This window comes from Manis pentadactyla, chromosome Y (genome assembly GCF_030020395.1).
Source record: "Manis pentadactyla isolate mManPen7 chromosome Y, mManPen7.hap1, whole genome shotgun sequence".
NCBI lineage: Eukaryota > Metazoa > Chordata > Mammalia > Pholidota > Manidae > Manis > Manis pentadactyla.
Window position 1 is genome coordinate 5912546 of NC_080039.1, and position 144179 is coordinate 6056724.

The 144179-nt window shown below is 37.5% G+C and overlaps 1 protein-coding gene and 1 pseudogene across 1 annotated transcript; one reads left to right on the forward strand and one right to left on the reverse strand.

Annotated features, from left to right (window-relative positions):
- Nucleotides 1-538: 538 nt before the first annotated feature.
- LOC130682196 (regulator of nonsense transcripts 3B-like) lies at nucleotides 539-49237 on the reverse strand (annotated as a pseudogene).
- A 13875-nt stretch (nucleotides 49238-63112) lies between these two features.
- LOC130682072 (ATP-dependent RNA helicase DDX3X-like) lies at nucleotides 63113-74129 on the forward strand. Its single transcript, XM_057496203.1, has 12 exons — nucleotides 63113-63432; nucleotides 63776-63911; nucleotides 64979-65064; nucleotides 65316-65414; nucleotides 65495-65655; nucleotides 71938-72082; nucleotides 72213-72357; nucleotides 72575-72756; nucleotides 72828-72945; nucleotides 73171-73324; nucleotides 73591-73727; nucleotides 73926-74129. Exons 2-12 carry the CDS (start codon nucleotides 63791-63793, stop codon nucleotides 74003-74005), a joined length of 1428 nt encoding a protein of 475 aa, XP_057352186.1. The 5' UTR covers nucleotides 63113-63432; nucleotides 63776-63790; the 3' UTR covers nucleotides 74006-74129.
- The last annotated feature ends 70050 nt before the right edge of the window (nucleotides 74130-144179 follow it).

Consider the following 144179-nt stretch of genomic DNA (forward strand, 5'->3'; position numbering starts at 1 on the left):
AGACAGTGGAAAACAAACAGATGAGGCAACTTCATGTATCAAATATGAAGGAAAAGCTGAATAAAAACCTGTAATTCATGCCGGCCAGCCCTAAGCCTTTATTTATGAAGAATAGAGAACAATAATCCAAAAAGTGAGTATCTTCAATGGTAAAAATAATACAGATCTGCACCGAATATGTAAACTACAAAATCCTTTAAAATTATCTTAAACTAAAAAAAAAGAATGTTATAGGAAAGATTTCTATTGGTTTACCTCCCCCTCCCAAAAAGACAAAACCAAAACCAAAACACTATTTACACCAACACAAGGTGCATGCGTATATAAAGAAGTAAATACATGCAATTTTCAGCAACATGCATTCACTTTAAGTTATTTTCATAACTTAATCTTTGGTTCATCATTTAAATTTTCCCTTTCTGGAACACTATCTTCCTTAACTTTTCTCTATCTTTCCTTTTTTGTTTCTCTTCTTCTTTCCAGTTTATCCTCTCTTCTTCTCTTTGTCTTTCTCTTTCTATTTCTTGTCTCCTCCTTTCTTCTTTTTTTCTCTCATTCTCTAGAAAGAAATATCAACACAAGCCTTCAAACAAGATAATCATCACCAAAAACTCAATCCCAAAGGTATGATGTGCACCCACTAAAATGGATCATCTTTCCTTCCTGTGTTCTACAAGTGGCATTCTATCTCCTTTACCCCCTCCCCACCCCATTCAGAACATGAGAGAGAATTAAGACCAAGGCCTGCTAGTGGCAGAGTCTCCTACTGCTGCCTTGTGCTATTTCCAGAAATTTTCAGAAAATCAAGAGAGTGGACTCTCTGGGTTTGCAGAGTGAATCCCTGGTCCAACAACCAGAGTGAAGGAAAAGGCCAGAGAGTGAAGCCAATGAGCTAAATCTTTACAGAATAATGGTAGAAAAAGAAACTATTTATCCTATAGTATCCCAATGCTCTTACATTTACAGAATGCAAACAATATATAAAAGTATTGAGAAAACTATAAAAACAAAAGGTTTACCTACTTGTCTTTTCAGGAAACTCAAAAGTGGGGTTGTCTTTTTAGCTACATAAATGTAAACATATTATTAATAATACTTATCAACCCCTAGAAAGGATTCCATTTTCTGACATTCCCTGACAACCACCAAGGTGGGAAAATAAGACCCCTTAACAGAAAGTTCACAGCTATACTGTCAAACAGATGTCTTACAGTATTCTATTTCAATTGTGAAGGTTTAAAATACTTCTGAAAAAGTGAAGAAATTCAAATGAAAACAGTACAATTATTTCAAAAGAGAAATTCCCAGTGTCAGTGAGAGTTAAGCACAAAAGATATTCTATTTTTTTCATATGTCACTATAAATTTGTTCAACTGGGAAGAAATTGGAAGAAGGGACTAAAATATCCTTTTGACACCTATTTCCATTTCTGTAAATTCATTGTAACATTAGAGATAAGCTTATACTATGCATCCATTAATAAAAACCAAGTTTTAGAATAATATTTATTTCATTTTTCAATATTCTGAACAATGCTATTTAGTCTCAGAGCTAGCGTTTTGAAAACACACTTCCTTTGGATGAATTCCTAGGACTACAAATCCTGTGTCAGAGGCTATGCTTATGTTTAGAGCTGATACATTAGCAACAGTGTATTAGAAACCAACATCCAAACTAGAATTTCTTAAGAGGTTTTCAATTTTGCAGTACCTCATTTCATTTTTTGATATTTTCAGGTCAAGAAAAAATTTTTAGGAATGTGAGTTTATTAGAAGAAAACACCAATTGATGTTCAAAGGCTTACCAAAATCTAAAGGTCCCGTGAGTCTCTTAACTTTTTATACTTATGTTCATTTGTGTGGCACTAAATAAAGGTCACAGAGAATTTCTCCCCTCTTACCAATGCATTCTCATCCTGTGAGGCTGGTATTATCATTCTCATTTTACAGTAGAAGAAACACAGTTTCAAGGAACTTAGTGCCTTCCCAGTGGCCACACAGCTAAGCTAGGATGGAAGTGGGAGTCACACAGGTCTTCTGAGGAAAAAGAATGCTTTAACTCCTCCTGCCCACTTACCTATTAATTCTCTATTTTTTGCTTCCATTTCCTCTAGCAGTGTCTCTGGAGTAGATGTTATTTTCTCATTATCTGCAACATAACATTCCAAAAATGTTCTATATTCTGGATCTAAATAATTGTTTTAAGTAAACAAAATAGGAAATATTACCTAGGATGTTTATCAAAGGTGGTAATTTTCTACTTCACTGAAGATTGAAAACCAACCTAACCATACCCACAAGATAAACCTTTTAGAGCTTTACTGGTCACTTAACTCTCAGAACTCCTGATATCCACTAAGGGAGTGTGGGACTAACATGGGGTCAGGGAAAATGAGACACAGCACATTAAAACAGAACTTCCAGGGTTGTTAGTTGGCTTTTAAAATGCACTATTCCTACTAATCAGTCACACTTACGGGAGAACTGAAAGTCAGTTATGGGAACTTCAGAGGGTACTATGTATAAGCATGTAGCAATTCCTGTATGGGTATATCTCAGTTTAAGTGAACTCAACAAATGCAACTCAGTTGTTCAGCAAAAAGATAAATTGGGTGTATGTCCTAGCTGTGGCACTGGAGGTGATGTTAATTCCTGGAGTTCTTTCCTAGATATGTCTGACATCAGAAAGGGTAACAAACCCGAGTCACCCTATTGCTTATACTTGGGAGTTTCTATGCACTCTGGAGCATGTTACTTGATCTGGTCTTCCAGGCCTGAATCTGTGATACAACCAATAAGCAATGGTGTCTTGAGTCTTTTGTTTTTTCTACAAAATAACCATTATAGTAGTAAATAACGAAAATAAAATTAGATGATTCTAAAATAGCAGTGTGATACAAAAAATACTGCAGCTAAGTCCTTATCCAACATAACAAATTATGGAGAGCTCAGAATCTGGATCCAGTTTACCTTAAATGGCAATTATTAGTTTTTCAGTTCCTGTATTTCAGTTAAATGTAATTCCTAGGCATGCAGTTAACTGCATATTTAAAACAGAGAAAATAGGACTGGCCACTTCATCTACTTTATGTTAACTTACTTGAGTACAGAACATTTTCTATCACAGCTCTCAATGGTAATTCCTCCTCTTTATAAGAATAATGGAAACCAGAAGTCAAAAATATTATCATAAAAATGGTAATAAAAGGCGTTAAGGAGTTGCTATACTTTGAAACATCTGAATTTTTCCACTGTGTTCTAATCAAAATACCTAAGCTGATTTACTGCTCAAAAGACAGCAATAGATTGCTTAATTGTGGAGGAATGAAATGCTACCAGCCAAAGAGAGTGGAAATTATAGAGGAACCCCACCTACATTCTAACAATTAAGCAAAGTTTTCATCAGTGAATTACATTTCTCATGAACTTTATTCCATGTTTCACTATTTAAAAGACTGGAGTCCAATTAATTCCCACAAAGGTAATGTATTTTCAAAACCCAATGCAATAGTTTTACATAACTAGAACTATACTGTACCATCATCGATAGTCCCAACTTTGGTAACTCTTTTCTTAGTCTTCTTTTTTTGCAGCTTTTTGAAAAGTTGCAAATTCTACTATAGCAGGATATTCCTGACCTGTTTAGAAAAAATACCACACTTGCTACAACAAAGAAAATATCAAAGGTGGATACAAGAGTCAACCCACTGTTTTTCAGGCCTCTTTGGTGGTGGTCATCTTAATAGGACTTCTCCACAGACATAAATAACACTCACATAATTAAAATAAGCATATTACCAAAGGAAGCCCAAGTTCATACTGATAACATAATGAAAAGATACGGCAGGGAAGTAAAATATTCATTTAAGTTGAACTTTGAAAGCATGATATTTTGATACATAGGGGAAAAACTACAAATTAATTTTAATTTAAAAATATATCAGAAATCTCTAGAATAGGCAAATCTATGTAGATAGAATGTGGATTAGTTAGAGCTGGGGGTAGTTTTGGTGAGAATGAGGAGTGACAGCTAATAGGTATAGGGTTTCTCTTTGGAGTGACACATGTTCTTAAATTAGAGTGGTGAGAGTTGCACAACACGGCGAATATACTAAAAAAATACTGCACTGTACACTTTAAAAGGGTGAATTTTGTGGCATATGAATTGTATCTCAATAAAACTGTTATTAAAACATGCACCAGGAGCCACTAAAAGCATGGGCAATAAAAATAGATAAATTGGACTATATCAAAAATAAAAACTTCTGTGCATGTAAAGACACAATCAACTGAGTGAAAAGAAAACCTACAAAACAGGAGAAAATATTTGTGAATCACATATCTGATAAAGGTCAATATACAGAATATATAAAGAACTAGAACAACAAAATACCTACTTAAAAAATGTTCAAAGGACTTGAATAGATATGTTTCCAAATATAGTATACAAGTAGCCAAAAAGCATAAGAAAAGATGGTCATATGCTCAAGCATACGCTAAGATTAAAATATTACTTGACTAATCATTAGGGAAGTGCAAATCAAAACCACAATGAGCTATCCCCTCACACCCATCAGAATGTTTACTATTGAAGGAAAAAAGCAACAAGTGCTGGTGAGGACTTGGAGAAATTAGGGTAAATTAGAACCCTCATGCATTACACTGTGTGGGAATGCAAAATGGTGCAGCTGCTCTAGAAAATAGAATGCTGCTTCCATACAAAATTAAAACAATTTACCATATGACCTAGCAATTCCACTTTTGGGCAATGTTCAAAAGATGAACAGATGTTTGTACACCCACACGCATAGCACCATTATTCACAACAGCCAAGAGGTAGAAGCAACCCAAGTGTCCACTGATGGTTGAATATACAAAATGTAGTATATACATACAGTGGAATATTACTTAGCCTTAAAATGTAAATCCTAACACATGCTACAGGATGGATCAACCTTGAAGACATTACGCTAAGTGAAATAAGCCAGTCCCATAAAGCCAAATACTATATGAGTCCACTTACATGAAGTACCTAGAATGGTCAACTTCATAGAGAGAGAATGGTAGTTCACAGGTAGAATGGTAGTTGTCAGGGGATGGGAGGAAGAGGAAATGGGAAGTTGTTGAATGGGTATAGTTTCAGTCTTGCAAGATGAAAAGGTTCTAGAGATTGGTTATACAACAATGTGAAATGTACTCACCACTACTAAACTGTACACTTAAAAATAGTTAAGATGGTAATTTGTGTATTTCACCACAATTTTTAAAAATGCAAATAAAAGGGAATGAGGTAATGACACATGCTATATAAAATGGATGAAACCTGAAAACATGCCAAGTAAATGGGGCAGTCACAAAAGGCCACACGTTGTATGATTCAGCTTATATGAAATGTCCAGAATCCACAGCTAGATTAGGATCTACTGAAGCTGTAAGTGGAGGAAAGAAGGGGAGATGACTGCTAATGGATGTAGAATTCTTTTTTGAGTGATGAAAACACTCTGGAATTATATAGTGATGATGGTGGCACAACTTTGTGAAAGCACTAAAAACCACTGAGTTGTATGATATGTGAGTTGTATCTCAATTTTAAAAAGTGACTACTGGAAAAAATACACCAGATCGCTGCTATAGAGTAATGTCATACAAGATATGAAACGCTATGGTCAGATCATTGGCATACAGAATAAGTCACAATAAAATAAGTAGAATTGACCAGAAGGTATCAGAAGGCAGTCATGGAAGAAACATGATTTTGGAAATTCTAGTGAATGCAGAATCAGATTAGCTTAATAACTGATATACGTGAGAAGAAATAGATAAACCAAACTGAATCAGAAGAAAACAGTGGAAGATAAGCTGAGAAAACAAAAGTGAGGCCAAACTGTGGAGACTTCTGCCTAGCAAGCTAGGAAGGAGTTTGAATATTTTTCCCACAACTGTTATATTTAATGAGTATTTCAAAAAGACTAATTTCATGGCAATTTAATGGACTGAATTACGTTGAAATGGAAAAATTGAAAATCCCGTAAGCTTAGATACAGTGGTTATTAATCATTAGGTGATGACAATATTAAGTGAAAGTTTTGGTAAGCCTAGGTGAACAAGATATTAAAAAACAATAAAATGAAAAGATTCATTATTTGTTTAATGTGAAGAGGAAAAAGTTAAACACAGCTCAGAATACCAGGAAATCACTGTCTACTGGAATAAAGTCTGAGTGGAGAAGTTGGTAGTTTGGGGAAACTGGCGGGGGGGGAGGATTAATAAAAGCTGGATAAACACAGTGGCAATCCTTCAACTTTTATTGACATGTTTCCTGACAAAGATTTCATTTTTACAAACTCTGAATTGATACTGAAAAAAACAACAAAAAGACACATCATTCACCTATGATTGCAAAGCCAAAAGAAAAGTGGAAAAATGCAGTTTAGACATTCTCTGGCTAAATGTTGTAAGCAGCAGATAATAAATAAAAGGAGTTGGGCCATACCCTTCAGACTCCTGGACACAAAGTGGGAGATCACCAGGTTCAGTGTTTTAATGAGGTACAACAAAATGTTAAACAGTATTCCACCTGGGAACTATTGGCTTAAAGGATTTGAATTGAGTTAACAAATGTTGATCCTTGAACCAAGATGAGAATTATACATTTAAAATTTGTCATACAAGTTTAGAGAGTCATTTATCAGTATTATTGCTGAAACTAGTAAACAGATCACCTAATCCAGGGCAAAAAAATTGTCATAGAAGAGAAAAGAGCAGCAATTTCATTCAGTTGATCAAACTACAGAAATAGCAGGTTAATAAAAGTACTGGACGGCTTCATATCTTAGAAAAGATATGAAGGCATTAAGAAAAAACTGTGAAACACTGTAATGCAATGTTAAAACATACAAATGATAAACTCCCCTTCAGTTTCAAAGACACACCTTTATTGTCAAGGAATACATAACCGTCAAAGCGATCCCTGAACAAAATAATGTCCTCCTGGTTTTTAAAGTTCATGTATGCTCTGGTGTACATATGAGGATAAAGACAGCAGAGAGGAAAGCAATTCTGTAAATGTGCTCGCAGGTACCTGGCTGAATTACAAGTATACATACATTAAAGAGACAGGCTCAAAAATCAAATGTAAAACGGGATAAAAAAGAATGGGAGAAACTATTTTTCATTTACCCTCTTCCCTCTTTTATTTATTTATTTTACGTAGTATCATTAGGAAAAAAACTCAAAGTAATCATGCTCGGGCAGAGGCTGAAGATGTTCCTGAAGGTGCTCCTTGGTCAAACTGGGAGGTAATCTCCGAATTACCACCTTAAAACTGTGTCAGGAAAATAAAATTAGTACAAAGCAATTTTCTGTCATACCTGAAAGAAAGAAATCACCACCCCTGAAGAAGTCTGGGCTTTAAAAGATTATGAGATCATTTATACAAACCTAGGACAAAATATTCTTTTAATGCTCAAAACTAGTCAAACATAACAGTAACGTGGTTTTTAAAAACTCTTAGAAACGAGAACTGCACGGAGAAAGGAAAATTTCAGGTTCAGTTAACCCGAAGCCCCGCAGTTAACTAGGTTTTCGCATTTTCTGTCGCTCATCTTTCAATAAATACTAGTAGTGTTAAGAAATTAGTAGACCAACCCTGGTCTTTTGAGGATGCCACGAGTTCTTGATTATTTCCCCTCCACCTCCAACACATCCGAAAACAAAATCCTTCCTCTCATTCAGCATAAAGAACTCAAAACTCTAAGGAATACCAAATTCCCTTATTGCTCCCGAAACAGGATGCACCCTATCTGGCCCCAGACCATTAATCCCACCACACTCCCTCGGCCCGCCGCCATTAATATGCACACAAACCAGTCCCACCTGATGGCCCCTTCACTGCTTAGTAATTCTCCCCAGCTAACCTTTCAATTTCTCGTCCTCTTCACCCAGTGCTTCCCCGGCCCATTGGCCATCTCAGAGCTGTGACCTAAACCTTCTCGTCTGGGATTCCCCCGTTTTCCTCACACCCACGCAGGGGCTTCCCCCATTTCGGGCAAGTGGATGGGACAGGGTGATGCGGTTCTCACTCAGGTGAAGGAACAAGAGGGGGAAGCTGGGTGGGAAAGAGGACAGCCCCACTCCCAACCTTCCTCCACGGGTGTGGGACCTGTCCCGCCCTTTCCTGGGCCAACAGCCAGTCCAGAACCTTGCTCAGCGCCTCTTCTCCTTGTTTCGATCCTGCTTGTCTTCCCCTTTTGTGCTCTCCCCCGAAGCCCTTCCGCCTGCGTGTGGCCCGCGGGGGATTCAAGAGGGTTACTCGCTTCTCCTTAGGCCCGTGGTCCTTCTCCGCCTTCACTGCTACGGCTCTCTGCTCTCAACGCCGGCAGACGCGCCTAAATGTAGCTCGCGGCCCACTCGTGCGCCCCCAAGCAGCGCCCCTAGTTCTAAGCTGGGGCCAGTGTTCCATTGGGCCCAGCCAGGACCTCGCGAGACTTCTAGGCGCCCAGGCTTCCCTCTGTGGAAAGGTTCTAATTTCTGGTCTTAACCTCCCGCCTCCCGTATCGCACTGCCCAATCCGCTCGCGGCCCGGAGTCTCAGGGCCCGCTCTTCGGACGTCCTTAGTCACTCAGCCATCTCGATTAGGGTGACGCTTTCGCGAACCCCAAATCCCGGAATACAAAGCAGTAACCCATTTCGGGCCGGGCCTTCTGGAGTTGTAGATACCTCCATTTGTAAGCAAATGGAATTCTGAATCTTGGAAGTTTAGTATTTTTCCGATCAAAAGATACGTTTTGCGGGCTTCATTTTCCTCAGATAAACCCGATGTTTATCCAAAGTTTTGCCTCACCAGGGAAACAACTAATATTTTTTATTGTTTGTGAAAGTGTGCTTTCAGAAGCTTTAGAATTTATTTTCCTTCCATGGATTAGAATTCACAGATTTTTTAGTTAACTTTCACAGATACTTAAAGGGGTGATAATAACCAAAATATATGAGATTTGTTTTCATCACCCCTTTTTTAAGTAAAAGCATTCTGTCATGGTAGTGATACCCCACAGGGAGGAGACAATAAAACCTAACTTGGGTTTAGATGGGATCACTCTCCTTCCTGCTTTAAAAGGGCCAATTATACATTATTTAAAATAGTCCCAAATTTAACAATCCAAATCTGTCAATGGGCAAATGAATAAACAAAATGTGATACATCCATAGAATTAAATACTACTCAGCAATAAAAATGAACTGATATGTCCATCAATGAGATTTAATCTCAGAATGATTATGCTGAGTGAAAGAATTCAGACACAAGGAGAATATACACTGTGCAATATCACTGTATAAAATTCTACAAAAGGTAAAACTATTTGATGGAAAGCAGAATAAATGATTGCTAGGGATGAGGAGAAGCAAGTGACTTCAGAGAAGCTCCAGGGAACTTGCAGCCATGAAAATGTTCTTACCATGATTATGATGGTGGTTGCATGACTGCACACATTCATGTAAACTCATTGAGTTGTACACTTAAAATTGGTGAGTAGAATTTTGTGTAAATTTATACTTCAGTAAAAGCCAGCCCCCCAATTTATAAAATGCAAAATTTGAAAAATATTGCCTTAGATTATAGAGCATTTGTATTTCATCAGCTCTAAGATACAATTGAATCTAATGTCACAGTTATTTTATATACAATAAAGAAAGAAATGATGCCAATTACTCTTTGATACACCATCAATTTCAAGATGTATCCTGATTTCAGAGGTCTTAATATGTGAAAAAAAATCTATTTGAATTAATTGAACATATTATTTCTTTGCTTTTGTATCACATGCAATTAAGAAAAAAGGAAGAGAAATGGGAAAAGAGGGCAAGTGATAAGTAGAGAACTATAGATACAACCACAGAGGTTAGTACCAAGTTAAGGATGCAATAGAATCCCAAGGAAGAAGGCTGGCTCAGGTCCCCAGTCTCATTTGGTTGACAGCTAGAATGCATTATCCAGACTTTGTACTTTTCTCACCTTTAATGCCAAGCATATGCTTGGGTTAGTTCCTAATTCCTGTTCCCAAGAACAGTCCGCTGTATTTGGGTCTATCACTCACTGTTGCCTCCAATACCTGCCTGTTCTTACAAGACTAGCTTAAGTATCTGCCTCTGACCTGCCATTTGGCTCTGTATTTACATCTTGGTGTATGCCTCGTTTTTGGAGTGCTTGTTAGCTTTTAACCACTGACAATATGTCGGTCATCAGAGTTGCGTGGTGGAAAAGTAAAAGGATTCTGTCTTGGTACTGATGCCCTACTGGGAGGACAAAATAAAACTCAACTTTCATTAGATGGGATCACTCTTCTTCTTGCTTTAGAAAGGAGCAATTATATATTATTTAAAATAGTCCCAAACTGGAAACAATCCAAATATTTGTCAGTGGGCAAATGGATAAACAAATGTGGTACATGCATGGAATGAAATACTACCCAAAGTAAGGTCCAAGGCTCAGTCCTTAGACAAGCTCTTTTCTATCTACAATTACTTCTTTTTTAATCTTACTCATTCTTTTCACTATTCTCTCTTTGCAAAAATTTCAATATTTATACTTCCAGCCCATAGCTCTTCCCAAAATTTCAGGCTCATATTTCCACCTGCCTATTTGACATCTCCACTTAGATATCTAACACATTCAGATTCCTTGAACACATCGAAAACTGAACATTTCACCATTCCCCACACCAACTGTACTAGTTTCCTACTGCTGCATTAAGAAATTACCCAAATTTTATGGGTTAAAATAACAAGTTTATTATCTTAAGGTTCTGAAGGTTTAAAGTCCAACAACGTGTCTCACTGGTCTAAAATCAAAGGACTGACTTCCTTCCTGGAGACTCCAGGAAAGAATCAAGTTCCTTGTCTTTTTTAGACTTTGAGGCTGCTTGTATTCCTTGGCTGGTGGTCGCTTCCTACATCTTCAAAGTGAGCAATGTAGCACCTAATTCTTTCCATGCTTCATCTGTGTCTCTATTTCACTCTCTCTTCTGACTCAACTTTTTACTTCTGAAGACCCCTGTGATTATACTGTGCTGAACTGGATAATCCAGAATACTCTCCCTTTGTTTATGTGAGGTGATTAACAACCTTAATTCCCTTTGACATAAAATTTATGTCATAAAACAAAATTTGAAATGGGTAAATTTGAAGATCTAATTGGCTTTATTAAGTGGGCAGCATGCCATTCAGCAATCAGATGTTCCAATGAGCTATAAAAAAATGGAAGGATTTTATTGACAGGAGTATGGGGCAAGGAAATGATTAGCAAAAGAAAATAAAGGATTGTTTGAGGCCAGGACATCTTCTATTATGGGATGGGGGTGGATGGCAGGGATTTTTTTTTGGTATAATTAATCTTCAATTAAATGAGGAACATTACATTTACTAGACTGCCCACATCACCAAGTCCCCCACACAAACCCCATTAAAGTCACTGTCCATCAGTGTAGTAACATGCCATAGAATCACTACTAGTTTTCTTCTCTGTGTCACGCAGCCCTCCTGTTCCCCGCACCTTATACATGCTATTTGTAATGCCCCCTTTCTTACACCCCCCATTATCACTCCCTCACCACCCATCCTCCCCAGTCCCGTTCCCTTTGGTAACTGTTAGTCCATTCTTGGTTTCTGTGTTTCTGCTGCTGTTTTGTAACTTCGGTTTTTTCTTTGTTGTTATACTCCACATATGAGTGAAATCATTTTGTGTTTGCCTTCTCTGCCTGGCTTATTTCACTGAGGATAATGCCCTCTAGTTCCATCAATGTTGTTTCAAATGGTAGGATTTTTTTCTTCTTATGGCTGAATAATATTCCATTGTATGTATGTACCACATCTTCTTTATCCATTCATCTACTGATGGACACTTAGGTTGCTTCCATTCCTTGGGTATTGTAAATAGTGTTGCAATAAAGATAGGGGTGCATCTCTTTTTTCAAACTGGGATGCTTCATTCTTACGGTAAATTCCTAGAAGTGGAATTTCTGGGTCAAATGGTATTTCTATTTTGAGCATTTGGAGGAATATTCATACTGTTTTCCACAATGGTTGAACTAGTTTACATTCCCACCAGCAGTGCAGGAAGGTTTCTATTTCTCTACAACTTCGCCAACATTTGTTTTTGTTTCTCTTTTGGATGGTGGCCATCCTTATGGTGTGATGTGATATCTCATTGTGGTTTTAATTTGCATTTCTCTGATGACTAGCGATGTGGAGCATATTTTCATGTGTCTGTTGGCCATCTGAATTTCTTCCTTGGAGAAATGTCTGTTTATCACTTCTGCCCATTTTTTAATAGGATGATTTGCTTTTAGTTTGTTGAGATGAGTGAGCTCTTTATATATTTTGGATGTCAACCCTTTATCAGATCTTTCCTTTATGGGTATGTTCTCCCAGACTGTAGGATGCCTTTTTCTTCTGTTGGTGGTGTCCTTTGCTGTACAAAAGATATTCAACTTGATATCCTCCCACTGGTTCATTTTTGCTTTTGATTCCCTTTCCCAGGGAGATATGTTCATAAAGAAGTCACTCATGTTTATGTCTAACACATTTTTTCCTGTATTTTCCTCCAAGAGTTTTATCGTTTCATGACTTACATTCAGGGCTTTGATCCATTTAGGATTTACTTTTGTGTATGGGGTTAGACAGTGATCTGGTTTCATTCTGTTACATGTAGCTGCCCAGTTTTGCCAACGTCAGGTGTTGAAGAGGCTGTCATTTCCGCATTGTATGTCCATGGCTCCTATATCATATATTAATTGACGGTGTATGTTTGGGTTAATATCTGAACTCTCTATTCTGTTTCACTGATCTGTGGCTCTGTTCTTTTTCCAGTACCAGATTGTCTTGATTACTGTGGCTTTGTAGTAGAGTTTGAAGTTGGGGAGTGAGATACCGCCTGTTTTATTCTTCCTTCTCAGGGTTGCTTTGCTATCTGGGGTCTTTTGTGGTTTTATATGAATTTTAAAACTGTTTTTTTCCAGTTTGTTAAAGAAAGTTGTTGGTAATTTAATAGACATGGCATTTAATCCGTAGATTGCTTTAGGCAGAATGGCCTTTTTGACAATATTAATTCTTCCTATCCAGGAGCATGGAATGAGTTTCCATTTGTTAGTGTCCTCTCTAATTTATCTTCAGAGTTTCTTGTAGTTTTCAGGGTATAGGTCTCTCACTTCCTTGGCTAGATTTATTCCTATGCATTTTTTCTTCTTCATGCAATTGTGGATGGAATTGTTTTCCTGATTTATCTTTCTGTTAATTCATCACTAGTGTATAGGAAAGTAACAGATTTCTATGTATTAATTTGGTGTCCTGCAAATTCACTGAATTCTGATATTAGGTCTAGTAGTATTGGAACGGAATCTTTACAGTTTTCTAGGTAAAATATCATGTCATCTGCAAATAGTGACAGTTTGACTTCTTCTCTTCTATGAATCTGGATGCATTTTATTTCTTTCTTTTCTCTGAGATCTGTGTCTAGGTCCTCCAGTACTATATTGAATAACAGTACAGAGAGTGGGCAGCTCTGTCTTGTTCCCAATCTTAGAGGAAAACCTTTCAGCTTCTCACTGTTAAGTACAATGTTGACTGTGGGTTTTTCATATATTACTTTTATTATGTTGAGGTACTAGGCCTCTATACCCATTATGTTGAGAGTTTTTATCATGAATGGATGTTGAATCTTGTCAAATGCTTATTCAGCATTTATGGAGATGATCATGTGACTTCTGTCCTTCTTTTTGTTGATGTGGTGGATGATGTTGATAGATCGTCCAATGTTGGGGTATGTTACATCCTTGCATCCCTGAGATGAATCCCACTTGATCATGGTGTATGATCCACTTGATGTATTTTTTAATTCGGTTTGCTAATATTTTGTTGAGTATTTTTACATCTATGTTCAGCAGGGATATTAGTCTGTAATTTTCTTTTTTGGTGGGGTCTTTGCCTGCTTTATGTATTAGGGTGATTCTGGGTTCATGGAATGAGTTTGGAAGTATTCCCTCCCCTTCTATTTTTTGGAAAACTTTAAGGATAATGGGTATTATGTTTTCTCTATAAGTCTGAAAAAAATTCAGCCATGAATCCATCTGGCCCAGGGATTTTATTCTTGGGTAGGTTTTTGATTATCGCTTCAATTTCTTTGCTTCTAATTGGTGTGTTTAGACTTTCTGTTTCATCCTTGGTCAGTCTTGGAAGGTTGTATTTTTCTAGGAAGTCGTCCATTTTTTCTAGGTTTTCCTGCTTTTTAGCATAGAGAATCTCATAGTATTCTATAATAATTATTTGTATTTCTGTGGGATCCATCATGACTTTTCCTTCCCATTTGTTATTCTGTTGATGTGTGTAGCTTCTTTTTTTCTCTTAATAATTCTGGCTAGGGGCTTATCTATTTTGTTTATCTTCTCAAAGAACTAGCCCTTGGTTTCATTGTTTTTTTCTATTGTTTTATTCTGCTCAGTTTCTTTATTTCTTCTCTGATCTTTATTATGTCCCTACTTTTGCTGACTTGAGGCCTCATTTGTTCTTCTTTTTCCAGTTTCAATAATTGTGACTTTAGACTATTCATTTGGGATTTTTCTTCCTTCTTTAGATAGGCCTGTATTGCTGTATACTTTCCTCTTAGAACTGCCTTTGCTGCACCCCACAGAATTTGCGGCTTTATGCTGTCAGTGTCATTTGTCACCGTGAAAGGAAAAATCATGACAGATCCCACACAAATACAAATAATTATTATAGAATACTATGACATTCTATATGTTTGATCTCTGGTTTAATTTGGACATTGATCAATTGATTATCAGGGAGCATGTTGTTTAGCCTCGATGTGTTTGAGTCTTTTTGTTTTCTTTGTACAATTAATTTCTAGTTTTATGCCTTTGTGGTCTGAGAAGTTCGTTGGTAGAATTCCAATCTTTTTGAATTAGTGAGGCTCTTTTTGTGGCCCAGTATGTGATATATTCTGGAGAATGTTCCATGTGCCCTTGAGGATAATGTGTATCCTGCTGCTTTTGGGTGTAGAGTTCTGTAGATGTCTGTTAAGTCCATCTATTCCAGTGTGTTGTTCAGTGCCTCTGTGTCCTTACTTATTTTCTGCCTGCTACATCTGTCCTTTGGAGTGAGTGGTGTGTTGAAGTCTCCTGAATGAATACATTGTATTCTATTTCCTCCTTTAATTCTTTTAGTATTTCATTCACATATATTAGTGCTCCTGTATTGGGTACATATTTATTTATAATGGTTATATTATCTTGTTGGGCTGACCTCTTTATTATTATGTAATATCCTTTATCTCTTGTCACTTTCTTTGTTTTGAAGTCTATTTTGTCTGTTACCAGTACTGCTACACCTGCTTATTTCTCTCTATTTTTTACATGAAATATCTTTTTCCATCCGTCGACTTTTAACCTGTATATGTCTTTGGGTTTGAGGTGAGTCTCTTGTAAGCAGCATAAAGATGGGTCTTACTTTTTTATCTATTCTCTTACTCTGTGTCTTTTGATTGGTGCATTTAGTCTCGTCACATTTAGTGTGATTATTAAAAGATCGGTACTTATTGCCATTTCAGGATTTAGATTTGTAGTTACCAAATGTTCAAGATTCGCTTCTTTACCATGTAACTGTCTAACATAACTCACTATTAAGCTATTGTAAGCACAGTCTGATGATTCTTATTTCTCTCCCTTCTTATTCCACCTCCTCCATTCTTTATATGTTAGGTGTTTTTTATGTGTTCTTCTGTGTTTCCTTTAACTGGTCTTGTTAGTAGTTGATTTTATTTTTGCCTTTAGTTAGTATTTGGCTGGTCTGCTTTCTTTGCTGTGATGTTGTTCTCTCTGGTGATACCTATTTAGCCTGAGGAGTGCTCCCATCTAGAGCTCCCTCTAAAATACCCTGTAGAGGTGGTTTGTGGGAGGCAAATTCCCTCAACTTTTGCTTCTCTGGGAATTGTTTAATCCCTCCTTCATATTTAAATGATAATCATGTTGGATACAGTATTCTTGGTTCAAGGCCCTTCTGTTTCATTGAATTAAATATATCATGCCATTCTCATCTGGCCTGTAAGGGTTCAGTTGAGAAGTCTGATGATAGCCTAATGGGTTTTCCTTTATAAGTGATCTTTTTTCTCTCTCTGGCTGCCTTTAATACTCTGTCCTTGTCTTTGATCTTTGCCATTTTAATTATTATATGTCTTGGTGTTGTCCTCCTTGGATCCCTTCTGTTGGGAGTTCTGTGGGCCTCCATGATCTGAGAGACTATTTCCTCCCCCAGTTTGGGGAAGTTTTCAGCAGTTATTTCTTCAAAGACAGTTTCTATACCTTTTTTTCTCTCTCCCTTTTCTGGGACCTGTATAATGTGAATATTATTCCATTTGGTTTTGTCACACAGATCTCTTAATATTATTTCATTCTTGGAGATTCTTTTATCTCTCTCCGCCTCAGCTACTCTGTGTATCTGTTTTCTGATTTCCATTCCATTAAAGACTTCTTACACCTCATCCAGTCTGTGCTTAAGTCCTTCTAGCAATTGTTTTATATTTGTATTCTCCCCCCTAACTTGCTCCTTTAACTCTTGCATATTTTTCTGAAGATCCATCAGCATGGTCATGACCTTTATTTTGAATTATTTTTTTGTGGGGATTGGTTAATTCTATATCCCCAGGCCCTCTCTTGGGTGTTTTCTGTGTAATTCTGGACTGGCCCAAATTCTTCTGCCCTTCATAGCAATTTAGGTAGCTGTAGGCAGGTAGCACATGTGTCAACGTCCTTTCCTGTTTTCTGGGCACCTTGCCTTCTCCAATGCCTGAGTTGGTTACCCACACTCCTGGAGTAGCCTCCGGCTTAGTCCCCCAAGCTGCTGTGGGCCCTAGAATGAACCTCAATAAATGTAAAAGGATTGAGAGAATACAAAGTATGTTCTCTGCCCACTGAGGAATGGAATTAGAAATCAATAAATAGAAGAAAATTGGAAAACTTACCAATATATGGAAATCAATATGCTCCAGAACAATCAACAAAGTAAAGAGGAAATCAAATGGAAAATTAGAAAATACTCAGAGATGAATGAAAATGAAGACAGAACATACCAAAACTGAGGAGTCACTGCAAAAGCCATGCTTAGAGGGAAATGTAGAGCCACAAACTATTACATAAAAAAAAAGAACCATAGATGGGTGGAATCAAGATGGTGATGTGAGTAGGGCAGTGGAAATCTCCGTGCAAGACCATATATATTTTGAAAATACAACAAACACAACTCCTCCTAAAAGAGAGACCAGAGGATACAGTACAACAGCCAGACAACATCTACATCTGTGAGAACTCAGCATCTTATGAAGAGGGTAAGATACAAGCCACAGCCCAGCGAGACATATGCACTTTCCCCACCCCAGCTCACCAGCAGGAGGAAAGGAGTCAGAGGGGGAGGGATTGGAAGTGCAGAACTGCTACATAACCTGCCCCAGTAATTTGCACTGGGAGCACAGACACACATTGCATGGTGTACTGGATTAGAAAAATGGAAAAGTAAAATATGTGAGTGCATCCCTGCATCTGCCTCCCCCAGGACAAAAGAAAATTAAATGATTTTTGAAAGTCTTAAAGGGACAGTGACCTCACAGCTGGATGGAGTCATCCTGACACACTCAACTGAGCAGGCTGGGAATGTTGAGGAACTTCAGGCACCCCAATCACCTGGGTGGCAATGCAACCTTGAAGCCCCTCACAGTGATAAGCAGCCTACCATTTGTTCCTCACAGGAGTGGCTCCACCACAGCAGCCGAGGATCAGGAGAGTGGCCGAGTCCACAGCAGCTGCCCAGAGTCTCCTGTCTGCATGCAGCTGCCGGGGAAAGACCCAGAGGTTGCTGCCAGTGTGCAGATGCTCCACATAGATGAGGCTGGTGCAAGGCATGAAGGAGAGCACCCCTGATGCACCTGAAACTCCCTGCAGTGCTCTCAGCTGCCCCAAAGGCTGTCCCACATGTGATGGCTAAAAGGATTTACCTGATTGCTATTCCCAGTGTGTGGGTAATCACAGGAAGCAGAGAAGGGCAAGGCAACCAACTATTAGGTAGTGACTTTGTTCTCCCAGCTGATAAACGTGCCACCTGCCTGTGACTATCTCCAATGTCTTGAAAAGGTAGAAGAATTTTGTCCAGTCCAAAATTACCCAGACAACTTCTGAGAGAGAATCTGGGGAGATCAATGTAACCAAACTTCCTGAAAAAGAATTCAAATCATTAGATTAAATATATCATGCCATTCTCTTCTGGCCTGTAAGGTTTCTTTTGAGAAGTCTGATGTTAGCCTGATGGGTTTTCCTTTATAAGTGACCTTTTCTCTCTCTCTAGCTGCCTTTAATACTCTGTCCTTGTCCTTAATCTTTGCCGTTTTAATTATGATGTGTCTCGGTGTTGTCCACTTTGAGTCCCATCCCTTGGGAGTTCTCTGTGCTTCTGTAGTCTGAGAAACTATTTCTGCCCCCAGTAGGGGGAAGTTCTCAGCAATTATTTATTCAAAGACATTTTCTATCCATTTTTCTCTCTCTGTTCTTCTTCTGGTACCCCTATAATGAGGATATTGTTCCTTTAGGATTGGTCACACCGTTCTCTTAATATTGTTTCATTCCTGGAGATCCTTTTATCTCTCTGTGGATCAGCTTCTATTTGTTCCTGTTCTCTGGTTTCTATTCCATTAATGGCCTCTTGCATCTTATCCATTCTGCTTGTAAATCCTTCCAGAGTTTGTTTCACTTCTGTAATCTCCCTCCAGATGTCTGAAATCTCCCTCTGGACGTCATCACATAGCTCTTTCATATTTCTCTGCAGCTCTGTCAGCATGTTTATGATGATTATTTTGAATTCTTTTTCAGGGAGACTGGTTAGGTCTGTCTCTGCAGCTCCTCTCTCCAGTGTTGTCTGAACTATCTCAGACTGGAGTGTATTTTTTTGCCTTTTCATGATGACAGCGGTGGCTTTAGGCAGGTTGTGGTGTGTTAGCTGGGAGAAAAAAGTCCTTTCCTGCTTGCTGGATGCCTTGCCCTTCCCCACTGCCTGTGTTGGTTACCCGCACTCCTGGAGCAGCCACCGGGTTAATCCCCTAAGCTGCTGTGGGCGGGGTCTCTGTCAGAGCAGCACGGAGCCCTGCCGGGAGTGGCAGGCATGCCAGGTGTGCTCCTCTGTGAAAGCAGCACCCCTGTCTAGCAGCTCTGTGCCAGCAGCGGCCTTTGGGTCTGGCCCAGGTGGCTATGCATTGGGCTGGGATTCTGGTCGGCTGCTGGGAGCATGCCTGCTCCCTCTGGCACCACTGCAGGTGTGCACAGGGCTCTCCTGCATGAACCTCTCCCAGGCTCGTCTGTCTCTGCTGCTGCTGGTGCACACATGCCACACCCGGGCTGTTCTGTCGCCACTGCTATGGGCTCACGCAACTCTCTACCTGTCCCCTCTGGTGCCTTTGGCGCACACATCTGCTCCCAGTCCCTTCCAGTGCTGCTGCCTCCGGAACATGCTGCCACTCTCCTGCTACTGGCTCAGTGTTTTGGGGTCCGTGCTGGTTGGAGGAATGACTGGCAGGCTGCTTGTAGTGCCATGAGGGGCTTCATAACTGTGCTGCCTCCCCGGGGTTTATGCTGCCTAAAGTTTCCCAGGATTCCCAGCTGCTGGCTAAGTGTGCTGGGATGACTTTGCCCAGCTGTGGGGTCCCTGTCTCTTTAAGACTTGCAGAAAGCACTCACTTTTCTTTTGTCTCAGGGGCACCGGTTGCGGGGACCTGCCCACAGGTTTTGCTTTTCCTTTTCTCTAATATCTAGCACACTGTGCACCTTGTGTCTGCACTCTGGGTTCGGATTTCTAGAGCTGGTTGTTTAGCAGTTCTGAGCTTTCACTCCTTCCTGGTTCCAACTCCTTTCATCCTACTGGTTTCTGGGGTGGGGGAGCGTTCGGGTCCCTCCTGGCCGCGGCTTGTATCTTACCCCTTTCTTGTGATGTTGAGTTCTCACAGATGTACATGTATCCTGGCTGTTGTACTGCATCCACTGGTGTCTCTTTTAGGAATAGTTGTATTTATTGTATTTTCATAAATATATATGTTTTTGGGAGATTTCCTCTCAACTACTCCAGCCGCCATCTTCCTGTGATTCCTACTGTATAATTTTTAAAAATAAATATGATTGTATTTAAAAGAAGTAAAAAATGTGAAGTTGTTTTCAACCTCAAAATTTATTTCTGCTCTATGTCTGCTTTGTTAATGGTGGTAGCAGGGAGGTACTCAAGATGATAACTTATTCAAAGATTTATCAGAGAAACAATATTAGAAATGCTGCCAGTTGTCAAGAAAAACCATTTCAATTGAGCCATTAATTTTAGAAGTCAAAATTGCCAGTGAACTCAAACCTGAAGAGTTGGTATTATTAGTTTCCCCTTTCATACTTCAGATTACTCTTGAAGTTTAAAAAAGCTGTCATAATTTTATTTGGTTACATAAAATTTTCACACCCACTTAAGCTTTAAACTCAGGTCTGATTTTTAAACCCAGTCAACTAATTTTATCCAGCAACTTGACTGGTTTTTAGGATCAATTCATAACATGTCTTTGAAGATACATATGATAAATGATAAATGTATTTCACAGTATTTCTTCAGTTTCTCATAGCATATCCTATTCATTGTCATAAAGGTAAAACATCAAAATGTAACATGATCCAATAGCAGTATGTATCAGACAGAAAGTAACATTATGGAACAAGATGCTAATTAGTTTCTGTATCACATAATTTTTGCAGTTCTCAGCAAATGAGAGACTAGGTATTTTTAGGTTGAGTATAAATGTTTTGAATAAGTCACTGTGAAAGGTGGCTTTGTGTTCATTATTATTTAGTCATCTATTTGTAAATGTAGATAGATCATGAAGTTTTAAATTCTATTGCTTAATATTTTATTTGGATTATAAAAACATGCATTTATATTCTCTGTTTCTTGTAGATTGATACAGTAAAGTGCTTGCTAATGTAAAAATAACCTCCTGTTCTTGCTATCCAATTTAAACGATTTGGCTCTGAGTGGGAAAGAGACTGTACAGTTAAATTCAATAATTACTTTGAATTTCCACAAGAACTGGATATGGAACCTTACACAGTACCGGTGTTGCAAAGCTGGAAAGAGATAATACCCAGAGAGTCAACTGATAAAACAGTATGTGCAGTCTGAAAGTGAGACACAGTAAGCACAAAATACAGACATGTGGGTGTGCTTGTACACAGTGGTCAAACAAGTGTTGGAATTATTCTTTTTTACTTCTTTTAAATTTTTTTCTTTTTTTTTCTTCTTTTTACTTCTTTTAAATACAATCATATTTATTTTTAAAAATTATACAGTAGGAATCATGGGAAGATGGCGACTGGAGTAGTTGAGAGGAAATCTCCTCCCAAAAACATATATATTTATGAAAATACAATACAACTATTCCTAAAAGAGACACCAGTGGATGCAGTACAACAGCCAAGATTCATCTACATCTGTGAGAACTCAACATCACAAGAAGGGGGCAAGATACAAGCCGTGGCCAGGCGGTAACCAAACAGAGGAATGATAAAGATGAGACAAATTGCTGGTATAAATTTGATGAAGGAAACGTAACAGTGTAAAATGGATGATGATGAAGAAATGAAAAATGAGTGCTTTGGTGGAGAATACGTCAGACAAGTATTTGATCATATGACGAAATGCGTGTCATTCAGGCAGCAGAAAAGGTGGTGGAATGCTTATGTACTTGTTTATAAACGAATGGACACAATAGACCAAGATGATGAAATGATAAGATACATATCAGAGCTCACATGATCACATCAGATTATGTCACCAGCCATTGAGAGAAGTGTATGGAAACAAAATGTGCAATTCATGCATAACCAAATGCAGTACAGTGTAGAGTATTTTTAGTTTATAAAAAACTACTTACATGTAATGGTATTTACTTAATTAAGCTGTGCTCCAGGTAAGTCAGGCATTTAGCTTCTTACTAGTAAAGAATACTTTTAATTTCACTTTTAGGATTTCTTATCAGGTATCGATATGTGTTTAATATTTTTGTTTCATTTTACCTTTTTTTCCCATAAAATCATTAATCTCATTTCATCTTAAATATGTGAGCATATTCAGTTCCAGTTACTTCAGAGTCAAATATTTAAGTGGCCATACATTTGAATTGTGTCTATCAGTATCTACAAATGTAAAACAGCTTTTATTTTGAATAGTTCTTTTTGTTACAAAAGCATTGCTTTGAAATATGATTTGTTGAAGTGCTAAGATAAGCAATAAAGATTACAAAATTTTATGTAAGACGTTTTAAACATAGAGCATTTATTTAAACAAAAATTTGTTTATATATGTGTGTTACATTTAAGGACAAGATTGCTTGTTGCCTGAAGCACAAGAAATAACTATGACTAGTATTCAACTTGCAGCTAAATTCCTCGTCACCAATAGGTTTCACACAAAGAAAATAGTCCATGGCCCTGTCAGTGATTGGTATATAGCTATTCATTGTATTCATATTAGACTTAAGAGTTGGTTTGTTTCATTACTGTAGTGCTTTGTTTTTCCCTATTATTGGAATCCTTTTTCAAATTTCCAATATAGAATAAAAATCTTAGTAGGAATATTGAGAGAAAATCAGAATAAAATTGCTTGATGTGCTTTTAATATTCAGAAATTGGCTCCTGTTTCTATTTCATCTTTTGTGTATTTTATCATGAAAGCATTAAGCTTTAATCTTTGTTGATGGAATTCTGTGTTTAATAAAGATACAAGATCTTAAAATTGTTATACTCTTCAGGTTAAGATTCTGATTGCAAAAATAATGGGGACATTAAGATATCTTGATTTCACAACTATTTTCAGCATCTTTCAGAATACTTGTTAAGGAAATATCACTGAATCAGGAAGAGGCTGATGATAGATTTGTATCTACCTACACATGTTTTCATTTAATTCATTTCTGTAATCGTGGGACTAGACTAAGTCTCAGGCCTAATTAATCCTAAAGAACATCTTTTTGGTTCACAGAAACCTGTTGATTTACTTGAGCCATCAAAATAGAAGCATGTCAATAAAAGTGATACTCGTATATTTTTCTGTCTTAGGTATGATGCACTGTGCATTCTACTCCATCACTGCAAGAATGTACATTTTTGGGCTCAATATGTTTTGTTAATATTCTGAATCCCTTCTCTGAATATCTTCTGGAGTGCCCTAGTACCGAAGTGAGGGGTGCGTTTGCAAAACCTGTAGTATTTATTGCACATTTTTCATTGCAAGATGGGCCTTGCCCTTCATCTTTTACAACTCTGGGGCCTTCCAGTCAGGTAATTGAAAGCTTTTCACTAATAATGCAATAAGAATAAAGTCTCTTTTTATCAAGATCAAAGAAGTAAACATATTCATTTATTTAACATAATACATGCCTGTATTACTGAGTTGATTAAAAGTATTTCATGTTAATGAATAATGATTATTGGGCAACTTAAAACATAAGGAAAGTTTCTTCTGTTTATTCAGTTATTTGCTGTTATATAGTCAGGTTTCCGACTGTATGTTCAGTTAAGGTTTACTTTTATAATGGCTAATTTTAAATCTTCAAGTCAGCTTTTTATTCACATGGGGTATTTTTTGCAGTTTCAACATCATAAAGCTTCTATAGTGAAATCCTCAGTTCTTCATTCCCTTCTGAGATTATATTTAATAATTTTTCTCTTGACATTTCTAAGTAATGCAGCTTTATATATATATATATATATATATATATATATATATATGAGCTTGTTGCCAATAAAATATTTTGTCTTTTACAGGCATGTGAAAACGTAAGCCTGAGTGACCACTTACTAAGAGCAGTCTTAAATCTCCTGAGAAGGGAAGTTTCAGAGCATGGCCATCATTTACAGCAGTATTTCATTCTATTGTAGTGCATGCCAATTTAGGTAAGAACTTCTCACTCGGTTTACTGTATTATTTCATATTTGATGAAAGCATTTAATTGAAGTGATGAGATCTAATATATTCTAGACAGAAGTGGTATTCCATACTTAAAATTTTTTAACCCATTTCATACTTTCTATATAACTCTTTAATGGCACTTCGCATCTTGTACAGTAAAGTATTTTGGTATACTTTGTCCCTTGATAATTGTTCTAACCTTAGTTCAGAAACTGTCTTACTCTTATTTTTATCTCTTAATGCCATTTTAAAATCTACTGATTTCCAGGCCACATCCCACACATATAAATAAAAATTCCTAGAACTAAGGAAAGATATGTGTATTTTTTAAAAAGATCCTACTTTTTTGTGCTTGTCAGGCATGAAGTTGGCCTGTACATATGTTTTGCTAAAATTAAGATAAATTAAAATCACAGATAATGTTACATACATTATTCTCTTAAATTCTTCTGTTGAAACCAGTGTCAGTTAAAAATTATAATTTTCAAAAATACCTTTTTACAGGAACCTGCTTTTTCTCACAGCATCTGTGCATTTCTTCTCTGTGGTTTCAGATGCTTACCTAAAAAATTACCCTGCGTTATGCTGTTATACCATTGTATTTTGGTAGTTTTAAGTACTTTTGTCTTCCTCTCCAACTAGACTGCAAAATTCTGTGATCAGGAGTTGGCATAGTAGTACTCATTCACAGCTGAATGAATGAATGGATAGCCAAAAGTGTACATAAGAAATTCTACAGTATTTTCAGTGTTGTTTTAAGTCATTGTTAATTTATTAAAAAAGGAAAGAATAAATGTGTTATAATTGAGTTATAAATTTAACTGTCAGGGATTCAGGTGTTGGTGTCCCAGCAACTCAGAGTTCCAAATTTCTTGAGGTGTAGTCTAGATATGAGGTTTGCAATTAATATTTTAGGTTGTTATGAGGAAATGATTCAAAGAATTAGCATATTTGAAATTTGTTGACATTTTGAAGAATTAGCATACTGATACATGCCAAATATAAGTAAAATCCTTGTTTTAATCCTTTTTTAATGCAAAACTACTAATTTAAAGATTAAGAAATCCTATTTTATACAGTTTCCATTTTTAATACTGCTTCATAAGCTGCTCACAACTGGCCCCTGATATAATCTAATACCAATTTTCACTTCCATAAGTGAGTATAGATTGAACATCTTAATCTTAAATCCTTATGGCCAGATACAGGTTTGGGTTTCAGAATTTTTTAGATTTTAGGAAGGTAAAACTGCATTTGCCATACATGTGACATCCCCAAAACAGTATGCATCAGCACCCTACAGTCAATCATATAAATATTTCTGTGATGTATAATGAATTTTCATTCCTGGGCAATCAGTGGTTAATGGATAAGTGAAAAGATAGCCCATGTCTACTCAAGTAGGTTTTTGCCAAAAATGCCATAACTACAACTTTATGAAAAAACTTCATAGAACTTTTTGAATGTCAAATAAATCTTTGTGAATTCTTTTTGTGGTCCTTGGAATACAGCAACATATGAAGAATTTTAATGGATTACGAGTATTACATGATGCAACAGAAAATGCAAAGTGCTATGAAATACAAGCGGGGAATATCTGAACTACTCTTAGAGAGTAAGAAAAGACTTGCTAGAGAAAGTGGTGTGGGAATTGGTTGGTAAACAGAGTGAATGGTAGATGGAAAGACCTGGCTCATTGGATTTTGAAAACCATTTTGTGACTGAAAATCGCAGAAGGGACTCGCAAAATCCTATAATCATGCCCTCTCAGCAAGCCTTGTTAGACAGTCTGTGCTTAACCATGAGGGTGTTGAGAACCATTTTAGCATACACTGGTTCCCCTGTATCTGTGGTTTTGAAAGTTTCTGCAATTTTAATTACTGGAAGCCGACCTCAGCCAGGTAAGCCAGTGATTTGATCCTCCTTCTGACGTAGCATCAGAAGGTCAATGGGAAGCATAACACTATGTCATGTGCCTACATCATTCACCTTCATTTCATATCACACAGGCATTTCATTATCTCATATCAAAATAAGAATGAAGAGTACAGTAAAATACTTTGAGAGACCATATTATACAGCTTTTATTACAGTACAATTGTTATGTCCTTTTACTGTTAATCTTTTACTATGTCATATTTACAAATTAAGCTTCATCATAGATATGCATGTATACATTATATCCACACACACGCACATTTTTGGTTTTTATTTCAGTACTATCCACAGTTTCAAGCACCCACTGAGTGTCTTAAAATTTAACCACCAAGGATGAAAGGGCTACTTTACTAATGAGGTTTACCAAGTCCAAGGTGTGACTTGAAGAATAGCAGGTTAAATTTTGTCAGTGTTGGACATCTAAGAAGACCACAAAACAGTGTGATATCCAAAATTTGAAATCTGCATACAGACACTCATTACTGTAGATTGGGAGTAAGAAATTTTCAAAAAAGAGAGGTAGAATTAAAATGAGGGCAAGGGAATACAAAGCTAAAGCGTTTCAAGAACAGTAAGGTAGTTAAGTGTGAGAGCTGTTCTTGCACTTCAAACCAACAAGGTTGGGACGCAAATTAAATTGGCATGAGGAAGGGGAAAATAAGGAAAGTACAAATAGCAAATCTAGGTGCTTTTTTTCCTCAAAAAGTTTCTTTGATATAAAGGAAGGTGGAGGAAGAGGCAGGTTTACTAAAGATTTTTCTCATTGTATTTAGTTTATTTTTATCACCTTATCTTTCTCTGTTGAGAATTGCTATCATAGCCCCCAACTCTCAGTTCTAAAAAAAGGTACTTTTCCCTTAGGGCTCTGTAATTGGAATTCCAAAGTCATGATCACTACTCCATAGTTAGACTAAGTCAATGTATTTTCTGTTTTTTTCTGCATTCCATCTGCAGCTCTGTAATCTAAATAAATGGGATGAGCTTTAATCATAACAATAGTATGTGGCTATATTAATTACTTTTTTCAGTAATGCAGCACTTTCCATTTTAATTGTTTTTGTTTCTCTGTTTTTCCTATACATTATTTTTCTCCTTTTTTTACAGGTGTGACAGAAAAGACACAGATCCTGAAATTGGATGTACCTGCTACCTTTATGCTTGTGTCTTTAGATGAAGGGCCAGGTTCTCCAATCTAGTATGAATATGCTGAATTAGGCGAGTTATACTCAGTAGTAGCTCAGCTGATCTGCTGTTGCAATGTCTCATCAAGGATGCAGTCTTCAATCAATGGTAAAGTGGAATGTTCCATCCATTCTTCAGTAGTTCAAAAATAATGCTACTTTCCTATATAGCACTTAGTTAAAATTCTGAACATTTACAAAAACGAAAAACAGTGAAGATCCATGCTTTGGGTATATTATATCTTAAACCATTAACTTTCTCACATGTTTAAAAGAGAACCTTTTATAATTTACTAGGATAAAAATTCCTTATTTGTGAAATGGTTGCATTAAGAATCTTAACTAGGTTTTTTCCTTCAATGTCAGCATTTAGTTATGTGTCTTTATCATCTTAACTCTGCCTGATCATTTTATTGTGCTTAGAAATTTAATTTAACTTGCCAGTTTAGAAATAAAATTCAGTATTGTAAGTTTGCAAAGAAGTCAGTTGGCTTTTCATTGATGACAAATCTGTTCTAGGTAATCCTCCTCTTCCAAATCCTTTTGGTGACCCTAATTTATCACAGCCTATAATGCCAACTCAGCAGAATGTTGCGGACATTTTATTTGTGAGAACAAGTTACCTGAAGAAAATTATTGAAGATTGTAGTGACTCAGAGGAAACCATCAGCTTGCTTCATTTTTGCTGCTGGGAGAATCCTCAGTTCTCATCTACTGTCCTCAGTGAACTTCTCCGACAGATTCAAGGAAAATAAACATTCAAATGTCTATGATTTGATTCACTCTTCCTTTAAATAAGTAATTCAGTTATACCCATGTTTAGGTTACCTCCTCATACACCTGTGAACTTCGGCCATATTTGGATATGCTTTTGCAGATTTTACCGATTGACGATTCCTGGCAGACTCTCAGGTACACACTCTTTGCTACCAGAGTAAATACACTTTTTATGATTCTAGAAATGAATGAAATTGCCAGTAGCAAAATATATTCTTAATTCTTGAAGCTCTATTAAATGTATTACCTTTAAAAAAATATGATGACATCATAAAAATGAACGAGGAGTTGCACCCATCCCAATATAAGCACATTTTAAATTCTTTTCTCTTAGTTGTTTCATACTTAATACTAGTTTTTCTCTTTAATTTATTTAAAGAAAACAAATAGTTTTTTTTGTTAAATACTTAAGTTCTATTAATATTGTAGGATTACATTGCACTCATTTTCTTAGTTAGTTATACTAGGTAATACTTGTTTTCTAAAAATAATCCCCAGCATTTTAGTAGTCTAATTAGTATATGAGGAGTTAATATAAGTTTTTAGAACGGTTAGCTTCCTAAAAGGCCTCAGACTTCCTCCTAGAATTCCTCCTATGTGTGTTCATTGTACTAAAATTCAGCCTGCAAGTTTCACTGGTGAAACTAGTTTAATATGGGAAATAAATAGTTTAATATAGGAAACAAATATGTGTACATACTGTTACCTTAGTTATTAGGAAAAACTAAAACAAGTTTTTATAAGAACACAATGCTTAAAAGATAGATCACTAAATTTCAGGGGGACTGGAAATACAAGATTCTTGAATTAATTTGTTTTCAAATTGTTAACTAATTCACCATCATAGATTTCAAGCAAATTAGTATTGTCAAAATAGCATTAACCAAAGTAAAAATTATGGACTATATACTTCATACACATTGTGGGACTGCTTAAGTGACATTTATTAAAACTATATTAACAAGGAAAATAATAGAGACATAATAAAATTTTTTAAATAAGGAAATACACAATTAAACATAAAATTGGTGACAATAATGTATAATTCCCCTCAAAGAATAAAACAAAAACCTAGCCATAAAGTATAGAAAAAAATTTTTAATGAACCATGAATGTATTAGATTACTCCAGAGAAAACAGGACCAGTAAGATGGAGATGCATAAGAAAAAGAGAAAGAGAGGAGGTAGGGGAGAGAGATTGAAGGTTAAAGAATTGGCTCACACAATTGTAAAGGCTGACAAGGTCAAAATGTGCAGTGTAGGCTGGAGATGCAGGAAGGAGTGCACACAGCAATTCAAGTCCAAAGAGAGAGTGGAGGAAGAATTCCCTGCATCTTGGGGGACGTCAATCTTTTCTATTAAGGCCTTCAAAGGATTGAATGAGACTCTTCCACATTACTGGGGGTGGGGGTAACCTCTTTTATTCAAAGTCTTCTGATTTAAATGTTAATCTCATCTAAAAATTACCTTCACAGAAACATCTAGAATACTGTTTGGCCAAATACCTGGATACTGTGACCTAGCCAAGTTGACACATAACATTAACCATAACGGTGACCTGGGGTTGCATACTCTCTAATTTTCTTTCTAAATTATTTCCTATGTTTTCCAAATACCTGATAATGATAATTTACTTTTATGATGGAAAAAGACCTGTAAACGCACTTTAAAACACAGCTCCCTTGGAGTCAGCCCCAAGCCCCAGTGCTCTTCCCGGGGCTCTCAGTGCCCCTTGGAGGGCTCCCACAGCACTTCTCACCTGGGTCCTCTATCACTGCTATCTGTGTCCACCATGTGGCTTCCTCTGCTAAATGTCAAACTCTTAAGAGGTCAGAAGCCCAGTCTTACCCCTTCTTGACTCTCCTTACAGCATGGGAAACTCTTTTCTCAATTAACTGTCCAGTTGGACTGTATTAAAAACTTCAAATATTTCCTTCTTTAGGAGCATCTTCAAAGGAGTTTTAGAAACTAGGATTTTAGTGAACTAAGGAAGATGTGGAGGCAGTGGGAACCTGTGTGAAGGCATTATGTTCAGCCCCAGGTTATATGCAGACTCCTATGTGCACACCCTCCTGAGAGGAGTAGTTGTGTGTGAGTGGATGGCACTTGTATACCAGTTTTTAATAAAATCCGATAAATAAGATATTTTTACCTCTGTTAAAATTGCCTAAAAGTTATCAGTACTTTGTTTTCTGAAAATTCCCTTGAGTTTTAATTTGTTGCATATGCTTTATCTTTTTAGTTTTTGCTATATGTAATATTGATACATCTGCTTCACTTATTTCTGGTAGGTTCCTCATGGATGGAATGTCTATAGACTAAACCAATCTTGCTTTGATTTTCATGGTTGGAAATAATTTTCCAAAGATGAAATATGCTGCTCTCAAGACATAATTTAAATGTTACTTAAAATGATGTCAACTGCTTGATATATATACGTATTTAAAATAACATGTGATGAGATTAACTGTAATACTACATTGTGATAAAGAATTTAAATTCCACCATATGTATGAGAAACCTATTTTTGGAACGATAACCAGGGAAGAAAATAAAGATGCACCAAGTATTGTCTGGACCTTAAAAAAATAGCATTAACCAAAACCAGGGCCATGAAACTAAAATTTAAAATTTCTAAGCTACCATTATGTATTACTCAGTACCTATTTCAGTGTTATGAGACAGTTTGATAAGTCTTAAGGGATATATTTTAATGAGCTCTTTTTTTTTAAAAGAACTTCTAATCTTACATTGTTTACTGTAACTTATATATGTTTTAAAACTCATCAGTCACACCTGGCTTTCCTTTTTCTACTAAGGAAGTGATAGTAAAAGTATAAATACTGGGTTAATGTGGGAAACAGTGGGCTTTTGGGTACAAATTGACAGGGAATTATGAGCACAAGCTTGAAATGTTTTGTATAACGAATGTTTATTTTATTCAGTAAACCCTATTTAAGAGACATTTACAAACTATCTACTATGTGCCAGACACTGTTACAGGCAACAAAACAAGAAGGGCAAGGCAGAATTTGATTGCAATTTACATGAAAGCAGTTGCACTGATGATACTATGTCAGAAATAGTGAGTTGTCAACTTTGTTATCAACTAAAACTGAAGAATGAAGAAAACTATATACTACATGTGTTTCAAAATAAACTGCCTATACATGTTACATTTTTTTGTCTGAAATGATTAGGCTGAAAAATCACTGAAATTATCAACGTGCTTGTGGTGAATCAAGCCTACCCATACATATACACACATATTTGTTTTGATTGGGAATATAATTATACTCTATTCAGTAAAATTAAAGGATTTTTTTTGTTTAGATAACTTTGTCCAGGTAGTCGCAAAGCAAAAAGTTTTTTTTTTTTTTGCCAACAAATGATTTTTAAATTGGCAATGTAAAATGTTATGTTGAGATTTGGCTAGAACTGAGGTGCAATAATTGTCAATGGCAAATAAACCATATTTTACTCTTGCCAGTGAAAATTGCTTTACCCACCATATGTGTATTCTAAGGAAGATAATTCAAGTTAATTTTGTATTCACTTTAATAATCACTAGAAACTCACTTTGCATTCCGAGAAGCAATCTTTCAAAATGATCTGATTCAAAGCAAACAATTCTCAAGCCACAAAGGTAGGACATACTGGTAGATACCTTCAATAAAAATAATGCAGCATTGGTATTCTTATAGCAAAAGCATTTTGGATTGATAACAGTTTGTTAAGACTTCAAATTCTCAGGTCGGACTGGTAGCCAACTAACCAAATTGATTGTAACTCTGGCATATTGGCTGCTTTTTTATTTCTGTACTTGTTTTCTCAACAAGTAAATGAGTTTACTAAAGCTTAAGAGTGTTAAATAGATTAGATCATCACATCCAAAAACGTATGCTGAACAGTGCATAGTAGGCTTCAAATGTTTACTACCTGTCACAAATTTTTATATCTTCCCCTTTTTTAGAATTTGTAATGCTCTTAAAGGAATCCCAGATGATCAAGATGGATTAATTGATATAATAATCAATTGTTCTAAAAATCACTATTAAAAATGAGCGTATCAGTGTATAAAATGTGTGGTAGCTCTGTTTAGCCGCTGTCCTGTTGCTCACCAAATGTTAAAGGTGGAAGTCTTTCCTCAAGATTTGTAGTAACTGGAATCATGAAAATTTGGAATTTGCATTTTAAATTAACATTGAAATTATTCTAAATTCTTTTTCATAAATAGTTTTATTTCTTTTGAAGGGTAGTGGAGATCTTACAAGAAAGTGAATCTGGGCTGTAGAATGGCTTGCAGATGAACTTGAAAGAAGACTGTACCCTTGCAACCCTCAATACACTTATAGAAATTGGTCTTATCCAGTGCAAAGCAATAAAACATCATCATGTGGTTATTTATTAGGGAGGTCACATAGTGCTAGGATGACACTTGAAAAGGCTTGTGAATTCTGTCCAGAGGAAGTAAAAAAAAAAAAGCCACCAATGGACAGCAAATCGAAATGGAAGAAAATAAAGTAATTTTTTATAGGGCATGTTAATGTGTAAAGAATATGTGTGGCAGTTTGTTGGTTTTAGTGTTTTGTGATGATTGATTTTTTTAAGAAATCAACAGAGCCTAACCTCCTCTGTTCTCATTATTTTGAAGTACTTTCTGCAAAACTATCTAAAAACATATTTAGGATACTCTAAATGTTTTCCTCTAATTGCAGTTTATTTTATCACAGTAAATGAAAAAACATTAAATAAACATGGCAGCATTTAGGATTTAAAAAAAATATCTCACTGGTAGATTGAAAATAAATTTAAGTTGCTTTTATAATCAACCTTTTAATCTCTTTTAAATATTTAAAATTAGGATCCACAAGACCAAGATGCCCCAGATGAGCATCAGTCCCCTGCACCAGAAGATGCCCATTACATACTAAGTCATCTGGATCTCACTATCAGCAGGTAAATAGGAGTTGGAGTATTTTTGTTTTTAATTTTTATCACCCAAACCAATTCTTTGTGCTTTACTTAAACAGCATTTATTTTTCTTAACTGTTTTGTAACTTACTAGTTGTGATGTAACATAATAAGGGATTATCTAGAATAGCTTGCCAGGTTGATAAGGAGGTATTGGATTGAAATAGCATGTTTCTATCTGCCCGCACGGTATTCTCTCTGCCAACTACACAGGCCTTAATTAATAAAATTGTGTGATGTTTTACATTAACATAAAATTGATAGCTATCAAATAAATGTTAAGAAAGGGATGTCTTGATTGGTTTGGCTGCAGTATTGAATTTCATAAATTTTTTTTAAATTAAGTTTTTGATTTTTCAATAGATGGTTCACTGAGAAACACAGATGATCAAATGTTCATTTAAAAATAACAATTTTGGGGACAAGTTTTATGAGGATGGTTCTGAGTTTAAACCACAAACATGACTAATTCAAATCTTTCAAGACTGTAGTTCTTAAATTTAGAATGCCTCAGAATCACCTACAGGCATTTGTTAGAAATAGAGGTTGCTTCGTCCCACCTTCAATATTTTTCACTCAGTCAGAGTGAGTGTATTTGCAACACTTTTCATTTCTAACAAGTTTCCCACTGATGTTGATAGTGTTAATCAAGGACCACACTTGGAGGAACCAATGCTCTTAGCAGAGGCATTGGTGAAAAACAGTGTCAAAACACTTCCTTGATGAGGGGAAAATCATATTATATCATAGCCTCACAGATTTACGTGTAGCTTTTTCTCAAAACACTGTTTATCATAGCAGTACTTGTAGCAATTCAGGAATTGACTTCTAAGTTATTTCTTAATTACTGCATTTTTTAAAGATAAATTCCTAGAAATAGGAGACATATCTGCTTTTAGACAACCTTCAGCTCATGCATTTTAATTGATTGTGATATGTGAAATGTTTAACCTACAGGTCTCTTTCACCCTCAGAGTAATCATGTGCATGGACAGCCATATACAGGGCCTGCAGCACAAACCTTGAACAACTACTAGCAAACTGGTCAACAAGCACAAGAAAATTATGAAGGCAATGAAAAAGTATCCTTATCTCAAGTGAAGGATCAGTGAAACACCCGTATTTAACTGGTTCCTTTAACCACACACTCAGGCTTTACAGTCCAACTTTTTCTGTGTCTGGCTTCTATTTACAGTCCAAACTTTTACTGTGTCTGGCTTGTATTTAAAACTAGAAAAATTGTTTACCACAGAGGGTATATTCACTGTTTCATTTTCAGAAATTTGCTATGAATATATAAGCCAATTTAAGGGAAAGTGTACAGTCTTTTGTAATAAATAGCTGGTACTAATATGTAAATGGCAAAGGGGTATATGGTATATTAATATTTGTTAATTCTTAGGCAAGAAAAAGTTTTGGATTAGGAGTCAACTACAAAAAATAATTTTTCTTACGTCTGCTGCATTCTGCAACCAGTATATCTTCTTCAAAGCAATTGGATCAAAAGAGCTCATCCATATCAATCATGCCAGTAGTATCTTGTTGATTTTTAGTTATTGCAGCTTTGCTAAGGCTGAGAAGTAGCCCTTGAATTAATATGGATAATACTGGAAAAACTGGTATATAACATTGTTTCTGGGTATTTTTCATTGTCCCATTATTCTGTTACTACTTCAATAATTCAAATATGGGTAGTTATGCTAATGGTAACATTTAGCATGTCACACTGTGAGTTTGTGTAGCCACTGAGGACAAAATTACCTGAATGACAGAAATTTACTCCCAAAAGATCTTTTCACCAAGAGTTTTTATGTCTTATGGAAGAAAAAATACAATAAGGGGAGATATGTGACAAACAAGCAGTTTTTAGTTATAGATATTCTTTATTTTCAATGTTTGACAGTACATTCTTTTGATGGGATTAAAAAACATGGAAGTTTTAAAAATTGGAATTTTAAGATATTAAAATAAATATGCAAAACTTTGCTCTGTCAGAATGTATGGAACATAATAGGAAACTGTATTTGATGTGTTTTATTTCTGATAGTGATTATTAGGTGAAGGTTCTAAAATTTTGTGTCCACAGGAGACCAGTGAAGTGGATGTCATCAGAATTCCACAGTGTTTTGAAGCAACATTGCACCAAGATGTCTGGCTGATTTTCTAGTCAGTCACAATTTACTTGAGGCAAGAAATATCCCAGATCCTTTTCCATTCCAAAACTCGATTGTTGTGGAGTTTGAAATATAAACTTCTCAAGTGTAATTCTGAAGTACTGTTTTAGAATAAACATTTGCCTCAGAATTCCAAGAAACTCAAGTTAATGCTCTATTTTAAAAAGAATTGGTAACTCGTGAATGTGTGTAATATTTTGGAACCAGTTTATAAAACAAATATCCCTGCAAAAAAAGATACATCCCATTCTGTACTATTTAATATTTTTCTGTTTTGTTTTATAGAAATTATTTTGCTTAATTCACAAATAGAATTTGGCTTGAGAATAATTTTGTCCTGTGCTTGGCTTTGGTTCTGGTTATTCTTTTGTTCTTAAGGACTACACATTAAAATTAATTATTTGCAAAATATGCATTGGAATAACAATGAGTTCAGTATTTCAAATACATTGTGCTGTTATGCTAAAAACGGATTCATCCTTTGCCCACGTGTATAAGGATTAAGAGGAAAGAAAACTAAGCACTGATACTTCAAAAATTTCCCACATTAAACAGAATCATACTTTTGGCACATTTTTACAGGCAGTTCTTGTTATTTACATTAGTTATATTCTATAAAGTCATTGTGCACACTGAGTTAGCAAACATTGAACCAGTGCTCATAGGGGAAATACAGGGTTAGATCCTATAAACCTCTGATCATATTTTCATCAGCCTATTGATATATTAACTGGTCTTATATTCATATATGCATGAAGACACCTTACTTCATATCCGTTGTTAATCCACATTGAACTCAAGTCTACCAGGCTTATGACTCATCCTTAGTCAATGCTTATCTAAAATGTAATTTCTCCATAAGGCATGACAGAGCCTTCCTATGCTTCAGAATATTAGGCAGCACTTAGTGTTTTGCTTGGGGACCATTAATAGCAAAAGCCCAACAAGAAGCAGGAAGAAAAGGAGTAGAAGTGGCACTCACCAAGAAAAATACATATATATGAAGGTCATTTTCACCTCCCTTAGCTTTGTCTGGGGACATTCATACCAGGCTACTAAAATTTTTGACTGTTTTGTGCACTTCAGTGAATGGCAACACAGTATTGAGTGTGAGGTTAAAAGTGAATTTTACTAACCAGACATATTAGTAAATACAGAATCTACAAATGTTAACTATATTTCTGTGAATTTGATGGTATTTTAATGGACAAGGAGGTTTGGCGGTTTTTTGACATAAAGCGTTTGGAACTGAAAAAGTAGAAATACAAATATAAATGGAAGGTATTATTTCCACTATATATAATCACTACTGTACATAACCAATCTCTTATTTTAGGGTTTCTTTGGTACTACAGAAATATAAAGCCAGAGAGATTCTTTTTTTATACATGTGATTAAAAAAGTATTTTATTGGGATATAATATGTCAAAAGCTGTATTTACTTAATGGTGTACAAGACAGTGACTTTCGGAACAAGTATACACCTGTGAAAACATCACCATCAAGGACATAGATTATATCCATCACCGCCCACAGTAACCTCCCACTGTTTTTCCTTGGTATCATTAATCTACAGTTACATGAGGAACATTATGGTTACTAGACGACCCCCATCACCAAGTCCCCACAAATCCCATTACAGTCAGTGTCCTTCACCGTAGTAAGATGCTGTAGACTCACTACTTGTCTTCTCTGTGTTTCAACAGCCCTCCCCGTGCCCTGACCATCACATTATACATGCTATTTGTAATGCCCCCTTTCTTTCCCTCCACTCCCCCTTACCCCTCCCTTCCCACCCATCCTCCCTAGTCCCTTTCCCTTTGGTAACTGTTAGTTCATTCCTGGGTTCTGTGATTCTGCTGTTGTTTTGTTCCTTCAGTTTTTGCTTTGTTCTTATACTCCACATATGAGTGAAATCATTTGGTACTTGTCTTTCTCCGCCTGGCTTAGTTCACTGAGCTTATACCCTCTAGCTCCATCCATGTTGTTGCAAATGGTAGGATTCGTTTCCTTCTTATGGCTGAATAATATTCCATTGTGTATATGTACCACCTCTTCTTTATCCATTCATCTACTTATGGACACTTAGGTTGCTTCCATTTCTTGGCTATTGTAAATAGTGCACAGATAAGACAAGTAGTGATTCTATAGCATCTTACTATGCTGATGGACAGTGTCTTAATAGGGTATGTGGGTGGGCGGACTTGGTGATGGGGAGAGTCTAGTCAGCGTAATGTTCCTCATGTAATTTTAGATTAATCATGCCAAAATAAAAGAAAGTAAAAAAGTTTCTGTTTTTTACTGGCTTACTTGTCAATCGAAATTTAATTTCTCAGTCTTCTCCCTTAGTTACTTATATACAAAAATTAGAACTGCACAAATAATATTTCTTCATGGTTAATTTTTAAAAGTGAATCATAACAATATCTAAACCTAATATTGGTTAAAAAAACACAGAGCAGGAGGCACTTCAATTTGAATTTCAGTGATTAGGGAACATAACTACATATTCAAATAACTAAATTAGAATATCAGAATATGTTTTTCCCCAGTATTTATTAGTATTTTTCCTCTTTCTGCTCACCCATGAGTTACTTTTACTTTATTTGGAAGTTCTATGAATTTCAAATTGAATTTTAAGTACCTGTAATGACCCAGGTTTCCCCCAAGACGACCCCAAGGTTTGATAATTCACTTGAAAGAGTCGTGTTAACTCAATAAGAGCTATGAAATTGGTTCTTGTTTGTAACCTACTTACATAAAAGGCTACAGATTAGAATAAAATCAGCCAGCTGAAAAGACACATGAGGCAGAGTTGTGGGAGTTAAAATTAGGTCAAAGCTCCTAGTTTCCCTCCCTCCATGAAGTTATGGATAATGCTAAGTAGTTCCACTAGCAATGATGTGTAACAGTATGCATAGAGTATTAACAGGAAAGTGCACATAAACTTTAATGCTGAGTTTTTATTGGCTCAATCTTTTAGATATGAATCTTGATACTGCAATGTAGGCTCCTCAATAAATCTCACTGTGGTAAGTATCAGCTGAAACCCCAAAACAACAGGAAAACAAAGACAGGTTTTATCAGGGAAGACATTCTGAGGCTTAGAGGCTTACCACTGTGCAGGAGGTAGACCCTTTTCTACACAGCCCACCCTCCAGCTGTTCTACATAAAAACTATTTATATTTTGCTGAGCATCTACATTTAGTCTTGCTTTTGTATAGCATATACAGCAATACATTATCAATATAGATATCCCTAACATTTGAAGGAACCAGTATGGGTGGACGTAGATTTTAAAAAATAAATGCTTCCTTTAAATCCTATTACATAGGTTTTCACATTTCTGTACTAATTTGATTACTAATTTTTCCTTTGACCTGCTAAGTATATCTTCAGATGAACTTTTGTAAAACTATTTAGTATAGATGACTAGTTAACACCATTTCTTCCTCAGCCAGTCATTTTCTGTAATATTAACATGCTAAAGGGACTTCAAATCAGTTTCCCAATACATCTCATCAATTCTAGTACTATATACATAAAGTAGTTAAATCTTATCAACTATGCTGGTATCACATTAAGTAAATATACAATTCAGTTTAATTATAGAACTTATCAGTAAGGATTGCAAAGGCATTACTTGCTATGGCTATGTGACAGAATCAGTGCTTGCTCTTATATCCCATATCATTATGGATAGGCATTATTACAGTTCACTGTGATTTCAGTTTTCTCTGGATATCACTTTCCCAAACCTAGCCCAAAAGTCTAAAAGGGTAGAAGAAATTTTCCCATACCCTACAGCATCATGCTAATCCACTTAAACTTTACTGGTCCTATGTTTTGATTATTCTGTAAGAACATAAAAATAAATGATTTAACAGTGCTTTCTCAGTAAATGCAGGATATCGTTCAGAATGTCCTTAGCTTGCGTTCTTGCTCTCATGTAGAGTCATTATGAGCAGGAAACTGTCGGGAGCCACAGGCCATAGAAACAATGGTCTCGCCCTTTTCGCCTAGGTCTCTATTTTCTCAAGCCTGCCCTGTTTACAAAAGATCAGTTGACCCAGCTTGCGATTAGACCGATTAGACCGCTGGGATAGAGATTAAGCAGCTGCCGTGATAACATCTCCTCCTTAGTAAAACATTCTGTCTTTCCTCAGTAATCCCCCACCCATGATCTTTTCCAGAGAACATTCTTCAGTTAGGTATCCTAGCAACCTAGATAATCCTTGCCACTTCAGCTGGGGCTGTTTCCCCCTCCTAGCTCCTATATAATCTACCTTGTAAGAATAAACTTTGAGACCTTGATCAGACTTTCGACTTGGTCTCCTTCTTTGTGTCTGGTTTGTCCCTCATCCAGGTTAACTTCCCCTCGAGCCCTTGTTGAACTCCCTGCCAGCCGGGGCAGGAAACAACTAGAAAAACCAACAATTTACAGCTTTATTTTAATGTCAGTTTATAGTGATTTGATAAGAACACAGCCATAGGAGCTCTACTAGTAACCTCATTATTAACCTCTGGTAAGTAATATGACTCCTATATATTTTGTTTTCATCATGTGTAAAATGAACAAATGTGTGAGAGTTAAGAAGTAGTATATTCTAAGAGCCTACACAGTACTTAAGATGAATTCCTACATCTTTTCATTATCGAAATTTTTACTACAAAATTAGCTTGAAGACACAGACACTTCTGTTTTATTTCTACAGAAGCCGCAAACAATAAATTTCATCCCTTGTATTGTTTTCCATCATTATGACAATCATTTTATTTACTCCTGCAAGATCATAACCACGGGGGAATACAGTGCCAAATAGCTAACATTTCCTTTTCCCTAAGGGTCTTAATACTACTACTGTTTTTAGAGAAAGTTTGAAATACCCTGTTAGTCTCCCCTAATTTTTTTCATACCTGAATATTTAATTGATTGCATTTAGCCTTTCAAATAATCACTAGCCATCCTGGAAGCAGCTTCTAGGATGCCAATAGCTAGGTCTTCCATGTGTCTTTTCTGGTAACTTTCCCATCCATCAGTGGTTATTTGTGAAAGGAAATAATTTGTTAACCAGTGAGTTTAAATAGAGGCAAGCCCCTTAGTTAATGTGAACCATTGAACATTAATCAGAAATGAAAGCATAGTTAGGGAAGACTCAGGTATTGACAACACTTAAGGAATTTTTTAATCCTGTATATTACTATCACTAATCCAGATTAAAAGAATAGGTAAGAGCCTTTGAGCATTTCTGAAATGTCAATTTGCTGTAAACACTTTACGTATATTACCTCAGTTCTCAAAGCAGCCTTATTTTGGGGGTGGGTGCTTAATTATTCCAAGTTGTAGGTAAGAGTTAGACTTGAAGAGAATAAAGGTCTCAGTAATATGTGATACAGCAGTGATTTGAATTCATTGCATAGTAAGTTCATTGCATAGTACAAATTTCACCATCCTACGATAATAACAAATCTCAGAGGTAAGTTTTTATCATGGTTTTTCTCACCCAGGGTGGACTTACTCTTTTCAGTCAAAATAATTATAATCTGTATGTGGAAAATTTGGTCCATAAACATTTATTTTTCTAGTTTCATTTTTTAAAGTGCCCAAAAATGAAGAGCAAATTCACTCTTGGTTCTCATAAGCACCAACAAGAAAATCCTGTTATGTGCAAGCAGGTATGTTAAGCACCAACTCTTTAATAGCTAATACTTTATATAGAGACCATCTAGCTCAACTGATTTCCAACACTGACTGCAGATCAGAATTCTGAGTTTAAAAAATAAATAACAAAGTCCCATCCTGAAACAAACTAAACCTCAAGTTACTTAGGGCTGAGTTTGGGTGCAGTTTGCTTTCAAAGCTCTAAATGTAAAAAATTTTCAGATGCCAGGGCCTATTCTTAAAATATGAGAAAATGTGATTGCCAGATTATCTGTCAACTCAATTTTTTTAAGCTCCCAAGGCATGTTTGAGAACCATGATCTAAAGCTCGTACTTCATAAATAGTGTTTTATTATACCACATTATCCTCAGAGTTTCTGAAACAGGAATATGGGAGTAGTTTACTTGGGAGTTTCTGGCTTTGAAGTTTTAGGTTGTTGGCCAGGGATGCAGTCATGTAAACCCTTCACTGAGTTGGAGGAGCCACTTCTTGGAGGTTCAATCACATGGATGTCAAGTTGATGTTCAACATTTGTTGACAGAAGATCTTGCTTGCAACCCACATGGAGCTGTCCTAAGGTTTTTCTAAGTGTCCTCAAAACATAGTAACTTCCTTGAAAGAGCAATCCTTGTAAGTCACACCTTGCTACTTTGGCCATATTCTATTTGGTAGAAAAATGTTTTCATGTAAAACCTGACTGGGCCACAGTGTACTGAGATATTTGGTCAACTATCTGGTATTTCTAGGTAAGATCAACATTTGAATGGTAAAATGAGTAAAGCAGATTTTTCTGTCTAGGATAGATAACGTTTTCCAATCAACTGAAGACCTGAATAGAGCACAAAGGATAATATGGAATTCCTCCTACCTGTTTGAGCTAGGACACTAGTCCTTTTGGCTTTTGGAATCACAGTGAAAATCAGGTCTTCCTGGGTCTCAAGATCAAGGCTGCTGGCTTTCATACTGGGAATTGAGCCACTGGGTCTACACCTTGCTGTATGCAGATAATAGGGCTTGTCAAACTCCATAATTTTGGGAAAAGTAATTCCTTATAGTAATTCTCTTTGCATAAACACATATATACATTCATGTATATTGTTTCTGTTTCTCTGAAGAACTCTAAATAAAAGGAAATCATAAGTCCAGCCTACATTAAAGGTAACAATTGCAAATTTTTTCAACTATCTTACACATCATGCTAACAGGTAAGCTTTTTATCTCCATAATTTTTAAAAATTGCAACAGCAATCAGACCACATGCCTTTTAATCAGAATTAAAAGGCATCCATATTGGTATGGAAGAAGTTTAACTGTCACTGTTTGCAGATGACATGATGTTGTACATAAAAAACCCTAAAGAATCCACTCCATAATTACTAAATGTAATACCTGAATTCAAAGTTTAAGGATACAAAAGTAATATACAGAAATCTGTTGCATTCCTATACACTAGTGATGAACAGGCATAAAGAGAAATCAGGAAAACAATTCCATTCACAACTGTATCAAAAAGAAAAAATACCTAGGAATAAACCTATCCATGGAAGAGAAGACCTTGTGGGTAAAATTGTAATATTTCCAGAATGTCTCACCTGGCTTTGGTGCATTCGAATACCCTCAGGGCTGGAGAGAAATTCATCTCCTTGTCAGTGGGTAATTACCTGGGCAACCATGAGTGTATGAACCTGAGAGGTTAGGGGAAAGAGTTTGCTTGGTTGCTTCTTCCAGAGCAAGGGAAAGAGATGGTGCTGGACTGTAGTTTGTAAGCAATAAACAGATTTTAAACTTTATTTATCCCTTTGATCTCAGTTTTTAGAGATACTTTGCCCTGGGATTTCCTCCCCGTGGACTTACAGACATACACAATGAAAACTACAAGACACCCCTGAGAGAAATGAAAGAAGATACCAATAAATGGAAGCACATGCTGTGTTCAAGGATAGAATTAAAATAGTCAAAATGGCCATCCGGCCTATAACAATCTGCAGATTAAATGCCATCCCTACCAAAATAGCAAAAGCATTCCACAATGAGCTAGAGCAAATAGTTCTAAAATTCATATGGAATACAAAAGACCCCGAATACCCAAAGCAATCCTGAGAAGGAAGAATAAAGCTGGGGGAATTATGCTCCCCAACTTCCAGCTCTATTACAAAGCCATGGTAACCAAGAGAATTTGGTCCTGGCATAAGAACAGACACATAGACCAATGGAACAGGCTAGAAAGTCCAGATACAAAACCAAGCAAATATGGTGAATTAATATACGATAAAGGAACCATGGATATACAAAGAAGAAATGGCTGCCTCTTCAACAGCTAGTGTTGACAAAAGTGGGCAGCTACATGAAAGAGAATGAAACTGGATTATTGTCTAACCCTATACACAAAACAAAACTCAAAATGGATCAAATACCTGAATATAAGACATGAAACCATAAAACTCTTAGAAGAAAACATATGCAAACATCTCTTAAATATAAACAACTTTTTCCTGAAAGCATTTCCTCAGGCAAGGAAAACAAAAGCAAAAATGAACAATTGGGACTACATCAAGCTAAAAACCTTCTGTACAGTAATGGACACTGTCCATAGAACAAAAAGACATCCTACCGTATGAGAGAATATATTTGTAAAAGATATCTGACAATGGGTTAATATCCAAAATATTGAAGAACTCACACACCTCAAACACCCAATAGAGCAAATAACTCTATTAAAAAATAGGCATAGGACATGAACAGACACTTCTCCAAAGAAGACATTCAGATGGCCAAAAGGCACATGAAAAGGTGCTCCACGTCACTAATCATCAGGGAAATACAAATTAAAACCACAAGGAGATATCACCTCACACCAGTTAAGATGGCCAACACAGAGAAGATTAGGTGGGGTAGGAGGAGGGTCCATGCTTAATAAACTGAGGATTTACTGGACTGAACAATGTCAGATGGATTTCTTTGTTGCAGAGCTTTGCAGAACCTTTAATATGTTCATTCAGTCTTCAAAGATCATTACAATGTGCATTACTTATATGGCCAAGGAAGGCTTGCTTTAATGAGTATCTCGCACTTTTGGAAATGTCCCTCTAGACGAACAATCACTTCCATAACTATTGTTATGATTATAAGGGAAGTCAAACTACTACTCTTTATCGAAATGTCATCTTTAAAGACGTAAGAACAAGGATCTGCATCTTCCCATCTTTCCTCCCTTAATTTGGATTTGTAGTTCCATTCCAAGTAATACATTATTAGTGATCATAAAAGATTGCACGTAGGGCACTTTCCACTTCACAGTGAACTTCCCCCCTTCCTCTTTCTGCTCTCAACACATCCTACTCATTAAAGAACTAGAAAGATCTATATTCTCATCTCCATATTAAAAGGATGCAAAAAAAATGAATCCCATAGAAACTGAGCTTCAAAGTCACACTCAGTCAGTGACTGAGCTGGTCACTGGAGACCAAGCTTCCCAACTCTGGACTATACCCATGGCAAAGCCTGTCCCTCTTCTGTCATCACTGGTCCTTCCCTCCCTATCAGGTGCTGCATTTATCTCACTGTGCATCTGAAGGTGGGTGGTAATGCTGTGGACTCCTTTCTGGCTCGATTTGGGCCTTTTCTTTCATCTGCTAATTGAATCATGCACTTCTCTTATAGGAGAGCAGAATCTTCAAAAGGGGCGGAAAAAGACTAGGAACAACAAATGCTGATGAGGATGTGGAGAAAGGGAACCCTCCTAGAGTGCTGGTAGGAAGGTAAACTAGTTCAACCATTGTAGAAAGCAATATGGAGGTTCCTCAAAAATCATAAAATAGAAATACCATCTGACCCAGGAATTCCACTCCTAGAAATTTACACTAGGAATGGAGGATCTCAGATTCAAAAAGATATGCACCCGTATGTTTATTGCAGCACTATTTACAGTAGTCAAGATAGGGAAGCAAACTAAGTGTCCATCAGTAGATGAATGGATAAAGAAGAGGTGGTACATATACACAATGGAATATTATTCAGCTATAGGAAACAAACAAATCCTACCATTTGCAACAACATGGATGGAGCTAGAAGGTATAATGCTCAGTGAAATAAGTCAGACAGAGAAAGACAAGTGCCAAATGATTTCCCTCAATTGTGGAGTAGAGCAATGAAGCAAAACTGAAGGAACAAAATACCAGGATACTTGTAGACTCCAAGAAGGGACTAGTAGTTACCAAAGGGTAGGGGTGTGGAAGGGTTGGTGGGGAAGGAGAGAGAAGCTGATTGTGTTGTATCATGATTGGTGCACATGGTGTCTGTGTGGAGTCACAGGGAAGACAGTGTAGCTCAAGAAGACAAATAGGGAGTCTGTGGCATCTTACTACATTGAGGCACAGTGACTGCAATTGGATAAGGGGGGTCGACTCAATAAGAGTGAATGTAATAACCACGTTTTCCATGTGAAAGCTTCATAAGAATGTATATCAATGATACCTTAATAAAAAATAATAATAAATAAATAAAATTAAAACAAGAAATTTACTGCTCTGGTCACCTCCCAGGAGAGCAGCTTGGTTTGAGAACATATCAATTAAAACTACCTGCCCAGCTCCACAAGTTGGGCTAAGTTATTGTCTGCTAAAGAGTACATAAAGAATCTTACTTCTTATTTTCCTGAATGGTAAAATGCAATTTTATCTTTAAGAAGGAATCCTTCTTGTATTTCACTATGGTGTTTACAGCTGGGCCTGCATGCTAAATTCGATGCGAAGGTTTCAAATTACTTGATAAGGGCTAAAGGAGAAAAAACAGCTTATAGATAGGTTAATAAGATCTGGGCCTGCATGTTTAACAGAATAAAGACATGGGCTATGGCTGACATACGTTCCTTTATCTCGGTAACATTCAAACATTGCAGGCCAAGTTACTCCTGGCTTGTTGAGCTTTAAGTGAGCAACTCATTAACTCTGAGTCTTTTTTAGTGGGCTTTCCTGGACTTTTTCCTCTTTCCACCCCACTCATATCTATTTTCCTAACACGTATAAGCAATCATCCATTTTGGCTCACCCATGTCTCTGGGAACTCAACTGCAAAAAGGGTCTCCACCAAACCTCCCAATCCAGGTATATACCCTTGCTCGCCCCACCTTGTAATCAGCTATTGATATGGAAATGTACTACTTTTCTCCACCCTTGGAAACACTACTGATATGGAGATGTACAAAGGCCAGGCAAGAGATTCTGGAAATACTGCAATTTGACCCACATTTATGTCTGTTGTTAGGGCTAATTTTCACATACATACATAAGACCTGTCAGAAACATAGCTTTGAGACAGGAATGGTGGGTGTAGTCAGAGTAGGGTGAGGGCCTCCGGGAAAAGCAGGGTGGAATATTTACAGTCAGAGCCATGTAACAATGGGCAAAGAAGTTCCTACTGAAAGTTTGTGCTAAGCACTTTGCAAATTCAAGATCACACTAATTCTCTAGGGTAAAGATACAGACATCTTCAGTGAGATCAGTGAAAGGTCAAATGGCCAGGAGCAACTTGGCCTTGAATGTTTGAGTGTTCTGCAAGGGTATCAGCATAACCCAGGACTCTGCTATCAGCCCTAGCAATCAGACTATGTCCCAGCCCACCTTTAGGACAGGGCAGGTGATGCAATCCCACATCCCTAAGTTTCTTTCATGTTCTCGAAAAATCCTCAACTGCCTATAAAACCCCCTAGACAATGCACCACTATGGACTCTCTTGTCCTCTCCTGGTGTGAGCCGAGAGCTCTGTCCTTTCACTTTATCTCTAAATAAAAGCCTGTACCTTGCTCTACTTCCTTGAGTGTTTGTGAAGCTCATTCTTCGGCTTCGTCATCAAGAACCCCTGCATCATCTTCTAAGTCTCAGACTCACATTTTGTGCTACTCTAAATGAAAAGGAAATGATGCGAATACACCTCCCTAGTGCTCCATAGCATGAACTCACCAATCTCAGAGTTCAAAAAGGTCCTTAATATTAGGAAGATTAGTTTCTCAGGAAAGCATTTTGCAAATTTGTGTAATCTGGTTTTCACGATGACTGACAAGTGCCACTGGCCACGGTTAGCAAAGGGTCAGGCATGTCCTATGTCCTGAAATGCAGTGAACAGTTAGTTCTTTACAATCTTTCACATGGGTGAAAATGCAAAAACCCTTTCTGTCAGAACTCTGCTTTTCATATAAATACAAAGTATTTTGACTAGTCTCAACATATTAGGATATTTTTAGGAATAGGAATGCCATATAATTGTAAATACATATTTCCACCATTTTGGAAAACATTAGCTCTGTTTACATAAGCAATTATGAACACATTGTATTTGTATATGTGGACATTTACATATTAAATAATTTTTATGTATATTCCTTTTATTTTGTTGTGTTAGATCATTTTGGGGAGGAAATGCATTAGGGAATTTAGTTTATATCATACCTTTTAATCATATTTATGCATTAAGTTCACAATGGTAAGTGTCCTGGTTTTTTACTTGCTGAAAAAACGTTTATGTAAGCTAGCTTTCCAGCTAGAAGTTGAAAAAGCAGTAAAGAAACTTGATCCAGTCACATTTGAGTGTTTTAAAACTGAAAAAGCAGAAATATCTTTTATGTGACAAATGTTTTGAGAATGTAATATGAATCCCAGCAGCAGGACACCCATGGAGGATGGTGCAGAACCTTGCATATTTAATTGTTTCCCTAAGAGGAATGTTAGTGCATTTCTTACACAGAAGCTGCTGCTCACTTGAATGTTCTCTTTCATTTGAGGGGCCTATGGCGCTAAATCTGAACTAAGGAACCTAAGAGAGAAGTGATTCTTCTGACAACAGTAGCTCACTTCCTTCCATTCCAAGCCTATGTGGACAAGCACAGTTCTTTCAGCAGGTGGATTATGCCCATCCAAACAGCACTAAAGCCGTTGGGCCCCAAGAGTATCATCCACAACCTCCAGGACCCAGTGGCTTTGGACAGCAGTGCAGCAGTAGAAGCTACAGAGCCTACACCACCGGAGAAAAACGAAATGCCTCCTGCCAAGAGGAAGGAGAGGAGAAGATGGGATGGCACTTTACCTAATCGTCATTCATCTTAAAGTAGTTTCATTGTCCCCTCACCAAATAACGGGTGGCCCCCAGAGCATGGGTTACATCTCGGCCGCTGCGAAAGCAGAGAGGCCTTGGGTTCCTGCCCAAGACCCCAGCATCCTAAACCATTCAGACGGGCAGCTTCCCACAGCCAGCTGGAATACCCCCTCCGATGTTCCTCAACCTGAACATCCTCTGCAGACTCTACCCACAACGTCTTTTCTTTCCCCTCCCAGAGTATTCTACTCAAGCCACTGTTGACTTCTGCACAAACTGGCCACGCACCCGACGACACCTGAGGCCACATGAATCAAACGTTATTTGGGTGTTTTTTCTGTATTTTTTTATTAAGGTATTATTGATAGACACTCTTACTTAGGTTTCACATTCACATGAAAAACAGTGTGGTTACTACATTTACCTCTATTATCAAGTCACCACCCATACCCCAGTGCAGTCACTGTCCATCAGCACAGCAAGATGCCACAGATTCACTGTGTGCCTTCTCTGTCCTACGCTGTTCTCCCGGTGATCCCCTCACACAATGTGTACTATGGGTATTTTAATAGTCTTGCATAGGAAAAACTTCCCAAAGGCAGGCGAGGGCTAGTAAAAACGTAAACATTTTGTGTGAAATCTGACTACTGGAAGGGAAAAGGAAAAGAGCGCTAGCTCAGTAAAGAAGGAAACCTACGAAAACACGGAGGAGAAGAGGAGTTAAAGGGGATTTGGCACTACGTTTAAGCTCTCGCGATAGTTCGAAGAATGACCGCTTATTCTCAGCTCCCAAGAAGTCCAAGACGTTGCCGAAGGACGGAAGAAATAAAGCTCTCGCGAGTTCTGAGAGCTTTAGGGAAACGCGATTAACCAGAAGATCCTAACGCGATTTAGTCATTTATACGTAAGAGGGGTGGTGCCGGGAGAACGTAAGAGGAATACACAGAACGGACAACGCTGGACCGTAGGTGGAAAGCTCCGGTTTCTTGGTTCGCTTCCGGCATGAGTGAGCTTGAGCGGGTCCACCAGCAGGTAAGGAGAAATGTTCCTTCTGGGTTGTTTGCGTGCTCCCCCTTCCCTGCTTAAGGTAGCCTATGGCGTAATGGAAACTAGACGCCTTGAAGGAAACTGTGGCTTGAGGTGAGTGGGAGTCTAGGCGGTGAGAAAACCCTATTAAGCTTGTGCAGAGGCGGCGGCAGTATTGCCGGCTTTCACTGTTACTAGGGACAGGCTCGACTCAGGTATCTTACCCGGCTGCCCACAGTGGCGGCTTCTGTATGTGTGCGCGTGCAGTCTCCCAGAGGTGCACGTGTGCTGCGATAACTAATAAGTAAATGGATGGAAGTACGTGAAAGGGTACGAGAGGCTTGGTTGTCATTGGTCGGCCTTGAATAAAGCTTGGAAGTGTCGTTGGTGTGCGCATGAGAGTAGTTGGCGGCCGCGGAATGTGAGAGCGTCGGGAAGGAGTGAGGCCGTCTCTTAGCGGTAATGGCGGCGGCCGCTTTGTTTAGGCTGTTTGGCTGTGCCTCGCTGTTGTCGGGTAACAAGCCTCAGGCCCACCCGATCTGGGTCGGTGGGAGCGGGGCCGCCGAATGACTGACTACAAAATAAACTATGAAACGGTTATTTAGTTTTGTCTCGCGGGCCTTCTGCCTCCTTGTAATAGCCGGGTGCTGCCGATAACGAGGCCACGTTTCGGTAGTGGAAAGTTTTGTGATGCAAGAGAGCCGGAAGAGTCACTAGAGGAGGGAACAATGGCCTCTGTGTGCCTCCCTTAACCGGTGACTGGAGGTAATGGAAGCTGGACGCAGGCTGGAAGACTCTTGGGAAGTTAGGAAGCTAGTACTGCCCTGCTCCCTCTCCTAAATCAGTGAAGTCGCGGGATGACTGTTTAGCCGTGGGCCGTGCGTATTTGGGGAGTGGTACAATGTGGTGTTCATGTTCTTCTGTTAATCGTTCAACTTTGGGGTTAATGAGACGAAAAGTACTTGGACAGTAGATCAGCTGAGTAGATAAGGTTTTTGTTACTGACTTTATTGTGCCTAAGGAGAGAAACCTTGAAATAGTCAAAGCTAAGGATTTCCCTAATTAAGTAGAATACATTTTTCGCCAAACTACTGGGAATGGGGGAAAGGATACGTAGTCTGAGTAGCCAGGAGAGCTACTCTATTTCATTTTTCTGTATTTTCTCCAGAGAAACAGTAAATGAGTCGTTTTGCACTTTCAAGGCACACCTTATGTCTTCCACATTTAGTAGAAGGAATTTATAGAGCATAACTTTTTACACAAACTGACGAACTCCTACTAAATTGTGCAAGAAGCTTAATGACACTAATTGTTCCTAAATTTTAGTTACATGTATATTTAAGGGATTTGATAGATCTCACCGCTTGCTTTTATGAGGATGTTTTCCTGCTAATGATGCGTTATGTTAAAAGCCTGCAATTTTATGAGATTTGACGTGTTTAAAAGAGCACAAAAGTTGAAAATAAATCTAGAGCAAAGGCATTCAGACTTGTAAAATTACCTGTGCAAATGGAATCTGTTTAACTCGAAAAACTGCACCCCGCGGCTCATTAGAATTAAGTAGTAAACAAATTCGTCCAGGAAAAGTGGTGATAATTAAGATTTAATGCCTTAATGTTGACCCTTGGTGTAATTTGGTAACGTTATCTTAAACTTTTACTCCAGTGTTTATAAACGTTATTGTCTTAGTAACATTTGGTGACAATGCTGTTTGCTCTTCGTGGGTTTTTTTTTTTTGGTGTATATAACTGTTCTGCTTCTAAATAGAACTTAATTAAGCTTCTTTGGTTAGTTACAGTGCAACAAAGCGGAATAACCATTTTCTATGGTGTTGAAATCTCACCAGTGTGTTGGCAGGTAGGAACTGAGATTGAAGACAGACTTTTACAAGAATGAAATGTCAGTTGTGCCACACTATAATCCCTGCAATGCGAGAAATAACTGCTTTTCAGTTGAATGATCCAGTGTTAGTAAAGTGCCACAATGCTTAACTGCCAGCTGGTGATGAGGGGTGGGTTTCTGCTTAGGGATTAACCGAATTGAATAGTTGATCAGTCTTGAGATAGGGTTATTTAAGGAGATTTCAAATTGTGCTAAACGTTTTTTGGGTAGATGTTTTTAGGCTTAAAAGAATACCAAGCAGAAAACCAGTGGCTTTGAGAAATGATTAACGATTTAGTTTGATAATTAAAGATCTTTTAGTAAGGAAAATTTTTGCAGGGAAAATTGCTTTAAAAGAAGGTGTTTGAACTATCTGTAGTGGGGTGCTGGCGTCCTGCCTCTTGCATTTGTCCTTTGTAGGGTTTATAAGTAATTTTTAGTATCTTTGGTGACAGTAACTACATTTTTCTTGGTGAGTAGTTCATAATGGGTATAAGTATTGAATCACTATGTTGTACAGTTGAAACCAGTAGTATATTGTGTATCAACTACACTTAAGATTTTTAACAGCTGCAGACAGGGCAGCTAGCCTATATATAGGGTTAAAGGGAATGTAAGTCTTGAGATTTGTATTTTGTTTGTAATGCTATCTATACTTGATTTTTACCTTAGTAGTGTAGTAATGCGTGTGTCAGCATGTGAAGTTTTAATATCTTATCTTTCAGTTTGCTGGTCTAGACCTGAAATCCTCTGATAATCAAAGTGAAGGAGGAATTACAACAAGCAGTAAGTAATTTTTTTCTCTCTAAAATCTTCATTAGCTTAATGTTCACATGTCATTGTTTTTGCTAATTTTAATTGAAGCTTTTTTCCCTTCTGTTTTCCACATGAATTACTTTGACAGGCCTGGACAGTAAGAGACTTGTGGTTCTTTTTGAGTGGTAACTTGGTTTAGAAGAAAATTAATGTAGTACCAATACATTTTTATTGTTGTTTCCTGGGCAAGCAGGAAGGAGGTGGGAGACATGTTCTATCTGTGAAATTACCTGAACTGTTACCATATTGTTCAGAACCTGTATTTGTTTATGTGTTAAAGTTACTGCCATTTATTTCCCATGAAGAATCTGAGACAAATAGAACTAGGCTGTATGGGTTGTTAGGTGGTAGTGAGAATTTAAAATGTCAGCTGTATGGTGGGGACTTGGTGCTGGGAATCTAGTAACCACCATGTTGCTCATGTAATTATATGACACCAAAATAAAACAAATAAAATGTCAGCTGTATTAAATTCTTTAAAATGTTTCTACATCTTTTTTTAGCTCTTGAAATATTTTGTTCTTTGGGGGAGCAGAGTTGGCTTGATTTCCTGTTTTGAGGACTTCATAGACATTACTGTTTGGGTAGGGAGAGGAATTGGTGGTGGTTTATCATTTGGCAGCTGATCTCACCTTGGGCTCAGGCTTGCAGGAAAGCAGTGGATACCCTTCAAAAAACTTCTTTAAGTATATGGTTAGTTCAGGTAATGTTATTTGCCATTATATGGATAATTTAATTCTAACGGTTTGGGATACTTAATTCAGTCGGAAAGTTAGAGATTAAAATTTGAGTTTTAAGGTATAAAACTGACTTTCTTCTTCTACTATGTAGATTTAAGTGTTTTTATTCCTTGGTGATAGACCAGGCTGTTCACTTACAAACAATCGAGGTAACACACACTGTTCTTATTGTCATTTTCCTTTCCCTGCTCTTTAATTTAAACTTGGACTTCATTTACCAGAATAGAAACAAAGCCTTATTTTGGGTAATTGGAGTTGATTTAGTGCATTTTTTCCCCTCAGATCTGTGTTTTTTGTTTGTCTGTTTGTTTGGTATCATTAATGTACAATTACATGAGGATCATTATGTATACTAGACTCCCCCAATCACTAAGTTCCCCCCACATACAATATTACAATCACTGTCCATCAGCATAGTAGGATGGTGCATGTTTTTTTATTTTTTTAATTTTAATTTTGTTATCATGAATCTACAGTTACATGAAGAGCATTATGTTTACTAGGCTCTCCCCTACCCCAAGTACACCCCACAAACCCCATTACAGTTACTGTCCATCAGCATGGTAAGATGTTGTAGAATCATTGCTTGTCTTCTCTGTGTTGCACAGCCCTCCCCTTTCCCACACCCAGGACATTATACATGCTAATCATAATACCCCCTATCTTCTTCCCCGCCCTTATCCCTCCCTACCCTCCTGTTCTCCCCAGTCTCTCTCCCTTTGGTAACTGTTAGTCCATTCCTGGGTTCTGTGGTTCTGCTGCTGTTTTGTTCCTTCAGTTTTTCCTTTGTTCTTATACTCCACATATGAGTGAAATCATTTGGTACTTGTCTTTCTCCTCTTGGCTTATTTCACTGAGCATCATACCCTCTAACTCCATCCATGTTGTTGCAAATTTTAGGATTTGTTTTCTCCTTATGGCTGAATAATACTCCATTGTGTATATGTACCACATCTTCTTTATCCATTCATCTACTGATGGACACTTAGGTTGCTTCCATTTCTTGGCTATTGTAAATAATGCTGCGATAAACATAGGGGTGCATCTGTGTTTTTCAAAGTGGAGTGCTGCATTTTTAGGGTAAATTCCTAGAAGTGGAATTCCTGGGTCAAATGATAAGTCTATTTTGAGCATTTTGAGGAACCTCCATGCTGCTTTCCACAATGGTTGAACTAAGTTACATTCCCACCAGCAGTGTAGGAGAGTTCCCCTTTCTCCACAACCTCGCCAACATTTGTTGTTTGTCTTTTGGATGGTAGCCATCCTTACTGGTCTGCGGTGATATCTCATTGTGGTTTTAATTTCCATTTCTATGATAATTAGCGATGTGGACCATCTTTTCATGTGTGTCTTGGCAATCTGAATTTCTTTTTTGGAGAACTGTCTGTTCAATTCCTCTGCCCATTTTTTGATGGGATTATTTGTTTTTTGTTTGTTTAGGTGGGTGAGCTCTTTATATATTTTGAATCTAAATCCTTTATCTGATCTGTAATTTACAAATATATTATCCCATTCTCTAGGGTACCTTTTTTTTCTATTGATGGTGTCTTTTTCTGTACACAAACTTTTCAGCCTAATATAGTCCTGTTCATTTTTGCTTTTGTTTTCCTTGCCTGGGGAGATATGTTCAAGAAGAGGTCACTCATTTTTATATCTAAGAGATTTTTGCCTATGTTTTTTTCCAAGAGTTTTATGGTTTCATGACTTACATTCAGGTCTCTGATCCATTTTGAATTCACTTTTGTGTATGGGGTTAAATAGTGATCCACTTTCATTCTCTTACATGTAGCTGTCCAGTTTTGCCAGAACCATCTGTTGAAGAGATTGTCATTTCCCGATTGTATGCCCATGGCTCCTTTATCGAATATTAATGACCATATATGTTTGGGTTAATGTCTAGAGTCTCTAGTCTGTTCCACTGGTCTTTGGCTCTGTTCTTGTGCCAGTACCAAATTGTCTTGATTACTATGGCTTTGTAGGAGAGCTTGAAGTTGTGGAGTGAGTTACCCCTCCCCCACTTTATTCTTCTTTCTCAGGATTGCTTTCGCTATTCGGGGTCTTTGGTGTTTCCAGATGAACTTTTGAACTATTTGTTCCAGTTTGTTGAAGAATATTGTTGGTAATTTGATAGGGATTGTATCAAATCTGTGTATTGCTTTGGGTAGGATGGCCATTTTGACGATATTAATTCTTCCTAGCCAAGAGCATGGGATGTGTTTCCAATTTTTAGTGTCCTCTTTAATTTCTCTTAAGAGTGTCTTATAGTTTTCAGGGTATAAGGCTTTCACTTCTTTGGTTAGGTTTATTCCTAGGTATTTTATTCTTTTTAATGCAATTATGAATGGAATTGTTTTCCTGATTTCTCTTTCTATTGGGTCATTGTTAGTGTATAGGAAAGCCACAGATTTCTGTGTGTTAATTTTTTATCCTGCAACTTTGCTGTATTCTGGTATCAGTTCTAGTAGTTTTGGAGTGGAGTCTTTTGGTTTTTTTATGTACAATATCCTGTTATCTGCAAATAGTGACAGTTTAACTTCTTTACCAATCCGGATTCCTTGTATTTCTTTGTTTTGTCTGATTGCCGTGTCTAGGACCTCCAGTACTATGGTAAATAACAGTGGGGACAGTGGGCGTCCCTGTCTTGTTCCCGATCTCAGAGGAAAAGCTTTCAGCTTCTCGCTGTTCAATATGATGTTGGCTGTGGGTTTATCATATATGGCCTTTATTAATGTGAGGTACATGCCCTCTATACTCATTTAGCTGAGAGTTTTTATCATGAATGGATGTTGAATTTTGTCAAAAGCTTTTTCAGCATCTATGGAGACGCTCTTGTGGTTTTTGCCTTTCTTTTTTTTTGATGTGGTGAATGATGTTGATGGATTTTCGAATGTTGTACAAGCCTTGCATCCCCGGGATGAATCCCACTTGGTTGTGGTGTATGATCCTCTTGATATATTTTTGAATTCAGTTTGTTAATATTTTATTGAGTATTTTTTCATCTACGTTCTTCAGGGATATTGGTCTGTAATTTTCTTTTCTGGTGTAGTCTTTGCCTGGTTTTGGTATTATGGTGATATTGGCTTCATAGAATGAGTTTGGGAGTATTTCCTCCTGTTTTACTTTTTGGAAAACTTTAAGGAGAATGGGCATCATATCTTTTCTTTATGTGTGATAAAATTCTGAAGTAAATCAATCCGTCTGGCCTGGGTTTTTTTTTTCTTGGGTAGGTTTTTGATTACTGCTTCAATTTCGTTGCTGGTAAAGGATTTCTTTAGATTTTGTGTTTCTTACTTGGTCAGTCTTGGAAGGTTGTATTTTTCTAGGAAGTTGGCCATTTCTTCTAGGTTTTCCAGCTTCTCAGCATATAGGTTTTTATAGTAGTCTCTAATAATTCTTTGTATTTCTGTTCGTTCCATCATGATGTTTCCTTTCTTGTTTCTGATTCTGTTGATGTGTGTTGTTTCTCTTTTTCTTAATAAATTTGGCTAGAGGCTTATCTATTTTGTGTATTTTCTCAAAGAACTAGCTTAGTTTCATTGATTTTTTTTCTATTGTTTTATTCTTCTCAATTTTGTTTATTTCTTCTCTGATCTTTATTATGTCCCTCCTTCTGCTGACTTAGGCCTCTTTTGTTCTTCTTTTTCCAATTTTGATAATTTTGACATTAGACTATTTATTCTGGTTTATTCTTCCTTCTTTAAGTATGCCTGGGTTGCTATGTACATTCATCTGAAGACTGCTTTAGCCGTGTCCCACAGAAATAGGGCTTTTGTGTTGTTGTCATTTATTTCCATATATTGCTGGATCTCCATTTTAATCTGGTCGTTGATCCATTGACTATTTAGAAGCATGTTGTTAAGCCTCCATGTGTTTGTGAGCCTTTTTGCCTTCTTTTTACAATTTCTAGTTTTATACCTTTGTGGTCTGAAAAGTTGGTTGGTAGAATTTCAATCTTTTTTAATTTTCTGAAGCTCTTTTTGTGGCCTAGTATGTGGTCTATTCTGGAGAATGTTCCATGTGCACTTGAGAAGAATATGTATCCTGCTGCTTTTGGGTGTAGAGTTCTATAGATGTCTATTAGGTCCATCTGTTCTAGTGTGTTGTTCAGCGCCTCTGTGTCCTTACTTATTTTCTGTCTGGTGGATCTGTCCTTTGGAGTGAGTGGTGTGTTGAATTCTCCTAAGATGAATACATTGCATTCTATTTCCTTTTTAATTCTGTTAGTGTTTTTTGCACAAATGCTGGTGCTCCTGTGTTGGGTGTATATCTATTTATAAAGGTTATATCCTCATGGTGGACTGAGCCCTTTATCATTATGTAATGTCCTTGTTTATCTCTTTTTACTTTCTTTGTTTTGAATTCTATTGTGTCTAATACTATTACAGCTACACCTGCTTTTTCTCCCTATTGTTTGCATGAAATATCTTTTTTGGATGGTGTATTTTTTGAGGATATTTTCTTAGGCTTTTACAGTGATGGCCATACATGCTATATGTTATAATTCATGCAAGTTAACTAAGAGATGGCCCTTTTTAAATGTTTGTTAAGTAACTATGAGTAACTGAACTGAATTTGATATGAGGAATTTTTTCTTAATCCATGTTCCCAAGATTGCCAGGCTTGTCTCCCACTCTTCAATTTTAGGGTAAAAATTATATTATTTAAGCAATAATTGATTTTTCGGTATTTATTCCCTACTGCAAAACAACGTTTAGAGGAGGCTTTAAAGCTTGCTTTTGTAAAAAGCTGTGTGTTGGATGTTATAATGTGCTTTTAATTTTTTTTTCTCTTAGAACGGAGTTATATACCACCTCACTTAAGGAACAGAGAAGCATCTAAAGGTAGGTGATTAACAGCAAGTTTGTATCCAACTTTTTGTATGTTTAGAGATGAGTTAGCTTAGGGAAAATGAGGTACCTGGGAAGTCTGTACACATTTTCTCTTGTTCAAGAACAAGCATTTCCTAACTTTGAAAAGGTTCATCTAATTTTATGTAATTCAGAGTTACTTCTTTTCACCCACTTTCACTAGTATAATTTTACTGTTAACAGTTCCCACTAGTCTGTGGTTGTATCTGTAAACATTGATAACATGATTGATTTTAATTTGAAAATGGGTATGTCTCTATTAAATATGTATATTAAAACTGCACATGTATTAAGCCACCTTATACAGGTTTACTGTAGAACAGTTAAATGCAGGAGTACAAGCTTGTGCACACTTAGTAAGTTGGATAGATTCTCTGATGTTAGCTTTTTGCCTGAACTGCTTCATTTGAAAGGTTTGCTTAAAATGTTATGAAAATCCTGAATATATTTTACTGTTTGTTTTTTAATGTACAGTGGTGAAAGCTTATTAAATATATTGTTAGAATGATTTGTATGACTGAAATTTTTGAAAGAAGGGAAAGGTCAGGAAAAATATTTAAAGCTGAAAGGGAAGAATAAAGACTGGTAAATAAGTAAGGGTAGGGGGGTGTTTTAGGAAGGGAGAAGATAAACTATAGCTTGAGGTCTGTGGTTTTCCTGAATGAAACTTTTAAGTGTGTATAGGTCTACCAGAATGTAACTCAGCTAATGCTGGGTTTTTTTTCAAAGTAACTGCAGAGTTATGAAAAGGGTTAATGAGTTCTCCTCAGTGTATCTTGCTGGCATAGCATCCAGAGTACATTAAGTGTTTTGAAAGGGAGTTGTCAGTACCTCCAGGAGTTTTTGGAACAGATCTTAAAAATTCAACAATCACCCTGCTAATGGCTGTGTCTCATCCATCTGGCAAATGGTGGAGCTACAAATTTAATAAAGTGTCTGATTCTCGTCTTTATCAGCTTGTGGTGTAAGTTTACTCTTAACTTTTCAATGTCTGTAGATGAGCCTTAGAGACATGTCCAATTAGGAAATTAGGCAAGGGAGGAACTGGAGTCTCCTTTTTTCCTTGACATATTTGTGTTCTCCCCAAGCTAGATCCAACATTGTTGTATTCTAGTATTTGACAATAGTTTATGTAAGTGTACCTATACAAATAACGTTCACACCAATTGTTACTTTGGTTTTTTTAATACTGAACTGGGGAGGTGCTTACCAATACCGCATGTAAGGTAAATTCAAAAATAGGGAGATCTTCATGAGAATGGATTGAGGAACCTTTCTGGGAGATCCGAGGGTGTTAAAAGTTTTAACAAATGGACATGTTTACTAAATTTAGGGTTCTTACTGAAAACTCTACCTGCTGCAAATGTTTTGTGGTTTATTCCTTGAGGATCATTTGAAAAAATCCAGTGGTAGTTTTTGAATACAGATAGCTTCATTTTATATATAGGTACGTCTGAAGACATTTAAAAGTGCACTGGAGTCAAATAGAAATATCAAAACTGCTTTTACGAGTCAAATAGAAATATTAAAACTCCTTTTACACTATTTCCATTCACTTAATTTATTTCTTGTAAGAGTAACTAGAACAGTGCTTATGTATTGAAGATGTTCAACTGACTTCTCATATTTATATCGCTGCTGATAAAGTTCCTACCAAGTTGCCTTCTCCAAGTCTTCTAATTGACTAAGTCCTGTTTTCACAGTGCCACTTATTTTCTACAGAGAGCCCATAAGAAGTAGACAAAGCATAATTCAGTGCCTGGAATTTAGTGCTTCAGCCATTATAAAATTTGAAATTTTTTGTCCTAGTATATCTGACCTGTTTCTTACTAATCACGTAGTGTATCTATTCGGTTTTTTTTGTTTCCCTAGGCCACTAACAGTACCTGAGGCTAATTAACCTTTTGTTACACTGGGAATTCCAGAAAGGGTATATTGTCTGGCAATAATACGTATTTTTATTTTACCAACTTTTGTATTATGGTTTGTGAGGTATTTAGGGGTGGGCATAACTAAAATGCTTCCGTAGAGCTACCCTAGCTACTTGCTTACTTCTGAAGGTAAAGATTTGGGAGAGGCACTTGAAATTTCTCTGAGAGAGCAGTCTCAGCTTTTAAGAAGAATTATCTGTGGTCTTTTCAAAATAATCTTATTGGAATAAGCCTAGGTTTTAGGAGTATAGCAAACCATGACACTTGAATGGAATATAAACTGTGTGTTTTATGGTCAATGTAAAAGTACTCATGCAAGTTAACTAAGAGATGGCCCTTTTGAAATGTTTGTTAAGTAACTATTAGTAACTGAACTGAATTTTATATGAGGAACTTTTTCTTAATCCATGTTCCCAAGTTTGCCAGGCTTGTCTCCCACCCGTCAATTTTAGGGTAAGAATTATATTAATTAAGCAATAATTTATTTCTCGGTATTTATTCCCTACTGCAAAACAACTTTTCAAGGAGGCTTTAAAGCTTGCTGTTGTAAGAAGCTGTGTGTTGGATGCTAAAGTGGGCTTTTAATTTTTGTTTTTCTCTTAGAAGGGCGTTATATACCTCCTCACTTAAGGAACAGAGAAGCATCTAAAGGTAGGTGATTGACAGCAAGTTTGTATCCAACTTTTTGTATGTTTAGAGATGAGTTAGCCTAGGGAAAATGAGGTACCTGGGAAGTCTGTACACATTTTCTCTTATTCAAGAACAAGCGTTTCCTAACTTTGAAAAGGTTCATCTAATTTTAAGTAATACAGAGTTACTTCTTTTGACCCACTTTCACTAGTATAATTTTACTGTTAACAGTTCCCACTAGTCTTGGGTTGTACCTGTAAACATTGACAACATGATTGATTTCACTTTGAAAATGTGTGTGTCTCTATTAAATATGTATATTAAAACTGCACATGTATTAAGCCACCTTATTAGAGGTTTATTGTAGTACAGTTAATTGCAGGCATATATAAGCTTGTGCATGCTTAGTAAGTTGGATAGATTGTCTGATCGTAGCTTTTTGCCTGAACTGCTTCATTTGAAAGGTTTGCCTAAAATGTTATGAAAATCCTGAATATATTTTACTGTTTATTTTTAATGTAGAGTGGTGAAAGCTTATTAAATATATTATTGGAATGATTTGGGTGACTGAAATATTTGAAAGAAGGGAAAGGTCTGGAAAAGTATTTAAAGCTTAAAGGGAAGAATAAAGACTGGTAAATAAGTAAGGGTAGGGGAGTGTTTTAGGAAGGGAGAAGATAAACTATAGCTTGAGGTCTGTGGTTTTCCTGAATGAAACTTTTAAGTGTGTGTAGGTCTACCAGAAGGTAACTCAGCTAATGCTGGGTTTTTTTTTTCAAAGTAACTGCAGAGTTATGAAAAGGGTTAATGAGTTCTCCTCAGTGTATCTTGCTGGCATAGCATCCAGAGTATATTGAGTGTTTTGAAAGGGAGTTGTCAGTACCTCCAGGAGTTTTTGGAACAGATCTTAAAAATTCAACAATCACCCTGCTAATGGCTGTGTCTCATCCATCTGGCAAATGGTGGAGCTACAAATTTAATAAAGTGTCTGATTCTCGTCTTTATCAGCTTGTGGTGTAAGTTTACTCTTAACTTTTCAATGTCTGTAGATGAGCCTTAGAGACATGTCCAATTAGGAAATTAGGCAAGGGAGGTATTGAAGTTTTCTTTTTTCCTTGATATACTTGTGTTCTCACCAAGCTTGATCCAGCATTGTTGTACTCTAGTATTTGACAGTAGTTTATGTAAGTATACCTATACAAATAACGTGCACACCAATTGTTACTTTGGTTTTCTAATACTGAAATGGGGAGATGCTTACCAATACCTCATGCAAGGTAAATTGAAAAATAGAGAGATCTTCATGAGAATGGATTGAGGAACCTTTCTGGAAGATCCGAGGGTGTTAAAAGTTTTAACAGATGGACATGTTTACTAAATTTAGGGTTCTTACTGAAAACTCTACCTGCTGCAAATGTTTTGTGGTTTATTCCTTGAGGATCATTTGAAAAAATCCAGTGGTAGTTTTTGAATACAGATAGCTTCATTTTATATATAGGTACGTCTGAAGACATTTAAAAGTGCACTGGAGTCAAATAGAAATATCAAAACTGCTTTTACGAGTCAAATAGAAATATTAAAACTCCTTTTACACTATTTCCATTCACTTAATTTATTTCTTGTAAGAGTAACTAGAACAGTGCTTATGTATTGAAGATGTTCAACTGACTTCTCATATTTATATCGCTGCTGATAAAGTTCCTACCAAGTTGCCTTCTCCAAGTCTTCTAATTGACTAAGTCCTGTTTTCACAGTGCCACTTATTTTCTACAGAGAGCCCATAAGAAGTAGACAAAGCATAATTCAGTGCCTGGAATTTAGTGCTTCAGCCATTATAAAATTTGAAATTTTTTGTCCTAGTATATCTGACCTGTTTCTTACTAATCACGTAGTGTATCTATTCGTTTTTTTTGTTTCCCTAGGCTACTAACAGGACCTGAGGCTAATTAACCTTTTGTTACACTGGGAATTCCAGAAAGGGTATATTGTCTGGCAATAATACGTATTTTTATTTTACCAACTTTTGTATTATGGTTTGTGAGGTATTTAGGGGTGGGCATAACTAAAATGCTTCCGTAGAGCTACCCTAGCTACTTGCTTACTTCTGAAGGTAAAGATTTGGGAGAGGCACTTGAAATTTCTCTGAGAGAGCAGTCTCAGCTTTTAAGAAGAATTATCTGTGGTCTTTTCAAAATAATCTTATTGGAATAAGCCTAGGTTTTAGGAGTATAGCAAACCATGACACTTGAATGGAATATAAACTGTGTGTTTTATGTCAATGTAAAAGTAATATACTTTCGTTACATGTAAACTTAATTTTAAAGGGGGTGTTCATTTAGTACATTGATGTTAAGACCATAAGGTTTCCTTTTTCCCTTCAGTAATTTCTCCTAGAAAAGAGGATTTAAGGCAAGAAAATGACTATTTGCTGGTGAAAACCTACTACCTATATCTTTCAGTTCTCTTTTCCAGTGATTTTCATGAACAATCCATTGACCCTTGGTGTCCTACAGGGATGAAATTTAAAAAGAAGACTGTGAAAACCTCCTTATTTGGAAAGATCAGAATTATGTCATATTTTTTTTCTTTTTCTGTTTGTTTGTTTGGGGGGATTAGATGATAGACACCGGTCAGGTTGGAGTTGTAAAGATAAGGATGCCTACTGCAATTTTGGGTCTCGAGATTCAAGAGAAAAGCCCATTTTCTTCAGTGATCATGGATGTAGATCAACGGGAAGGTAAATTATTGTGTTATTTTGTTGATCTTTAGTCATCCTTAATGGACCATTCTTCTATTGCAAATTTAAGCAAATGTTGGTTTACTATTGTTAGCTCAAAGATCTTTACTGATTTAATATTTTAATTTACATGCACTAGAAATATGCAATTTGATAGTGTTATTTTTATTTGTTTAATCATTTATGGCTTTTTGTGTTGGTTTAAACACTTTTTATGATTGCACAATTTTGATAAACTGATCTTACGAATTTAATATCTGGTTGCCCCTGTATTATTTTTTACAAACAAGACTAAGATTCCTTCTTTTCTTCCTGATCTTCCATTTTTGGGTTTATCAGTTTCAAAATTCAGATGTAAAGTTCATAGTAGTTAAATGTATTGTAGAACTTAATTCTTAGCATGTGAGACTTGTTCTAAGCTGCACAATTGTAGAAAAAGGAAAGAACAATGCTGGTTTTCTAAAGCTGAAAATGTATCCATTATGTATAACCATTGGTTAAGTAGAAGACCTTATTTCACAAATTGAGATGTTAATATTGAATTTTGGCATCTTAAATGTCCTTGTGACCAAAATGTTTAACTAATATATACTTCTAGAAAGATGATAACATGGCTTTGGATAAATGACATATTTTGGCAAATTGCTTGTGGTTAGGTTTGATGATCGTGGACGAAGTGGCTATGATGGTTTTGGCAGTCGTGAAAGGACTGGCTTTAGCAAATTTGAATGCAGTGGACACAGTCGTTGGGGTGACAGATCAGATGAGGATGATTGGTCAAAACCACTTCCACCAAGTGAACGCTTGGAGCAGTAAGTTTATGAAAGGTGTTGATTGTTATGACAACGTACTAGCTAGTATAATATGCATTATAATAATTTGGTTTCAGGGAACTGTTTTCTGGAAGAAACGCTGGGATTAACTTTGAGAAGTATGATGATATACCAGTAGAGGCAACTGGAAATAACTGTCCTCCACATATTGAAAGTGTAAGTTGCTTTGTGTTACTTTTTTAACAATTCTTTATTAAAGTTACTACTGCAAACTTCATTGGATTATGAAAAAGGAGAGACTGATATTTTTTAATGTTACCATTATCAGTAATCTTGAAATAAAAAATGTGTCTAATGAAGAACCAACACTATTTGTACATTAGTCCGCTTTCTTAAAAAATAACATGATGATTTTACCTGAAATGAAAGCAGGTGTAATCTAGTCATGAATAGGTAGGCATTCAGTTGGCTTCTTCCATTCTTGTATTATCAAACAAATTACAATGGATAGTGTATTTCTCATCTTATGTACATTTGATCTGGTTAAATTTCTTTACAGTTCAGTGATGTTGAGATGGGAGAAATTATCATGGGGAACATTGAGCTTACTTGTTACACTCGTCCAACTCCAGTGCAAAAGCATGCCATTCCCATTATAAAAGAAAAAAGAGACTTGATGGCTTGTGCCCAAACAGGTAAGCTCACTTGATGAAGTTTAAAAGTCAGTATCTTACCTAGACTAGCGCTAAAAGTAGTACATTGTGTAGGGGTACCTGAGTACTGTGTTTATTAGCTTGATTTTGAGCTAGGTAAAGGCTAGTTGGTGATGTCTCTTTTTACCTTGTGTCTTTGGATCCTTTGGATGAAATCAGTGTGTCTCATCAGGGTATCTTGGGGAAGTCTGTAACAAATTTTCAGTTTGATACTGCTGCAACAGAAGAAGGGAAGATCCTGTGATCCATAAAAATTAGGTTGGGGAAAAGGAAGAGAGTATTTTGGGAATTGGGGAATGGAGGAGGGCAGGAATAGTAATTTATTCTTAATTTAGGTTGGGTTAAAGATGGCAGAACAGTATTAAAACTTCTGTTTGGATGTATTACAAATTTTGAGTCATTTGAATTTAAAGTTGATGTAAGTTTTCTCAATCTCTGTCATATATGTATTATACGATGTGTATAGTAAGTTTTATAACAGTTAATGCACATTTCACAAACTAACTGCTTCAGGTGTCCACTTGGTGGAGAGGTTTTAACCAACCGTCCTCGTCTGATTTGTCACACTGATTGTGTCCACTGTGTTCATATTTGGCTAACCCAATCATATCACCATGCTTGCCCATCTTTTATACCTAATTGTGGCCTTTAGGTTGACGCCACTGCCTGCTTTCTCAATGAGTTTTCCTGAAACAACTACAGTTTTCCAATGGCAGAGACATACTGGCCCTGAGAACCCTCTTTTGGACTCTTCGGAATTGCTGACTCCTGCTTCACATTCCAACAGTGTATATACCAAAAAAGTATTGAAGTGGAAGTGGATGCAGGATTAAGCAAAATGGTTGTTTCTGTGTAAATTAAAATGCAGAGAATTGAATAGTGCATTGTATAAAATGTTCACAGAAGTTCCTCAGCTGGCACTTTTTGCTTAGCTGTGTAAATATACCATGTTTTCCAGAAAATTAGGCATAGAGTAAAATTTTCGTAGAGTAAAATTTTCTTAACACAAGAGGGTGTTTGGAATACTTCATAAAATGTTTTTCTTACAGGCTCTGGAAAAACAGCAGCATTTCTCTTACCCATCTTAAGTCAGATTTATGCAGATGGTCCAGGCGAGGCTTTGAGGGCTGTGAAGGTAAAGAAATCCTTGTAAGAAGTTTTTTCATTGGAAGACTTACCAAAATATTTGTTGGGACCCTTCTTTCTAAGTGATGCCAAGTGTACTTTATTTTCATTTTTTAAATTTTGTTTTCAGACTGATAATCCAACAGAAAGCCAGTTTTGCATGTAATTTTTAAGTAACAAAGGGAATTTTGATGTCAAGAATTTTTTAAAGAATGAACAAATTTTGGGTCTTTAAGTTTAATTCATAAAATTTCTTTTTAGGAAAATGGAAGGTATGGACGCCGTAAACAATACCCAGTTTCCTTAGTTTTAGCTCCTACAAGAGAACTGGCTGTACAGATCTATGAGGAAGCCAGAAAAGTAAATATGCATTTTACTTATTGTTGCTATTTTTAATTAGTGATACATTTCTGACTACCCAATGAATCCTTTGCTTACAGTTTTCATACCGGTCTAGAGTTCGACCTTGTGTGGTTTATGGTGGTGCTGATATTGGTCAGCAGATTCGAGATTTAGAACGTGGGTGTCACTTGTTAGTTGCCACTCCAGGGCGTCTACTGGATATGATGGAAAGAGGAAAAATTGGATTAGACTTCTGCAAGTAAGTTAATTTCTGTATCTGAGGTGTAGCTTTCTTTTGGTATCGTTAATCTACAATTACATGAGGAATATTATATTGCCTATACTTCCCCCATCACCAGGCCTCCGCCGAAAACCTCATTACAGTCAGTTTCCATCAGCATGTTAAGATGCTGTAGACTCACTACTTCTCTTCTCTGTTGCAAAGCCCTCCTCGTGCCACCACTCCCCGTATCATACATGCAAATCATAATGCCCCTGTCTTTTTTAACCCCCTTATCCCTCCCTTCCCACCCATCCTCCCCAGTCCCTTTCCCTTTGGTAACTGTTAGTCCATTCTTGGGTTCTTGGGGTCTGCTGCTGTTTTGTTCCTTCAGTTTCTTCTTAGCTCTTCTACTCCACATACGAGTGAGATGATTTTGTACTAGTCTTTCTCCTCCTGGCTTATTCCTCTGAACATAATAAACTCTAGCTCCATCCATGCTGTTGGAAATGATAGGATTTGTTTTCTTTTTGCAGCTGGATAATATTCCATTGTGTATATGTACCACTATCTTCTTTATCCATTCATCTCCTGATGGACACTTAGGTTGCTTCCATTTCTTGGCTATTGTGAATAGTGCTGCGATAAACTTAGGGGTGCATATGTCTTTTTCAAACTGGGCTGCTGCATTCTTAGGGTAAATTCCTAGGAGTGGAATTATTGGGTCAAACGGTATTTCTATTTTGAGTTTTTTGAGGAACCTCTGTACTGCTTTCCACATGGTTGAACCTAATTTACATTCCCACCAGCTGTGTAGGAGGGTTCCCCTTTCTCCACAACCCCGCCAACATTTGTTGTCATTTGTTTTTTCGATGCTGGCGATCCATACCGCTGTGAGGTGATATCTCATTGCGGTTTTCATTTGCATTTCTTTCATGACTAGTGATGTGGAGCATCTTTTCATATCTCTGTTGGCCATCTGCGTTTCTTTGGAGAACCCTCTAGTTTAGCTCCTCTGACCATTTTTGGATTAGATTATTTGCTTTTTGTTTGTTGAGGTGCACGAGCTCTTTATATATTTTGGATGTCAACCCTTTAATCGGATCTGTCATTTATGAATATATTCTCCCATACTGTAGGATTCCTTTTTGTTCTATTGATGGTGTCCTTTGCTGTACAGAAGCTTTTCAGCCTGGTATAGTCCCGCTTATTCATCTTTGCTTTTGTTTCCCTTGCCTGGGGAGATACGTGCATGAAGAGGTCTCTATCCGGTTCCGCTGGTCTGTGGGTCTGTTGTGGTGACAGTACCAAATTGTCTTGATTACTGTGGCTTTGAAGTAGAGCTTGAAGTTGGGAAGCAAAATGCCCCCCACTTTATTCTTCCTTTTCAGGACTGCTGAAATGGGGGTTCCATGTGAATTTTAGAGTTGTTCCAGTTTGTTAAAGAACGCTGTAGTATTTTGATATGGAGTGCATTAAATTTGTAGACTGCTTTAATGAGTTTGGCCATTTTGACAATATTCATTCTACCTGGGCAAGAGCATGGGATGAGTTTCCATTTGTTAGTGACCTCAGTTTCTCTTAAGAGTGTCTTGTAGTTTTCAGAATAGAGGTCTTTCACTTCCTTGGTTAGGTTTTATACCTAGGTATTTTATTCTTTTTGATGCAATTGTGAATAGAATTTTTTTCCGATTTCTCTGTCTCCAAGTTCATTGTAAGTGTATAGGAAAGCAGTAGATTTTCTGTGTATTAATTTTGTATCCTGTAACTTTGCTGAATTCAGATATTGGTTCTAGTAGGTTTGGGGTGGAGTATTTAAGTGTTTTTATGTACAATATCATGTCATCTGCAAACAGGACAATTTGATCTGACCTCTTCTTTACCAATCTGGATTCCTTGTATTTCTTTGTTCTGTCTAATTGCTGTGGCTAGGTCCTCCAGTACTATGTCGAATAACAATGGGGAGAGTGGGCATCCCTGTCTTGTTCCCAATCTTAGTAGTAAAGCTTTCAGCTTCTCACCGTTAAGTATGATGTTGGCTGTGGGTTTGTCATATATGGCCTTTATTATGTTGAGGAACTTGCCCTCTCTAGCCATATTGTTGAGAGTTTTTATCGAGAATGGATGTTTAATTTTGTTGAACACTTTCACAGTGTCTGTGGAGATGGTCATCTGGTTTTTGTCTTTCTGTTTGTTGATGTGGTGGATGATGTTGATGGATTTTCGAATGTTGTACCATCCTTCCGTCCCTGGGATGAATCCTACTTGGTCATGGTTTATGATCCTCTTGATGTTTTTTGAATTCTGTTTGCTAATATTTTGTTGAGTATTTTTGCATCTATGTTCGTCAGGGATGTTGGTCTGTAGTTTTCATTTTCTGTGGAGTCTTTGCCTGGTTTTGGTATTAGAGTGATGCTGGCTTCATAGAATGAGTTTGGAAGTTTGCCCGCCTCTTCTATTTTTTGGAAAACTTTAAGGAAAATTGATATTCTGTCTTCTGTGTATGTCTGATAAAATTCTGTGGTAAATCCACCTAGCCCGGGGGTTTTTCTCTTGAGTAGTTTTTTGATTACTGATGCAACTTCGTTGCTAGTAATTGGTGTCTTTAGATTTTCTCTTTCTTTCTTGGTCAGTCTTGGAAGGTTGTATTTTTCTAGGAAGTTGTCCATTTCTTTGAGGTTTCCAGCTTGTTAGCATCCAGATTCTCATAGTATTCTCTAATAATTCTTTGTATTTCGGTGGGGTCCGTCGTGATTTTTCCTTTCCTATTTCTAATTCTGTTGATGTGTGTAGAATCTTCTTTTTCTCTTACTAAGTCGGACTAGGGGCTTATTTCGTTTATTTTCTGAAAGATCCACCTCTTCATTTCATTGATTTTTTCTATTGTTTTATTCTTCTCAATTTTATTTATTTCTACTCTGATTTTTATTATGTCCTTTGTTTTGCTGACTTTGAACTCATTTGTTCTTTTTCCAGTTTCAATAATTGTGACTTTAGACTATTCATTTGGGATTTTTCTTCCTACTTTAAATAGGCCTGTATTTCTATATACTTTCCTCTTAGAACAGCCTTCGCTGTGTCCCGCAAAAGTTGGGGCTTTGTGGTGGTGTTGTCATTTGTCTCCAAATATTGCCTGATCTCTTTTAAATTGGTCATTATCCATTGATTATTTAGGAGCACGTTGTTAAGCCTCCATGTGTTTGTGAGCCTTTTTGCTTTCTTTGTACAATTTATTTCTAGTTTTACACTTTTGCGGCCTGAGAATTTGGTTGGTAAAATCTCTACCTTTTTGAATTTACTGAGGTTCTTTTTGTGGCCTCATACGTGGTCTACTCTGGACAATGCTGCATATGCACTTGAGGAGAGTGTGTATGGGTGTAGAGTTCTATAGAAGTCTGTTAGGTCCTTCTGTTCTAGTGTGTTGTTCAGTACCTCTGTGTCCTTAGTTTCTGTCTGGTGGTGATCTGTCCTTTGGAGTAAGTGGTCTGTTGAAGTCTCCTAAAATGAATGCATTGCATTCTCTTTCCTCCTTTAGTTCTGTTAGTATTTGTTTCCCATATGCTGATACGCCTGTGTTGGGTGCATGTATATTTGTAATGGTTATATCCTCTTGCTGGAATGACCTCATTCTCATTACATAATGTCCTTCTTTATTGCTTTTTACTTTCTCTGTTTTGAAGTCCATTTTGTCTGATACTAGTACTGCAACACCTGCTTTTTTCTCCCAGTTGTTTGCATAAAATATGTTTTTCCATCTCTTGACTTTTAGTCTGTGTATGTCTTTGGGTTTGAGGTGTGTGTCTGTTAAGCAGAATATAGATGGGTCTTGCTTTTTTATCCATTCTGTTACTCTGTGTCCTTTGATTGGTTTATTCAATCTGCTTACATTTATGGTGAATATTGAAAGATATGTATTTATTGGCATTGCAGGCTTTAGATTTGTGTTTACCAAATGTTCAAGGGTAGCGTCTTTACTACCTGTCTTACAAACTTCCTTATTAAGCTATTATACACACAGTCTGATGATGATTTCTCTCCCTTCTTATTCCTCCTCCTCCATTCTTTATATGTTAGGTGTTTTATTCTGTACTCCTTGTGTTTCCTTTGACTGCTTTTGTGCGTAGTTGATTTTATTTTTTGTGTTTAGTTAGTGTTTGGTTGGTGTGCTTTCTTTGCTGTGATTTTATTTTCTGTGGTGACATCTATTTAGCCTTATGAGTGCTCCCATCTAGAGCAGTCCCTCTAAAATACCCTGTAGAGGTGGTTTGTGGGAGGCAAATTCCCTCAACTTTTGCTTTTCCGGAAATTGTTTAATGCGTCCTTCATATTTAAATGATAATTGTGCTTGATACAGTATTCCTTGTTCTAGGCCCTTCTGTATCATTGCATTAAATATATCATGTTGTTATCTTCTGGCCTGTAAGGTTTCTGTTGAGAAGTCTGATGATATCCTGATGGTTTTCCTTTGTAGGTGACCTTTTTTCTCTCTCTGGCTGCCTTTAAAACTCTCGCCTTGTCCTTGGTCAATGCCATTTTAATTATGCGTCTTGGTGTCCTCCTCCCTGGGTCCCTTGTGGTCTTCCAAGGTCTGAGAGACTATTTCCTCCCCCAGTTTTGGGATGTTTTCAGCAGTTATTTCTTCAAAGGCACCTTCTGTCCCTTTTCCTCTCTTCTTCTTTTGGTACCCCTTTAATGTGGATATTGTCCCATTTGGCTTGGTCACACAGTTCTCTGAATGGTCTTTCATTCCTGGAGATCCTTTTATCTCTCTCTGCCTCAGCTTCTCTGTGTTTCTGTTGTCTGCTCTCTGTTCCATTAACGGTCTCTGGCACCCCAGCCAGTCTGCTCTCAAGTCCTTCCAGAGATTGTTTTATTTCTGTATTCTTCCTCCTAACTTGATCCTTTAGCTCTTGCATATTTCTCTGCAGGTCCATCAGCATGGTTATGACGTTAATATTGAATTCTTTTTCAGGGAGTTAGGTTAAATCTATCTCTCCAGGCCCTCTCTCGGGCACCAAGAGTAATTCTGGACTGCACCAAATTCCTCCGCCTTTTCATGGCGGTAGAGGAAGCTGTAGGCAGGTAGCGCTTGTGTCACAAAGTCCTCTCCTGCTTGTTGGTCACCTTGCCCTTCTCCGCTGCCTGTGCCGGTTACCCACACACCAGGAGCAGCTTCTGGTTTTATTTCCTGAGCTGCTGCAGGCGGTGCAGCCATCGGGGCATCCCCGGGCCCTGCGGGGAGAGGCAGGCACACTGGGTGTGCTCTCCTGCGATAACGGCTACCCTTCACACCCTGTCCCAGCTTCCTCTGTCTGTGCCGGGCTGCCACATGCCGTGGAGCCTCTGAGTCTGTCCCCGGTGGCTGTGGAGGAGGCCCTGGGCAGCTGCTGTGGGCGCAGCTACTCTCAGGCTGCTCCCCTGCTGTGGCAGGACCACTCGGGAAGGGTAATTGACAGGAGGCTGTTTAACCACCATGAGGGGCTTCAGAACTGCACTTCTGCTCAGAGTGTTAGTGTTTATGGTGCCTGAAGTTCCCCAGGATACCCAGCTGCTGGTCTGAGTGTGGCTGGATGCTGTGAGGCCTCTTTCTCTTTACGTCTTTCAAAAAGCACTCGCTTTTCTTTTGTCCCTAGGGCACCAGCAGTGGCAACCTGCTCACATGTTTTACTGTTGCGTTTCCCTAATATCCAGCACACCATGTACTGTGTGTCTGTGCTCCCGGTGAGGATGACTAGGGCTTGGTATTTAGCATACCTGGGCTCCCTCACCCTCCTCACTCCAACTCCTCTCCTCCCGCTGGTGGGCGGGGGTTGGTGGAGTGCTCAGCTCCTGCCGGTCCTCAGCTTGTATCTTACCCCCTTCATGAGGCGCTCGGTTCTCGCAGCTGTAGATGTAGCCTTACTGTTTGTTGTACTGTATCTTCTGGCCTCTCTTTTAGGAATAGTTGTATTTGTTGTATTTTCAAAAATATATATGGTTTTGGGAGGAGATTTCTGCTGCCCTTCTGTCGCCACCATCTTGGCCCCTCCTCTGAGATGAAGCTTTTTTAATATTAGTGGTCATTTTGTAGTGATTTATTAGTATTTAGATTAAAACATGAATGATTTTAACTTTCTACATAGTCTTTGAAAAATAACAGTTAGCCTGTATTGGTACAGAGTCAAGTAATAATCTCCTTTGCTTGTGTGACTTAAGTGTATTTCATGTGTTACTTTGTGTAGTAAGAGTGTTGGATAAATGTATCAAGCTTAATTAAAGACACAACTATATTCAACTGTAAGTTTCTCATCAGATCCTAAATTGGGTGTTTTTTTGTAACAGATACGTAGTGTTGGACGAAGCTGATAGAATGCTGGATATGGGATTTGAACCTCAGATACGTCGTATAGTTGAACAAGGCAGTATGCCACGGAAGGGTATTCGCCACACCATGATGTTCAGTGCTACCTTTCCTAAGGGAATACAGGTGTTGTTTTTTTAGAAAAAATACAACTTCCTTTTTTAGAACGTATTTGTTAATAAGTACTTGAGTGTCTTCTGACACTTAAAAAGTTAGAGTAATAATACTTCAGGCTTTTATTTTTCCCTTTTTTCAGTGGCTTGCTCATGATTTCTTGGATGATTATATCTTCCTGACGGTAGGCAGAGTTGGCTCTACGTCTGAAAGCATCACGCAGAAGGTAGTTTGGGTGGAAGAGTCAGACAAACGGTCATTTTTGCTTGACCTCTTAAATGCAGCAGGTAAGGTGAATTATAAGTAGTGTCAGCTAGGTGTAAGAAAGACCAGTTTGGCTCTCCTTAGCCTCTACCTTGTCTTTCACTTACCTTCTTAAGTGTTAAGTTTTTATTAGCTCCATGTGCTTGTTTACCTAGCACAAAATGAAAGCCAGTTAATATTTAGAAAAGGTAATTACACCTGTTGCTGTTAGTAAACAAAATCTTACATACAATTTTTCAGGGAAGGATTCACTGACGTTAGTGTTCGTGCAGACCAAGAAGCGTGCCAGTTCTCTCGAGGATTTCTTATCCTGTGAAGGATATGCTTGTACCAGTATTCATGGAGATCGATCACAGAGGGATAGAGAGGAGGCCCTTCACCAGTTCCGTTCAGGAAAAAGCCCGATTCTAGTGGCTACATCCGTGAGTACATTTTTGTTTTTGGGTTATGCATGTTTGACTATTGCTTTCTTTTAACAAAAGTTATTTTTCAGGTGGCAGCAAGAGGATTAGACATTTCAAATGTGAAACATGTAATCAATTTTGACTTGCCAAGTGATATTGAAGAATATGTACATCGGATTGGTCGTACAGGACGTGTAGGAAACCTTGGTAAAGTGTTTTAGTTTGACACAGAATCTGAAATACTAGAACCTTTATTTTTAAGGGAAGGTTGGACATGACATCAATCAGGTGTCAGATAACAGTTATTTGTATTCCAGTTTAACTTGAATTATAACGTCACATTTTTGAGTTGTGGTTATTCTGCATATAAGTAAAAACACTGAGCAACTTCACAGGAATCCAGGCATTATATACATATTTGGACTCTTGTAGGCCTTGCCACCTCATTCTTTAATGAAAGAAATAGAAATATCACAAAGGATTTGTTGGATCTACTTGTTGAAGCTAAACAAGAAGTGCCATCTTGGTTGGGAAACATGGCTCATGAACACCACTGTAAGGGCAGCAGTCATGGACATTCTAAGAGGTACGGATTGTTTCCAGCCTTCTTATTTTTCTCTATGGGGGTTAAGTAAAATACTGTGCACAATTCGCATACTTGGATAAGGGATGGCCTTAGGAAGGCTGAAGTGGAGTCAAAAATGTTGATGTTAACTGCTCAGGTCTTCAGGAACACTGAGGAATTGACCACATTGGAAACTGGTTTGAAAAATCAGAAATAGTGGGTCTATGGACAGGAATTGTCATTTTATTGAATTTCTTGTTCATTAAAAGAATTCTTCCTTTTAATAGTAGATTCAGTGGAGGATTTGGTGCCAGAGACTATCAACAAAGTAGAGTTTCCACCAGTTCTGCCTTTAGTAGTAGTCATGCAAGCAGCAGCCACAGTGGTGGAGGTGGTGACAGCAGCAGCAGAGGATTTGGTGGAGGTAACATAATTTTTTCCATTTCATATTTTTGGCAAAGACTTCTTTTTTTCAAAGAATAAATTAGTGGAGAAATTTAATTTCTAAAGAACACAAAATCCAATTCTGTAGCTATCTTTTACAACGTTTATATTTAAAGTACTTGAGAAGAAAACTTACTTAAAAGTGCTGGCTGAATTTTTTTTTAATATCTCTTGACAGCTGGTTATGGAGGCTTCTACACTAGTGATGGACATGGAGGAAATTACAGCTTCCAGGGTGTCAGCTGCTGGGGCAATTGAATCTGCTTTACAACAAAGTCATCCTTGTAAACAACCTCATCTGGAAACCACATGTATCTTAGCCAGAACATATCGTGTAGCTTTAAGAACTGCTGTCCAGTTACCAACTGTGATTGTCCTGAAAATTCAACGGAGCTCAAAGACACAAGAAGAAAACAGTAGTCAACAGTCTATTAATAAAGTTGATTTAAAGATTTAATTGATGTAGCTTGGATTAACCCCCCCTCCTGCTTATTCCCACCCCAAACTGCATTTATACTTTTTTGACTAAGGATCGTTTGTTAATTGTGACTTAAACTTAGGACAACTTACTGTTTTGATGTCCTTTTGGCTCACTAATGCCCAAAATGTCAATCGTTCAAATAAAGATACTGAAGTTGGGCTAAAATCAAACCTTGGCACACAGGTCTAATGATGTCACTTAGCAGGAATCATCAATTTGATATAAATGTAAAGGAAAAAACTTGGGCAGTAGCTTGTGTTGAGACATTTTCATAAAGGAAGACTGGGAAGAAGAACATCTTAGTGCTGAATTAGTTCAAAATGTGGCGAATTGTACTAAGTGATTTGCTCACTCTATTCTGGTTTGGCATTTAGAACTTTTGAGCCATTGCAGCTATGTTGAGGTGGCAAGTACAAATGTATCCATATATATTTCAAAACATTCTTCAAGCATTTTGCAAGTAATACAACTCCTCTTGTAACGTTTAGGGTAAAGTCAGGCAAATGTGGGCATACTATTAGGAAAAGTGAAGAGGTTTGATAACAAGTGCTTGGAGGGGATTTCATCTTAATTAGATGTTTTTGATGCTGGCCATGCATGAAATTTAAATAGTAGATGACTGACCCATGGCAATTTACCAGTCCTCTTTATGGGTTAGAATTTAGTCTTTAACGCATGCTAGTGTTGATGTTTCTTGGTCAAGAGGATATAAGCAGGATTATACAGCAGGCTTTAATACAGACTCACATTAGTCTGTTAAAACTGCACTGAAATGTTAAAATGGCTTACTTTTGTAGACTTTGTAGATTAGAGTAATAAACAAATCCTTGAGATCAAAGAGGATGAAAATATGTACTCTACTGCACAAGGTGTCATTTCTCTATACTGCAGTTGTATTCTTAGTTGCATACAATTCCATTATATTTATAGCCTCTTTCCTAACTTGGCCAAAGACAATTGTCCATCCCTAAAAATACCTCTGCCACTTTGAACTCTCTGCTAATTTTGTGTCTGGAATGCAGTAATCTTTACCAGTTAATCTTGATGATGGCATAATGCAAAAACATCATAAAGTGCAGGAGATTTCAAGCATATTGTGCCTTGTAAAACATAAGTAGTATAGGCATTTGTTATGGTGCTATTACACTTAGTGTAGAGGTTTAGACTCTTGTACATTTTCACCATAACTTTCTACAAAGTTCTTACTGCAGTCAGAGAATTTTATATATGTGTCTTGTGTGCGTGTTCTAAAATTCCAATCTTATTCTGTCTCTTGGACATGGTTGAAGGCAGCTTGTTAACTATACATTCTAAAATGTTATTTGGAACCACAGAGTGGTCGTTGAAATCTATTTGCACACAATAGATTTTAGATACTTTTTGTTGCTAGTTTGTGTAATATTCATTGAATATTTTGAAACATAATGTATTTTTTGTAAGCCTAAATGTGTTCTTAGAAAGTTTAGAGAAACTTGACCAGAGGACAGTATGAAAAACACTGGCACTTAAATGTTGAACGTCACTGTATGTGAAAATGTGTTTCAGGGTAGTATGAGCTTTTAATGTTAAGTTTTATTAAGCTTGACTCAGATTAATCATTGGCAGTGTAGCTAGCCAATGATTTCTTGACAATATTTAAGGACAAATGGGCAACTTGAAATTAAAATATGCCAAGGTTTTGATATACTTAAAATATTCATGAAACATTTGTGAACACTGGTGTGAAGTATCCACATTATCAAAAGGTTCTCTTAGTTTTGTTAAGGTATATGTTTGGTTTGGTTTCTAGTAACTAGCATATTTGCAATCCTCAAACATGGTTATCTTTGGTAGTCCCATAATGAGTGAATTTTCCAATGTTCTGTCCACCAGGAATATTTTCACTTTTAACAAATGTGAAACTTAGCAAACTAAAAACAAATGTTGTTGGTAAAACATTTAAACTTTCTAAATGGAGACATTGGACTTCATGTCACTGTAAGATTATTAGTGCTAATTGTATTTGTTTTAGGTGCTACCACTGCATGTGCTGGATTTATTCTGTTTTTATTAAAGTGAAAAGTTGAACTCAGCCTTTTTGTTTTCAATTGTGACTTAATGAGGTAGAAATGAAATTGTACTCTAAACGTGAAGAATTGAAAGTCAGATTTCTTGGTATTATGCCAAAGCTATTTGTGAAATAGTGCTAGCTCATGAAGCCAGAAGCATTTGTGCTCCTTAACGTTTGGGTAAATGATGGTGGAATTTAGGTTGGAATATAGAGAAGAGGATCTTCATTGTAAGTCACAGAAATATGAAAAGCCCATATGTGTAGTGTGTATTCCATGGATCTAGTTAAGGATCAAGAAATAGATGGACCCTGTTAAGTGACAGCAGAAATGGCATAGGTGTCCAGTCTACACAATATCATCTATTTCTGTTCTATGATCATCTATTATTACAACACAGTAATGCAGGCAGCCACTAACAATTAACAGATGAAAGAGCAAATCAGTTAAACATAAATCATAAAAGGCTACAAATCTTTTTTTTTAAGGTAGAGAATCTCAGTGTCCTTTCTGTCCTGATGGAACGAACATCCCATCTCTATAGAGGGCAGGGTGAGCGCATTACGGATAAATGACAGTGTATGGTTGGTTTTTTTGTTAGTACCTTTTTGTAAGTGAAACATTTATATTCTATGTTTTTTCTAAATTTTAGTATCGTTAATCTACAACTATGAGGGACTTGATGTTTAATAGACTCCCTCTATCACCAAGTCCCCCCAATGAACCCCATTACAGTCAGTGTCCAGCATAGTAAGATGCTGTAGAATTACTACTTGTCTTCTCTGTGTTGCGCAGCCCTCCCAGTGCACCCCTGCCAACATAATACGTGCTAATAATAACGACCACTTTCTTTCTTTTCAACATATCCTTCCCTTCAACCCATCACCCCACTCACTTTCCTTTTCATAAGTGTTAGTCCATTCTTGGGTTATATGAGTCTGCTGAATTTTGTGCCTTCGGTTCTTTGCTTGTACATATACTCCACATATGAGTGAAATCATTTGGTACTTGTCTTTCCATGCCTGGTTTATTTCACTTTGCATATACCCTCTAGCACCGTCCAGGTTGTTGGCAAAGATAGGATTTGATTTCTTCTTACGGCTGAATAATATTCCATTGTGTATATGTACCACATCATCTTCATCCATTCATCTACTGATGGACTCTAGGTTGCTTCCATTTCTTGGCTATTGCATATAGTACTGTAATAAACATAGCGGTGTGTATGACATTAAAACTGGGCTTCTGCATTCTTAGGGTAAATTCATAGGAGTGGAATTCCTGGGTCAAATGTTACTACTATCTTGAGTTTTTTTGAGGAACCTCAATACTGCTTTTGACAACGGTTGAACTAATATACAGTCCCACCACCAGCAGTGTAGGAGAGTTCTCCTTTCTCCACTATGTCTCCGTTTGTCTTTTGGATGGCTGTGATCCTTAACAGGTGTGAGCCTATATCTCATTGTGGCTTTAATTTGCATTTCTCGTGACTAGCAATGTACAGCATCTTTTCATGTGTCTCTTGGCCATCTGAATTTCTGTGGAGAACTGTCTGTTCAGCTCCTCTGCCTATGTTTTAATTGGATTATTTGCTTGTTTGTTGAGGTGCATGAACTCTTTATATATTTTGGATGTCAACCCTTTATCGTATCTGTCATTTATGAATATATCCTCCCATAAGGTAGGATGCCTTTTCTATTGGTGCTGTCCTTTGCTGTACAGAAGGTTTTCGGCCTGATGTAGTCCTGCTTGTTCATTTTTGCTTTTGTTTCCCTTGCCCAGGGAGATATGGTCATGAAGAAGTCATTTGTGCTTATGTCCAGGAGATTTTTGCATATGATTTTCTCCAAGAGTTCTATGGTATCATGCTTTACATTCAGGTCTTTGATCCATTTCGAATTTACTTTTGTGTATGGGGTTACACAGTGGTCCGGTTTCATTGTGGCACATGTATCTGTCCAGTTTTGCCAACAGCAGCTGTTGAAGAGGCTGTCATTTCCCCATTGTATGTCCGTGGTTCCTTTCTCGTGTATTAATTGACCATAAATATCTGGACTCTCTTCTGTTTCTTCCATGGTTTCTCTTACTTGTTGTTACTTCTGTGAGATAAAACATTGTCTGGAGTCCCAGCTCTTGGTGTGCAGTGGACAGGGGTCACTTTTTTGTATGGCTTGTGGTGGTCTGATTGTGTGAGCAGTTTGCTTCATCCATGCCTCTGTGATCACACAAGTCACTGCTGGGGTTACTGTGGGTGGGGCTGACCTCCAGTTGGCCTGCAGCAATGGCAGGGACTGCTGCGCAGAGGCATGCAGAACCTGGATCCCCTGGGAAGGAAGGAGCTCCTAGGGCTGGTTCCTACAGGCATCTCCCCAGTTGGGCTGAAACAGCTGAGAAAACGTGGACGTCCTCACTGCCTACCTTGCCCAAAACTCTTGACACTAGTGCTGGGCCAAGTGGGTTGTCTTCTGGCCACCTACAGATTCCGGGCTGTGTTGCAAGCAAGGCGGATGGAACATCTGGGCCTACCGAGAGTTCCTGACCTGTGGGACCTACTTTAGATTGGGGAGGTGTCTGTCACCTCTCTTTCTCATCGTTACCCTTGCCCCCCTGGCACGCCTTCACTGCTGGAAAGTCTTTTCAAACTACCCACCTTGATGTTTTGTCAGGCGCTGGCAGGTCCTGACTGCTTTCCACAACTGGCTGGAATCTCAGCTACCCGGAGCACTCTGCATTTTTGTTGTCCAGCCCCACTAATCACCAGAGTATCGTGTCATGTGGGCTTGTGCTCTTGAAGCAGATATTCAGTGATTTGGGCTCCTTTCCTCTCCCTGCTCTGTTCTTGTTCCTCCCACATGTATGCTGGTGTGGGAGGAGGTCTTAGGTTCTGCTGGGTCTCAGCTTTGCCACTTTACCCTTTCTGTAATGTCTTCTCTTCCCCAGATATAGGTAGTTCTGCACTCTAGGTCATTTTCAGTCTGGTGGTTTTTCACGGTTTATGTTTTTGGGGGAGGGGGATTACACTTTGTCTTAAATTTTCTGCCATCTTTTTCCTTCACTAGAGTCATTATACTGTTAGAGGATAAAGAAGACACTTCAGAAGGGACTGAGCATTGGGGTCTCAGAGTTGGGGTGAGGGGAGATGGCATAGAACTGTGCAGCACAGTAGTAGGAATTAATTTACAGAAGGGGGACAGTAGATGATAAAGAACTGAGAAAAGAAAGGGGAGGGGTATGATTCTGGCTGACATAAGTACCAGACACCTTGGACGTGGGGAGTGTAAGAAATGAACTCCATTGGCACCAGGTGATGAGATAGCAAGGATTGGATTCTGGATAAATTGATTTAGGATTCTTGGTAAAACTGAACAGCCCACAAACAGATGAGCCTAACACTTTACGTCTAGTGGGAAACGAGGAGGGTTTGGTCGAGCATAGAATTTTGTCAGCTATTATGATTTATGCTGGATGTGTATATTTCTGCTGCTTGCATTCTAAAGTGACATTGCTGGATTGTATTTCCTTGTTCTCAGTAGATACTGTTAGTTTCTACACCTACTGTTTTAGAATTCTCCCGCAGCTGTCTGAGGGATGTGATGTATTAACATTAGTTGTATCATTTTTAGTATCTCAGATACGCAAAGGTGTGTATTGAAGTATTTTTAAATGTGTTTTCTTACTAATGAGAGCACTTGAACTATTTTGCTCAGTTCATGTAGTCAGAAAGTAGTTGATCTCATCAGGGAAGTACTGTTACTTAAAGCTAAAGTGACATGATAACTTGTGAATTGTCTTTCCAGAAAAAAGATACGGTAAGAGAAATTTGATGAGCACAACGTTGATAATTTTTTGTTGTTGGTATCGTTCATCTGCAATTACATGAGCAACATTATGGTTACTAGACTCCCCCCATCACCAAGTCCCCCCCACAAACCCCACTACATTCAGTGTCCCTCAGCGTAGGAAGATGCTGTAGAATCACTACTTGTCTTCTCTGTTTTGCACAGCCCTCCACGTACCTCTGTACCCAAATAACACATGCTAATCGTAATGTCCCCTTTCTTTTTGTTTCCCCCTCATCCATCCCTTCCCAACCATTCTCCCCAGTCCCTCTCACTTTCATAACTGTTAGTCCATTCTAGGGTTTTGTGATTCTGCTGCTGTTTTGTTCCTTCAGTATCTTCTTTGTTCATATACTCCACATATGAGTGAAATCATTGAGTACTTCTCTTTCTCCGCCTGGCTTATTCCACTTTGCATAATACCCTCTAGCTCCATCCATGTTGTTCGACATGGTAGGATTTGATTTCTTCTTATGGCTGAATAATATTCCATTGTGTATGTGTACCGCATCTTCTTTATCCATTCATGGGCACTGGGTTGCTTCCATTTCTTGGCTATTGTAAATAGTGCTGTGACAAACATTGGGGTGCATGTGTCTTTTTCAAACAGAGCTGCTGCATTCTTGGTGTATATTCCAAGGAGTGGAATTCCTGGGTCAAATGCTATTTCTAGTTTGAGTTTTTGCGGAACCTCCATACTGCTTTCCACAATGGTTGAACTAATTTACAGTCCCACCACCAGCAGTGTAGGAGGGTTCTCCTTTCTCCACTACCTCGCCGTTTGTCTTTTGGATGGCTGCGATCCTTAACTGGTGTTAGCCGCTATCTTATTGTGGCTTTAGTTGGCATTTCTGTGGTGCCTAGCGATGTGCAGCATATTTTCATGTTTCTGTTGGCCTTCTGAATTTCTTGGAGAACTGTCTGTTCAGCACCTCTGTCCATTTTTTAATTGTTTTATTTGCTTTTGGGTTGTTTTGGTGCATGGGCTCTTTATATATTTTGGATGTCAATCCTCTATTGGATCTGTCATTTATGAATATATCTTCCCATAATGTAGGATGCCATTTCTACTTGTGCTGTCCTTTGCTGTACAGAAGCTTTGTGTCCTGATATAGTCCTGCTTGTTCATTTTTGCTTTCCTTTCTCTTGCCCAGGGAGATATGTTCATGAAGATGTCGCTCATGTTTATGTACAGGAATTTTTTGCATATGATTTTCTCTAAGAGTTTTTTGTATCATGACTTACATTTAGGTCTTTGATCCATTTCGAATTTACTTTTGTATATGGGCTTTCAGAGTGATCTGATTTCATTCCCTCACATATAGCTGTCCAGTTGTTCCCAAAGCAGCTGTTGAAGAGGCTGTCATTACCCAATTGTATGTCTGTGGTTCCTTTATTGCATATTGATTGACCGTATATATCTGGACTCTCTATTCTGTTTCTTCCATGGTTTCTCTTACTTGATGTTACTTCTGTGAGATAAAACATTGTAGAGGAGCCAAGATGGCGGCGTGAGTAGAGCAGTGGAAACCTCCTCCCAAAACCACATATATTTTTGAAAATACAACAAAGACTACTCTTCCTAAAGAAGAGACCAGAAGACACAGGACAACAGCCAGAACACATCCACACCTGCAAGAAACCAGCGCCTCACCGAGGGGGTAAGATATAAGTCGTGGCCTGGTGGGACCCGAGTGCCCCACACCCCAGCTCCCGGTGGGAGGAGAGGAGTTGGAGCGGGGAGGGGGAGGGAGCCCAGTACTGCTAAATAGCCAGCCCTAGCAATCCTCACCAGAGCGCAGACACAGTGCATGCATGGGGTCCTGGATAATAGGGAAACAGGTCAGTAAGACCTGTGAGCGGGTCCCCGCAACCAGCGCCCTGGGGACAAAGAAAAGCGACAGGTTTTTGGAAGTCTTAAAGGGGCAGGGACCCCAAAGCTGGATGGAAGCATCCTGGGACACTTAATCTAGCAGTAGGGAATCTGGGGAACCCTGGGCACTCTCACACCCTGGGCAGCAGGGAGCAGGGAGGCCCCTCACGGAGATAAATAGCCTCCCGGCCGTTCCCTCTCCAATGCAGCTCCACCATTTCGGAGCAGCAGTCTGAGGCAGGCTACACCCAAAGGAACAGCAGAGATAAACTCCATAGCAGCTGGGCATGAATCAGAAGCCCGGTCTGCATGCAGCTGCCCCACACAAACTACTAGATGTCACTGTTCTCCAGGAGAGCAAAGCCACAAACCAACAAGAAGGGAAGTTCTTCCAGCCGTCACTCATGCCAGCTCTGCAGACTATTCCTATCACCATGAAAAGGCAAAGCTACAGGCAGACAAAGATCACAGAGACAACACCTGAAAAGGACACAGACCTAACCAATCTTCCTGAAAAATAATTTTAAAATAATTGTAAACATACTGACAGAGATGCAGAGAAGTATACAAGAACTAAGGGATGAAGTCCAGGGGGAGATTACAAATGTCCAAAAGAAGATTACAGACACCCGGAAGATTACAGAAGTGAAACAGTCTCTGGAAGGATTTATAAGCAGAATGCATAAGGTGTAAGAGGCCATTGATGGAATAGAAACCAGAGAACAGGAACACATAGAAGCTGACATAGAGAGAGACAAAAGGATCTCCAGGAATGAAACAATTTTAAGAGAACTGTGTGACCAATCCAAAAGGAACAATATCCGTATTATACACGTACAAAAAGAAGAAGAGAGAGAAAAGGATAGAAAGTGTCTTTGAAGAAATAGTTGCTGAAAACTTCCCCAAACGGGAGGAGGAAGTAGTCAAACAGACCACAGAAATACACAGAACTTCCAACAGAAAGGACCCAAGGAGGACAACACCAAGACACATAATAATTAAAATGGCGAAGATCAAGGACAAGGAAAGAGTATTAAAGGCAGCTAGAGAGAATAAAGGTCACCTACAAAGGAAAACCCATTAGTCTATCATCAGACTTCTCAACAGAAACCTTACAGGCCAGAAGAGAATGGCATGATATACTTAATGCAATGAAACAGAAGGGCCTTGAACCAAAGATACTGTATCCAGCAAGATTATCATTTAAATATGAAGGAGGGATTAAACAATTCCCAGACAAGCAAAAGTTGAGGGAATTTGCCTCACATAAACCACCTCTACAGCACATTTTAGAGGGACTGTTCTAGATGGGAGCACTCCTAGGTCACCAGAGAAAGTAAAATCACAGCAAAGAAAGCAGACCAAGTACTAACTAAAGGCAAAAAAATAAAATCAACTACCCACTAAAGGCAGTTAAAGGAAACATGAAAGAGCAGAGAATAAAACAACCAACATATAAAGAATGGAGGAGGAGGAATAAGAAGGGAGAGAATAAAAGAATCTCCAGACAGTGTACATAACAGCTCAATAAGCGAGCTAAGTTAGGCAGTAAGATACTAAAGAGGCTAACCTTGAACACTTGGTAACCATGACTCTAAATCCTGCAATGGCAACAAGTACATATCTTTCAATAGTCACCCTAAATGTAAATGGACTGAATGCACCACTCAAAAGACAGAGTAATAGAATGGATAAAAAGCAAGAGCAATCTATATGCTGCTTACAAGAAACTCACCTCAAACCCAAAGACATGCACAGACTAAAAGTTAAGGGATGGAAAAACATAGTTCAGGCAAACAACAGAGAGAAGAAAGCAGGGGTCACAATACTAGTATCAGACAAAATAGACTTCAAAACAAAGAAAGTAACAAGAGATAAAGAAGGAAATTACATAATAATAATGGGCTCAGTCCAAAAGAGGATATAACCATTCTAAATATATATGCACCCAACACAGGAGCACCAGCATATGTGAAACAAATACTAACAGAATTACAGGGGAAATAGAATGCAATGCATTCATTTTAGGAGACTTTCACAGGCCACTCACTCCAAAGGATAGATCCACTGGGCAGAAAATAAGTAAGGACATGGAGGCACTGAACAACCCACTAGAAGAGATGGAGCTAATAGACATCTATAGAACTCTACATCCAAAAGCAACAGGATATAAATTCTTCTCAAGTGCACATGCACATGGAACATTCTCCAGAATAGACCACATACTAGCTCACAAAAAGAACCTCAGTAATTTCCAAAAGATTGAAATTCTACCAACCAACATTTCAGACCACAAAGGCATGAAACCAGAAATAAATTCTACAATGAAAACAAAAAGGCTCACAAACACATGGAGGCTTAACAACATGCTCCTAAATAATCAATGGATCAACGAGCAAGTTAAAATAGAGATCAAGGAATATATGGAAACAAATGACACCAACAACACAAAGCCCCAACTTCTGTGGGACGCAGCGAAAGCAGTCTTAAGAGGAAAGTACATCCAGGCACACTTAAGGAAGGAAGAGCAAACCCAAGTGAATAGTGTAACATCACAATTATAGAAACTGGGAAAAGAAGAACAAATGAGGCTTTATGTCAGCAGAAGGCGGAACATAATAAAGGACAGAAAAGAAATAAAGAAAATTGAGAAGAATAAAACAATAGAAAAAATCAATGAAACCAAGAGCTGGTACTTCGAGAAAATAAACAAAAATATAGATGAGCCTCTAGCCAAACTTATAAAGAGAAAAAGATAATCAACACACATCAAAGGAATCTGAAACGAGAATGGAAATATCACGACAGACTCCACAGAAATACAAAGAATTATTAAAGAACTACTATGAAAACCTATATTCTAACAAGCTGGAAAACCTAGAAGAAATGGACAACTTCCTAGAAAAATACAACCTTCCAAGACTGACCAAGAAAGTAAAACAGAAGTTAAACAAACCAATTAAGAGCAAAGAAATTGAAACAGTAATCAGAAAACTACCCCAGAAAACCCCCCCCGGGCTAGATGGATTTACCTCGGAATTTTATCAGACATACAGATAAGACATAATACCTATTCTCCTTAAAGATTTCCAAAAATTAGAAGACGAGGGAATACTCCCAAACTCATTCTATGAAGCCAACATCAAACTAATACCAAAACCCGGCAAAGACTCCTCCAAAAGAGAAAAATACAGACCAATATACCTGATGAATGTAGATGCAAAAATACTCAATAAAAGAGTAGCAAACCGAATTCAAAGTATATCAAAAGGATCATACAACATGACCAAGTGGTATTCATCCAAGGGTTGCAAAGCTGGTACAATATTAGAAAATCCATCAACATCATCCACCACCACAACAAAAAGAAGGACAGAAACCACATAATCATCTCCATAGATGCAGTAAAAGCATTCGACAAAATTCAACATCCATTCATGATAAAAACTTTTATATCTCTATTCCTCCTTCTTCTCTTATTCTCTTTTATTTGATGGATTTCTTAGTGTTGTGATTAGATGCTTCTCTCTCGGGGATCTGTCGCAGATGTTCGTTTTGTGGTTACCAAAGTTTCAAGGATGCCTTCCTTACTATCTAACAATGTATCTTAAATGACTGGTGTCTCATTTCAAACACAGTATGTAGGTACTGTCTTTTTTCTTTTTCTACCTCTTCCTCCACACTTACTTTGTGTATTAGATGTCATAATCTGCACTTTTTCTATATCCCTTGGCTGATTTTGTGATTAGTTGATCTTGCTTCTGAGTTTTAATTTCATAGTTGCTTGTTAATTAATTGGCTTACCACCTTTACTGTGGGTTGATCTTCACTGATGGAAGCTAGAACTGTTCTATCTACTGCAGTCCCTTGTAAGGCTTGCTTAATGATGAAATCCTTCAGCTTCATTTTGTCTGAATACTGTTTAATCCCTGCTTCAGATTTGGATCAGACTCTTGCCAGGTGGAGGATTCTTCTTCAGAGGTCATTCCACTTCACTGCATTAAATACATCCCGCAGAGGAAAGAATATATAGTGCAGAAAATACCGTGTCTTCAATAAATTCTGTTTGGAAAACTGGCCTGCAACATTCAAAGGCATGGACATAGACCTTCTTTCACCATTCAAAGAAAGAAACATGAGATTAATTAAGGACATAATAAAGAACAGAAACCATAAAATCCTTAAAAGGAGGAATGTACAAGTGAAGTGTTGAGCATTTACATTACTAATATTTTTCTTGTCATCTCTCCACAGCAATGGGGAACAAAGAAAAGTAAGTATGTGGAGGGCATCAGACTAAAAATGACTACACAACAAACTGAAAACTTCTGTACAACAAGGCTAAGTGTGATAATACATTGCCAAATTATATGTAAGGGATCAATTTCTGAAATACATAAAAATAACTCATACAAGTCAGTGCAGTAAAAATTACATGTATTCTGAATAAAAATAAATAAATAATTGGATAAGACATCTTAAAAATCATACAGATGGCTGAAGGATATATGGAAAAATTCTCAACATCACTAATCATCAGGGAAATTCAAATCAAAGCCAAAATGTGGTAATACTTCATAATAGTAAGAATGGCTATTTTTTTAAAAGAAAGGATAAAGATAAAAGAAGGGTAGGTGGAATGTGGGGAAAAGGGGAACTACAGGCATACACTTCTGGGAATGGAAAGGGTCGTGTAGTTGCAATGGAGTGCAGTGTGGATATTTGTCTTTAAGTAAAAAAAATACTGTATACCACAGTTCCTGCAAATCCACCATTGGGAATTTACCCAGAGACTATAAAATTAGTAATTCAAAGAGATCTACTCATTCCTGCGTTTATTGCTGCATAATTTACTAGCCAACCTATGGAGGCAACTGGAAAGTCCATTGGTAAATGAATGGATACAGAGAAGGTGTGATTTATCATGGTATATTAATAAACCATGAAAAATACAGTCATGCCATTTGCAGCAACATGGATGGACCTGAAGAATAAAAAGATTAAATATATGATTGCCCTTACAGGTGGAATCTAATATGCAAAAGAAATGAACAGACAAAATGAAAACTTAAATACTGACAACAGGGTGGTTATTTTCTTAGGAAGTGAGGTGGTCTGATTTTGATGTACTAGAGGAAGGGATTAAAGAAGTACATATTTATAGTTATACAACCAGTTTTTCACAGGAATAGAAGAACAGTAGATGGACTATAGTCAATAAAATTGTAATATTTTGTATGGTGACAGTGTTACTACATTTAGAGTAGTTAGCATCAGTATACATGTGTCAAATCACAACACTTTATGTCTGAAGCCATTATATTATGGTATATAGATTATATTTCCATTAATATATTTTAAAATTGAATATAAACAAAGGATGAAAATTTCCCAGGCTATTGGAGGAAAATATGAAACCAGGTTCAGGACACTAAATACCAAAAATAGGTTGAACTCAACAATGGCTAAACTCAGACACATTAAAATTACATTTTCAAAAATCATAAAGAGACAATTTTGAAAATATCAAGGGACAATTGATTGCCCACATAAAGAGGGTGAAAACAATGAGTGGATATACAAGCAGAAACTTGCAGGCTGAGAGAAATGGAATAATGTACCCAGAGGGTTAAAATACTCAAACAAGAATACTACACTCAGACAAGGACTCTGAAGGACTAAACTGTCCTTCAGAACAGAGAGTAAAAAGGTTTACAAAGAAAGAAACAGAATTAATCATTACCAGTTTATGTGAAAAATGTTAAAATGTAATATACAAGCTGAAATAAAAGGATACCAATATATGTAAAAAAACAAGCAATTTAAAAACTATTGGTAAATAAAATTATAGTCATTGCCAATTTCTTTAATTTTTTTGTCTGTCATTTTTACAATTTTCTTAAGGTATTATTGATACACACACACACACACTCTTATGAAGTTTTCACGTGAAAAACATTGTGGTTACCAAATTCAACTATATTATCAAGTACCCACCCATACCCCATTGCAGTCCCGGTCCATCAGTGTAGTAAGATGCCACAGAGTCCCCATTTGCCTTCTCTGTGCTACACTGTCTTCCCCATAATCCCCCCACAATTTCTCTAATATTTTAAAGTGGTACATAAATAACTTACTTCTATAGTTAACAAGATGTGAAACAAACAACTAAGCATGGTAATGAGTTAAATGGTAGCATAGGAAGATTAACCACTTGTACTTCTTCCAGAAACATGAGCTTGAAGTATTCTGTGCACATGAAAATACCTTTAAGGAGCCAAGAACGAAGATTGTTTATACAAGTTGGGTCCTGTAGATACATAAGAATACAATATTTTGAGATACCAGAAAAACTAGGTTCATTCTAGCCTTGTTACTCATCCAACAAACCCAGGCAACATAGTGCAGATTTCAACTCCATGTTCTCAGAGAAAAAAGAGAAAGTCTCAATTCACCATAGACAACCCAAACAGCCCACTCCATAATCCAGGTTGAATCATGTTCCCATGTTGGCTCTGTGGCTGATAAGGACAGAGGCTCCCAACTTGCCCCATATAATGCTGGTACTACCTTTCTCAGTCAGTTCCCATGGCATCAAGTTCTGAGCTCCCAGCTCATCCCCACACCTTCCAGCTTCAGCAGGAACAGACAGCTCATGTGGCATCAGGTTCCAGGAGGACAAACCTACACATTCAATATTGCACTTGAAGATTCCAAAAGGCCACAGCTGGTTTGGCTAGGCCAGGAGCAAACTAGGAACCAAACACTAGATCGACTCTATTGAAACAGGAACACCCAGTTCACCCTGGTTTTTGGAAAGACCATTGTCTCCTGCAACATCAGGCTCCCTTCGGACTCCAGAGAACTAAGACACCCAGCACAGGATGGTACCACTTGATCCCTGCAGCCCTGGATATCTCTAATGACCACAGACTCCTGATAAATACCTGAAAACCCAGACTCCAGGGGTGAACCCATTAACCCATTCTATCAACAAGGACCTGTGCCAAATTGAATATTCAGTATTTCAATCCAGCCGCACACCAGGTCACCCACTTACTCCAAAGCCAGCACACACAGAGATGCCACCAGATACAACAATCTTAATCCATCCTCTAGTTTGGCTGAATGAAAGATGCCTTTGCCTATGGTGACAGTGTGTAAATACTGGAAGGAGTGTGGACTGGAAGGACCATGAAAGGCCAAAAGAGTCATGAATTAACAAGAAGATTTGCACCACTAAATGAAGACAGTATCTCCAATCAGGGACACTAGAGAACTGAGAGCTATGATCTATCAAAACATTCAGAATAATCCTCTTAAATTTAACAGTCAGGAGAGAGTGATATAAATGAGAAGGTGATATAAGTTTTTCCTCACTGCTTCAACTAGAAAGAACTAAAAACTTTTCATGGAAAAGTAAAAAGGACCAAATGCTAGAGTTCCTAAGTCAGGTTTATGTGCCCTTGTTTCACAAAGACCAAGGCAGCCCACACTGTGTAAGGCGAATGGCTGAATGTTGACCACATTGCCTTTCCCCCAGCCCTTCCAGCATTACACTAAGTGTCCTCTATATTACTATTTCCCCTGTGGGAAAAAGAAAGCACACATTGGACATCTAGATGTCCTACTGTTGATGAAGCACCATGGGAAGCCACATGGGTATTGCAGATTATCTAGAAGTTGATAATGTGAAATATGATTGTGAAAGAGAAGGGGAGAAGAGGCATGCAACAATATGTGGATCTTGGCAGAACAATTTATATCCTTGAAATGTCCTAGGTGAGTCTGAAAAAAAGGTTTTGCTCAATACAGAGAAAGGCCTGTAATGCAGCTTCACCAGGAAACGTGGACCAGTGAAACTCTACCTTATGTGTTTCCTCAGAGGGAGGATCTCCCCCACACTCAAGACTGGACTGACTACCCAACCACATGAGCTAAGTGATAGACAAGGACTTGCTGCTTATAGTTTCTGGTCCCACCCTAATAGAAAATATAGAAGCTACAAGACCCAGCAATTCTCATTGAGAGAGCACAGAAGCTGGTTATCCAGAGTGAAATCAGTGGTGCGGATTGGCCAGGGACATGAAGAGCAGAAAATTTTGAGTCAAGACAAAAATCAGTGTCTTGACAAGTTTGGCCCCCCTGCTACTCCACCAAGACTACAGGGCCAAATCAAAGCCCCGCAAATAGCTGGGTGTAGCTCTTGGAACTGCCTAACCTGAAAGCCTTGTCCGGACACCTAAATGTGATGCCTAGGTGAATTCAGGGTCCCTCTGGTCACATGATTTGAGTGGCAATGTGCATTGACACTTATCTTCCACACCAATTAGAAGACAAACTGATTTATAGACACAAAAATGAGTTAATTGTATCCAGACACCACCAATCAAGATATGTAATCTGAACACATGGGAAGCTCCATTGAAATACGCTGTATACAGTAGCACTTGTAATGACAGGACACACTCTGGTTTCTCCAAGCTTCTGGGAAAACTGGAAACCCTACTCAGGAGGGAATAAATGCACAGCATTGCCAGGCTCATGACCTGGGGCGCATCTTGATGCCCTAACAGTGCAAGGAAGGTAATTCATAAGTCGACCTACTGTTTAATGTAGAACACATTCCTGATCACTTAGGAAATCTGAACATAGAATCCAGGCAATCATAGAGCCCATGGAAACTCCTAGCCTGAAAATGAAACCAGAAGAACAGCCCAGCTTTTCTCAGCAAGGATCTCTGCCCCCAACCAAAAGACAGTGGCCTCTGAAATTTAGTGCCAGTAGCTACCCCACACGCACAAGGACGTTTCCAGCAAGATATCGAAAATCCCAAACTGAGGTAAATAGTGAAGAACTGTGTGCCCAAGCAAACCTGTAATAACTGGAACAGACCATTTCCTCAAATGCATATATGCAACATGAGGAATTGTGGAATAAGAAAAATCAGAGAAATTACACACCACCAGAAGAAATACATGAAAGTCTAAGAACTAGCCCTGAATAATGGAGATCTATGAACTGTCAGGCAAGTATTTCTGAATAATTCCCTTAAGAAAATTGAGTGAAACAAGAACACACCACTAAATAAAATTAACGGAACAACACATGAACCAAAAATGTTCAACAAAGAAACAGAAACCATAAAAAGCAAATGAATCCTTGAGGTAAAAAGTGGAAAAGTTGAAATTGCATAATTGAATAGAGAGCCTCAAAACCACACAGCCATACAGAGGAAATAATCGTTGCTAAAAGTCATAGGATATTTGACATAACACAGAGAAGGAGCACAAATTAAAAATTGAAAAAAAGTTAAGGAAGGTTTTATAAATTATAGGAGCAAAACAGGAAAAATATTTGTATTATGAAGACATATGAAACAGGAGAGAATGCAAAGGAAAGACTATCATGAAAGCTATAGTGGCTGTAGACTAATCAGGAAGGGAATTGTGGACATGAAGATCCATGTCAAGTGGAACAAATTAGACTGAACTCTAATTGGAGTAACTAAGGTAATTTAAATGTCCTTATTAAAGAAAATTAAATCAGAAACAAAAGAGAATTCTGAAGGTACCAAGAGAAAAACAGTATGCCCCATATATGCATTAATCTCTATGTTACTGTGGATGAGTCAACAGAACTTTTAAAGCCAGGAAGGAAAATGGATCATGAATTTAAACTATTGAAAGAACAAAAAGTCTGGCAAGAATTATTCCACCTACATGAATATAAATAATACTGTATCAGAATTGTCCTTCAGAAATGGAGAGACAAAAATTTCCCAAAGAAAGTGAAGAGATTTCTTCACTATATATGCCTCATAAGAAAACCAAAACAAGAGGTTTATTTTAGTGGAAGTAAAATAAGGGCAGTTAACATAAAAACATAAGTTAAAAAAGCACTGTTTTTTGTAAATATTAAGTCAAAGTTAGTTTCTGTAATATGGTGAAAGTGTGCATAAACACTCCATAAAATTAAAGAGCAAACTGTTAAAAATAGCCATACCCACAATAATTTGTTATTGGGTACACAAAAAACATAAAATGTAGGAAAATATAATAAAAGTAACCTAAAATGTGAAAGGATGTAAGAAGAAAAAGGATAAATTCAAGGAATATTAAAAAAAATTTTTAGCAGCTTAAAATACGGTATAATAATTTTAAAGTATTTGAGGTGAGTCTCATTGTAATCTCAAGGGGGGAAAACATAATGTTTTATATATATATATATATATATATATATATATATATATATATATATATATATATATATCCACACATATAAACTACTCAATGCTTGAGTTTGCCTACATCTGGGGAAGAAAAGAAGACCTCACAGAAAAGCATCAAGTGGTAGAGCAACACCCAGTGGATCCAAGCCCTCCGCGAACCCTAGCTCCCAGATGGGAGGAAGAGAAACAGAGCAGGAAGGGAGTAGAGACCCAGGACTACTGAATAACCAGATGTGCTGTGGGAAAATAAACCCACAACACATCGTGTTCTGAGGATTAGTGGGGTTGGAAAGCAAAGACAGGCAGAATACTCAGAGAGACTGAGATTGCAAATGTTTGTGGAGAACAGGTATGCACAACTGGCCTCCCTGGGAAAAAGAAAGATGAGCAGTGTAAAGAACTCCCCAGCAGTGAGAGGTGTGCCAGAGGGACAAAGCTTAGTCAGACCTTGCTTCTCAGGAGAAAGGGCAGGTGGAAAAAACCTTCCTGGAATGCTCAGACCAGCAGGTTGGGAACTCTCAGGAGCTTCAGACACTCCATCCCCCTGGCTGGCAGTGCAGCACTGAGGACACCCACTGCTGTACAGTGCTTGCTACTCCTTCCTCCTGGCAGGCACCTGACTGGCTCACCTGCTTCACTGCCTTCATGCCAGGCCTGCCAGAGGGTGGCCCTGCCCATAAAGCTACGGGAGCATAGCACAGACGCTCCCTCTGCACTCATGGCCCACTTGAGCCGGCAGTGGAGGTAGCAGTTACAGCCAGGAAAGCAAGGAACACTCCCAGCCACCTTTTTTATCCTGGAAGGAGCCAGTCTACTCGCTGTAACCTTTGGTTACATTGCTGCAGGTGCTGAGCAGCTCCAGAGAGTATTCTCCCAGTGCACACAATCAGCTGATGGCCCACAGAGCTCATCTGAAGTCAGATCAATACAAGCAAAGCAGAAATGAACCACACCCAGTGGGGGTCCCAAGCAGGAAACTGACCTTCTGGGTGCAAGAGGGTGCTACCAAAAACATCTTTTTATTCAACAGGGAACGCTAAACAGATTAAGAGCTAAAGGAATATGGTCCAAACAAATTACAAGAAAAAAAAACACCAGAAAGTGGGGTCAATGAAACAGAAATAACCAATCTTCTTGATGAAGATTTCAAAAAAAAATCATAAATATGTTCACAAAGGTGCAGAAAAATATTCGAGATCTCAGAGATGACACAAGAAAGAGAATCTTTGAAAAATGCACTCTCTGAAATGAAACATATGACTCCCTTCTTGCTCTGTTTCTCTTCCTCCCATCTGGGGGCTAGGGTGACAGGACATACAATCTTTGAAATGTACACTACCTGAGATGAAACATACAGTGGAGGCATTTAAAAGAAGATTAGGTACAGGAGACAATAAATTAAATAGAAATTAGGGAACAGGGGAAAAAACAGGCTCAAAGAGGAAAAAAGGATCTCTAGGAGTGAAAGAATAATAAGAGAGCTGTGTAACCAATCCAAATGGAACAATATTAGTATTAAAGGAGTACCAGAAGAAAAAGAGATAGAAAAAGGGATAAAAAGTGTCTTTAAAGAAATACTTCCTGAAAACTTCCCCATTCTGCAGAAGGAAAGGTCCACTCACATCATGGAAGTGCAGAGATCTCCCAACACAAGGAACCCTAGGAAGACAACATCAAGATATACAATAATTAAAATGGCGAAGATCAGGACAAAGACAGAGTACTAGTAGCAGCCAGAGAGGGGAAAAATCACATATACAGGAAAACCCATCAGTCTATCACTAGTCTTCTCAGCAGAAACCTTACAGGCCAGAATGGAGTTTCATTGCATTAAGTATGTGTAACCAATCCAAATGGAACAATATTAGTATTAAAGGAGTACCAGAAGAAAAAGAGATAGACAGGCCTCCATCCAAGAACACTCTACCCAGGAGGATTATCATTTGAATTTGAAAGACAGATTAATTAATTTACAGAGAAGCAAAACTTGAGCTAATTTACCTCTGACAAACCAACTCTACAGTGTCTTTTGGATGGACTGCTATAGGTGGAAGTGTGGCTAAGACTAAAAAGGTGTCACCAGAGAAAATAAAACCACAGCAAAGGAAGTAGACCAATTAATTACTAAGGAAATAATAAATTAAATCAAATACTCACAAAGTTAGACATACACAAAAAGTACAAAACATGACACCTAATATATAAAGAGTGGGGGAGGAAGAAGAAGAAGACAGGGAAAAAAAAAACCTTTAGATTGTGTTTGAATTGGCAAACAAGCAATTTAAAATAGACTTCAGATACTGTAAAAGCTAACCTTGACCCTTAGGTAACCACAAAGCTAAAGCCAAAAATGGCAGTAAGTACATATCTATTGATCACTCCAAATGTAAATGGACTGAATACATGAACCAAAAGACATAGAATCACTGAATGGATTAAAGAAAAGACCCATCTATATGCTGAATATAAAGAGACTCATTTCAAACACAAACACAAACTAAAAGTGAAGGGATGGAAAAAGATATTTTGTGCAAATAATTGGGGGAAAAAAGCAGAAGTTGAAGTATTTGTATCAGACAAAACAGACTTCAAAACAAAGAAATTAACAAAAGATAAAGAAGGACATTATGTAATGACAAAGTGGTCAGTCCAACAGAGGATATAACCATTATAAGTACCTATGCATCTAATATAGAAGCACCTAAATATGTGAAACAAATACTAACAGAATTATAAGAAGAAATGGAATGCAATGACTCATCTTAGGTGATTTCAACATACCACTCACACCACAAGACAGAATAACCAGGCATAAAATAAGTAAGAAGACAGCAGCACAGAACAATGCATTAGAACAGATGTACCTAATAGACATCTACAGAACAGTCTTCATAAAAGCATCAGCATACATATACTTCTCAAGTGTACCTGGAACTAGTTCCAGAATAGATCATATACTAGGCCACCAAGAAGACTCAGTAAACCAAAAATGATTGAAATTTTGCCAGCCAGCTTCTCAGATCACAAAGGTATGAAACTAGAAATAAATTATGCAAAGAAAACAAAAAGCCCACAAACACATGGAGGCTTAAAAACATGCTAATAAATAATCAATGGATCAAAAGATCAAATAATAATAGAGTTCAAGCAATATGGAGACAAATGCATACAGTAAGTCAACACCCCAAAATCTGTGAGATGTAGCAAAAAGCTATCTAAGAGGAAACTATTGCAATACAGGCATACCTTAATAAAGAAGTACAATCCCATCTGAAAAATCTAAACTCAAAATTAATGAAACTACAAAAGGAAGAACAAATGAGGCCCAAAGTCAGAAGAAGGATGGACATAATAAAGATCAGAGCAGAAATAAAAACTGAGAAGAATAAAGCAATAGAAAGAATCAGTGAAATCAGGAGCTCATTCCTTGAGAACACAGACAAAATATTGAAACCCTAGCCAGAATTATTAAGTAAAAAAGAGAGTGTAAACACATACACAGAATCAGATATGAAAAAGGAAAAACCACTGTAGAGACCACACAAAAAACAAACAACTATTAGAGAATAGTATGAAAAAGTATATGACAACAAACTGCATAAACTAGAAAAATGGACAACTATCAACCAAACTATAACCTTCCAAGCATGACCCAGGAAGGACCAGAAAATATGAACAGACCAACTACAAGCAATGAAATGAAACTGATAATCAAAAAATTACTTAAAAACAGAACACCTCGGCTCTTTATATATTTTGGATGTCAACCCTTATCGGATCTGCCATTTATGAATATATTCTTCAATATTGTAGGATACCTTCCTGTTCTATTGATGGTGTCCTTTGCTGTACAGAATAATTTTAGCTTGATAAAGCCCCACTTGTTCATTTTTGCTTTTGTTTCCCTTGCCCAGGGAGATATGTTCATGAAGAAGTCACTCATGTTTATGTCCATGAGATTTTTGCCTATGATTTTCCTAAAAGTTTTATGGTTTCATGACTTACATCCAGGTCTTTGATCCGTTTCAAATTTACTTTTGTGCGTGGGGTTAGACAGTATATAAAGAGTTCACACACCTCAACAAAGAGCAAACAATTAATTTAAAAAATGGGCAGAGGAGCTGAACAGACAGTTATACAAAGAGGAAACTCAGATGGCCAACAGACACAGGGAAAAAAATGCTCCACTTCGCTTGTCATCAGAGAAATGCAAATTAAAACCACAATGAGATATCACATCACACCAGTAAGAATCACCACAATCCAAAAGACAAACAACAAATGATGGCTAGGTTCTGGAGAAAGGATAACCTTCCTATACTGCTGGTGGGAATGTAAATTAGTTCAACCATTGTAGAAAGCATTATGGAGGTTCCTCAAAAGGCTAAAAGTAGAAATGCCATTTGACCCAGGAATTCCACTACTAGAAATTTACCCTAAGAATGCAGCACTCCAGTTTGACAAAGACAGGTGCACCCCTATGTTTGTCGCTGCACTATTTACAATAGCCAAGAAATGGAAGCAACCTAAATGTCCATCAGTAGATGAATGGATAAAGAAGATAATGGTACATATACACAATGGTTTATTACTCAGCCATAACAAAAAAAGAGAACCTACCATTTGCAACAACATAGATGGAATTAGAGGGTATGCTCAGTGAAATAAGCCAGGTGGAGAAAGACAAGTACCAAATGATTTTACTAATATGTGGAGTTTAAAAACAAAGAAAAACCGAAGGAACAAAACAGCAGCTGAATCACAGAACCCAAGAATGGACTAATAGTTACCAAAGGGAAAGGGACTGGGGAAGATGGTTGGGAAGGGAGGGACAAGGGTGGGGAAAAAGAAATGGGGCATTACGACTAGCATGTGTAGTGGGGTGGGGAATGGGGAGCTCTGTGCAACACTGAGAAGACAAGTAGTGATTTTACAGAACCTTACAATGCTGATGGACAGTGACTGTGAAGGGGTGTGTTGGGGGGACTTGGTGAAGGGGGGAGCCTAGTAAACATAATATTCCCTATGTAATTGTAGATTAATGATACCTAAAACAAACAAACAAACAAACAAACAAAAAACAGAACACCTGGTCCAGATGGCGTCACAGATGTATTTTACCATTTGTGAAGACCTAATATCTGTTTCCCTTAAAATTTTCCAGAAAGTAGAAGGGGAGGAAATCCTTCCAAACTCATTCTAAGAAGCCACCATCACTCTAATAACAAAACCAGGCAAAAACACAACAAAACATTACAAACAAATATCTCTGATGAATATAGATGCAAAAATACTCAAGAAATTATTAACAAACAATTAAAAAGTGTATCCAGAAGACCATACATCATGATCAAGTGGGATTTATTCCATGGATGTAAGGATGGTAAAATATTTGAAAATTAGTTGTACATGACATCAACAAAAAGAAAGACAAAAACCATGGTCATCTCAATAGATGCTGAAAAATCACTTAACAAAATTCAATATCCATTCATGATAAAAACTCTCAACAAAATGTAAAGGGTAAGTACCTCAACATAAGACCATATACTGAAAACACTCAGCCAAAACCATTCTTTACAGCGAAAAGCTGAAAGCTTTTCCTCTAAGATTGGGAACAAGATTAGGATGCTAACTCTTTCCACTTCTATTCAGTATAGTACTGGAGGTCACAGCCATGGCAATCAGACAACAACAAAAAATGCATCAAGAATCTACCACCAACTACTTGAACTAATACCTGAACTCAGCAAAATTGCAGGATATAAAATTTATAAACAGTCTGTTATATTCTTATATGCTCTCCATTTATTAGCAGGAAGACAAAACAGAAAAACAAGTCCATTTACAATTGCACAAAAAGGATGAGATACCTAGGAATAAAACTAACCAATGGGTGAAAGACCTATACCCTGAAAACAAGACGCTTAGAAATTAAAATTAAGACACTAATAAATGGAAATACATCCCATGGTCATTGATAGGAAGAATGAATATTATTAAAATGGCCATCATATCTAAACCAAGATTCAATGAAATCCCTATCAAAATACCAATAGCAAGGGGTTAACAAACAAAATATGTAAAGAACTCACATGCCTGAACACCCAAAAAGCAAATGGGCTGAGGATCTGAGCAGACAGTTCTCCAAAGAAGAAATCCAGATGGCCAATGGGCACATGAAAAGATGCTCCACATCGCTAATTATCAGGGAAATGCAAATTAAAACCCCCAATTAGATATCACTTCACACCAGTTAGGTTTGCCAACATAGAAAAGACTAGGAATAACAAATGCTGGCAAAGAGGTGGAGAGAGGGGAACCCTCCTACACTGCTGGTGGGAATGTGAACTAGTTCAACCAGTGTGGAAAGCAGTATGCAGTTTCCTCTACTAAAAAGAGAAATATCATTTGATCCAGGAAACCCACTCCTGGTTTTTACCCAAAGAATGTAAGTTACCAGATTCCAAAGGACATATGCATCCCTATGTTTATTGAAGCACTATTTACAATAGCCAAGAAATGAAGGCAAGCAACCTAAGTGCCCATCAGTAGATGAGTGGATAAAGAAGATGTGGTACATATACACAAAGGAATATTATTCAGCCAGAAGAAAGAAAGAAATCCTATCATTTGCAACAACATGGATGGAGCTAGAGGGAATTATGCTCAGTTTAATAAGCCCGGCAGGGAAAGACAAGTTACAAAAGATTTCCCTCATTTGTGGAGTATAACAACAAAGCAAAACTCAAGGAACAAAATAGCAGCAGACTAACAGACTCCAAGAAGAGACTCATGGTAACAAGAGAGGGGTGGGAGGGAGACGGCGGGTGTGGAGGGAGGTAGAAGGGCATGGTGGGATATCATGATTAGTGCACATAGTGTGTGTGGGGTCATGGGGAAGACAGCATCGCTCACTCAGAGAGGACAAACGAGGCTGTCTGGCATCTTACCACACCGATGGACAGTGACTGCAATGGGGTATGGGGGTGACTCGATAATAAGGTGAATATAATAACTACATTGTTTTCTTGTGAAACCTTCATAAGAGTGTATATCAATGATACCATAATTAAAAATAAAATACCAATAACACTCTTCAAAAAACTAGAGAAATTAGTTCTAAAATTTATATGGAACCACAGAATACCCCAAATAGTCAAAGCAATCCAGAGAAGGAAGAACAAAGCTGGGGGATCATGTTCCCTAACTTCAATCTCTACTACAAACCCACAGTATTCAGAACACCTTGGTACTGGCTCAAAAAACAGACCCATGGATCAATGGAACAGAATAGAGAGCCAACACATAATCCTACATATATATGACCAATTAATATATGATAAAGGATCCATGGGCATACAATGGGGAAACGACAGCCTCTTCAACTGGTGTTGGCAAAACTGGACAGCTATGCTCAAGAGAATGAGACTGGATTATTATATGACCCCATACACAAAAGAAACTCAAAATGGATCAAACACCTGAATGCAAGTCATGAAACCATAAAACCCTTAGAAGAAAACATAGGTGAAACTCTCTTGAATGTAAACGAGCAACATTTTCCTGAACACATCTCTTTAAGCAAGGAAACAAAATCAGGAAAGAGGAAATGGGACTGTATGAAACTAATAAGCTTCTATAGAGCAAAAGACACCATCAGCAGAACAAAAATGTATCCTGCAATATGTTAAAATATATTCATAAATGACTTATTTGAGAAGGGGTTAACACCCAAAATAAGAAAAGACACACATGCATGAACAGTCACTAAACTAATAAAATCCCTTTAAAAAAATAGGCAGAGAATATGAACTAACAGTTCTCCAAAGAAGAATGTCAGAAGGTCAACAGGCACATGAAAAGACGCTTGACATCCTTAATTATCAGGCAAATGCAGATTAAAACCACAGTGAGATAATCACCTCCCACCAGTTAGGATGGCCAACATCCAAAAGACAAGGAACAACGAATTCTGATGAGGATGAAGAGATAGGGGAATCCTCTTACACCAACGGTGGGAATATAAATTAGTTCAAACATTGTGGAAAGCAATGAGGAAATTCCTCCAAAAAATTAAAAATAGAAATACCATTTGACCCTATGGTAATTCTACTCCTAGGAATTTATCCAAAGAAGTGAGAACCCTGATTCAAAAAGACAAATGCACTCCTATTTTATTGCAGCACTATTTACAATAGGCAAGATATGGAATCAACCTAAGTGTCCATCAGCAGATGAATGAATAAAGAAGATGTGGTATACATACTTAATAGAGTATTACTCAGCCAAAAGGAGAAAACAAATACTAACATTTTCAACGACATGAATGGAGTATTCCATGAATTGAGGGTAGTATGTTTAGTGAAATCAGCCAAATGATTCCACTCATTTGTGGAGTAAAACAACAAAGCAAAACTGAAGGAACAAAAAGTAGCAGAGTCACAGAGTGCAGTAAGGGATGAGCAGTTACCAAAGGATAGGGGTTCGGGAGGGTGGGCGGGATTAAGAAGGGAATTAAGGAGAATTATAATTAGCAACCTTAATGTAGGGGGGTCACGGGGAGTCCGTTCAGTATTAAGATGACAGGTAATGCCTCTCTAGCATCTTACTATGCTGATGGACAGTGACTGCAATGAAGGGTGAGGACCTGATAATGTGGATGAATATTGAAACCAGAATGTTGTTCATGCGAAACCTTCATCAGATTGTATATTAATGATAGTTTAATTAAAAAAATCAAAGTCCTAATGCAGTGGTCCTATGGTTCAGAATTGACCTAACATTAAATTTTTTTATTTAAAGCATTATTATTAATATTACCATTCAATTAAATACATCTGTAAAAATCAACCAAAGGAAATTAATATTTTTTGGAATGGAGGGATTTTTGCTGTTGTTGCTCTTTTTTAACTTAAAAACTAAAAACTAAAATCAAGAAAACTGCCAAACCAGTAAAATATGCCTTTAACAAAAGTTTTAAATGGAGGATTAACAATCACTTAAAACAAAGATCTTGAGAATAAACCTCTGGTCTGGGCATTTACTTCATATATAATGAAGATGATATAGCTTTCATCTTCTTAAAATTAAAGTCTACAGTCCTTCTACATTGCTGGTGGGAATAGAAAATGTTGCACGTACTGTGGAAAACAATTTGACAGTTCCTCAAAATTCTGGGCATAGAACTAACATATGACCCAGCAATTCCACTTCTAGATACATACGTAAAATAAGAAAACAGGAAATTTTGCAAATACTTGTGTACCAAATTTCATATCACTGTTATTCATAATAGCCAAAATGTGGAAACAATTCAAGTGTCCATTGCCAGATGAACTGGCAATTAAAGTGTGTGTGTGTCTACATACATACATACATATGCATAAGTATGTGTATATAGAAAAGATGTAAACATGTACCTCATATGTTTATACATCTATAAAGTCACATCCTACCACATGTGTGAACACTGAAAACATGCTAAATGAAAAAAGAGGCCATACACAACAGGACAAATAATGTACGATTCCACATAAAGAAATACCTAAGCTAAGTAAACTCATAGATTCTGAAAGCAGATTAGAAGTTACCAGAAGTTGGTGGTAAAGGAAATAAAGTGTTATTGCTTAGTATTTACATGGTTTCCATTTCGGATTATGAACACGTTTTGGAAACAATTGATGGTAGTGGGTACACAGTATTGTAAATGCCAATGAATTGTACCCTTCTATTTTATGCTTATTTGTATTTTATTTATAAATGTTTCATGCTGTATATATATCAACAATTAAAATTTGTTTGAAAATAAATAAAATCAACTTTCACTATGTAGACATTGAGTATCGGGAAACTTACTCTGAAGGAGATCCTATATGTTTAATTTTTAATTCTACAAATCCAAAGGCCACTGTAGGCCTAGCACTAAAGAATAAACAAAAAACAGATACACATTTATTTTAGGAAACTTAATTAATGTTGTCCTCAAAACACAATCTATAGGTTCAAAATCTTTTGTGGCAAGTATTGATTAAAGTAGCAACAGGCTGAATGAAACTAGCCATGATCTAATTTCTGGGCATAAACCTCAATTAAAAATTAGTGATGTGAACACTGAGATGAGGCATTAAGAAAAGTAGGAGCCAGAAATACAGGTCGCTCAATTGTGCTCATTTGAAAGATCTTGTCCTAGCTTTTCCCCAACTTTTTGGTAAGAAATTTTCCTGTTGTATCAGGGGACTTATTTATTTTCATATTTTGAAAGCGTAGTGAATCTTTAAAAAAAAATTTAACTCTAACAGTCTCCACCATTTTGTTTATTTATTTATTTATATTCATTTTATTACCATTAATCTGCAATTACATGAAGAACATTATGGTTACTAGGCTCCCCCCTTCACCAAGTACCCTCCCACAAACCCCATTACAGTCAGTGTCCATCAGCGTAGTAAGATGCTGTAGACTCACTACTTGTCTTCTCTGTGTTGCACAGCCCTGCCTATGCAATCCCACATTATACATGCTAATCGTAAGGCCGCCTTTCTTTTTCCCTGCCCTTATGCCTCCCTTCCCACCCATCCTCCCCAATCCCTTTCCCTTTGGTAACCGTTAGTCCTTCCTTGGGTTCTGTGATTCTGCTACTGTTTAGTACCTTCAGTTTTTCTTTGTTCTTATACTCCACATATGAGTGAAATCATTTGGTACTTGTCTTTCTCCGGCTGGCTTATTTCACTGAGCATAATACCCTCTAGCTCCATCCATGTTGTTCCAAATGGTAGGACTCGTTTTTTTTCTTATGGCTGAATAATACTCCATTGTGTATATGTACCACATCTTCTTTATCCATTCATCTATTGATGGACACTGAGGTTCCTTCCATTTCTTGGGTATTGTAAATAGTTCAGCAATAAGCATAGGGGTGCAGATGTCTTTTTCAAATTGGGCTACTGCATTCTTAGGGTAAATTCCTAAAAATGGAATTCCTGGGTCAAATAGTATTTCTATTTTGTGCTTTTTGAGGAACCTCCATACTGCTTTCCACAATGGTTGAACTAATTTACATTCTCACCAGCAGTTTAGGAGGGTTCCCCTTTCTCCGCAACTTCACCAACATTTGTTGTTGTTTGTCTTTTGAATGGTGGTGTTTCTTACTGGTGTGAGGTAATATCTCATTGTGGTTTTAATTTGCATTTGTTTGATGACAGGTGATGTGGAGCATATTTTCATGTGTCTCTTGGCCATCTGAATTTCTTCTTTGGAGAACTGTCTGTTCGACTCCTCTGTCCATTTTTTAATTGGGTTATTTGTTTTTTGTTTTTTGAGGTGTGTGAGCTCTTTATATATTTTGTATATCAACCCTTTATCAGATCTGTCATTTATAAATATATTCTCATATACTGTATGGTAACTTTTGGTTCTATTGATGAGGTCCATTGCTGTACAGAAGCTTTTCAGCTTGATATAGTCCCATTTGTTCATTTTAGCTTTTGTTTCCCTTGTCCAGGGAGACATGTTCATGAAGAAGTTGCTCACGTTTATGTCCAAGAGAGTTTTACCCTTGTTTTCTTCTATGAGTTTTATGTTTAAATGACTTACATTCAGTTCATTGATCCATTTTGAATTTACTTTTGTGTATTTTTTTAGACAGTGATCCAGTTTCTTTCTCTTACATTTAGCTGTCCAGTTTTGCCAGCATCATCTTTGAAGAGACAGTCATTTCCCCGCTGCATGTCCATGTCTCCTTTATCATATATTACTTGACCATATATATTTGGGTTAATATCTGAGGTCCCCATTCTGTTCCACTGGTCTGTGGCTCTGTTCTTCTGCCAGTACAAAACTGTCTTGATTACTGTGGCTTTGTAGTAGAGCTTGAAGTTGGGGAGCGAGTTCAGCCCCCACTTTATTCTTCCTTGTCAGGATTTCTTTGGATATTCAGGGTCTTTGGAGTTTCCATATGAATTTTTGAACTATTTGTTCTAGTTTGTTGAAGAATGATGTTGGTAATTTGAGAGGGATTGCATCAAATCTGTAAATTGCTTTAGGCAGGATGGCCATTTTGCCAATATTAATTCTTCCTAGACAAGATCATGGATGAGTTTCCATTTGTTAGTGTCCTCTTTGATTTCTCTTGACTGTCTTATAGTTTTCAGTGTTTAGGTCTTTCACTTCCTTGGTTAGGTTTATACCTAAGTATTTTATTCTTTTTGAGGCCATTGTGAATGGAATTGTTTTCCTGATTTCCTTTCTACTAGTTCATTGTTAGTGCATAGGAAAGCCACAGATTTCTGTGTATTAATTTTGTATCATGCAAATTTGCTGAATTCCGATATTAGTTCTAGTAGTTTTGGAATGGAGTCTTTAAGGTTTTCTATGTACAATATCTTGTCATCTGCAAATAGTGACAGCTTGACTTCTTCTTTACCAATCTGGATTCCTTGTATTTCTTTGTTTTGTCTGATTGCCATGGCTAGGACCTCCAGTACTATGTAGAATAACAGTGGGGAGAGTGGACATCCCTGTCTTGTTCCCAATCTCTGAGGAAAAGCTTTCTGCTTTTCACTGTTCAGTATGATGTTGGCTGTGGGTTTATGATACATGGCCTTTATTATTTTGAGTTACCTCCCCTCATTACCCATTTTGTTGAGAGGTTTTACCATGAATGGATGTTGAATTTTTTCAAATGCTTTTTAGCGTCTATGGAGATGATCTTGTGGTTTTTGTCCTTCTTTTTCTTTATATGGTGGATGATGTTGATGGATTGTCAAATGATGTACCATCCTTGCATCCCTGGGGTGAATCCTACTTAGTCATGGTGTATGGCCCTTTTGATGTGTTTTTGAATTCGGTTTGCTAATATTTTGTTGAGTATTTTTGCATCTGCATTCATCAGGGATATTGGTCTGTAATTTTCTTTTTTGGTGTGGTCTTTGCCTGGTTTTGGTATTAGGGTGATGTTGGCTTCATAGAATGAGTTTGGCAGTATTCCCTCCTCTTCTACTTTTTGGAAAACTTTAAGGAGAATGGGTATTATATCTTCTCTGTATGTCTGATAAAATTCCGAGGTAAATCCATCTGGCCCAGGTGTTTTGTTCTTGGGTAGTTTTTTGATTACTGCTTCAATTGCTTGCTCCTAATTGGTTTGTTCTGATTTTGTTTTTCTTCCTTGGTCACTCTCGGTAGGTTGTGCTTTTCTTGGAATTTGTCCATTTCTTCTAGGTTTTCCAGCTTCCTAGCATATAGGTTTCCATAGCACTCTCTAATAATTCTTTGTATTTCTGTTGGGTCGCTCGTGATATTTCCTTTCTAATTTCTGAATCTGATGATGTTTGTTGGTTCTCTTCTTCTCTTAATAAATCTGGTTAGAGGCTTATCTCTTTTGATAATTTTCTCAAAGAACCAGCTCTTGGTTTCATTGATTTTTTTCTGTTGTTTTATTTTTCTCAATTTTATTTATTTCTTCTCTGATCTTTATTATATCCTTTCTTCTTTTGACTTCAGGCCTCATTTGTTCTTCCTTCTCCAATTTTGATAATTGTGACTTTAGACTATACATTTGGGTTTGTTCTGCCTTCTTCAAGTGTGCCTGGATTGCTATATACTTTCCTCTTAAGAGTGCTTTCACTGAGTCCCACAGAAGTTGGCATTTTGTGTTGTTGTTGTCATTTATTTCCATATATTGCTGGATCTCCATTTTAATTTAGTCATTGATACATTGACTATTTAGGAGCATGTTGTAAAGCCTCCATGTTTTTGTGAGCCTTTTTGCTTTCTTTGTATAATTTATTTCTAGTTTTATAACTTTGTGGTCTGAAAAGTTGTTTGTTAGAATTTCAATCATTTTTAATTTACTGAGGCTCTTTTTGTGGCCTAGTATGTGGTCTATTCTGGAGAATGTTCCATGTGCACTTGAGAAGAATGTGTATCCTGTTGCTTTTGGTGTAGAGTTCTGTAGATGTCTATTAGGCCCATCTGTTCTAGTGTGTTGTTTAGTGCCTCCGTGTCCTTACTCATTTTCTGTCCCTAGGATCTGTCCTTTGGAGTGAGTGGTGTGTTAAAGTCACCTAAAATGAATGCATTGCATTCTGTTTCCTCCTTTAGTTCTGTTAGTATTTGTTTCACATATGCCGGTGCTCCTGTGTTGGGTGCACATATATTTATAATGGTTATATCCTCTTGTTGGACTGAGCCACTTATCATTACATAATGTCTTTCCTTATCTCTTGTTACTTTCTTTGTTTTGAAGTCCATTTTATCTCATACTAGTACTGTAACACCAGCATTTTTCTATCTATAGTTTGCATGAAATATCTTTTTCCATCCCTTATCTTTTAGTCTCTGCATGTCTCTGGGTTTGAGGTGAGTCTCTTGTAAGCAGCATATAAATGGGTCTTATTTGTTTATCCATTCAGTGACTCTTGAATGATGCATACAGTCCATTTACATTTAGGGTGATTATCAACAGGTATGTACTTATTGCCATTTCAGGCTTTAGATTTGTGGTTACCACAAGTTCCAGGTTACTTTCCTTACTATCTAAGAGTCTTACTTAACTCACTTAGTATGCTGTTACAAACACAATTTAAAGTTTCTTTTCTATTTCTCCTTCTTTTTATTCCTCCTTCATTCTTTATATATTAGGTATCAAATTCTGTACTTTTTGTCTATCCCTTGATTGACTTTGGGAGAGTTGATTTAATTTTGCATTTTCTCTGTAATTAGCTGTTCTACTTTCTTTACTGTGGTTTTACTACCTCTGGTGACAGCTATCCAACCCTAGGAACACTTCCATCTATAGCAGGCCCTCCAAAATAGGCTGCAGAGATGGTTTGTGGGAGGTAAACTCTCTCAGCTTTTGCTTATCTGGAAATTGTTTAATCCCTCCTTCAAATTTAAATGATAACCTTGCTGGATAAAGTAAGGTTGGTTCCAGGCCCTTCTGCTTCATGGCATTTAATACATCATGCCACTCCCTTCTGGCCTGTAAGGTTTCTGCTGAGAAGTCTGATGTTAGTCTGATGGGCTTTCCTTTGTATGTGATCTTATTTCTGCCTCTTGGTGCTTTTAACAGTCTGTCCTTAGCCTTGATCTTTCCCATTTTAATTACTATGTGTCTTGCTGTTGTCTTCCTTGGGTCCCCTGTGTTGGGGGATCTGTGGCTCTCCATGGCCTGACAGACTATCTCCTTCCCTGAAGTTTTCAGCAACTACCTCCTCAAAGACACTTTCTATCCCCTTTTCTCTCTCTTCTTCTTCTGGTATCCCTATAATGCAAATAGTGTTCCGCTTGGATTGGTCACACAGTTCTCACAATATTCTTTCATTCTTAGAGATCCGTTTCTCTCTCTGTGCCTCAGCTTCTTTGCATTCCTCTTCTCTAGTTTCTATTTCATTTATTGTCTCCTCCACTGCATCCAACCTGCTTTTAATACCCTCCATCGTGCTCTTCAACAATTGGATCTCTGACCTGAATTCATTCCTGCATTCTTGGATGTCTTTCCGTACCTCCATTAGCATGTTAATGAGTTTTATTTTAACTCCCTTTCAGGAAGAGTCATGAGGTCCACATCATTTGAATCTTTCTCGGGCACTGTATTAACAATTTTACTCTGGACAAGGTTCCCTTGGCGTTTCATGTTTGTATATGGCGCCCTCTAGTGTCCAGAAGCTCTATTCTGCACCTGCCCAGCCCCTGAAGCAATGTCGGGGGTCGCGGGGGATCGGTACTGGTTCCTGGGGGGAGGAAAGAGCTGTTCCCCACCTCCCAGCTGCTGTGCCTGTCTCCACCACCTGAACCAGTGGGCCGGGCACACAGGTATAAGCTTTTGTCCCAGAGAAGCTGGATATGGATCCCTGCTTTCCACAAGTGGCCGGAGTCCCAGTCTCCCCAGGAACTCTGCCTGTATTAACTTTCCAACCCGGTAGTCATGCGAGTCTCATGAAAGCACCATGAAATGTAGGTTTGTGCTCCCAGAGCAGATCTCTAGAGCTAGGTATTCAGCAGTCCCAAGCCTTCCACTCCCTCCCTGCTCCGTTTCTCTTCTTCACACCAGTGAGCTGGGGTTGGGGAGGGGCTCAGGTCCTGTGGAGCCACAGCTCTGGTACGTTACCCCATTTGGTGAGGTCTGCTCTTTTCTCCAGATGTGTGCAGTCTGACACCATCCATCCTCTTTCCTGATTCTCTGTCAGGATTAGTTGCACCAACTCTATTTTCTAATTGTATTCAGTTTTAGGAGGAAGCCTCTGTCTCTCCTCTCATGCTGCCATCTTTAATCCCCTTTTCCCTGTTTCATTTTTCTTCTTCATGCCAGTGAGCTGGGTGGTGAAAGGGCCTGGTCACACTGGATTAGGTCTTTCATATGTTACCCTGTTTCATGAGGTATGCTCTATTCCTGAGGTCTGTATGCAGTCTGATCAGACTTCTTTCCTGTTGCTCTTTTAGGGTTTGTTGTATTAATTAACTGTATTTTGTTTCTAGGTTTTGGTTTAAAGGAATTGTGAGAAGACAAATTTTTAAATGACATAATATGATTCTAGTCTTCTAGCTATCATTTAGCAGAAATTTTCGTTTGAGTGATTTTATTTGAAATCTTTTATATATTATCTGGAATACTGAATGATGGTACATTAAACTAGTTAATGCACTACTAACAGGTATAATTCAGAGGATTCATATTGTATGGAAGGATGTGTATTGTTTCTCTTAGATTTTTTAATTGATTCATGAAGCCACATTTATTTGATAAATGTACTTTAAAAGAAAATTAGACTTATTATCACTAATTTTATAAATGGCAAGTAGGACAAAATTAAGCAAGTTTATACCTTGTTAATTACTTAAGCTGTGTATCTTTGTAAATCAGTCTAAAATTGTCAATGTCTCTGGCAAGCAAACACCCATTTTCAGAGGTAGTAATGATAGTGGTGTGGTGTAATGTAAATTATGCATCACTTACTACAATGTGTGCTTAAAAATGGATGAAATTCTCACTTATAATTCACATATGAGATTATTTTAAAGTCAGCACACATATTTCATATACTGTTTCTTATTTATCATTTTGGAGAGTCTTCAGTGAATATGTCTTGTTAAGAAAAAGTGTCACGGTTAATAAAACCACAACTATAAAGTTTTATTTACTGGCTAGGAATCACTTTTTATCAGCTTCATGTATAAGATTTTCTCAGGGTAAGAAAGGTGACCTATTTAAAAGTTTTAAATGTATCAGAAAAAATGAGTAATCCACTTTTATTTGAGCTTGTATGTACCAGTGAAATGGCAGTTCATGCAGGGAAGAGAGAATTGTCATTTGTGAAATCTATACTGTGCCTTGTATTATTATTCTGAGTAGCAACTAAAAAATATGATAAAAGATGTCTTTGAGTTGTCTGTATGGAAACTTCTGCTCCTCCTTTTTCCTCCTAAGATGGAAGTAAATATTAGACAACTCAGAACAATCCATTATTCTATATGTTAAGATAATAAATAGAAATAAAGCAAAAGCTTTTCTTAGATCTTCATAAATGAGTAATTCCACCAGAATATTTTTCCTCAGAAAATTAAATAATTGAAACGCTGAAGGACCCTTACTAAATTCTTTATAAAAATGTTATTAATGTAACTACATTAAGATACATAATATTGTAGAGGCGAGTGATAAAATAACAGAATTTAAGATTAAAGTGTAATAATTTATTTTTTTGCCTTTGGGCTGTGAATGGGTGTTTGCAAGAATAGGAACCTTCTCTCAGTTTCTGGAAGAAAATAAAAGAAATTTCCCCCATTGCTGAATCAAGAGAACATCTTTCATTGTCCATCTTCCAGAAGTTAAGTGGTTTGGTACAGTCCCCTCTCCAAATTGTTTTCTAACGTTTCTTTTTATAAGAATTCTGAGACATTAAGATGTTCTCCAGCAATGATTATTTTGAGTGAATAAATCAAAATACTCCTTTTGAAGGAAAATTTAAATTCTGTTTAAGTGTAATTTAAAATTATAACATTTTGGACTTTTGAAAACTAAGTTTAAACACTTAGTACACATCCTGAATAAATCTACCTATTCTCACCTGCTCTTGATTTTTGCAGAGTTGCCCCTTTCATTTTAAAGCTGCAACTTTTGAAAGGTGCAGTTCTTATTCCATATGTTTTAATGAAGTATACAGAGTATCTTTTAATATTTGAAATTATTCCCCCATCTTTCCTGAGATATTAAAAGTCTTATACATTACATAATTTTTCCATAAATAATTTAAATTTTCTAATGATTTCTTGGTGGTCCAACCTTGAAAATCTTTATGAAGCAAGTGTTCCCATACATAGGTTTATTTGAAGACTGGGAGATTTGGTCTGGATAAATGCAGGCACTGTGCATTAGGTTCAGGCTGTTGGCTGGTGCAACAATATGGCTTGGAATGTTAGTCCCCTACCTAACTCGTAGTTTTTTTAAATTAAGGTACATTGAGTAAAAAGCAAAAATTTTACTGTGTAGTTCATTGAATTTTCACATGTGAATATACCCATATAACCATCACACCCATCAAGATAGCAAACATTCTTACTAATTTTTTTCCCTTCTAACATGTTTCATCCATTTCCCAAAATCTACTCCACCAGTCTGTTCTCTGTGTCTGTGAGTTTATTTCTGGTTTGATTATTTCATTTTTTAGATCCTATATAAAAGTGAATTCAATTGATATTTGTCTTTCCACTTAGTATAATACTCTTGAGGTCCATCAATGTTGTAATAAATGGGAAGATTTCATTCTTTTTTATTGTTTAGTAGTATTCCATTTTATGTACCACGTCTTCTTATATATTTGTTTATTTTCAACAGGTATTGATTTTTAAATTTATTTTTAATTGAAGTATCATTGGTATACACTCTTATATTGTTTCAATTTTACAACTTATCCACTCAACAGTTACCCACATTATTACATCCTCACCTCCACTGTGTAGTGACTGTGTGTCAACATAAAAGACATTACAGAATCATTGGCTATTTTCTCCATTCTGTAGTACCATCACTGTGACCAACTGATACTATGACTGAAAATTTTATGTGTGCCTTCTTCTCCTTCTGGGACTCTTGAATGGAATGTTCACATGTTTTTTGTGGTCCCAGTGGTCCCTTACTCTAGTCTCATTTCTTTCTTCTTTTTGTTTCTAGTGTTCAGCTTAAATACTTTCTTACTGTCTCTTCCAAATCACTGATCTCTTCTTCTGAATCCTCTAATCTTCTATTGCATTTTTCATTTCCTTTATTGTACTTTGCACTTCTGATTGGTGCTTTTTTGCATTTTCCATCTCGTTTTCAAGTCCTCTCAAAGTTCCTCCACTGTTCTCTTAAGCCCAATGAGCATATTTATAACCATTACTTTGAATTCTGTTGGTAAACAGCTTAACTCTCATCTTGTCCTTTTTCTGAAATTTTTCTTCTTTGCTTCAAGCATATTCCTCTCTTTATTTTGTTTGAGTTTTCTGTGTTTGTATGGATGAAATGAAAGTGCTCTCTCACTCACTCTTGAAGGTGTGGCCGAGTGTGGGAGTGTACTCTGAGTAGTCTTAAGTTTGGTGGTTTTGGCTAGCCATCTAGGGCTCTTAGAGTGTGGACCAGGGTTCTATTGTGATGGGGCTACAGGGAAATGGCCAGGAGCTCTGCTGGCAGGGTTTCCCCAGGTGAACAGAGTCCACATAGTGGTGCTATATAGTAGTGGTACTAGGGACAGAAGAAGAATGGGCTGCATGAATCTGAGTGGACCTGCACTAGCAGTATTTTAGTTCCACCTTACTAATAATCTTCTTAAATATTACATTAACAGATTTTACATTTTAAAGGAAACTTTCTCAAAAATTCTTAATTGTTAATACCGAGAGTAAATTCAAGTTAAGAAATAGATATCCAAAAACAGATACTTTGTCAAATACCAAATGAGTCCTTTTGTAGACAGAGAGTATATACTTCTGATATTTTCAGGTATTATGTGTTTATATAAAAGGAGATTTTATGGAGGAATGCTAAGCAGAATAGTTTTTCTTTCAAATTTTTATTCATCTGGTATGTCATATGAGAAGCCTTAAGTATGACAAAATCTTCTTAATATATATGCTGAATAATCTGCTCTTTGAAGAAAAAAAAATACATGAGCGAGTCCTTGGCTCTACTTTTGCTAAATTAGTGACTTTGGGGGAAAGGTTTTGATTCTCTCCAGATCATGAAAATTATGGTATCAGTAAAGGTTTGAAAGGATGAAAGGAGATAAGGTATAAGAAGAGTCCAGAATAATACCTAGCCTTTTGTTAACTTCTCTTTAAATGAGAAGTATTTTTAAACCTGAATTTTCCTAAGACATAATGTTTTTAGGTTTTCAGAATTCATGTTAAATTTATCATCTGAAAGGTGATAATGCTTTTGTTACATCAGGTTGCTATTTTATAAACAAAAAAATTCTTTTTCTCCCTTTAGCCTGGCAATAAAAATTAGCAGTGAAACGGTAAGAGTGGAACAAATTTCAAAGTGTGAAGTCGGTAATACCCATGGTTCATCTTACCTGGAATATGGCATGAAATATCAAAGTCTCAGATCCCAAGCTTTTTGAAATGATTAAGTAAGTGGAGTGCTTTCCAAAATTGTTGTAGTGGTGCATCTTTGGAGAGGAGGGCAGAAAAGATAAACAGGTATTGTTTCACTGATTTTTTTTTTCCCCAGAGAACTATATTAGTTCACATCATTACAAAATAGTCTGAAGTTCTCTACTTCACTTTTAAATTCACATGTTAAAAGTATTTTCTTCCTTTCCAAACAATCAGAGTATGGCTATTATGACACAGAGAGTGATAAATATATATATGATTCTGAATGGGTAAATTCATGTATTTGTGCTTTCTCTTGCCCTGCGACCAAGCGCTTTCCAAGGATATCTTTAGTTTTAATATAACAAGTCTACCTGCACCAATAGGAAGGAAGAAAGATGTAAATTTCCCATAAAGAACTTGCATCTAAAATAGTGATTTAACTAAAAGTAAAATGTTCTTTGTAATTAAATCCTTTAGGTTCTTGATTCACTGCAAATTTTATTAATAATTTGAATATCTATTTTGGTAACTTCTCATTTAGTAGCCTTGTTTCTGTTAATTTTTTTAGTAAGTGCAGTTAGAGTACATTTTTTAAGACCGTGCCACCTAGCAGTGTTTCTGCAGATTGTGATTTACATGCTTTTCTTGCTCCTTACCCTCTTCTCTTACCACTGAAAAGTAATTCTGGTCAAATATTGGGAAATTATACACTAAACATTTAAGCTACTGTGCTTTTTTTGTTATTGAAACAATGTGATTGTTTCAGAATGGGTGGAAGTTATTGTTCTTGATAAGTCTTTTAAGGGCCTGTGTAATTTCATGTACATTTTGAATGGGAGAGGAAGATTTAGTGTCGCAAACTTACTAGACCAGTCTTTTTTTTAATACTGGCTTATGATAAACAGTTTCAAATTCTATATTCAAAATTTTGTTTTAACAGATACATCCAAATAACGATTGTGAGACCTAGGTAATGGTTCTGGGCACTATTTGATTGAGTGGCTTCATCTATTTTTGATACATGTTTGAAATATAAAATTAGTAAGATTTGAAAGAGCATTTAGTGAAAACCCATACATAATGTAGCAATTTCTATTTAAAATCCACAGTTTGTGGTCATTTGGGAACTTGTTCATGATACTAATTGTAAACTCAAATTCTTGAAAATAACATTATGATCAGAGAAAATGTACTGTTTGTTCCTAATGCATAAATTTTTTAAGGATTTATGCAAAGTGAATCATACTCAACAACCGTTGAGTATGTGAAACACTGTTCTTGACAATGGGGGTATATTCTGTAACATATAACACAAAATCTATGCCTTTGTGTAGTTTAAATGCTAGTGGAACTAGAAACAAATTCCCAATAAAATCAATAAATTACTGTTAGAGTAACATGAGTAAAATAAAACAGACAACTATTTGAATTTTTGTTAAAGGATCAGAGAATGCTGATTTTGCCAAAGTTCTGAAAGCATGATTTCTGTGCTTGGACCGATATAATGAAAGAAGACAACTGTAAGAAAAGCTAGAAATAGAACATTTCAGGCTTGAAAATAAGTGAAAAATTTAAATGAGAACAACTTTGGCGTATTTGTGTGACAGAAAAGTCAATATGACTATTTCAGAATGAAGGGAATAATAGCTTTGGTGATGAGTTCATGCATGTGACCAGGTACCAAATAATAGATGGCCTTGTAGGTAGGGGTAATTCTGAATGGTGTAGGTTACTACTAGAGGATTCAAACAAGTAAAGGGATTAATTCTGTTCTATACTTTTGAAATAAGAATCTTAAATTTTCGGAAAGTGGATTGAAGGGTGTAAGATTAGCAATGCAACAAAATAATTACAGCAATCCACACTACTTCAGTTGAGACTGTAGAAGTGAATAGAGGGATCACACTACAGAGTATTATGAAGCTAGAGCTCAAGGGTTTATGCATTGATAAGAGAGTGTGAGATAAGGATGAAAAAGGAATCAAGAAAAGGGGATTATCAACTTGTGTTATTCTTAACTTATTGATTAACATAAAATATGTCTCCCTTCTGTATTTTCATTCTCTCTCCTTAATGTTCCTCTAGACCCTTCCAGTTTGGCAGGGTCTTTCTCAGTATTTGACAGGTGGCACATTAAGACCTGACTTTCCATTACGTGGGATGTTCCCATGCTCTATGGTGAAAGCTTAAATGTATTGTTTTTGTTGTGGCAATGGTACCATTAACCTTCAATATAAAAAGTTAGGGGTTATATTCCCCTTGAATTATTGAAAACAGTTTTATCCATAGTTTCCTTATGCATTTTTTAAAAACCTAGATGAATCTTACTTATTTAACTGGAATCTGTTTCACCTGGAATTTCTGTTTTGGTGTGTGGGACGGTTGGTTTTTGAATACTTGATTACAAAATATAAAATCATTTTAAATATTGATATCCTAATTGTAATTTCAGAATTCTACTCCGAACTTTAGTTGTCTAATGTTTAATTAGTACTGCTTTTTCTCATCACTCTGATTCAAATTATTAACTAAATTCAGCAACCTTTGTCAATGTACTTTCACCAGCTAAGAATGCTTATTTATAGTGTCTTTATTAATGAATATTTGAGTACTGATTGAATAGAAGGGCTCTTGGCTAAGGCCTGTAGATTTAGAAATATTTTGTACATATTCCTGTTTTGTATTGTGCCAGTAGGGAAAATAGAGAGAGACAGTGGTGGTGTACATGGGCAAGACACTGCATGTAAATGCATAGATTGAAATCTGTGTATTTTTACATGTAACCATTATATCTCAATTTTAACATTAATGTTCAATCAAAAAAGTTAATATATATCCTTTGGATTCTACAGAAATCAGGAATCTTTGGGAGGAGCTCTTTTTTTCTCAAGAAAGTAGTATGTATGAAGGACAAAAGTATAGAGGAGGAAAGCACAGAATAGAGAGAACTTGACTTGGGAAAAGAGTGAGTACATTAACCCTTTGGGTTTTTATGTCACATAGGTTCTCATTGTCCAGTACTTAGTAAGCTTAGTGAGTTCTGTAATAAGTGATTAACTACAGTTATAACAGTTGTAGGTCACCCATCTAGTTAGAGTCAGCATTTTAAAACACCTATCTGTTCAAGAGGAAAGCATTGGGTTATAATTATGATACACCATCAGTTTGACAGAGTAGCAGGATCGAGAAGATGGATGCAGATTTTATTAAAAGCTGCTGAAAATGCAAGACTTCAGAGAGCCATCGGAAAAGTAACTAACTGGGGAATATTCCACCTAGTAATTGTCATTTCCATCAGAGAATGAAAGCAGTGACAAATAGAACCTCAGAGAATACTTCTGTTTTAAGAACAGGGAAAATTAGGAAAGTAAATGAACCAAAGGTACAGAAGAAAGTACTGTTGCAGACTCATAGGATTTATTGTTGTTTTCCCATAAGCACAGATCAGCTGTGTAATTATTGTATCCACATCATTGCTTTGGTCCTCTGTTGGTCCCTGCCAGCCTCTGACCCACAGATAAGAGGAGACGTGATGAGATATTGAAGGTCTGAAAGGACCAGCCAGGGGATTCAAGATTTAACAGAGCAAGAGTGATGCTGAGAGAGCCCCTCTCATATTTATTCAACAAATGGTTGTTAACGACAATAAAATTCTGTGTAGGGGACTCAATACACAATCATTAATCAACCTCAAGCCTAACTCTCAACAGTCTCAAATATTCTGAAGCATAATGAACAAGTTCTTACATAGTGAAGAAGTTCTTACATGGTGAACAATGCAAGGGTAGTCATATCACAAAAGCTATTTTGGTTGTGATCACGCATCATGAACCATAAACAATAAAGTCAGATATGATTACTCATTTGATTTTATACTTGATTTATAAGTGAATCCCACATTTCTCCCTTATTATTTTTAATAAACTGCTGAAGTAGTAGGTAGATGTAAGATAAAGATAGAAAGCATAACTTAGTGCTTTAAGGAGGCAAGTGTAGATGATCAGGTCTGTGCCTATAGACTAGGTATTAATCTAAGCTAGGCAAGGGCAACAAAACATCAATGGGTGCAGAAGATTTCTCTGAAAACTGGGAGGGGGTTCTAAACCACACCTATGTTGACCTAGAATTTCTCACCTGATGGCTCCCCTGTGACTGTGCCTGTTTTAGGTTGTTCCTCCCTTGAGGAATCTTACCTGTCTCACGCTAACCAGCCATCTTCTGGGCCAGACAGGCAGATGTAAAGTAGGTAAGTGAGAGAGAATCAATATTCTTTGAAAAGGTTAGCCTTTTACTTCTTTGCAGATTTATGCCCTGTGGCTTCTATGCCCAGCACTTGTCTTGAGGTATCTTTACCACTTGGAAGAATTATGATACTCGGTAATTTCAAGTATGAGGCATGAATTCTGATAAAGGTCTTTAATTAGGAAGGAAGAAGGAAAGCTATAGAAGCAGCAGATGGAAGAAAACATGAGAAAATGTATTATTTCTTTGACATGCTTCTTGTAGAGTAATGTAAGCATGAATACGTTTTAACAAACTACTAATTAAATTGTGGACACACATTAACAGAATAGGAATGCAGACACATAACAAAAGCAGACCTACAATTACTGATTATATCCAATGAAACCAAGAAAACCAGTTAGGTAACCCAGGCATTTGTGAAAACATCAATAATATGATGGATATTGTCTAATTGGTTTTGAATTGTTTGAGAAAAATCAGATAAATTAAAACAACACATCCAGGACACTTCACATCTCATATGTTGTTTTAACAGCAGATAATCTATAGCAGTGCGATTTTGAAGTACTGCGACTGGTACTTCTACAAATTCTTGGTTAAGTTCCAACAATATAGATGCAGTCAAATTCGTTGTTTTACTGTACACACAAGGCAGCTTGAATATTTCTTTCTGCATTCCTAAGACAAGTCCAGGAACTGGCAAGATTGATGCAGCAGCAACAGTCACAGCAACAGGACCTAACAACTTCAAGTTGTCATCACAATCAGGTGGCACAGCTCGGAGAAGTCTTCTGTGCTTATATCCAGGATGATGTATTAGGGCAGGAAGAATGCGTCCTACACCACAAACACCTCGATAATATGAAGAGAGGGCTCGATACGTTTTTTTTCGTTGTTGTGCAGAAGTAAAAGACATTTGAAAAGTTTTTGACAAACCAGAACAAGTTGTATAGGCTACTTTAAAAGATTTTGTACCACATTTAAAACAGTAACAGTACTTGATAATGAATTAAGGGAGGTTTTTTTTTGAGGAAGGATCCATTGATGGCACTGAGAAAAGGAAAATTATTTATTCTTAGGGTAATGACAGTTAATATTTCCCAAATAATCAGAAAGTGCAATTTGCCAATGAATATTTTCTTGAAATACCTGCATAATATTTTGTTTAGATAATGGAAGAATAATGGGGTGAGGATCTTGACCAATCATGTGTGTTAATCTCTGTCATCCTTTAAGGATAATGGAGGTTACTTTGTCAATGTGAGGTTGTAATGAGGGTTTAGTTTGATACTGCAAAAATATCCATTCTAATGATCCATCACATTGACAGAGCAATCCTGTGGGAGAATGGGGAGTAAAGTAAATTAATAAAAGTAAGGGTTTGTGTAAGTCAATTTTTGATAATTGAGCATTTTAATGTGTTGTTCTATCTGCTTGTGTTCTCCTTCAGCCTTTGAGATTAAGTCTCTAGGACTGTTAATATCTAGGGGTCCCTTCGAGGTATTGAAAAGATGTCGTTTATAAGCAGGAATACCTAATAACGGTTGGATCCAATTGTTATCTACTAAGGGCTTTTGAAAATCATTTAAAGTTTTTAGATGGTCTTTCCTTATCTGAATTTTCTGAGGGATTATTGAATTTTATTGAATTTTATTCCCAAAACAATTAATTGTATTTGTATTTGTATTTTTGTATTTGTATTTTATCAGGGGCTATTGCTAAGCCCTGTTGTTTTAATTCAACTCCAGTCTCACTGAGAATAGTAGTAAGAGGTAGATGTTTAGGTAGAGCTATGAGAATATCATCCATATAATGAATGTTATGAATTGAGGGCCATTTTTTACATATAGGCTGAAGAGCCCTGTTCAGTTTACTAAATGGGAAGGCAGGCTTTCCAGCTGCTTGTATATTTTTCCAAGCTTTTAGGCAGCACAGACGTACTTGTGTTACTGCCGTGTCTTTGTACCCAGCTTGTACAAAGATTGTAATTGCATCCAATCTTCTTGTCCTGCTAGTTGTTCAGCAGTTATAAGAATTGGAGGATTGGCATGCTTATTTCTCAAAGCTTGTGATTTTGCTTCCTCATACCACCACATTTTAAACTGTTAAAAATCAGAAGAGTCTAGACAAGTACAAGCCAATAAATCCCAATCGTGAAGAATTGTCCTTTCCTGTTCTGCCAACACCTTCAAGAGACGAACAACATATGGAGAATTAGTACCATAAGAGGAAATCGCCTGCTTAAAGTCTTTTAATGTCTTGTAAGGTAAGGTGTATAAAGTGCTTTGACCCCTCCTTGTGGAAATTCACGATCCTCATTTGGCTCAAAAGGAGTCCAATAAACTGGTGCCACTAAGGGTGTCAGGTAAGCATCTATATCACCCTCCCTCTGGGCTTTATGTATTCATGCCGTGAGGGCAGACGCAGCAGGAACAGGAGCTGAGTGTTCCTTACGATGAGAGGAAAGAATGGGACTCTCACCATCAGTCTCTGAAATAGAGGAAGAGGAGGACGACGAGGAGTCAGACAGATGTGGGGATGAAGATCGCTTACTTGATTTCACCACATCATCCAAGAGCTCTCTCTTACACTCCTGTGTATCTGACTTGGTTTCAGAAAGTGGGGGGTTTGCAAAAGCTGCAAGGAGAGAGTGATCAAATTACATAAAGACCAAACAGGCACAGGGATGACATTTCCCTGTCTAGAGCCTTTTAAAGTCTCCTAATACATGATCCCAATCAACTTGTTTAAGGGTTCCCTGTGGTGGCAACAAGTCACAATAATTTTTAATATCTTTGTGAAATTGAGCAACCCGTTTTTAGAAGTTTTCACTCCTGATGTTTTTAGGAGGGTATTGGGTAATTTTAAATAATCTGGTTTAGGTGCTTTAGTTTCATTTTGGCCCATTGTGGTGTCCCTGATGTCTCAACCCTATCCCTACATAAGCTTTCCTGGGAGTCTTGCTGAATCGACGATCTTTGGAGCTTCCCCACTCTGAGTTTCAGGGTCCCTGTTCAGGCACCACTTGTTGGTCCCTCCCTGCCTCTGACCCACAGTCAAGGGAGGAGATGCGATGAAATATTGAAGATCTGAAAGGGACAGCCAGGGGTCTCGAGGCTTAACCGTGCAAGACTGGTGCTTAGAGGGCACCTCTCATTTGTTGATCTAATGGTTGTTAACAACAATAAAATTCTGTATAGGGGACTTAATAGACAATCATTGATCATCCCCAAGCCTAACTCAACAGTCTCCAATCATCGGAAGCATAACAAACAAGTTCTTACATGGTGAAAAATGCAAGGAACTCTTTCGGTTTTGATCACACATCATGAACTATAAACAATCAAGTAATATATGCTTATTCATTTGATTTTTATACTGGATTTATATGTGAATCCCACAGTCCTCAAATCCAGTACTTTGTCAAAAAGGAAGTGGTATTAATTTAACATGTTTTGTGACCTCTTTTGATCCTTTAAAAACAGTCTTTTCCTTGAATTATTTTTCCTCTGCTTTGATTCATTTGATGTTAATCTTCACGCCTCCATCCACACTGTTTCAAACATAAAATAACCCAATTGTGGACTTTCTTAGAATCTGCATTTCTAAGTGAAGCATACTAATTATTTAAAAGCCTGAAACTCACATCCTTCATTGATCTTAATATCCATTTCTCTCTTGATATGTGAACTTGATTTTTTATTATTTTTATTGCTTTTATTTACCATTTAAAATTTCATTTGAATTACATTAAAACATATCATAAGTAAAAGTTATGTATTTTTAAGTATATAAATTATATATAATTTTAAAACAATTGGAAATCAGCTAGTTGTAAGAAGTGTAATGAAAAAGATATGCACAGGTGGTATTCTTTCTTACCTTTCTCCCTAGTTCTTAATTATTCTGAATCTACGGAGTGTGTTGACCATGTGTATAGTGCTTTTTATATCTTCATAGTTCGTTTATACTTAAAGTACAGAAATTACACCAACAAAAAGTAAATGAAAAGATATCTTTTGATCTTCCACTTATCTACTGAGGTATAATGAGAACCTTTTAATTCTTTAATTCAGTGGGTGTTTATTATAAACCAACTTGGTGCCTAGGCACTCTGCAGGGTTCTTAAAAAGAATGATCAGTTCTAAGGTGTTAACATTTAATCAGAAACAGACCATTAAATTATATGACCTTTGCATTATTTAAAAACTTGATATAGAACAATAAAGGGGCACAGAATAAGATCCTTCCAAGAAAGGACTTAAAGTTATGTAGTTCTTTTTCTTAAATCTTTGGGTCAGATGTATTTTCAAATTCAGATTTTTCTTGGTTTTAGAGATTTTTATGATATTTTTTCCCCTACTCACAGTGTCTAGGGAAGCAATCTTATACACACATTCTAACTACAAATAGCCTGATTTTAACACCAAAAAATTTTACAAACAGGAAAATTTGTAGGTATAAATAAGTGATTGGCACTTTATATTGGCACTGGGTGATTTAATAATGGCAAATGATATTTCCTCTTGTGAATTTATAGATTCATTATGGCTTTAAGACTGACTTTCTTTCCTTCCTCAACTAGTCTATTTACTACACCTGTTTTGTTTTTCTCTGTAGTGTTTCAAGTATGGTATCAGGGCTAATTCTATATAAGCTATTTGTCCCAATTAGTCATTAAGTACAATTTTTACTTTCTACAATGAGCAGTTTTACAAATATATACTGATCTTCATTAATGCTGTAGTTCAAATATCCCTTAAAGTAACAATTTGCAAATTCTAGAGTGAAAAGCATACTTAAATATGTTGATTTTTGTCTGCCATTTTAGAAGGCAATGGACTTCATATAAAATATTTTCATTCTGAGTCCTGAAAAATCACTTTTTGTAATAATTCATCTCAGTTTTTAAGTTTATTTTTTGACCTAGTTGTAGAACTTTTCACCACACACTCCTTATGTTATAAATGAAGTTCATTTCTTCTGATATCAAACTAAAAGTGAAAGCTTATGTCTTCAGAACAAATAAGGCACAAAGTCAGTAGAAGGAGGAACATAATAAAAGTTAGAGCAGACATGCATAAAATTGAGAGGAATGAAACAATAGAAATAATGAAAGGATGACCTGGTTCTTTGAGAAAATAAACAAAATAGATAAACCGCTAGGCAGACTTACCAAGAAAAAATGGGAGTCTAAACACATAAACAGAATCAGAAATGAGATAGTAAAAATCATGGTGGATACCACAGAAATACAAAGAATTATTAGAGGATAATATGAAAAATTATATACTAATTGGGGAAACTAGAAAAAATGGACAACTTTCTAGAAAAATACAACCTTCCAAGGCTGACCCAGGAAGAAACAGAAAATCTGAATAGACCAATTACCATCAAGGAAATTCAATTGGTAATCAAAAACCTACCTAAGAACGAAATTCCTGGACCAGATGGTTTCACTGCTGCATTCATCAAACACTTAATGTAGACCTAGTACCCATCCTCCTTAAAATTTTCCAAAAGTAGAAGAGGAGGGATACTCCCAAACTCATTCTATGAGGCCAACATCACTCTAATACCAAAAGCAGTCAATGACAAAACAAAAAAAAGAAAACTACAGACCAATAGCCCTGATGAACATAGATGCAAAAATACTCAGCAAAACATTAGCAAACTGAATTAAAAATACATCAAAAAGCTCATCCATCATGATCAAGTAGGATTTATTCCAAGGAAGCAAGGCTGATAAAACATTAAAAAATCCTTCAACATCATCCCCCACATCAACCAAAAGAAGGACAAAACCACAAGATCATCTCCATAGATGCTGAAAAAGCATTCTACAAAATTCAACATCCATTTATGATAAAAAAAATTCTCAACAAAATGGGCATAGACGGCAAGTGTACCTCAACATAATAAAGGCCATAAATGACAAGCCCACAGCCAACATCATACTTAAGAGCAAGAAGCTGAAAGCTTTTCCTTTAAGATGGGGAACAGGACAAGGTTGCTCACTCTGCACACTTTTGTCCAACATAGTTCTGAAGGCCTAGACATGGCAATCAGAAAACACAAAGAAGTAAAAGGCATCCAGATAGGCAAGGAAGAAATTAAACTGTCCCTGTTTGCAGATGACATGATATTGTACATAAAAACTGTAAAGAATCCACTCCAAAACTACTCGATCTGATATGTGAATTCAGCAAAGATGCAGGATTCAATATTAATACACAAAAATATGTTGCACTGCTATAGATGAACTAGCAGAAAGAGAAATCAGGTAAACAATTCGATGCACGATTGCATCAAAAAGAATAAAATACCTAGGAATAAATGTAACTAAGAAAGCGAAAGACTTATACTCTAAAAACTAGAAGAAACTCGAGATAGAAATTAAAGAAGATACTGACAAATGGAAAGATCCTGAGTTCATGGATAGGAAGAATTAATATTATCAAAATAGCTATTCTGCTTAAAGGACTCTACAGATTCAATGCACCCCTTATCAAAACACCAGAAGCATTCTTCAATGAACTAGAGCAAATAGTTCTATAATTCATATGGTACCACAAAAGATCCCAAATGGCCAAAGGAATCCTGAGAAGGAAGAATAAAGCATGAGGGATTACAGTCCCCAACTTCAAGCTCTATTACAAAGCTACAGTAATCCAGACAATTTGGTACTGGCACAAGAACTGACCCACAGACCAGTGGAACATACTACAGAGCCCAGATATAAACCCAAGCATATATGGTCAATTAATACATGATAAAGGAGCCATGGATAAAAAATGGAGAAATTACAGCCTCTTCAGCAGCTGGTGTTGGCAAAATGGACAGCTACATGCAAGAGAAGGAGTCGGGATTATTGTCTAACCCCATACACAAAAGTAAATTCAAAATGGATCAAAGACCTGAATGTAAGTCTTGAAACCATAAAACTTAGAAGAAAACATAGGCAAAAATCTCTTGAATATAAACATGAGCAACTTTTTCCTGAACACATCTCCTCAGGCAAGGGAAACTAAATAAAAAATGAACAAATGGGACTGCATCTTCTGTACAGCAATGGACACCATCTGCAGAACCAAATGGCATCTTACAGTATGGGAGAATGTATTTGTAAATGACATATCTGACAAGGGGTTAACATTCAAAATATATAAAGAATTCACACACCTCAACAAGCAAAGAGCACATAACTCTTTTAAAAAATGAGTGGAGGAGCTGAACAGACATTTCTCCAAAGAAGAAATCAAGATGGCCAAGATGCACACGAAAAGATGTTCCACATGGCTAATTATTAGGGAAATGCAGATTAAAACCCACAATGAGATATCACTTCCCACCTGTAAGGATGGTCAACATAGTAAAGACTAGGAACAACAAATGCTGGCAGGGTTGCAGAGAAAGGGGCACTCTCCTGCACTGCTGGTGGGAATGTAAATTAACTCAACCATTCTGGAAAGCCATATGTACGTACCTCTAAAAACTAAAAATAGAAATATGGTTTGATGCAGGAATTCTACTGCTAAGAATTTACCCAAAAAAACAACCTCTCAGATTCAAAAAGATATATGCACCATTATGTTTATCACAGCACTGTTTACACTAGCCGAGATATGGAAGCAACCTAAGTGTCCTTCAGTAGATGAATGGATAAAGGAGAGGTGGTATATTTACACAATGGAATACTGTTCAGCCATAAGAAAGAAACAAGTCCTTCCATTTGCAACAACATGGATGGAACTAGAGGGTATTATTCTCAGTGAAATAAGTCAGGCATTGAAAGACAAATACCAAATGATTTCCCTCATTTGTGGAGTATAACAACGAAGCAAAACTAAATGAACAAAATAGCAGCACACTAACAGACTCCAAGAAGGGACTTGTGGTTACCAAAGGGGAGGGGTGTGGGAGGCCAGGTGGAGAGGGTGGCAGAAAGGGGATTGTGAGGTGTCTTGATTGTTACACATGGTGTGTGGGGGGTCATGGGGAAGACAGTATAGCTTAGGGAAGACAAATAGGGATTCTGTGGCATCTGACTACACTGATGGGCAGTGACTGCAATGGGGCATGGTGGCTACTCAATAATAAGGGTGAATGCAATAACCATATTGTTTTCCTTGTGAAAACTTCATAAGAGTGGTTATCAATCATATCTTCATTTTTTAAATGCTTAAAATCGTGGGAAAAAAGATTATGTCTTCCATTTATGCTGTCCTTGTTTAAAATGGAAGTCCATATAAACTTCTTGGCTAAAATTTTCAGTTGTCACATTAGAAAACAGTTGCTAATGAGACAGAATTTTAATGTTAGATGTGATAATACCAAATGTTCAAATTAGATCAGTTGAATTGTATTGAAAGGAGATAGGAAGAATATACATATGATTTGAAAGGTAATTGCTACAGGAGAGGTAGAGCCGAAATACAGAAGATAAAATAGGGTAGATATTGGACAATTGGATGGTTGAGGTGAGGGGAGGAACTGGGGTCACTGGATTTGCAATTGCTTTACTTGGGCAGCAAGCATTTGCACTTGTCATTGAAATTAGGGATTAAGGAGAGGAATGTGTTATTATTAAATGACCATCAACTTAGTTTTTAAAAAATTATGTAATTATTTATTTTATTTTACTATCATTAATGTACAATTAAATGAACAACATTATGGTTACTAGACTCCCCTATTATGAAGCCCCACCACATACCCCATTAAAGTCACTGTCCATCAGTGTAGTAAGATGCCATAGAATCACTACTTCTCTCTGTTATACTGCCTTCCCCATGTTCCCCCACATACATTATATGTGCTAATCTTAATGGCCCTCCTTTTCCCCCCTTATCCCTCCCTTTCCATCCATCCTCCCCAGTCCCTTTCCCTTTAGTAACTGATAGTCCATTTTTGGGTTCTGTGACTCTGCTGCTCTTTTCTTGTTCCTTCAGTTTTTGCTTTGTCCCTATACTCCATAGATGAGATAAGTCATTTGATACTTGTCTTTCTCCTCCAGCTTATTTCACTGATCATAGTACCCTCTAGCTCCATCCATGTTGTTGGAAATGGTAGAATTTGTTTTCTTCTTATGGCTGAATTATATTCCATTGTGTATATGTACATATCTTCTTTATCCATTCATCTACTGAAAGACACAGGTTATTTCCATTTCTTGGTTATTGTAAATAGTGCTGCGATAAACATACGGGTGCATATGTGTCTTTCAAACTGGTCTGATGCATTCTTAGGGTAAATTCCTAGAAGTGGAATTCCCGAGTCAAAAGGTATTTCTATTTTTAGTTTGGTAGTGCTTGGTCAAAGACGTGGGGATGTTGCAGGGAGCATTGACTATTTTCCTTGGTTCTCGTCCCACTGCGACAAAGAATTAAAGGGCAGAGACAGAGTAGTGAATCAGAGTAAAAGTTTTATTTAAAGTTACTTAAAGAGAGAATAGATGCAGCAGTCGACCTTAGGGCAGAGAGTCACCTTGACCCAAATTTTATTGAAAGAGAGAAAGTCTATGCACTTAGAAAGTGTAGGTGACCTCAGAAAGAGGAGTGCCATGAAAGGTTGGGGGTCTCCCATTTTTAAGAATTTTTGTGTATTATGACAAAGGGCTTGTGGGTGTAAGTGGTCCCTGAATGTTTAAAACTAACTTAACAGAAGAAATGTAATATGTTGACTCCACTCTGAGATACAATAGGCTTGGTCTGGGAGCTTTCAAACAAGACTATCTGCCCAGACTCCACGCTCAAAGCCCCTGATTTGGGCTGAGCTATTGTCTGTTTGCTAATGAGTATGTTAAGAAACTTACTTAATTGGCTTTGAAAATGCAATCTTATCTTCTAGATGGAATCCTTCTTAGTTTTGCTGTTGTTAATGGCTGGGGTTCCTTTCCTTATTAATTGCCCAGGTTGTATATTACTTGATTAGGAAGTGGAGGAGAATAAAAACAGCATATAGGTAAAGGTAAAAAATAAATTGGGCTCATCAAAGATACTTGAGAAAAGAGGAGCCCAGATCACAGCATGAATAAGCAGTGGAAATTTCCTCCTAAAACCATATATATATTTTTGAAAATACAACAAATACAACTATTCCCAAAATAGAGACCAGTGAATACAGTACAACAGCCAGGCTACATTTACACCTGTGAGAACTCAGCATCACACGAAGTGGGTAAGATACAAGCCATAGCCTAGCAGGTCCCTAGAGTGCCCCCACCCCAGCTCCCCAGTGGGAGGAGAAGAGTCAGAGCAGGGAGGGAGTGGGAACCTAGGACTGCTAAATACCCAGCCCTAGTCATCCGCACTGGGAGCACAGACATACATTGCATGGTGTGCTGGATATTAGGGAAAAGGAACAGTAAAATCTGCAAGCAGATCCCCGCAGACAGCACCCTGGGACAAAAGAAACGCAAGTGCTTTTTGAAAGTCTTAAAGGGACAGTGGCCTTGCAGCTAGATGGAAGCATCCTGGCACAGTCAGCCCAGGATGCTGGGTATTCTTAGGAGCTATAGGTGCTCCAGACCCCTGGGCAGCAGTGCAGCTCTGAGGCCCCTCAATGAAGTGAAGAAGGGTTCCCCTTTCTCTACAACCTTACCAACATTTATTGCTGTTTGTGTTGTGGATGGTGGCCATCCTTATTGATGTGAGGTGATATATCATTGTGGTTTTAATTTGCATCTCTCTGATGATTAGTGATGTGGACCATCTTTTCACTTGTCTCTTCGCCATCTGAATTTCTTCTTTGGAGAAGTGTCTGTTCAGATCCTGTGCCCATTTTATATTTATATGTATTTATTCATATTTCCAATTCAGGAAACAATCCAATTCCAAATATTGGGACAGATTTTCTTAAATAGAGATAGAATTTCATCAATAAGAGCTTTTTAAAAGTGTATATCAGTAGATGAATGGATAAAGAAGACGTGGTACATATACACAATGGCATATTATTCAGCCATAAGAAGAAAACAAATCCTACCATTTGCAACAACATGGATGGAGATAGAGGGTATTATGCAAATTGAAGTAAGCCAGGCAGAGAGGATAAGTACCAAATGATTTCACTCATATGTGGAGTATAAGAAAAAAGAAAAACTGAAGGAACAAACCAGCATCAGAATCACAGAACACAAGAATGGACAATAGTTACCAAAGGGAAAGGGACTTAGGCGGGGTGGGTGGTAAGGGAGAGATAAGGGTGGGGAAGAAGAAAGGAGGCATTACAATTAGCATTTATAATGTGGGTAGGGGGCATGGGGTGGCTGTACAACACAGAGAAGACAAGTAGTGATTCTACAGCATCTTACTACACTGATGGACAGTGACTGTAATGGGGTTTGTGGGGAGGACTTGATGAAGTGTAGAGCCTAGTAAACATAATGTTCATGTAATTGTAGATTAATGGTAACAAAATAAAAAAATACAAGTGGGAAAATGAGGTAAGAATTAGCTTAAGTAAAGTTAATGCAACATCAAATTTGCAAATTCAATTGAACAGAGTTAGAAAATTCAGAGCTTTTATTACAAGAATGAATTCAAATTATGTTATTTGGTTATGTGTGTTAAAACTGCATAAATTTTACCCTTATTTGTATAATTTGTTAATAGTAAAGTTCTGCATTGCAAAGCTTATTATCTAAAAAATGATTTCATCCAATTCTGAATCTGAGGTTCTGTCTGGTTATAGGGAGGAAAGTTAGCACAGCTCAGATTCAATACTTATCCTAATCCACTCCTGCTCTCAGTTCTTTACGTGAAAGAGTACAGATACAGGTAGGGATAGGGAAAGAGATTAGATGTCTGCGTGAATGTGTATATTTTCCTGTCCTTTTTGCACTGTCTAGAAATGGTATTTCAAACTTGTTAAAAATTTAATTTTCAGGAAATAGTAAAAATTATTGTGTATAATGAAGACACACTTCATTTTTCTTGAGGCTCACCCTACAAACAGAAAAAAAGGCTAGTTTTGTTGAAGGATGATGTGAGGATGGCTACGGTCTGTACTTCTACAGGGAAGCAATAGAAATGGTTTGAGTGCCTGGACATAGTACGTCCAGGATAATCTTTTACTATAATATTCCTAATGTAAACAAAAATGCCTGAACTCCCAAGAGAGTATCAAATTCAGATCATTTATGTGCTTCATGGTAAACAGCTTTTCCAGTTTATTAGGAAAACTTGACTTAATCCATCTTGAACATTTATTTCCAACTTTGTGTCAGCTTTTTCTTCTTATACTCTACTGGAGGTAAAGAATGCTAGAGTTCTCTGACCTGGGACCTCAAATTTGTCCATTAAACTCATATTTTATTTCACATATTTTTACAAGGCTGTCCAACTGACATCACATTAATGTTACACACAACCTAGAATGGGGTATTTTTCCAGCAAGTCTGTTACTGTCACTATATTTTAGGATTTAAAGGGGACATGGAGAGCAGGATTTGCAAAGGAAAATATATGGTTTAGGAGAAAAATCATGAATTTCTTATATGAGAAGTTAGCCAAAGAATACCATAAGGGGGAATTCTACATCTTAGGACTTGAATATATGTGGGATTTTAATGCAATAAAGTTTCTGAGTCATGCTGGAGGAGAAAAATGAGAAAAGCAAAATGAACCAGATGTAGTTATGACAGAAATCGTACCTTGTATTATATAAATTATCACTGAATATTGTCTGTGGTATTTCTCTACAGTGCAAGAAATAGTTTGTCAGAGAAATGTGTTATGGGAGAAGCTACAGTATCCTTGAAAATATATATAATGTTTATGTCACAAGTTTGTGATTATTCTTTTAAGTGAAAAGTCACTATTCAAGATTGTAGTTGTTTTCAGCATCATAAGATTTTAGAAATAATTTGGCTTTATGATGCAAAGTAGAGCTGTTGGCATAATTTTTTCTTTCAGCCATTGGTAATGGCCACATATATTTATTTGAGTTATCATTTGTGTTTAATGCTTATGTTGTAGTAAAAACACTACTCAGCAATACTGTGCTTCTCTCATTTTTGATGATGATTTATACTGCAAAATATTGAAGAGCTTCCACAAGATGAGCAAATAATTTAAGAAAATTGTGCTTTTGCTAGAGAGCTACATATTTGCAGTTATGTTAGATTTCACATAATGCAGAAAACATGATGCCATTATGTAGTTTTGCACCATTAAATGGGGTGTAATGTGATTTATTATTACTTCCTTTGATGAAGGAAATGAGTAAGCCTTCTGTGCCTCCTATTCTCAATCAGTAGACTACAGGAAGAAAAGTATCAAAACGTTGAACTACATGACCAATACTATGTCATGAAGGCTAAGACCATATTAAATAATTAAACTGTGCCTATTTTTAATTGGATTATTTGCTTTTTCTTTGTTGAGGTGCGTGAGCTCTTTATATATTTTGGATATCAACCCTTTATCAGATCTGTCATTTATGAATATATTCTCCCATGCCGTAGGATACCTTTTTGTTTTATTGGTGGTGTCCTTTGCTGTAAAGAAGGTTTTCAGCTTGATATAGCCCCACTTGTTTATTTTTGCCTCTGTTTCCCTTTCTTGGGGACATATGTTCATGAAGACTTTACTCATGTTTATGTCCAAGACATTTTTGCTTTTTTTTTCTAAGAGTTTTATGGTTTCATGACTTAAATTCAGGTCTTTAATATAGTTCGAATTTATGTTTGTGTATGGTGTTGGACAATGAACCAGTTTCATTTTCTTACATGTAGCTGTCCAGTTTTGCCAAAATCAGCTGTTGAAGAGGCTGTCATTTCCCCATTGTACGTCTATGGCTCCTTTATCATATATTAATTGACTATATACGTTTGGGTTAATATCTGTACTCTATTGTGTTCCACTGGTGTGTGGGTCTGTTCTTGTGCCAGTACCAAATAGTCTTAATTACTGTGGCTTTGTAGTAGAGCTTGCAGTTGGGAAGCGAGATGCCCCTGCTTTATTCTTCCTTCTCAGGATTGCTTTGGATATTTGGGGTCTTTTGTGCTTCCATATGATTTTAAAACTATCTGTTCCAGTTCGTTGAAGAATGCTGTTGGTATTGTGATAGAAATTGCATTGAATTTGTAGATTTCTTTAGGCAGGATGTCCATTTTGTCAAAATTAATTATTCCTAGCCAAGAGCATGGGATGAGTTTCTGTCTGTTAGTGTTCTCTTTAATTTCTCTTAAGAGTGTCTTGTAGTTTTCAGGGTATAGGTCTTTTACGTCCTTGGTTAGGTTTATTCCTAGGTATTTCCATGCTACTTTTCAAAATGGAATCTAAGCATTAAGATGGAGTTCCTCCTGTTCTTGCTATACTGTTTATGTCTCAGCAGTTTTCATCATAGTTGGGAAAAGTTAATCATGATGCTTGCCCCATATCTGTGCCCCACCTCATTCACCCCATTTCTATGATATATACACAGTTATTGTTGTATACTTGTTTGGGATGAAGATTCCATTTTTGTATGTGCTTGTTTCCCACCTGCTTGTGATAGGCTCAGGACATGCACTGACTTATCAATAAAAAAAGAGTCTACACACATAAACAGAATAGAAATGAGAGGAAACATCTCTACAGACACTCCTTTAATGTAAAGAATTATTAGGAAGTACTATTAAAAAATTACGTGCTGACAAACTGGATAACCAGAAGAAATGGACAACTTTCTAGAAAAATACAATCTTCCAACGCTGACCCAGGAAGAAACAGAAAATCTGAACAGACCAATTAACAAGCAACAAAATTGAATTCATAATCAAAAACTACCTAAGAACAGAATTCCAGGACCAGTTGACTTCACTGCTAAATTTTATAAAACATTTAGTGAAGACCTAAAACCATCCTCCTTAAAGTTTTCCATAAATTAGAAGTAGAGGGAATACTTCCAAACTCATTCTATGAGGCATCAACACTCTAATACCAAAACCAGGAAATGACACCACAGAAAAAGAAAATTACATGCCACTATCCCTTATGAACATACATACAAAAATACTCAACAAAATACTAGCAAACTGAATTCAAAAATATGTCAGAAACATCGTCTGTCATGATGAAGTAGGATTTATTCCTGGGATGCAAGGATGGAACCATATTCTAAAGTCCATCAACATCATACACCACATCAACCAAAAGGAAAACAAGGATATGATTGTCTTCATAGGTTCTGAGAAAGCATTCAACAAAATTCAGCATCCATTTGTGATAAAAAGTAAAGAAAAATGGGTATCAAGGACCAGTACCTCAATGTAATAAAGGCCATGTATGACAAACACACAGCCAACATCATATTTAACAGTGAGGATCTGAACACTTTTCCTTTTAGATAGGGAAAAGACAAGGATGCTCACTCTCCCCACTTTTTCAGGAGTTATGGAGCTGTTAGCCACAGCAATCAGACAACACAAAGAAATTAAAGGCATCCAGATTGGTAAGGAAGAATTCAAACTGTCACTATTTGCAGATGACATGACACTGTACATAGAAAGCCCTAATGACTGCACCAAAAAACTTTGGAACTAAGAACTGAATTCAGTTAAGTTTGAAGGATACAAAAGTAATACACAATAATGGCTCCATTCTTATATACTAAAAACAAAGTAGCAGAAAGAGAAATCAGGAAAACCCCATTTACAAGTACTCTCAGAAAACAACCTACCTAAGAGAATAAAATACGTAGGAATAAAACTAACCAAGGAGGTGAAAGAACTTTATTCTGAAAACAAAAGACTCAAGAGAAATTAGAGGACACCAATAAATGGAAATCTATCTGGCTCTCATGGATAGGAAGCATTATTATTGTAAAAGTGGCAATCCTTCCTAAAGCAATCTACACATTCAGAGAAATCCCCATCAAAATACCAGCGACATTCTTTAATGAAATAGAACAAACAGTTCTAAAATACATATGGAACTACAAAAGATTCCAAATAGTCAAAGCAATCCTGAGAAAGAGCAAAGATGACGGATTACTAAGCTCCATAACTTCAAGCACAACTGCAAAGACACTGTAATCAAAACAATTTGGTACTGGCACATGAACAGAGCCATAGATCAGTGGAACAGAATAGAGAGTCCAGATATAAACCTACACGTACATGGTCTATTAATATACAACAAAGGAGCTATTAAGATACAGTGGGGAAACTAGCCTCTTCAACTGCTGATGTAGGGAAAACTGGAGAGCTACATGTAAGAGAATGAAACTGGGTTATTTTCTAACTCCATACACAAAAGTAAACTTGAAATGAATAAAAAATCTGAATGTAAGTCATGAAATCTTAAAATTCTTGGACAAAAACAGACAAAAATGTCTTAAACATAAACAAGTGCAATTTTTTCCTGAAAACATCTCCTTGGACAAGGGATACAAAAAATGAACAATTGGGAGTACATCAAAAAGCTTCTGTTCATCAAAGGACTCCATTAGCAGAACAAAATGCAATCTACAGAACAGGAGAATATATTCTTAAATGATTCATTCAGTAAGGGGTTTATACCCAAAATATATATAAAAATCTAATATGCCTCAACACCCAAAAAACAACCCAACTAAGAAATGGGCAAATGACATGAACACACACTTCTGCAAAGAACAAATACAGATGACCAAGAGGGACACAAAAGGATGTTTCACATGACTAATCACTAGGGAAATGCAAATTAGAACCTCAAGGATATATCACCACACACCAGTTAGGAAACTACCTATACGAAAGAGAAGTAACAAATGCTGGTATGGATGTGGAGTTAGGGGAACACTTCTATACTGTTGGAGCGAATGTAGGTTGGTGTAACGAATGTGGAAAGTGATAAGGAGGTTTCTCAAAAAGCCAAAAATAGAAATACCATTTGACCCAGGAATTTCATTCCTATGAATTTACCTGAACCAAACAAGATCTCTGATTCAAAAAGACATATGCACCCTTATGTTTATCACTGCAGTATTTACATTAGCCAAGATATGGAAGAAACTTAAGTGTACATCACAGATGAATGGATAAAGAAGAGGGAGTACATGTGTACAATGGGATATCATTCAACCATTAAAAGAAAAATCCTGCTATTTGCAATAACATTGATGGATCTAGAGAGTATTATGTTCAGTGAAATAATCCAGGTAGAGAAAGACAAATGCCAAATAATTTCACTCTGTTGTGGAGTAAAATAACAATTCAAAACTCAGGAACAAAAAAGATATAGAGTCATAGTTTCTGAGAAGGGACTAATGGTTACCAAATAGAGGTGCTGGGGAAGGTGTGGGGGCTGCTGAAGGGGATTGGGGGCACATTTCACAAACACAATATGCATGGAGCACAGGGATGTTAGTATAGCACAGAGAATACAAATAATGATGGTAACATCTTGCTACATTGATAGAGACTGCAATGTAGGAGGTAAGAGGTATGTGTGAAATGTTAAATCACTGTTTTGTGTATTTGAAACAATAAGATTGTTTAATAATAAGTGGATCTGTGAATAAGTTAAAACAGAGATCAAGCAATACAAGCAGATACATAAAAAAACACCAGCCCAAATCTGTGTGAGGCAGTAAAGACAGTTCTTAGAGGAAAATAGAAAGCAATATAGGTTTACCTCAAGAAACAGAAAAAAAAAATCCCAAATAAACAGTCTAAAATTACAAAGTAGGAAAAGAGGATAAATGATCTGAAGTCAGTAGAAAGAAGGACATAATAAAGATGAGAACAGAAATAAATGAAATTGATAAGAATAAAATTCAATGAAACCAGAGCTGGTTCTTCAAGAAAATAGATTAGATAAAACCCTAGGCAGACTTAACAGGAAAAAAGAATGTACACACATAAAAAAATCAGAAATGAAGAAGGAATAATTACTACATGTATCACCAAGAATTATTACAAAGAATTATTAAAGAATACTATAAAAAATTATATGCAAATTGGACAACCTATAAGGAAATGCAGAACTTACTGGAAAAGTGCAACCTTTCAAGCCTTAGGAAGAAACAAAAAGTCTGAAGAATCTAATTACCAGCAATGAAATTGAATTGGTGATAAAAAATCCCCCAAGAATCTAAATCCCAGAACCAGAGGGCATCACAAATTCTTTCAAACATTTAAAGTACAGCTAATATCCACAATTCTTAAAGAAATCCAAAAAAGCAGAAGAGGAAAGAATACTTCCAAACTCATTCTGTGAGGCCAGCATCACTCTAATACCAAAATCAGATAATAGACCAATGAAAAGAACATTACAGAACAATATTCCTGATGAACATAGGCACAAAAATCCTCAACAAAATATTAGCAAACTGAATTCAAAAATACATAAAAAATATCATCCTTCATGATCATGATCAAGTGGGATTTAGTCCAAGGATGCAAGGATGGTACAATATTCGTCGATCAACCAATCAGTAACATACATCACATTGACAAAAAGAATAATGAAAACTACACAATCATCTCATTAGAAACAAAAAAAAAAGCATTTGACAGAATTCACCATCCATTCATGTTAAAAAGTCACAACTAACTGGGCATTACTTCAGCATAATAAAAGCCCAATACTTAATAGCAAGAACTGAAAGCTTTTCATCTAAGATCAAGAACAAGACAAGGATGTCCACTCTCACCACTCTTATTCAATATAGTTACTGGAGGTCCCAGCCACATTAGTCAGGCAACACAGATAGATAAAAAGCGTCCAAATTGGTAAGAAAGAAAGAAATTAAACTGTCACTCTTTACAGATGACATGCTATTATACACAGAAAACCCTAAAGAATTCACCAAAATACTAGAACTAATAACTGAATCCAGCAAAGTTTCAAGATACAAAATCAAAACACAAATCCATCACATTCTCATATACTAACAACTAGTAGAAAGAGAAATCAGGAAAACAACTCCATTTACAATTGCACCCAAAAGAAAATACCTAGGAATAAACCTATCCAAGGAGATGAAAGACCTAGTATAGCCAGATGGAAGGGTGTTACCAGACCTGGTGAATCCCATATGAGACCAGGGAAACTGAAATAAGGGGAAGGGTAGTTTGGGAAAAATCATTTTTTATTGCTCACAGCTTGTTCAAATTCACTAACTAGGCCAAGCCCTGTCCAACTTCCCCAGCCACCACTCACACTTTTCCCCCTCACCTTGCTCTCCACTTCCCACCCATCACTTCTAGGAGGAACTCCATTAGCAGGTCTTTGGTGACTGGCAGATGCCCAGCCAAATACATACCAGGAACAGAGCGGAAAAGCAAATGGCTATTATCTCTCCAGCCCTTTCCCAGACAGAGAGGAGGCTCTGCATTGTGAAACACCCATTGATATGTAAATGAACTAGGGCTAGGTGGAAGATTCTGGAAATTTTGAAATTTTACCCCACACCTCTACTCTGAAACCCACAAGACACTCATGAGAGAAATTAAAGAGGACACCAGCAATTTAAAGAGGACACCTATCCTGTGCTTATGGATAGAAAGAATTGTCAAAATGGAAATTAAGCTCAAAGCAATATACAGCTTCAATGCAATCCCTACCAAAATACCAATAGCATTTTTCAATGAACTAGAACAAGTACTAAAATTCATATGGAACCACGAAAGACCCTAAATATCCAAAGCAATCCTGAGAAGGAAAAACAAATCTGAGTGTATTATGCTTCCCAACTTCAAGCTCTACTATAAAGCCACAGTAATCAGAACAATTTGGTACTGGCAAAAGAACAGACCCATAGACCAATGGAACAGAATAAAGAGCCCAGATATAAACAAACCCACACATACATAGTCAATTAATATATGATAAAGGAGCCATGGACATACAATGGGGAAATGACAGCCTCTTCAACAATTGGAATAACTGGACAGCTACATGTAAAAGAATGAAACTGGATTGTTGACAAACTCCATACAGAAAAGTAAACTTGAAATGAATCAAAGACCTGAATGCAAGTCATGATGCCATAAAACTCTTAGAAGAAAACAAACAAATATCTGTTGAATATAACATGAACAACTTTTTTCTGAACACATCTCCTTGGACAAGGGAAACAAAAGTAAAAATGAACAATGGGACTACATTAAACTAAAAACATTCTGTACAGCTAAGAACACCATAAGCAGAAAAAAAAGGTCCTGTCACATTATGGGAGAACATATTGGTACATGACTGATTTGATAAGGGGTTAACACCGAATTATAAGAACTCATGCCTCGACATCCAAAAAAAAAAACAAATAACATAATGGATGGAGGACTTGAACAGACATTTCTCTAAAGAAGAAATACAGATTGCCAACAGGAAATTTGAAGATGGACAACAACATTAATCATCAGGTAAATGCAAAAAAAATTGACAAGGAGATAGCACCTTCCTTGGATTATAATGGCCACTGCCCAAAAAGTAAGAAATAACAAGTACTGGCCAGGATGAGGAGAAATAGGAACACTCAAACACTATTGGTGGATCTTCAAATCTGGACAACCACTGTGGAAAGCAGTACAGAACTTCCTCAAAAAGCTAAAAATAGAAATGCCATTTATCCATGAATTATATTCCTGAGAAACTACCCAAAGAAAACGAAGTCCCTGGTTTGAAAGATATATGCACCCCTATGTTTATCACCAAAGTGTTTACAATAGCCAAGATACAGAAACAAAGTGTCCATCCAGAAATGAATGGATAAAGAGTACATAAACACAAATGGAACATTATTGAACACTATAAGAAGAAAACAAATCCTGCCATTTGCAGCAGTACAAATGGATCTAGATGGTATTGTTCTCAGTGAATCAAGCCAGGAGAAGAATGACAAACAGCATATAATCTCACTTCTTTGTAGAATCTAAAAACAGAGAAAAATAGATGGAACACAACAACAATAGGTGCAAAGTCATTGAGAAATGACAGGTGGTTAATAGGGTGTCAGGGGTTGGGGGGCTTGGCATGGGTGCAGGAGGTAAGCGAGTAAGGGATAAAATGGCACAATAATAAGCAACTACAATATTGATCATGTGGACTGATTTTAATGGTAGGTACTCATCTGCATTAATTTAGGGTGAACAACTGAATCCCATTTACAAAGTAACTAGATTTAATGTGCAGTCACATTCTTGGTTACCAGAGTGACTTCATGTTTTCAATTTTGCTGACACAAGTTACTGCAAATTCTTCAAGATTTCTGCCCAACCAGGAAGCCTCTTCTACCAGGACGCACAGGTGCACCAGCACTTACTTGGCTGGAGAGCAAGATGAGTGGGGCGCTCCACAGACCCTGGGAATCCTGGGCTCGGTAGCAGGCCAAGTTAGCTTCCTCAGTGGTTGCCTGTCTCCTGGGTTTACTGGAGAGTGAGATGTAAGTTCTGGGGCCTGTGGGAATGGGTGTGACTCAAGATGTTATGGAAAAACCAGAAAATCTGGACTGGATCACTGACAGTCAAGTGGCAATTGAAGGTTTTGGAGAGTTGAGTTTTGTTTTACACTACAGGCTCAGAGGGGAGTAATCTCCCAAGGTCTGGGCCTTGAACAAAGACAAGGAGAGAAATTTGTATCTTTCTGCTTCTGTATCTGTAACATTTCTACATGCATAGCAAGCAGGCAGCAAGCAGGTGAAAAAGGAGTTTGGGGGAGTGAGGATGAAGGAGAAGGGGCCAGGAGTGTTTGAGTGTTTCTTTTGAGGAGTGGAGGGGCACCTGGACACAATTGCTGACCTTGTAAATCTTAAATGTTCCCCTTGTCACTAGCCCCTCTGATGTCCCCTCAAACATTTCATTTTACGGAGCATCATCCTGATCTATGACTGACCAATAGCCTTGCACAGCCAGTATATGAGTGGTCATGGTGACTCAATTTGTAATAGTGTTTTCTATGAACTTTGTGAGGGTATTTAGTACACAGGGGCCGATAGTGATGAGGAGGAGGCTAGAGATGAGGAGCCCAGCCAGTGGAAGTAACCAGGAGGACCACTGGCTGAGTCCCCACATCACCCCTGTCTCTAATTCCTTTCTCCTTTCTAATATTCTTTCTTTCAGTTCTTTGATTTTTGTGGTTGCTATTTCTGACTGGTTCACATAATAACAGCACTCCTAGCCTAAGAATACACAGGTTCCTCCCTTTTCTGCCATGAGCAGGTCTAGGGCTCATTGGTTTTGGAGCGGGACTGCTGCAAGTGAATTAATCTGACCTTGCAGGGAAAAGAGGGAGTCTGCAACCTTTTCCACGTCCTCATTTAGTTCTTGAGAAAGTTTGTGATCAAAGTGCAGCAAAGAGCCTAAGCTAGCTGCTCCTGGTCCACTTCCTGCAAGTGTTCCCACACCCAACAAAGTCATGCTTAGAACTGTCCATTTTTGTATCCTCGGAAAGGGACCAATACTGGTGCAACCTCTTGGTCAGACCAGACAGACATGTCAGAGGTGAGGAGGACCAGCGTACATAAACTGGACCAGCTCATCTGGAGGCATCAGAAGGCAGTACTTCCACACAGGACAAAAATTCCCAGGGAAGACAGTAGTGTTTGATTGATTGACAGTGTAGGTTTTGGAACACAACCGGGTTGGGGTGGAGCCACAGCTAATGTTGCCTGCCTTCGAGTTGGTCAGGCACATGATGCTGTCTGAGGTGGGTTACAGCTGGATGTTGTAGGCTACCAGACCAATTAGTTCTCTCTTTTTCTGCGATGTATTATTTTTGGCTGCCTGAGTGGAGCTCCAGTATGAGGGCACTGGGGTTCCAATATATGCCCTGTGGGTTAAGGGCAATCAAAGCCAGCAGGTTTGTATCTAGTTGCTGATGTTTCAAATCAGCTCATAGGCTGCTGTAATGACCTGGTTGACCCACTAGAGTCTTAGTTAGTTGTCAGATTTCTGAGAAATCAATATTGCAGTAAGCTGGTGGCCCTTTAGTCAGTGCCCTTAGGGCCTGCTTGGCCTTTTCATCCCTGTCACTTCGTACCTGAACCTGGACTCCCCACCATCAGACATTCCAATGTGTGTGAGCTGGGCCCAGCAGACAGTGGATCCCTTTCTTCACCTAATTGCACAGTCTGAGTCCTGTTTACTTATTGTTCCAGTCCAGTACTTTTTCCCATCCTTAAGGCAAAGGGTGACCCTGCTCTAATCAACTGATCAGGCACTGAACCTGGTCCCTCATTTGTCTGACTTTATGAAACCACACTGAGGTTCCCCAGAAGTCCTGGGGAGGAAGGGAAGAGAAAGAAGGCATATAAATAACATCATAGAGAGGTCCTAGGGATATGCCGACTGAGGCTTGAGTATAGTTAGGAAAGACAGGTAAACACAGCAAAACAAGCTACTATTACCCAATGGACAATAGAAAGGGCAACTTTTTGAGGAACAGTCCAGTCCGAGGGGCAACAGCAGAGAGTCCAATGCCCAGGATGAGAGATACCACTCCAGCGAGGGCCTGGATCCACAGCATGCAGGTGTTCATTAGTCAGAGGATAATCATCAGATTCGGAGGTGGAGAGGATTCTGGAGGCCTAGCTGGGCCTCCACTGATGTATATCTTTGTCTGAATCATGGGCCTTTCTCACTCTAGAATGATGGACCCACGGAGCAATACCAGCCATTTAGAGGGCAGTAGGAGTGGTCTGATCAACAATGTGGGGCTCAGTCCACTGAGATTTAAGGGGGTCCCTTTTCCAACCTTTGGCCCAGACAGACTCTCCAGCCTGGAAGGAATGTACTGGAGTCCCTAAGGAGATCTGGGCTCCTTCTATGGTGTATTGTTGCAGATTATTTAGGGTGGCTCTCAAGGCTTGGAGCTGTTCTCCTGCTCCCTTATATCCCAACTGGTGTAGGTTTTCTGAGACGCTTCCTAGGCACGGGGTGGGAGGCATCCATACACTAATTCAGAGGGGAATAAAGCCTTGAGTCCCAGGTGTGCATCGTGCATGCTGGAGGGCCAGAGGGCAGTAGGTCCGGCCACAGGAATCCACTTTCTTGGCAAAACTTAGCTAGGGTTCCCCTGAGGGTGCGATTCATTTGCTCTACTTTCCCTGAACTTTGTGGCCTATATGCAGTATGGAGTTTCTAGTTAATGTTGAGAGGTTTAGCTAAAATTTTTACTATGTCTGCTACAAATCCAGGTGCATTGTCACTGTGACTTGTAGATGGTAGGCCAAACCAGGGCACAATTTCTCTCAGGAGGACTTTGTCTACCTCTTGGCTTCATTCTTTCCTGCTCAGGAAGATTTTGACCCACCCAGAGTATTTACACACTATCACTAGAAGGTATCTGAGTCCTCTACTTGGCTGGACATCTGTGAAATCTATCTCAGTCTTCAAAGGGGACAACTCCTGCCCTTTGGACACCTGGCAGGGGTTACGGTGCAGATCAAGCATTGTTTCTGGTGCAAGTCATGCACTGCCCACTTATTGCATGGCATAAATGCTGGCAGCTGGCTGATGTAGTATTGCTTTTTGAGGAGGGCTCCCAGTACAGTTTTTCCTAGGTGGGTGAGCTGATGGTACTTGCTGCCTAAATGTCTTCTGGTTGCAGTTCGGACAAAGATGTACCTGCTGGCAGCATCCACCATCCTTTTTCAGTTAGAGTGGCTCCTTCAGCCGTGGCCCAGTCCTTCTCCTTCTCAGTGCACTTGGGTGTAGGTGCGTCCATGCAGGATGTTAGGGCCATAGTGAAGGAAGGAGCTTCACCTGCGTCCTTACTACCTCTGCTCTAGCTGCTTCACCTGCCAGCTGATTCCCCTGTGTTAGAGGGTTGTTTCCCTTTTGGTGTCCTTGGTAATAGAGAATTTCTAGTTCTTTGAGGAGCCAGAGAACCTCAAGGAGTTTTAGTATTTGTTCCTTTATCTTGACTGTTTTTCCTGCTGCTGTGAGAAGATATCTTTCCTTGTAGGTTGCCCCATGTATGTGTACAGTGGCAAAGGCATATTGGGAGTCAGTGTAGATGTTGGTTCACTTGCTCTCACTGATGGTGATTCATGAATCAAGGCATGCAGTTCAGCTCATTGTGCTAACCGTCTAGCTGGCAGGGCTTTTACTTATAAGACCTCAGTGGCCATAGTTACTGCATAACCTACTCCCCACATACCCTCTTGTAGGTAACTGCTGCCATAACTGAACAGTATGAGTTCTGGATTTTTTACTGCTTGGTCTTGAAAATCTGGATGACTTCCATAGACATTCATCAGTTACTTCAGAGAAGTCATGATCTGGTTTCTCCTTTTTGGTGGGTAGAATGAATTCAGTGTCTGTACTGTTTTAAGAGTGACCCATTGGTTTTCAGAGGGGAGCCACTGGTATTTGTGCCAACCGGGATTTGGAGAGGAAGCTGTGTCCATTTGTGTTCATGAGGAACACAACAGCATGGGGGACCTTGACATTTAGTTGTCCCAGGGTGAGTTTATCTGCTTCTTTAACGAGTAGAACTGTGGCTGCCAGCACCCTGAGGCAGGGTGACCACCCTGCTTCAACTGGATCCAGTCTTTTTTGTTATTGTGTTGTTGTTCTTTCATTTTTTATTTTTATTTTGGAATCATTACTCTATAATTACATGAGGAACATTTTGTTTACTAGACTCCCCCCATCACCAAGTTCCCCCACATTCCCCATTGCAGTCATTGTCCATCAGTGTAGTACAATGTTGTAGAATCACTACTTGTCTTCTCTGTGTTGTACAGCCCTCCCTGTATCCCTCCCACATTGGACATGCTAATCATAATGCCCCCTTTCTTAATCCCACATCTTATCCCTCCCTTCCCACCCATCCTCCCCAGTCCCTTACCCTTTGGTAACTGTTAGTCCATTCTTGGGTTCTGTGAGTTGGCTGCTGTTTTGCTCTTTCAGTTTTTCCTTTGTTCTTATACTCCACAGAAGAATGAAATCATTTGGTACTTGTCTGTCTCTGCATGGTGTATTTCACTGAGCATAATACCCTCTAGCTCCATCCTTGTTGTTGCAAATGGGAGGATTTGTTTTCTCCTTATGGCTGAATAATATTCCATTGTGTATATGTACCACATCTTCTTTATCCATTAATCTACTGATGGAAACTTAGGTTGCTTCCATTTCTTGGCTATTGTAAATGCTGCTATGATAAACATAGGGTGCATCTATCTTTTTTAAACTGGGCTGCTGTATTCTTAGGGTAAATTTCTAAGAGTAGAATTCCTGGGTCAAATGGTATTTCTATTTTGAGCTTTTTGAGGAACCTCCATATTGCTTTCCACAATGGCAGAACTAATTTACATTCCCACCAGCAATGGAGGAGGTCTCCCCTTTCTCCACATCCTCACCAACATTTGTTGTTTGTCTTTTGGATGGTGGTGATCCTTACTGTTATGAGGTGATTTCTCTTTGTGGTTTTAGTTTGCATTTCTCTGATGACCAGTGATGTGAGCATCTTTTCATGTGTCTCTTGGCCATCTGAATTTCTTGGAGAATTGTCTGTTTAGCTCCTGTAACCATTTTTTAATTGGATTATTTGCTTTTTGTTTGTTGAGGTGCATGAACTCTTTATATAATTTGGATGTCAAGCCTTTATCAGATCTGTCATTTATGAATATTTCTCCCATACTGTAGGATGCCTCTTTGTTCTTTTGGTGGCATCCTTTGCTGTACAGAAACTTTCCAATTTGAAGTAGTCCCACTTTTTCATTTTTGCTTTTGTTTCCCTTGCCTGGGGAGAAATATTCATGAATAAGTCATTCATGTTTATGTCCAGGAGATGGGTCAGGCTTTTTGACAGATATGCAACTGGTCACTGCCAGGGCCTAGCAATCTGTGCTATAACCCTGAGGGCCACATTTTCCTTTTCATTTATGAAGAGACTGAAGGGCTTTTCCATGTCTAATGGGCCTAGGGCTGGTGTCTGTCCTAAAGCAGCCTGTATTTCCAGGAAGGTGAGTTTTGCCTCTTCTGTCCAGACAGGGAGCTCTTGGTCTGGCTCCCCAAGAGGCCATAGAGGAGTCTCGCCATTGCTGAGAATCCAGGAATCCAGATTTGACAGAACCCAACAGCCCCCAGGAATTCTTATATGCCCTTTTTCGTATGTGGCTGGGATAAGGAGGTAATGGTCTTTTCCTTTCTGGCCTTAGTGCCGTTTTTCCCTAGGTGAGAATAAAGCCCAAGTCCAGGATTTGCAGCTGGCATATTTGTGCCTT

Excerpts from the sequence above, each read along its gene's own strand:
- LOC130682072 (XM_057496203.1), top strand. The coding sequence starts at position 63,791 with ATGGGAGAAATTATCATGGGGAACATTGAGCTTACTTGTTACACTCGT. Across the intron at positions 72,083-72,212 it reads CCTTTCCTAAGGGAATACAG|TGGCTTGCTCATGATTTCTT; the intron begins GTGTTGTTTTTT and ends CCCTTTTTTCAG. Across the intron at positions 72,358-72,574 it reads TGACCTCTTAAATGCAGCAG|GGAAGGATTCACTGACGTTA; the intron begins GTAAGGTGAATT and ends ACAATTTTTCAG.